General features: G+C 41.6%; 2 protein-coding genes and 1 long non-coding RNA gene across 5 annotated transcripts in view; 2 read left to right on the top strand and 1 right to left on the bottom strand.

Moving 5' to 3' along the window:
- Positions 1–2,808: 2,808 nt before the first annotated feature.
- Positions 2,809–14,799, bottom strand: PSMA1 (proteasome 20S subunit alpha 1). 2 transcript variants are annotated; one of them, XM_040638845.1, is made up of 10 exons: positions 14,573–14,799; positions 13,241–13,285; positions 12,779–12,880; positions 12,555–12,658; positions 10,392–10,480; positions 9,670–9,740; positions 9,445–9,574; positions 8,153–8,232; positions 4,494–4,604; positions 2,809–3,172 (listed from the first exon to the last, which is right to left on the bottom strand). In XM_040638845.1, exons 1-10 carry the CDS (start codon positions 14,573–14,575, stop codon positions 3,116–3,118), a joined length of 792 nt encoding a protein of 263 aa, XP_040494779.1. In that variant the 5' UTR covers positions 14,576–14,799; the 3' UTR covers positions 2,809–3,115. The 2 variants fall into 2 exon arrangements, with proteins under 2 accessions (XP_040494779.1, XP_040494778.1); XM_040638844.1 differs by lacking the exon at positions 14,573–14,799 and adding an exon at positions 14,327–14,488.
- A 12-nt stretch (positions 14,800–14,811) lies between these two features.
- Positions 14,812–119,998, top strand: LOC103682374. Of its 2 annotated transcripts, none has more exons than XR_005837061.1 (4): positions 14,812–15,089; positions 17,161–17,207; positions 60,466–60,551; positions 119,195–119,998. It is a non-coding gene; the product is annotated as an uncharacterized LOC103682374 (long non-coding RNA). The 2 variants fall into 2 exon arrangements; XR_573393.2 differs by lacking the exon at positions 119,195–119,998 and adding an exon at positions 68,608–68,647.
- Positions 119,999–131,807: 11,809 nt separating this feature from the next.
- Positions 131,808–141,510, top strand: part of PDE3B (phosphodiesterase 3B) — a 168,614-nt gene continuing 158,911 nt past the window's right edge. Inside the window, exon 1 of the mRNA XM_040638847.1 lies at positions 131,808–132,829. Coding sequence (XP_040494781.1) covers positions 131,846–132,829 — 984 coding nt within the window. The 5' untranslated portion in view covers positions 131,808–131,845. The remainder of the gene's footprint in view (positions 132,830–141,510) is intronic.

A 141,510-nucleotide genomic window follows, 5' to 3' on the forward strand; every position in this document is an offset into this window, starting at 1 on the left:
GAGAGCGAACTCGTGAGAAGAGCACGGGAGGGGCAGAGGAAGAGGATCTGAAGCAGACTCTCCGCTGAGCGGGGAGCCCCACTTGGAATTCAAACTCATGACCCTGAGATCATGATCTGAGCCGAAACCAAGAGTCCGACTGAGCCACCTAGGCACCCCTCATTTTGAATGCCTTTTTTTTTTCTTAAAGATTTTATTTAGGGGCGTCTGGGTGGCTCAGTTGGTTAAGCGTCTGCCTTCGGCTCAGGTCATGATCCCAGAGTCCTGGGATCGAGCCCCGCATCAGGCTCCCTGCTCGGCGGGAAGCCTGCTTCTCCCCTCTCCCACTCCCCCTGCTTGTGTTTCCTCTCTCTCTGTCAAATAAATAAATAAAATCTTTTAAAAAATTAAAAAATAAAGATCATGACCAGAGCCAAAGACAGATGCTTAACTGACGGAGCCACCCAGGTGCCCCATCTCCCTTTTTTAAAGATTGAATCCTTTTTAAATTTGAGAGCAAAAATCTTGTCATATACTAAGAATCATAAAAATTTAGATGTCTAGGAAATCAAGGCCTAGAGAAAAGGAACTTGTCTTCAAATCAAATGGTCAAACATTGAGAAAGCTGGTATTAGAACTTGAATCGTCACCTACTTTACTGCCTCTTATTTTTTAACCATATGAGATCTTCAAAGCTGCTACTATAGCTGCCTAATAAATTCCAGGTGAATTGAATATCATTTTTATATCAGTGATAGGTTTTTTGAGAGGATATTATTAGGAATTTTATTGTTTAAAATTATTTAACACAGATTAAACAATAAATATAACACATTAGACAAAACAACAATGGAAACGCATCACAATGAACTCTGTACAGACAGTGGAGTTGATCGAATCTTATTGGGGTGGAAACGATTTGAAGTTCGAAGATCAGTGTGTAAGACTAACACACATATTAGAAAGATTACTAAGGGGCACCTGGGTGGCTCAGTCACTTAGGCATCTGCTTTTGGCTCAGATCATGATCTCTGGGGTCTTGGGACCGAGCCCTGCATCAGGCCCCACGCTCAGCGGGGCTTGCTTTTTCCTCTCCCTCTGCCCTCTCCCCTCATGCCCTGTTTCAAATAAATAAAATCTTAAAAAATAAAAATAAAAAAAGATTACTAAAACTGTCTCCGAAGTACAATACAGATGACACTTTTTTCCCAGATGAGTACCAGTCAAATAATTGGTTTACACTTAAGGTACAGATACAAAATGTTACACATTATCTTTAAACAACAGAATCACCCAACAAGACAGAGGCTCACACAATGATAGGCAGGGAAGAAAGACCTGCCTGAAACTTTAAAGAGCAGATTATGAAATTTACCACTTATGTTCCCTCCTCCAGACTATAATAGCCATTGAGTCTGAAGGCAGGTGGGACAACTCCCTCTCATTCACTTTGTGTGTGGAAGTTGCACATGCTCAATGCAATTCTGTGGTAGGTCAAATGGCCACATGGTCCTTGTGGCCTCATCCCAAGCTCAAATGGCAGACTCCTGAGGCTACTTCCAGAACAGAGACCCAACACCTCACACATTCCTGTATTTTATCAGGTCTTTCTCTCAACAAGGTTGCCAGAGTTTCTCTTAGCACTTTACCTTCAAGAAGTCAGAGATTTAAATCTACTAAACTTTCAAAGTTTTGGGCAATCTGTGGGGCACCTGTCTGACTCAGTCAGTGGAGAAAGTGACTCTTGGTATTGGGGTTGTAGGTTCGAGCCCCATGTTGGGTGTAGAGATTACTTAAAAATAAAATATTTTTAAAATTATTTTTTAAAAAAGATTTTATTTATTTAACAGAGAGAAAGAGAGAAAACACAAGCAGGGAGAGTGGCAGGCAGAGAGAGGGAGAAGCAGGCTCCCAGCTGAGCGGGGAGCACCACGTGGGTCTCAATCCCAGGACACTGGGACCACTACCTGAGCTGAAGGCAGACAGACAATTAATCGACTGAGCCACCCAGGTGCCCCCAAAATAAAATATTTTAAAAAAATAAAAATAAATTTTTGGGCAATGTGGAAAAAAAATAACATTTTATGATTTTTAGAGTGTACAAGGTGTTTTCACATAAATTCTCCCATTTAACCTTCACAATAATTCAAACTGTAATTAATTAGTATAGATCTAAAGTCCAAGTTCCCTACCTATAAATCAACTGCTCCTCTCTAGAAAAATAGGAATCTCAGGAAATAAAAAACTCCTCAAGGTTTCTTAGCAGCAAAATTTTGGAGTGTTTTGTTTTGTAAATCAGATTTCCTCAAATTTCATTTTGCATGGCCTAAGATAAAAATTGTTCTGCAATATCTGCATACATCACTCACAAAAATAATGGAAAGCAGTCTAAAGATGACGCCGGAGTGGAGCTGGGCATAAGAGGAAATGATAGTTTGGGATTAAAATTTCCCTTTTGTCATTTTTGCAAAAGTTCCCTACACTGAGACCAGAGCTATCACTACTGCCATCTGCTGGTTGTAAAGAAAAACCATTCATTTGTTAAAAACCTTGCTACCATGGTCGCTGGGATGTGGTGGTTTCTTAGGTTTTAATAAGATCTCCAGGGTAGAACCCTGCAACTTGTATTCTCAACTAAATCTCCATGGATTCTCATGTAGCCAGTCCACACATAGGGAAGTGGTATAAGGCTGTGATAGATAAGAGGTACTATTTTCCCGCATCACTAAACATAAGGCAAATTAATTTGCCAAACATGGCAAATGACCAATTGTAATCTCATTACTATTTATAGTTGAAGCTATTTAAAAAACAAACAAAACCCCAATACACAGGCAGGTGAAACAATTTTATTTCACAGTTGTTTTTACAAGCACAAAGACAGTATGTTCTTCATATAAAAACATTAGTACAGATAACTATGCTTTCTAGAAAATTTTATAGACCCTCTCAAAGAAAAATTCACGCCATTATATGGTTTCTGACAAGCTGCTTGGGAACAAGAAGCCTGGACTGATTCCTAAACAAGCCGCAATACCACCACGCATCTTTTGGTTCAAAGTATAGATTATGGTCATCAGTATGTGCTCCTGCATTCCTACAGATCTGATAATACACATACAGACTGGTTTGTAACTTAATGTTCCATCGGTTCATCCGCCTTTTCTGCAGGTTCATCAGCTGGTTGAGCAGGCTGTAAGGGGAAGAAAAAAGAAAACAGATTAAAAAAAAAATCACTTGACCAATATATACTTCTTATCACAAATATTATAAAAGAATTTACAAGAAAAAGGGGTTAGGAGGTATTCTGGATACTCAATTTTAGTTCATTGTCCTGTTAAAATTTCTGAACAAAGGTGTTTTTTTAAACAGACATAATTTTATAGGTCTGAAAACCTAAGCATCATCGAACAATTCCAGCATTTTATCATACTTTGTCTCGTTCACGAATAAACCTCCTTTTTATTATCACTACTAGCCTTAGAATATAATCAGTACACTTCCGACATTCTTATCCTCTTTAGCACTAATAAACACAGACAAAACATGATCAAACAAATCAGCTGTGTGGAACTCACGGCATTCTTCCCAACAGTGCTGGTTCTTACCAACAGTTTAAATAATGCAAATCCTACTCCTCTAAATAGTACCAACAATATCCTCTCCAAGTTGAAAAAAAAATTCACACTGTAGAAAATATTTCTCTCCAGGACACTTTATTTTCAATTACACAGCTATCAACTAAGTATCTATAAACAGCATCTGTGTATTCTAAATACCCAACAAAAAAGACCAGTATTTAATCTGAGACTTCCCAACACTTTCTGATCCTTTTCTCCGTATTTGTGAAGGGCCAACTTAGTTTCCAAAGGGTCCCTGATGAATTTTCTCTCAGTCCCCACTCCTATAGACTGTTGGCCGGCCTTATGATTTCCTTTCAACCAACAGAATGAGCAAAACTGATGCTGGGCCACTCCTGAGCCTCAGCCTTTAAGAATGTCTGGCAGCTTCCACTTCTGAGCTTTTGAACTTTTGCAAGCTCTGAGCTTCTCCCCTGCTAAAGAGACCCTGGTGAAGAGAGGCTCTGAGATTACATGGACAGTGGTAGCCATCTAGCAGAGGTCCCAGCCTTCTAGCTGTCCCTCTAGGATATACCTGGAGAGTATCAATAAAGAAGACTGGGAATAAAGCCATCTTGGATGTTCCAGTCCCACTGCTTCAACTGACTACAAGAGACCCTAAAATGAGACCAGCAAAAGAATGACTTAGCCATAGTCAATCCACAGAACTGCAAAAAATAGCAACAGATAACCAAATCATCAACGCTTGCTGTTTATGGAGATCACTGCCCCCACAGTATTTTAAATTATGCAGTTCTAAGTTTTCCTACTGCCATTTGAACTGTGAGCCTACCTCAATAATTAAAGACAAAAATGGTAGGTTTACTAAACCTGTGGTAGGAACAGCAGTTAATGATAGAACTAAAGCCTCTGGTGTTATGATTAGTTACATACCTGCGCCTTTCTCTGTGGTCTTTCCTCAAGACCTTCCAGGAATGGAGATACATCATCATCATCATAAATCGTAAACTCCAAGTCTTTACCAACAATTCCAATGGAAACATTCTGGGGGGGGGGGTAAAAATTAAAAATCAAGAGAATTTATGTTGGAAAAATGCTTTTTTTTTTTTTTTTTAAAGATTTTATTTATTTATTTGACAGAGAGAGAGACAGCCAGCGAGAAAGGGAACACAGGCAGGGGGAGTGGGAGAGGAAGAAGCAGGCTCCCAGCGGAGAAGCCTGATGTGGGGCTCGATCCCAGGACTCTGGGATCATGCCCCGAGCCAAAGGCAGACGCTTAACGACTGAGCCACCCAGGCGCCCCTGGAAAAATGCTTTTGATTAAATGTTGGGTGAAAAAAGGAGAATAAGTTTATATAGCACTTAATAAGAGTAAAAAAATACTTAAGTATAGCAAAAAAGGGAAGAAAACTAGCAGATTCTCGTAACTTGCAGATTTAAGATTCACTTTTGATAATCATCAATAATGCCAAAGGTCTATGCCACCTAGAAATTTGTAACTTGGCTCATAATGGAAATGTGCTGCAGACCAGTGTTATCGGAGCAAGCAACTTAGCTGGGAAGTAAGCCTAACTCCAAAGAAATAATCAGCTTTGTTCCTTGTGTAAGTTAAGACACGATGGTTCTTAACAAGGAAATAGAGTAAGTTTTGGGTTCTAAAATGTTGAATTTGGTGGGGTCTTGGAACTATTTTCTATACGTTAAAATTAAAGAGAAATTCTTAAAATGCTCAGTGAATGCTAACCAGTGTAAAAAAGCCTCCTGTAAGATTAAAATTTTAGTGAAAGTTTGAGGCATAAGAATATACAGGCCCTCTCTCAATGATTTCACTGAATCATTTTGTATGATTCAGTAAAAATATAAAATCAGAAAGCCAGATACTTGAGCAAACTCTTCCAAATTGTAAATGTCAACAGTAACTGTAAACCCAAATTTTAAAAGATAGTCATCTTGGAATGATGGCATTATGGGTACTTTATTTATTCTTTGCGGGGGAGGGAGGGTGGAAGGGAGAGAGAGAATCTTAAGCAGGTCCCACGCTCAGCGTGGAGCTGGATGCAAGCTTGATCTCATTGTGACCTGAGCCAAGCCAAAGTCAAGAGTCAGATGCTTAACCAGCTGAGCCACCCAGGGGCCCCATGCGTACTTTAAACAAATAAAAATAATTTAATGTACATTCCTGATTTTTTGGAAAAAAAATTATTTTTAGGATAAGAAAAATTACTTTTAAAAGATTACACAGGATATAAATTCTTCACATACATATTAAATAATAATTACCCAATCACTATAATAAAATGGATTTACAAAATGCTGACTTGATCTCACTTTAGTTAATAATCGTTAACCACAAGGAGGCCCACAGTGGTTCCTGCATTGTACTATATGGGTTCCTAGATCATCCAACTGCCTCTTCTCCTGGACATCTTTCTAGCATTTTCCATTCTCCTTGCTCCTTATTTCACTGAGAAAACAGAAGCAATTAGAAGAGAACGTTCACAAGCTCCCACAGTATCTGTTTCCTGTATCTATGTCCCTAGATCTCTCTCTTCTTGTTAGTGTGAATGAATGATCCATTTCCTCTCTAAGGTCTACCTTTCCACCTGTATACTGTTTAAAGACATTGGTCCAGCAGTTTTTCTCATATTTCTCCTACATAAATGTTTCCCTTTACACTGGATTATTTTTTATAACCATGCACCAGACGTGCTGTAATTTCTCCCATCTTAAAAAACCAAAACAATGAAAAACCCTCACTACATTCTCTTCCAGCCAGCACCCCATTTCTCTGAACCTGCAAGAGAAAATCTCCAAAGAGCTGCCTCTAATTCCTCTTCGCCCATTCTCTCCTGATTCCATTCCTTTCAGGCTTTGGGCTCACCATTCCAATGAAATTGTCAAGTCACCGGTGACGTCATTGCTAATCTAATGGTTAATTCTCATTCCACATATCATCCTCTCCTCCTTGAAATAGTTTCTCATTTGTTTTCAAGAATGTCTCCCTTTCCAAGTTTTCCTCCTACCTTTCTGGTCATCTTTTTCAGTCCTTTTTTGCCGGTACTTACCTTCCAATCTCTAAAGGTTAGAGTGCCCCTTGCCCAGGCCTCAAACCTCTTGTAAAACTATTTGATTCCTTTAGTGGTTTCATCCAATCCAATCTCTAAATGCCATTTCTACATAAAGACTCCAAAATTTGTTAAGTCTAGCTAGACCATTCTCCACCAAACTCCAGGAGATACACATCTGATAGCTGCTTATTTTTTTTTTTTAAGTAAGCTTTATGCCCAACATGGGGCATGAACTCATGACCCCTAGATCAAGAGCTGCATGCTCTACTGACTGAGCCAGCCACGTGCCCCAATATTTGCTTATTCTATATCATCAATGGACAGTAAGCATTTCAAGTTTTATAAGTCCTAAGCTAACTGCCTGATCTTTCTCCGCAACTCCTACCCCAAGACTTGTTCCTTCCACTGTCTTGACCACTTCAGTAAACCATAAATCTCTCCTTCCTCTAATCAAGCCCAAAATCTTGAAAACAACTTTTTTTTTTTGTTTCTACACCCTCACAACCAATTCACTAGCAGATGTTTTTAGCTCTAACTTTAAAACCTACCCAAAACTGANCCGCTTATCCTCATCTCCAATCCCAAAGTTCTTTTACTTCACCACAATTTCTCATCTGTGTTACCCTAACAGTTTCAAAACTATTTTCACCCATGCTGCGTACTATAATCTATTTTCAGAATGGCGACCAGAATAACTCTTTTGAAACCTAAATCAAATCATGGTATTCTTCTTTTCAAACTCTAACAATCCACTCAGTAAAATCCAAAGTACCTGCAATGGTTTATACATGATTTCTCTTATCTGACTTTATTACTTCTCTTCCTTTTGATCATTGATCCAACATTCCTGGCCGCCTTGCCTCAAATACTAGGAATATTCTGGACTCAAGGCACTTATACTTGTATTCCTTAGAATGATCTTGCTCTAGACATCTGAATTGCTCACTCACTCACCTCCTTTAGATATTTTCCTCAAATTTCACTTTCTCAGTGAGGCCACCATTGACCACCCTATTTTAAATTTCCCTCACCACATCTCCTTCCTATACCCGGATGGTCCTTCTTTCTCCTCTTAACCTATTTTTTCTGTAGTATTTATCATTTTCTAATATATTATCTAATTTACTTAGGTATATTGTCTATCTCCCTGACTTGGATGTATGTTCCACGAAGGCCAAGATGTTTACCGTGTTTACTGTATTCTCAATGTCTAGTGCCTACACACAGTAGATGCTCAATATATATTATTTGTTAACTGAGTTAATCACACAAAGATATTCCTACCTGCTGAAGAAACCGAAGGACATTTCACCTAAGACTCATTGTTTTATTCCAAAAAGAAATGTTTGAAAATCATTTCAAAATCAGATACTTCATGAACAGCTTAAAGAGAAAGAAAGAATGAACCAAGGCAACCATCTCCCAAATTAAAGAACTGTTAAGTATACACTCTGCTATTATATTTACGAAATAAATGACTGACCTGTAATGTTAAAATCTCAAATTGAAAAACATGATATCTACCTTTGTAGTTAGGTCCTGTTCTGCAGGAAGTGTCTCTCGTAAGGCACGCAGACCATGTTTAACCAGTTCATTCAAATTGCCTATATAATAAATTAACAGTTATTTCTTAATTCCATCTTCATGCTAGGCTGCTCTTATTTGTCAGGTCTATAGTCTGAAATTATGGTTTCAGTCACATACTAAATATATCACAATAAAAACAGCCCAAATTTTAATGTTTAGTCATATAATCTTCTAATAACAATAAATAACATCACTATTATTTTAATGAGAATACATTTTTGTTACTAAATTTGACCTTTTTTATGCTAAATTAAATGAGAATCCTGAATCACAAATGATACAGCACAAAGTTTTGTTCTGAATGTATTCTATAGAAGGTGTTTGCTTTTTATAAACAAAGTCTCCAACTCTTTCTATGTGGCCAGTATTAACCTGATACCAAAACTAGACAAAGATATCACAAGAAAATAAAACTACAGATCAATAACCCTTATGAATACAGACACAAAAAACCTCAACAAAATACATCCAGCAACATTTATGTTTACGTAAACATATATATATAATATATATATAACATATATATATATATATATATATATATTTAGTTTATATTATAAATCATGAGCAAGAAGGATTTATTCTAGGAATGCAAAGCTGGTTTAACATTCAAAAGTCATATAATGCAATATACCACAATAGAATGAAGGGGAAACACCACATGGTCACCTCAAGAGATGTCCAAAAAGCATGTGTTAAAGTCCAAGACCCTTGCATAAAGCAAAGCACTTGAAAACCTGTCCTATGATCACATCTTACATCAACATTTTACCTTTCTTTCCCATAGCTACATTAATTTTTTACTTGTTTACAGACTACTTAATGCAGAAATGTCTGTGTGGCTAAAAATAAGAACAGAATCACAGAAAACTAAAAGTTGGTAACAGAACTTACAAGTGATAACCAGTACAATGGTTCTCAACTCTGGCTGGGGCACACTTCAGACCAACTGAACCAAGACTCTTCAAAGTCGAGGACATTTGTATTTTCATATTTGTATTCTGACAAAGTTCTACTCATGATTGAAACCACTGTGATGGCTAAATGAGGTAATAACCAGTATGTATAACAGAAATAATAAACACTCCATGGGCTTATTTAAAAACAAAACAAAATAAAACAAAACAAAACAAAACAAAAAGCTTTCTGTAAGGCTGATAGTTTTCTTCATTTAGTATACTATTTATTCACAATATAAAGACTGGAGGGGACAAAAAAAAATCACTTACACTCCATAAACCCAGACATATGTCTCTCCAAATAAGTACGAGCTGATTGAGAACGGGCTCCAATGGACATGGCTCTACAGTCAAAATAGTTGGCAGATGGACAGGTTTGGAAAATGTGAGGGCCCATATCCTACAAATAGAAAACACACACACACACATACACAAAACGTAATTTCTAGTCAGTTTTTAAAAAATCATTAAAATGTAATAATTCTATGAACTTACATCATAACCAGCAATAAGGAGTCCAACACCATATGGTCTCCGTCCATATCGCTGTGTTGGTATCTGGGTCTCTTAAACTAGTTAAAGAAACTGTTCTAACAAGGAAAAAGTACTATCTTTATTTTCAAATTAAACACAATTAACAAAGAGCTCTGTTTTTTTTAGTGGCTGCATAATCCACCACAGCAAGAAGAAAATAAAAGAGCAATATTTCTTTGACCTAGTATTAAAAAATGTTAGGACTATCCACCAAACCCAAGAATGAGTGCTAGCAAAATGATCTCTTCTCACGTACAGAACCTCATCTGTTTTGGATATAAGGGGTCAAGAATTCTGAAGGACATCTAGAACCACCAATAAAAACTTTAAATCTTCTCTAAAAATGAGACTTGAATGGTTTTCCTCAAATTGGGCTTCTCTAGGTCTGGAAAAGGGCTGACGAAACAGCAACCCAATTCCTTACTTAGAACACATTTTTCCACGGCAAAATGTCCCACAATTCTTCTAAATTTTAAACATTCTGTTATTGACGAGGAACTAACCTTAAAGTTTTCAAAATCTTACCTATGCTATCTATTATATTCCCAATAATTAACATAACACTTATCAAATCAATACTTATCAAATACTTATCAATACTTATCAATCAATACAAAAAGTACTTATCAATACTTATCAAAACTCTTAAGTTCACATCCATAAATGCTAACAAAAAAGGATACTGCTTCCAATTAGAGATACAAGACGAGACACAGGAAGAGGTCTGTCAAATACAAATCTGGAATCCAAACACTCCTGGCGCATAAAATTACTAAAAAAGAAACAAGCAAAATTAGTTATTTCACATCAGTTATTTCAATCTAAATAAAGTAGTTTCATTTCTTTTTGCTTTCTTCACATGGATTACATCCATATAAGGGAATCAGAAAGACATGCCACAAGGATGCATTTTTATACCAAACCCTTGGGCCATATGAGTTTTTTTTTTTTAAAAGATTAAAATATTCCTTAGCTCTAGATAAATTTGGTCTCTGAGCACTTTAGAGAACAGAGAAGGCTGAGCAAGAGAAAAAGAGCAAGCTCTCTTTTCTTACCCCTCCCAGTGTCAGCAAGGTTGTCTTAATTCAAGGTTTTGAACCAGCAAAAAGAGTAACTACTTGCTTTTTTTCTTGAAAGCTGACCGAAACCTCCCCAAGAGAGCAACTGCAAGAAATAGAACCTATACTAGGACATTGCTACATGTTCTTGCCAACGCTGCTTCTATCCGTAAGTAGCACTCTAGAGGAGACGCTGGACACTAGACTGCTCAGCCTCGCTGTTAAACCTGACAAGAGTCAAGCAAATGTAACCCTGGAGAAAAGGGAATTCATGCCTAACTACTAAAGACAAGAGGATAAACAACAAGAAATGGATATGCATCTTTCCTTCCATGTTGCTTTGTCCAGTTTATGTGTATATGTCACATCTGAGAATCAAATGTTGACTGGGGGAACCACGCTATTTGTTCAGTACTTTGAAGTCCATTTCCCAAGGCTAGCTAAACTGCATTGCTCAACATGGCAGGTACTGGTTATACGTGACTATTCAGTACTTTAGAAGTGGCTAGTCTGAATTGAGAAGTACCGCAAGTGCAAAACACACGTGAAATTTCAAAGACTCAGTACAAAAAACAATGTAAAATATCTCATTAATAAGTTTTTATATTGATTACATGTTGACATGGCAGTATTTTGGATAGATTGGGTTAAATAAAATGTTTGACCATGCAACATATTTTACATTTTCAAAAGCTTTCAGAAACCAATAATGCTCTCACTGTATCGCCAACCTAAGAAAGCAGACAGCTTGCTGGGTAACTTGAAAACTTAAAACAGTAGCACTATTATTTGCTCTTAGTGTTCATATTCTTTCTTCCCTAATTAAATCACAGGCTTAAGAAATTAGTTTTGGCTAACTACCTTTGACCTCCTAACACAATCATATATTACCTGAAAGGCGCTGTGTTAAATGCTCTACATGTTAGGCTCTTAAACAATAACCTTGAAAAAGAAAATTAAAAGAACTGATGGTGTAAGCAACTAGTCTCATCTCACATACTAAGTGGTAAAGGTGAGAACGAAACTCAATTCTGCATGACTTCAAACCCCAGCTCTTCATTTATAGAACGCCTCTCAACTAGACATTATCTCCTCTGGACTCTCACAGAAATCTACCTGTTACTCTCTCCTTTCTACCTCGCATTACAGATATACTACTAAATTTTAAGTTCTTAAAAGACAAGATGCATATCTGACTCACCCTTGCGTACCCTGCAGTATCCAGCATTGAGCTTCGCAAAAAATATATGTCTAATTAATACTGGCATATTAAAGAAAAAAGGGTAGTTCCCCCGATCCTTAGAAACCAGACAAAAATGTCAAGCTCTTCTTAGACATAACATTGTCTCGAACAATATATCCTGAGTTAACAAGTATCACATTATTTGGTGACTTCTCAAAAGCTTTAATCTTAACATGGTTAATTCTAGTAGTTACTATTACAGGGATCAAGAAATGGAGTACTGGGGCACCTGGGTGGCTCAGTTGGTTAAACCTCTGCCTTCGGCTAGGGTCATGATCTCGGGGTCCTGGGATCAAGCCCCGAATTGGGCTCCCTGCTCTGCCGGAAGCCTGCTTCTCCCTCTCCCTCTGCCTACTTGTGCAATAAGTAAGTAAAATCTTTGCAAAAAAAAAAAAAAAAAGGAAAAGAAATGGAGTACTTAGTAACTGAGCACAAATCCACTAAGGTATCACAATCTGCATTTAGAAACTCTGCCAGACAACTTCCTAAAATATCTTAGCAGGATGAATCAAAATGTTTCTTTTGTTTTTCATGATCATACTCACCATAACAGTCTAGCATCAGCAGTAAGTCCCGCAATTGAGATACCAATATGGTTGTCAACATGGAGAATTTTTTTCTGATGAGCTGCAAGCTCTGACTGCGCTCTCTAAATATAGACATTATAAAACACAAAGACACATTTATAATTTCATTATTTACACAGTGAAACTTACATTTGTTAGTCCCATTTTCTACATGAGGAAGATTTATTTACTGCCTCACTCACCTTCAATGCAACCAACACTGCATGGGTTTTTGATTTTAGACCAACTGTGGCTGAACCTTGCTTGACAGCTTCCATTGCATACTCAATTTGATGAATTCTGCCCTAAAGAGAAAACAACAACACATCTTAGAGTCATCTTACAAGACCCTTTTATATATTTAAAATTGATCTAGTGTTCCCAAATCTCAGGTGAATATAGTTAAATCTGAAATGATTTTTCTTTTAATTAGGAAACTTACTTTAATGATAAATTTAGGTTCCAGGAATGTCTAAAATGATTATATTCCATTTTCTCACAGCCAACAATTTCATGAGTTTCTTTCTTTCTTTTTAAAGTAGGCTCCACACCCAAAGTGGGGTTCAAACTCACCACCCCAAGATCAAGAGTTGCATGCTCTACCAGTGAGCTAGCTAGGTGACCCTCTAAAGCCACTTCACAGATAAAGTATAAAACATTTTTACCTGAGGGCTCCAAACAGTGACATCATTGTCATACTGGTTGCGAAACTGAAAGTAAAAGAAAAAAACCCTATTAAGAACATTACAAATTCCAATTTTTAATAAGCCCTATCACTAAAAAATGTCCTCCCATCTGCTTCTATCATGCTGTTAATACAACCTCATTAGAAGATTACTCAGTTGCAAACAAATTCTAAATTTACCCTGAGTTAGAAGGAAGGAACAGATCTAGATGGGACCTAACTTCCCAACTTTCAATTCTACCACTGTCTGTAGCACTCCCTTTGGGTTCAATTACCGAAGTTCATAGTGTCAACTTTGCTTCCCTTCTCTGCTTATGCTCTTCCCTTATACTGGGCCCTAATAAAAAGAGTTAAAAGCACTCTTTTTCTTTAAACTAACTCAAATGTCTACGTCTTTAAGTCTTCCCCATCTTTTCTCCCAAAATTCCAACACATACTCCTATCAGTTCTTTATCTACACGTCCCTTTCTATTTTGTGATTAGGGACATGGCAGATTTATCTTTGAACCCTACTGCACTTAAAACAGTGCCTTGTACATATAAACACTCAAATTGAATGAATAAACACAAGAATGTTCTCAGGAAGTTACATGTTGACACAAATAGCTACAGCATCAGAACCATTACTGCTTTAATAAGGATATTAAAACAAGTCTACTAGCAGAATGTTGGGAGAATAATCTGGGGACGGGGGAAGAGTGAGAAAGTTGAGTGCTGGAATGGCAGATGAGGCTGGAAGCCATGAGCCTAGGTGGTAACCGTGATATCACCACTTCTCTCAGCCGCGGTTTATTCATCCATAAAACTAGGTGACTCGACAAAGTGATTGAAAAGAACCCTTTCTGATCAAGCTCTAGGGGAGACTGAAATCAGATGGACCCACAAGTAAAATGGACGCTATCCTGGAACCCAAACCCTGGAACCAAGTCTGCACTGGCAGTACAGTGAAGCCGCGAAGTCCAGTCCCTATTTCCTCCGCTCTCCCACACAGAGCACGAGGGGCCACTCTGGGCCGCTCGGAACTACTCCCCTGAAGGAACTGGAGGGGCGAACTCGGCAAGCTGACCGAGGAAGTAGTGCCGAGGCCCGGCAGAAAACGAAACGAACCCCGAGGAATGGCCGCAGCGACTACCCACCGCCCCTCTCCCGGCCAGGCCGGAGATGCTGAATCACTACCGGAACCCTCCCGTTGGCGGAGGCTCCCACACCCCATGGCCCCGGGCCGCTCTGAGGATGACAGGAGGGGCGGCTCGCCATCCCCCCGCGGGCGGACCTCAGCCCCAACCCTGCCCGCGCTCAGAATCCAACGCACCATGGTTCCGGCGCGGGTCTGGCTGCGGCCTCCTGCGAGGCGCGGATTCAGAAAGGTTGCCGAAACTACCGTTCGGCGATCTGCAGAGAAGCCTTCGGGATTTTGACGGAGGCGGCGCAGGGCAGGGCAGTCTATCCTAGAGATATCGATAGACACCCAACGCTTCCCCGCCCTTAAAGCTCTCGGCCCCTCCAAAGTGGGCGCGGCCTCGGAGGAAGGAGGAGTTGAGGTTGGCGGGAAATCTCGGGCTAGGAGTACCCGCGGCAGCTAAGAGCTGCGGGATGGCCACTACAAAATCGCCCCTTTCGGATTCTCAGTGATGATTACCTGTGTGTTGCAGATTCCCGCCAGTTCCTCACCCGCCCTGCCGATACACCCGAAATCCATCGGAGGCGACGCCTGCGACTCCAGGTGATCCAGTGTGCCGCTGGACATCTCTCATTCAGGATCCACAGAGATTTGGGGTGTTGTGTGACTGGGAGAAGAACGAGGCTGTAAGAAAGGCCACAAGATAATGGTCCGTTTGTATGTGTCAGCCACACTCTTCGTCAAGTATGTTGTTTGTGTACATGCTTTTCTTTCTACTTTGGAATTCTTTTCTCCGTTTCCTGGAGAAAACATTTTTCAAGGATCTCTCTTTATTATCATTAGTGGTCTCCTCTACAAGACTTTGAACTCCACGAGGGCAGTAATGTCTTTCTGTGGTCTCAAAACTAAGTATGATGCTTGATTTTTATGTGTTTTTTTTAAATATGATTTTTTTAAGCTGGTGGATTAGACCACTGAAAAAAACTGGGGATTTTCTTCCGAAACACATATTTTCTCTGTTGAGAACTTTTGGTAAATCCCCAGATGAAAGACTTTAGTACAGCTCTGCAAATATCTGCCAATTTAACATCTACTTTGCACCAATGGTGATTTATTTTCTTTATAAAGTAGAAAAGATAAATACCTAGGCTCAGGTAGGGTATGAATCGAAAGGGTCCTTAAAGATCTAAGCTTTGCAGATGGAAGTAACAGACTCATATCACTTGAAGTGATTTGCTCAAGTTCAGAGCAATGTAGTATGACACTCTTTTTAAACCTATCACTTTTATATTTTGGTCTTTTTTCCCCTGTTAAACATTTTCTAGGTTAAATATGACTTTCTAGTATTCTGCATTATGAACATATGATGTTTTATTTGCCCAAGTCCCCACTGTTTAATATTAGGGTCCCCCCCTACTGACCCACTCATTTATGAGCTGCTTGATAGATATTTTTACACTGCTTTTTTTTTTTTTTAAGATTTTATTTATTTGTCTGAGAGAGAGAGAGAGGACAGCAGGCGGATTGGGGAGCAGAGGGAGAAGCAGGCTATACTCCTTTCTTTAGAATAAATTCCTAAAAATGGAATTGCAGGGTCAAATGAAATTGATTTTTCTAAAGCTTTTAATAGAAAGTGCTAAGTTGCCCTCCAGAAATTTTTTACCAGTTTATACTGTGCACAATATGGTGGTCTAATGGTTAGGATTTGGCGCTCTTCACAATAATAGTATATGAGGGTCTCCTCCTCCTTAAATTCACCAATACTGGTTGTTGTCATTTTAAAAAAATCAGTTAATTTAGTGGATTAAATTAACAGGTTTAAATTAACAGAGTGTTCTCTTTTGTTTCTCTAGCACTCAGCATAATGCCTAGCACATACTAAATGCTTAATAAATGTTGTTGAATAATTAAGTAACTACTTATTTAAAATTTTTCATATAGTACATAAACATTTTGACTATTCTTTTCTACGTATGTATATATTCACTCGCTTCAAAAATATGTATAATGGGGGCACCTGGGTGGCTCAGTCCGTTAAGTGTCCAACTCTTGGTCTCAGCTCAGGGTTGTGATTTCAAGCCCCACACTGGCTCCACACTGGGCATGGAGCCAACTTAAAATTATATATATGTATAATAAATATATAATTGTTTTTACGAATAAGATCACTCTAAACTATTTTATACTACACTTAAAAAGTTATGGCAGGGGCGCCTGGGTGGCTCAGTTGGTTAAGCATCTGACTCTTGGTTTTGGCCTAGGTCATGATCTCAGAGTCATGAGATGGAGCCCCATATCAGCTCCATACTCAGTGGGGAGTTAGCTTGAGATTCTCTCCCTCTCTCCCTCCCCTTCTGCCCCTCTCCCTGCTTGTGCATGTCTGAGCTCTTGCTCTCTCTCTAAAATAAATAAATAAATAAATAAATAAATAAATAAAATCTTAAAAAAAAAAGTCATGGCCATGTTTTCATGTTCACTAAGTAATGATATTATTTTCAATAATTGCATATTATTCTATTGTATAGAAATATGATGCTTAACTGTGGGTGAGCCATGAGATTATTTCTAAGCCTTTGGAAATACTATAAATATAAAAATACTATAAAAATACCATAATGAATATTCTTATGCATACATACATTTTGTGTAATTTCCTGATTACCTCCTTATGATGAATTCATAGCAATAGAATTGCCAGGTCAAGGGGAACCTGCATTTACAATTAGGATAAACATGGCTAAATTACAAAAAATAAAATTACATCAATTTATATTCTACAGTGCCTGAGAGTCCCACTTTCTTTATGACTTCAACAGCACTGGATAGGGTGAGTACTTTTTACCTTTTTCAAGCTGATAGGCAGAAAAAGAAAAAAACTTTAATTTTATTTGTATTTTTTTATTACTAGCAAAAAAAACTTTTCATGTATTTCTTGGCAATTTATGTTGCTTTAGTGAATTGTCATTTAATTCCTTTTCTCAATTTATTATTATTAGTCATTTTCTCATTGATTTGTAGGAGTTCCCTTCCATTATCTAGTTATTGTGTTACTTTTGTAGAAGGAACCTGTTGAATACAAAGAAAAGAAGTCCAATGAAGTTAACTCAAGTGAAAGTTGGGGGGGTGCAGCATGGGGATATTGTAAATATGTAATAGGGAATCACATGAATACTCAAGGATAGGAATTTTTTATTTACTGAGGTATTTCCAGTGCTTAGAACAAAGCCTGGCATAATAATAGGCACTCACTAAACATTTGTTGAAAGAAGGAATGATGAATCTCTTACTCCCAAACTTGCCCTTTTCATTATCTCCTAAGCAAATATTGGGGCTTTGTGATATATTATTCATTCACAGTGAATGGCTCTTACCAAAGCTCCACTTATGAGCCATCGGAAGGGGCATTTGGTTGTCCTTTTTGTCAAAACCGAAGGTCCTGAGTACTTATAAAGTTTCTATATGACTTTCAGCTCCTCTGCATGTTTTGGGGATTTGGCTTGGGATACATCTTGGTCCTTAACCAAGAGCTGAAAAATTGGTCATTAAAGATATTTGGTAGGAAGACTGGGTCAGCAAATATAGCACTACTTCTTCAATTTAAAGGTCATTGGTTAATTTATGTCAGACTTTTTTTATTTCTTTTTTTTTAAATTTTATTATTTATTTGAGAGAGACAGTGGGCGAGAGAAAGAGCACAAGCAGGTTAAGGGGAGAGGCAGAAGGAGAAGGAGATTCCCTGCTGAGCAGGGAGCTCGATACAGGGCTCCATCTCAGGACCTTGAGATCATGACCTGAGTCAAAGGCAGAGGCTTAGCTGACTGAGCTACCCAGGTACCCCTATGCCAGGCTTTTTTAGAATCAAATAAAAAGTAAATGCTAAATAAAAACCAAGTTGAAATTTTTTTCCATGGGCATATAAATCTCAATATGTTACTCTGTTTAGCAGCTGTAATTGGTACATTGTACAAATGAGATGTGTAGGGTGCAATTTGCAAATAACTTATTATTTTCCCCCATATATTTAAACACACCCAGGGGATGGGGTGCCTGGGTGGTTCAGCCAGTTAAGCGTCGGACTTTTGATTTTGGCTTGGGTCATGGTCTCAGAGTCATGAGATTGAGCCCAGAGTGGGGCTCTATGCTGAGCGTGGAGACTGCTGAAGATTCTTTCTCCTTCATCCCCTCCCACACTCCCCCAGCACGCGTGTTCTCGAGCTCTCTCTCCCTTAAAAAACAAAAACAAAAACCACAGCCAGTGGAGTTAATTCCTACCTGCTCCGTGAATGAAACACGGCACAAATATCACCAGTATTAACTAGTGAATTCAACAGCCTCAGATCGGTAATTAATACGTTCAGTATAATAATAAAATCTTTAGGAGTGAAGCCTCTTCCCTCCAGCTTGGGCCTGCCATGGCAAAAGGGGAATGATTGACTTCGTTTCTGTGTCCCTACCTAAAGTTTCTTTTTTAATATCCCTACCCATTACCAACACCGAGTAGGTTGCCTTACTTCTCCCAAGTAGGAACAGAGGGAAGGGCAAGAGAGTTCTTTTTTTTTTTTTTTAAAGATTTTATTTATTCATTCGACAGAGATAGAGACAGCCAGCGAGAGAGGGAACACAAGCAGGGGGAGTGGGAGAGGAAGAAGCAGGCTCATAGCGGAAGAGCCTGATGTGGGGCTCGATCCCATAATGCCGGGATCACGCCCTGAGCCGAAGGCAGACGCTTAACCGCTGTGCCACCCAGGCGCCCCAGGGCAAAAGAGTTCTTAACATGCCTAATACAGTTCTGCAATTAAGGGTTGATGCTCTCTGAGCTTAACAGGTGTTTACACTTGACACTTGTTACTTTATGCATTCTTTGGAAACATCTCTATCCTCACCTTATCCTGATGAGCAAATACTGGCAATCTCTTACTTGCACTTGGGTAAATATATGTCATCTGGCAATCAGCTCCATGTCCGTTGCCGGCATCTGTGCTATATGCCTCAAGCTTCTTTCTGTGGAAGTCTCTACTCTTCCACTTGACTTTCTTCAGTAGCCGGTATCTGATCCAGATATCCAGAGTGGCTTTGCCTCACACCTCTGGGAGTATAGATTTTGACCAAACTCAGAACTCATCTTTGCAGTTAGCCAGCCATCTTTGCTTGTCCAGATTCCACTAGAATGTTGGCTCCATGAAAGCAGGGGATTTTCATGTATTTCATTCACTGCTGTAGTCACCTGTGCCTAGAATAGTACCTGTACTTAATAAGTGTTCTGTAAGTATTGAATGAATGATTTCCTCAGATATGATCCTGACATTAATCCACTGTGACCCCCAGAACCCCCAGCTCTAAGGGCCATGTATCAAAGTTCCATTACAGTTCCTCTCCCTAGGCATGAGGTGAGGAAAAAGCAATGTCAACACACTGCACTGAAAACCCTCTCAAAGTCTTTTGAAATTCAACTTTTTTCTGACTTAGAAGTGGATGGACAAGTAGGGGTTGCAAAGGCAGCCCCCCGCATTTTTTTCAATTTCCGCTTTGGTGGCCTTCCACTTTTTGTGGAATGTGGGAATAATTTACTTTCTTAGAGGCACGGACAAAAGTGAGATAGAAAGAGTCTCACTTTAACATCCTGCTACATACATAGAACAATTGCACCTGTTTGTTTCCATATTGTCTCCATCTATTAAATTATAAGCTCCTGGAAGACAGGGCCTATGTTTTATTTATTTATATTTATATATATGGTGTCGTACAAATGGAATGCTCAATATAGTTTATAAAGTTAGGAATGAATAAAAGTGCTTTAGCAATTGTAATAATTTCAAACGTACTGCACAGTACCAAAGATTAATGTCTAAAACTGTCTTTCGAGTACTCTTCTAGTAGAAATCTTTAACTTTGGAAGTATTTTTTTCTATTTAAAAAAATTTTTTTAATTGAAGTATAATTGACATATAATATTATATTAGTTTCAGGTACAACATAGCGATCCGACAATTATATATGTTACAAGATGCTCACGACAGTAAATGTAGTCACCGCCCACCCACCGTACAGAGTTATTACAATATTATTGACAATATACCCTATGCTGTACTCTTCATCCCTGTGATTTGTTTTATAACTAGAAGTTTGTACCTCTTTTTTTTTTTTTTAAAGATTTTATTTATTTATGTGACAGAGAGACAGCCAGCAAGAGAGGGAACACAGCAGGGGAGTGGGAGAGGAAGAAGCAGGCTCCTAGCCGAGGAGCCTGATGTGGGACTCGATCCCAGAACGCCGGGATCACGCCCTGAGCTGAAGGCAGACGCTTAACGACTGCGCTACCCAGGCGCCCCAGAAGTTTGTACCTCTTAATCCCTAAATTTGGAAATATTTATAGCAAATTTGTAGGATTGCTCGCACCTTGATGTTTCTGTGCTAGGTAGTCTCCATTGCCCCAGTAGATCTTCAGCAATGTCCCTTTGCCTTCTGGCTTCTGGTTGAACTCAGCTGATGGAGGGCAGTAGCAGGAGATCAGAAGGCAATGGGAGAAAGAGATCAGGGTATTTAGTACCCTCCCTCCCTCCATATTGGCCACTAGTTGGCAGTGGTACTGGTACCATCTCATCTCTTGCTGTTTCCCTGCCCACATTCTGATTACATTCTCTTTAGTTGTGCCTTTTAAGTGTGCCATCTGTATCCTGCTGGGACCCTGACTGATTCAATCATATTTAAAATTTTTACAGGGTACAGGAGCTATACAATACTTTTTTTTTTTTTTAAGTGTGAGAAAACGCTGTTTTCTTTTCCTGAAGTTGAATTTATATTATACCTCTAAGAATGTTAAATTGGTAGGTCTGAAACAGCTGGGAACTAGAACCTAAGATTATGATATATGCCCTTCCCTGTTTTTTACCTGCTCAAATATACAGGAAAAAAAAGTCTGAGCTTATGGTTGGTTTTATAATTTTTTTCCAATAATAAAAGGAATACACATTTATTTAAACTTTTTCAACTGGCAAACAGTATGAAAAAAATCCCTTATAATTCACTAGGTAGAGAAAAATCACTGTTAATATTTAAGTGATTTTTTCCCCTATGTAGCTAAAGAAAGGAAGGAAATTATTCTGAGAGTATATTTTCTAATATTTATAATATGCAATACACTGTATATGCATATGTGTATGGTAGGTGTGGCTCTCATTCCATAGAAATAAATATTGCATTTCTTTAGATCAACCTGAATCTAATCCTGAGCTCCAACCCTGCCGTGCTGGTGGGAAAGTTAATTCTCAGTTACTGAGCATTTCCTCTCCACCCAAGATTGTATGAAGTTTCTAGGGCCTTAATTATTGTGGAAGTACCTGGAAATTATTATTTTTTAAAGGTTTTATCTTTCATTTATTTGAGCGAGCTAAAGAGACTGCGTAAGTGGAGAATTTATATTTATATAAGCAGACTCCCTGCTGAGCAGTGAGCCCTGATGTGATGTGATGGTGCGGGGCTGCATCCCAGAGCCCTGAGATCATGACCTGAGCCACCCAGTTGCCCTGTACCTGGAAATTATTTAGTTGTCTGTCCACATTGATTTACTGCTGAGATTTCCTTTTATGCCATCTTCCCTTCTGGTCTAATGACTACAATATTCCTTTACCACCCTTGGAACTCAAGAATCTGGAATCAAATGAGTGAATCTGGCAGCCCCAGCACCCAGGTGCAGCCTTACCCTTTGAGGTTTTGCCATCATCCTGGGCTCTGTCACGGAGCAAGACGGAAGACTTAGCTGCTCACTCAACCTTTGGATTTCAGACTTCTAAGTCTTGAGGAATCTCTCTTCCACCTCACTTTCAAAGGCATTCCTGTCGTCTCCCCCCCCCACCTTCGCATTTCAAAAGACAGCAAGAGCCTATGTTGTCTCTAAGCAGCTTTTGCTTTTTGCCTTACAAAAATATGAGGGTCTAGATACCTGATGGTATGGGGGCAAGGGGTAGGGGACTAGGAGAACACATAGAGTTAAAATCTCAACAAAATAATGTGTTACTAAAATTTATATCAAATGATAAATGCTTATTTTTCCCCGGCTTTTTTATTTAAACATTGTACCACAAACATTTCGTGTCACATTTCATGCTTTTAAATGTCTGTAGAACAGTAGGATCCTCCATCATACGAATGTATCATAATTTATTTAACTGACGTTTAACTAATAGCTCACTCTAAAGGCAGCCTTATCTGTATTTACTACTACCTTTTTATTTTTGTTTTTTCTATTTATTCAGAAGCTAAGGTTCTCTTCTGGTAATAACTAAAGCTTAGAACAGGGCAATTGGAACTGATAGACATAATTTAGAAGAGTAACAATTTAGAATCTTATCTAAAATCTATAATATAATTTCCCCTCCCTCAGTATTACCAAAAGTGAGGCCTGTACAAAAGCCATTGGCATACTTGAGTTGTTTAGAAATATTTTTTCCAGAAATGAAGCAATTATTACAGAATGTCATCTAGATAGTTGAGTAACAATGAATGTTACATGTCCATGGGAAAATTTCAACTTGGCTCTTATTAAAATTTATTTTTATTTAATTCTAAAAAATCCTGAACGAACAAACAATGACCTTTAAATCAGAGAAGTAGTACTGCTTTTCTGGTCTATTCTTTCTACCAAATACCCTTATTGATCAATTTTGCAGCTACTGGTTAAGAATGAGGTTGTACCCTGAGCAGAGTCCCCACATCATGCTTAAAGGAACTGAAAACCATTAATACCCTAAGAGACCAAATGTCTCTTCTGTTGGTCCACAAGTGAGGCTTTGATATAAGAAGATTCCAGCCAACCACCTTCAACTCACAGAGTCACCAATATATGCATGGAAAGGAATGATGAAAAGGAAAAGTTCTAGAATCAGATTTTTTTTATTCATTCAATATTTGTTGATCTTACTATATACTAAGCATTATCACTAAGTTACTAAGAATACCTCAGTAAACAGACAAAAATTCCGGAGGAAGAATATAATGACATGAAATCAGAAAGGAAATGGGATGAGGGTTACAGATCATATAGGGCCTTCAGGCCACAGTAAAGACTTTGAGAGAGATAGAAAGCTGCTAGAGGGTATTGAATACAGAAATGTCATGACTAACACTTTATTTTTTTTAAGTTTATTTATTTTTAAGTAATCTGTACACCTAATGTGGGGCTCGAACTCATGACCCCAAGATCAAGAGTCACAAACTCTTCCAACTGAGGCAGCCAAGTACCCTATGACTGACATTTAAAAAAGATTATCCTGACCCATGTGTTGAGAACAGATTGTAGGCGGCCAAGCAGGCTAACAAGATCAAGGCTCTTACAGTAATCCAAGTGAGAGAAGACAATGGCTTAGACCAGAGCTGAGATGGTGGGACACAGTTGGATTCTGCATATATTTTGAAGGCAGAGCCAACAGTACTTTGCTGATGGATTGGATGTGGCAGGTAAGAGAAAGAGAGGTTTTGACATGATGAATGTTAATGGCCTAAGCAGCTGAAGAATGGAGTCACAGTGAACTGCAAGGAAGGAGAGATAGGAGGAGCAGGTTTTGGGAGAGAAGATGATGATGCAGTTTTGTACATTTCAACTTTGGGATGTCTGTTGGACTTCCTAGTGGAGTTAAGGCATAGTTTGTTGGTATGTGAGTTGCAGTTCAGTGGAGAGATGGAGGCTGCAGATCTAAAATTGGGAGTCACCAAGGGCTCCTGACTGGCTTACTCAGTAAAGCGCATGACTCTTGATCTTGGGGTTGTGAGTTCGAGCCCCACCCTGGGTGTAGAGATTACTTAAAAATAAAATCTTTAAGGGGCACCTGGGTGGCTCGGTCGGTTAAGTGTCTGCCTTCGACTCAGGTCATGAGCTCCAGGGAGCCTGCTTCTCCCCCTCCCTCTGCTGCTCCCCTGCTTGTACTCATTTGCTCTCTGTCAAATAAATAAATAAGATCTTTAAAAAGAATAAAAATACATCAAAAACTAAGGATGTACTGTATGGTGACTAACATAACGTAATAAAAAAATTTTATTAAAAAAAGAATAAAAATAAAAAGATAAAATAAAATAGAGATAATATTGGCTAATATCTTTTATGATTATTGTGATGACTAAGTGAATTTTTCATTTAAAATGCTTAACACACTGTCTGGCACATGGTAAATACTCAATAAAATATTAGCTACTATTATTATTTTAAAACCAGCGTTTGGGGCACCTGGGTGGCTTAGTTGGTTAAACGACTGCCTTCAGCTCAGGTCATGATCCTGGAGTTCCAGGATCAAGTCCCACATCGGGTTCCCTGCTTAGCAGGGAGTCTGCTTCTCCCTCTGATCCTCCCCCCTCTCATGCTCACTCTCTCTCTCATTCTGTCTCTCTCAAATAAATAAATAAAATCTTTAAAACAAAACAAAACAAAACAAAAAAACCCCCAGCATTTGTCTTCCAAAATGTTGCTGGTTGCCTTGGTGATAATATACTCATAGAATTGGTAGAGTAGCAATACCTATTATTTAGCTAGATAAAAAGTGGCAAACTAAAGTGTCCAGTGAGTGACTGACTCCCTCCCCCCATATATCGTATCTTAAATAAATAAATAAAATAATGGGGTGCCTGGGTGGCTCAGTAGGTTAAGCATCTGCCTTCGGCTCAGGTCATGATCTCAGGGTCCTGGGATCAAGTCCCACATCAGGCTCCCCGCTCAGCGGGGAATCTGCTTCTCCTCCCTCTGCCCCTCCCCCTGCTCATGCTCTCTTGTGCACGCTCTCTGTCAAATAAATAAATAAATCTTAAAAAAAAGAAGTTTTAAATAAATAAATAAATAAATAAATAAACACTTTCAAAGGAGATTCGAGCAAAACTAAATATTTAGGAGGACTTCAGAAACTAACAACTTGAAAAAAAACATTCCTGGCTAAAAGTGTAACTTATTTTTCATCATGAGAAATGTATTCCTTAATCCCAATCACCTATTTCACCCATCTCCTCACCCACCTCCCCTCTGGTAACCACCAGTTTGTTCTCTATAGTTAAGAGTCTATTTCTTGGTTGACTGGCTCAGTTGGTAGAGCGTGCAACTCTTGATCTCGGGATTGTGAGTTCAAGCATCATGTTGGACATAAAGCTTAGTTAAAAAAAAAGAGTCTATTTCTTAGTTTGTCTTTTTTTTCCTTTCCTCATTTGTTTTGTTTTTTAAATTTCACATATGAGTGAAATCATATAGTGTCTTGCTGACTGACTTATTTTGCTTAGCATTATACTCTCTAGCTCCATCCATGTTGTTGCAAATGGCAAGATTTCATTCTTTTTGATGACTGAGTAATATTCCATTGTGTATATACCCCACATCTTCTTTATCCATTCATTAATCAGTGGACACTTGGGCAGTTTTCATAGTTTAGCTATGGTAAATAATGCTGCAATAAACATAGGGGTGCATGTATCCCTTTGAATTAGTGCTTTTGTATTTTTTGTGTAAATACCCAGTAGTGCGATTACTGGATTGTAGGGTAGTTCTGTGTTTAATATTTTGAGGAACCTCCATACTGTCTTCCACAGTGGCTGTACCAGTTTGCATTCCCACGAACAGTGTACAAGGGTTCCTTTTTTTCCACATCCTTGTCAACACTTGTTGTTTCTTGTGTTTTTGATATTAGCCACTCTGACAGGTGTGAGGTGATATCTCATTGTGGTTTGGATTTGCATTTCCCTGATGATGAGTGATATTGAACACTTTCTCATGTGTCTGTTGGCCATCTGTAGGTCTTCTTTGGAGAAAGAAGTTATTTTTATTTAGCTGCCAAGATCTATGAAACACAATGATAGAGACTCTTCTTTAAAGCTTTGGCATCCAGTATGGCTGACTGCTATAAAAGTAACATGTGGTCGATAAAGTTTGAAATAAGGATGTCCTTCTTCAACAGATTTGAATAATCCTTTGGTCTAGAAATTATTTCATCCTTTATAGGAAGATGTCTCCTGATTTTCAAAATAAATGACCTCTTACCATCCTAGCAAAATAAAATCCATTCGGATCTTTTTTTTTTTTTTTTTTTTTTAATAAAAATCTACCCCGAGATTATTTGGGAAACCACTTTCTGTATTTAAAAAGGGCATTTCTTCCTTTAATAAGCCAAAGCCAGAACTTTTTAGTGTCAGGGTGGCTTCAGCATTTCTTTTCCTTTGGCCTATTGCTGAGGTGGCAAGGGTAGCCATTGAGAAACAAACAAAAAAACAAGACATTTTATGATGGAAAGAGCATTCCTATAAATAAGCCAAAATTTTTCATGGGTTGTATTTCTTTTTTTTCTCATGACGAGAGAGAAAAAATTCAGTCCCTAATCTACCAGTAGGCCAATAATTCTTTAAATATTGGTAATGATAAAAGTAACGTGCCATTTGCCTGGGTGGCTCACTTGGTTAAGCATCTGCCTTTGGCTCAGGTCATGATCCCAGGGTCCTGGGATGGAGTCCTGCACGGGGCTCCCCGCTCAGCAGGGAGTCTGCTTCTCCCTCTGCCCCTCTTGTGCTTGTGCTCCAGTGTGGAGCGCGCTCGCTCTCTCTCTCTTGCAAATAAAGAAATAAAATCTTAAAAAAAAAAAAAAAGTAACGTGCCCTTTAAGAGCACCTGGCTGGCTTACTCTGTGGAGCGGGCAACTCTTGATCTTGGGGTTGTGGGTTCAGGTCCCATGTTGGGTGTTGAAATTATTAAAAAAAAAAAATCTTAAAAAAAAAGAAGTAACGTGCCTTTTAAAACCAATTGAGCTGGAAGTCCAAAGTTAGTGCGCAATTCCCTTCTCTGCTGCTAGGTGGCAATTAATGCCTTGGAGAGGAAAAAAGTCTGCCGCCCCCCTTCCCCACCCAGAAAGATACGTGCATTTCTCTTCCTTAAGGTAAGAATTCTCTTAAGGATAATATTCTCTTTCCTGTTTTGTTTTGTCCAAGTGAATTTACATTCACCTTTTCCTTTAATTGTTAAGAATAACACATACAAATCTAAAGCAGACTGCTATAGCTAGGGAGGAATAGATCGTATCTTTTAAAGAGGGTGGTTTCCAAAAAGAGTGTATGTTCATGAGTGATATAGAGTAGGAAGTTGCTATAATTTCCCTGCAGCATTTTTTCTTTTTTAAATTTTACTAAAGAAAATTTCCTGTGAAAGGAATTATAACTGGCCTATGCCAACTTTATGCCAAATGTAATATAATTAAATATAAAACAAAAATGGAAAGAAAATAATTTTAAAGACCTAAAAGTAATGCCAGTGTGTTGAAGCTGCTTTTTCAGGTGAACTGTAGAAAAAACAATAAAATAATTCTTTATCAGAATCACAGACTGGTACAATATAATAACCATTTTTTTTTCAGGCAACCTATTCAGATTTATCTATTCCTAGCAAAATTATTTAAAGACTACACATAGTTTCTGTGTATTTATAAATCTAGGAGTCTGGTCTACATCCTTATAAAAATATGCTTACTCATGTACATTACTTTTTGTGACTTTCCTTACCAAAAGACTATATGTAGTGGGTGTTTGCTCCATAAAATTCAAAATATCAAATCCCTATTCAAAGAAGACTCTCAGTTTGGGTCTTAAACCAAAAAGACTCTCCCCAGGCTGAACTTAATGAAGCCTAACACCAAAAAGAAAAGCTGTTTCTGGCATTCTAGGCCTTCCCTGCATCCAGATGGCCTGTCTGTAGCCTAGCCAGGACCAAACCCTTCCTGCTGCCTTTTCTGCTGGCCTTGGATGACAGCCCCAGGCTACACCAGCTTCCATACCCCTTTAACTCCTCAGTGTCCAAGGTTTTAAGAGATGGGACTTAGAGAGTGAATTGGTTGAAAGAGTAAATCAAATTTTAAGCGTAAAGTTTAGTTTATAAAATATTTATCCACAACACCTTCCCCCTCCCCTCCCATAGGCTTCCGCCCAGAGTAGCTCAGCTAGCCAACTGGCATCACAAGAGCACCGTTTGGAAGGGAGTGTGTGTGGGCAGCTTGCAGGTGAGGACAGGGCTGCCAAGGCAGACCATGCGGTTTGTCCTGTGCCTACACCCAATACCTGACTTGTGCCTTTCCAGAGCATTTGTATACACACAGCAGTTCTGCAGTTTAGGGTGTGGGTAACTTTGAAAAGTATTTTTTAAAATAGCTCATTGACAAGACTTACGTTCAGCAAACAAGAATGCATAAATGGGAGATATAAAATGACCATGCGTGGACTTAAGTGAGAACTTCTCTGAAGTAGTTGTGCCAGCAAAACAAATCTACTCTACGTTTTACAAGGACCCTTGGAAATCTTACTAGTGGCAGCCATTGTTTTCATCATGGGTTTTCAACGGTTTGTTTGTATATGGGAATTTCACCAGAAGGTAATACACAAAGCAAACTTTACACTTGAAGGCAGTATTTCCCAATGGTTTTGCTTTTCTCCACGTAGAGAGATGCTATGATTTGTAAGGGTGCTTCTAAGTTGGCCAGAATAGATATTTTTGCATGAAAGCCTATGACTCTCTATCACTTTCCTTCTTATTTTTGAATCTCATTTCTCAGTTCTGTGCTCACTGTTATTTTTAATTATTATTATTATTATGCCTGTTGCCAAGCTATTTCACTTTCCACAGAGTTGATTAGAGACCTGAAAAATCTAGGCCAACATAAAGTCCTGGTTTCCAGGTCAGACTACAGGAACAAAGGGGAAAAAGAAAGGGAAAAGCGCTAGCTTCGCAAAGCCCTTCATGAAAACAAAACCAAAAAACTCAAAGGAACCTAGAACCGTAGAGAATGGAGTTTAAAAACAGGAACTGTGGAAAGAAGAATGAAAGGATAAAAAGCTATCACAGCACTGAGATGAAAAGAAAGAATTTAAAAGAGTGAATACAAATAGGTCTGATAGACCTATTGATTTTCAGTGTTTAGCCTGGAGTGCTGGGTGTCTACTCCAAGCAATAGAACTCTCTCAACGGTTGACATAAAAGAGGCACTCTGGCCCTGCTTCCTGTTTGTGGCTTCAGAACTGAAACACTACCCTTGACCCTCTCCACCCACCTCACTCTGTTCAGGTCTTCACTCACCTGATCTCAGCTTCACCACTTACTTCTCTGCATTTGCCTGGCCCACAAACGCACAAGGTTGTCTTCTGTGCCGTGACCTTGTCTCCTTGCAAACAGGATGATGAAAACTGGGGACTCTCCATCCAGCTATGGTGTCTCAGGCTAGCTTGGGTAACATTCCTCCCTGCTGGACCCACTCTTCAGGATTCTTCCTCCCATGACAAAGACAGTGAACCAGACAGGCATTTGGGAAAGATCATGTCCTCGGGAGAGATCAGATAGCACTTACGGTTCAGTGCACATTTCCAGAATACAGGCTGATAGCACCTCAGTGCATAATGAGCAAAAAGTCCCATCATTTCTGGACATACGTGTTTGTTTTTCAGTTTTACACATTTTTTTTAAAGATTTTATTTATTTATTTGACAGAGATAGAGTACAAGCAGCAGGAGCAGCAGGGCGATTGAGAAGCAGACTCCCGCTAGCAGAGATCCCCACATGCAGCTCGATCCCAGGACCCTGGGATCATGACCTGAGCCAAAGGCAGACGCTCAACTGACTGAGCCACCCAGGGGCCCCAGTTTTATAAACATTACCTTACTAACAACTGATACCTGATGGCTTACCATCAGATTTTCACAGAACGATAAAATAGTACTCCCCCCAGGAAGCAAATGTGGGAAAACAATTTATGAAAGCAAATAAGTAATAAACAAATCAAGGTAGACGTCAGTTTTTCTTCCTAGAAAATCTGAAGAAAAACCCAATTAAAGAGGAAGATTGTTTTTTACTAAGTCATCTAATGTTGGCTTAATGCTTTTTTTTTCCTTAAGTGTTTTTATTTCTGTGGAAAGAATTTTACTCCCTTTTCATTTTGAGGAGAGGGGCAAAAACTTGGGAGCACCATTCCTGTGTTCCAGTATAAAAAGAAAATTGCTGGCATGAGAAATGTTATGAATTTATGAAAAATAATAGCTTTCTCTCCTAATTAGAATATTGCATTTTTCTTTACTTTTCCCCATCACCATGAGAACGTATGCATATACATGTATATGTGTGTGTGTGTGTGTGTGTGTATATATATATATATATAGGCATCCTTGCATGAAACCCTTTGACCAGATTTCACAACTCTAGTCCTACGCTCATAAGAAGTCTTTATTTAGTTTCAGTCTTTCCAAATAAGCCTGTACGTTTCTGACAGAGCAAATACCAGTTTGGTCCTCTCTGTCCTCTGTCCCTTGACCCCCTGCTGAAACCTGGCTCAGTCTGTTCACCTAAAAAGGTGAAACTAGACCCTATTTCTACAGAGTATTTTTTTTTTATACAGGGCCACACAGAGCCCTGGAGAGGTCCAGGCGGCCCAGGAAGGAGACAGAGATTGGCTGCCATCCAGTTGGGCTGGCTCACGAGAAGTTCAGCTTCCTTGTCCTCTCACAGACAGTCCCTTCCGTGCTGACCTTTGACTAGCTTGGCAGGGCTCTCGAGCCCTGACCCTGCTGCCTCTCTGCGCACACTCTTCCTCTTCCCCACACTGTTGGTACTTCTTGGAAGGGGGAAAAAGCCTGAGGAAAAAAGGCTGGGGAAAGGAAAAGTGAAAGTCCTGACTTTCGAGCGTCTAAGGATTTTCTCCCCGTCCTTGATAAGGGATACTGTTAATTTAAAAGGATGTCAACATAGGACATGCGAAATTTGCAAAAACGTGGAGAATTTAGCATGGCCTATGCATCAGGGTAGTTTGAAAGCCTCAGAAGAATATGCTAGCCCTTCTGCAAATATCCTATAGTCTTTTTTAAACTCCATATTTAATGGAATTTTTGCAGACAGTTTGCTTCCTTTTTGTAATTATTATTATCAGTAGTTCTGTTGTAGAGAAATAGATTCCAGGAAAAATTGCAGTGCATATAGACAATGATCAAATAGCTTATAGAATGTAATGCTAAAGCCTTTGAAAATGCAAATGATTTTTTTCATAATTATTTGATTAGTTTTGAAAGAACTAATCCCAAGCAATATGTAACACTAAACCCAAGCAATATGTAACACCTTCTATACCGTGTTTAAAATTTAAGAAACAAGTGAATAATATGGAGCAACAATTGTAAAATTACCTTTATCATCGCAAAACTAAAGATTTTATTGTATTTTCCTGATTTTTCTTCCCCTTTGATGACTTTAGTGCCAGTGGCTCCGTTGCATGCTTGGCATCTCTCCTCCTGCTAACTTTGTACAAACAATGCCCTCCCTCATGTGGGGGTGTCTATTACCCTTTCATCTAGGCTGTTCTATTTACCCTCCAAAAGCTGGCATTCAGCTGAAACCAGAGGAAAAAAATCTTTTCCCAGTTTGTTGGAGACTTGTTGAAGGCAATTGACTGCTTTTCAACAGAAAACATTTCCTTCCCCTATTGTGTCACCTCTACCCCTTAAAACACTTCATAAAGCTCTGGCTGAGCCCTCGGGTGATTGCCAGAGCATGGCTTCCTTTAAAAAAAGTACTTAGAAGCAACTGGTATTTTCTTAAGAGAAGAGTCATTGATCTCTACCCATAATGTCTGCACAATAAAAGGCACCATAGAACTGGAAGGGACCTCCCAATTCAATTCCACCCATGAATTTTCCAGAGGAGGGAACTGAGGCCCAGAGAAGTAAGAGTACTGTCCAATTTCTAAAGCAAAGATTCCTCATTTTTTCTTTTTTTTTTTTTTTTTTAAGATTTTATTTATTCATTCGACAGAGAGAGAGACAGCCAGCGAGAGAGGGAACACAACCAGGGGGAGTGGGAGAGGAAGAAGCAGGCTCCCAGAAGAGGAGCCTGATGTGGGGCTCGATTCCAGAACGCCAGGATCACGCCCTGAGCGGAAGGCAGACGCTTAACGACTGAGCCACCCAGGTGTCCCTTCCTCATTTTTTCTGTACCATGAATCACCTTGTCAGTCTGGTGAAGCCTATGAACTCCATTTCAAAATAATGTTCTTTTTTTTTTTTTTAAAGATTTTATTTACTTACTTGAGAGAAAGAGAGGACATGAGCAGGGGGGAGGGGCAGAGGGAGAGGGAAAAGCAGGCTCCCCGATGAGTGGGGAGCCCGGCACAGGGCTCCAGCCCAGAATCCTGGGATCATAATCTGAGCCAAAGGCAGATGCTTAACCGACTGAGCCACCCAAGTGCCTCTCAAAATAATGTTCTTAAGAGCATAAAATAAGGGGCACTTGGGTGGCTCAGTCGGTTGAGTGGCCAACTCTTGATTTTGACTGGGGTAGTGATCTCAGGGTCCTGAGATCCAGCCCTGCGGCAGGCTCCGCACTCAGCGGGGAGTCTGCTTGAGATTCTTCCTCTCCCTGTCCTTCTGCTCCCCCTGCCGCATGCTCTCTCTCTCCTTCTAAAATAGATAAATAAATAAAAAAAAATTTTTTTTAAAGAGCATAAAATAAAATATATGAAGTTGGACTCCTTCCTTACAGCATAAACAAAAATTAACTCAGAATGGATAAAAAACTAAATGTAGAACTAAAACGATATAATTCTTAGAGGAAAACATGAGTAAACATGAGTATGACTGTAGATTAGGGAATGGTTTCTTCTGTCTTTTTGAAAACACCTTTATCGAAATATAATCTCTATATACCATAAAATCCATCCATTTAAAGTGTATACAGTTTTAGTATATTTACAGAGTTGTGCAACCATTATCATGGTCTAATTTTAGGACCTGATTTATTGATTTTAAAAAATGTATATATATATATATATTTTTTTTTTTTTTTTATAATTTTTTTTCTAAGTAATCTCTACACTCACTGTGGGGCTTAAACTCACAAACCCGGAGATCAAGAGTCAAATGCTCTTCCATCCGAGGCAGCCAGGTGCCTTATTTTTAAACAATAAGGAGGATTTATTGGTTTATGTACAGAGATGACCAGTGACACCAAGGTCTGAATTTTTCTAAGTCTACCTCTTCTTTTCTTTTGCTATTTTTTAAAGCTTATCTCTCTTAGATTAAGCCACATATAATTCACTCATTTAAAATGTATAATTCGGTAGTTTTTGGTATATTCACAGAGTTGTGCAATCATTACTGAGGTATTGGTTTCTTAGATATGACATCAAAAGCACAAGCCACAAAGATAAAAAATAAATTGTACTACTTCCAAAAAAAGGAAAAGCTTCTCTGCTGCAAATAATACCAAGTGAGTGAAAAGGCAACCCAAAGAATGGGAGACAATATTTCCAAATTATACATATGATAGGGGACTTCTATTCAGAATATATAAAGAACTCTTACAGCTCAATAATTAAGGGCAAACGTTCCAATTAAAGAATGCGCAAAGAATTTGAATAAATATTTCTTCAAAGAAGAAATACAAATGGCCCATAACTGTGGAGCCTGCTTTCAGGCAAAGAGCTTGAGCAATGGAATGTAGAGAAGGCCCACTGGGGGACCCACCTCCAGATATCCATAGACCCTAACTAACCAATGGGCTACTTACAACCAGGCACAGTTACCAAAAAAGGGAGAATTCCAGACGTTGCCATACCTCTTCACCTCCCCTCTTTAAAAACAGCCCTACCCACTGCTTCGTTGCAGACAGCCTCTCCCCTGCTGTCCTGCCTGCCACTCTTCTACAGTACGTTCAATAAACTTCTGTCTCCTTTGTTCTGCCTCACGTGAATGCTTTTACTGCCCATGCCACTGGCTTCCATCCTATTGTTGCCCCACATTTGGGGGACCCCATCCGATCAAGAGACACCCTGTTTAGATACCACAATAACTGCATGAAAAAATGTGAAGCGTTATTAGCCATTAGGGAAATGCAGATCAAAACCACAAGGAGATACTACTTCATACCTACTAGGATGCTATACACAAAAAGATACACACTAACAAGAGATAGGATATTGAGAAATCGGAACTAGCGAACACTGCTGGTGGTATAAAATAGTACAACCGCTGGGGCGCCTGGGTGGCACAGCAGTGAAGCGTCTGCCTTCGGCTCAGGGCGTGATCCTGGTGTTGTGGGATCGAGCCCCACATCAGGCTCCTCCGCTATGAGCCTGCTTCTTCCTCTCCCGCTCCCCCTGCTTGTGTTCCCTCTCTCGCTGGCTGTCTCTATCTCTGTCAAATAAATAAATAAAATCTTAAAAAAAAAATAGCACAGGGGCGCCTGGGTGGCACAGCGGTTAAGCGTCTGCCTTCGGCTCAGGGTGTGATCCCGGCGTTATGGGATCGAGCCCCACGTCAGGCTCCTCCGCTATGAGCCTGCTTCTTCCTCTCCCACTCCCCCTGCTTGTGTTCCCTCTCTCGCTGGCTGTCTCTATCTCTGTCGAATAAATAAATAAAAATCTTTAAAAAAAAAAATAGCACAACCGCTTTGGACAACAGTCTGGCAATTCCTCAAAAGGTTAAACATGAAATTACCATATGACCCAGCAATTCTAGGTGTAAACCCATTATAAATGAAAATGTCCATCTACACAAACATTTGTACATGAATGCTCATAGCAGCATTATTCATAATAGCTAAAAAGTTGGAACAATCTAAATCTCCAGCAGTATGAATAAACCAAACATGGTATATCCATTGCAATGGGATATTTTTGACAATAGAAAGGAATGAAGTCCTGATACATGGTACAACTCAGATGAACCTTAAAAACATTACATTAAGTGAAAGAAGCTAGTCACAAAAGACTACATACTGCATGATTCCATTTATTTGAAAGGTCTGGAATAGGCAAATCTATAAAGACAGAAAGTAGATTAGTGGTTGTCTAGGGCTGGGGGCTAGAAGGGAGGAGAGTGGAAAGTGATTGCTAATGAGTATGGGTTTCTTTTTGTGGTGATGAAAATGTTCCAAAATTAGATTATAATGATGGTTGCATAGTTCTGTGCCTATCGTTAACCCATTGAATTATACACTTTAAATGGGTGAATTTTATGTTATGTGAATTATATCTCAATAAAGATGTTTTTAAAAAATAGAATACATAAGAATCCAAAGGAAATCAATTCTATCAAAATGACAAAAACAATGTGATATTATACGTGCTTCTTTATCAACACATTACATTTTAAGATATAGCAGCAAATCTATTAACTACCATAATTTTGAAGTAGTGATAAATGGTTGTGATATTTCGAGATATCAGCAACAAATGTAAAAGCAGTAAGAAAATATCTGGTTTCTATTGGTGAAAAGTCACAAGTCCTACTAACACTCTGGTTTCTTGTCTGTAGTAATAATCGAAGGACTACATGGCACATTTAAGCCTACAAATGGGAAGAAGTAACAGATAGGGGAGAGGTTGGGGAGGTGCTGAATGAAATGCCAAATTTCAGTTAACAATGATGTAATTTGTTTCCCTTCCAAATTCACTGGCACCTTGAATTTTGTCTGTAGACCCCCTGGGGGTTCATCAAGAAAGTCAGTGAGAAACCTGGTTTAAAATCTGTGCTTCATGACAGTCCAGTACCCTTATTCTTTTTTCTCTTTTAATAAAGGGGAGAAAGTAGAAAAGAATGAGTTTTATTTAAACTGCTAGAGTGAGTCATTTCTAAAAAGAGAGGGATCCAAGATTTGCTTGCATGGGAGTTTCTAAGGAAAAAAAGATTTTTGGCTATGACCTTCCCCTTCCTACCCTGTCCCAGCCCCACCACCACAACCACCATCACCAAATGATGCTATAACGCTTCGTCTCCCTTTCAATAGAAGACAGTGATTTCGAGAAATAATTGTTATTTAGAACTCTAGTGGAAATGTGATTTTTGCAGTTTTCTCAGAGGGAATATTTTCAAGAATTTGCCTTTGGATGTCTGGCAAGGCAGGGAAGCTGCCGGCAGAGTTTGAATCAGTGGGAAATGGTGGGGTAACCAAGCTCCAACCACTGATTTTAGATTTCGCAGAAATTTAGCCACTTTCCGATTTACAGAGGAGTTTACCAAGGCATGCCATCATTAGAGACAGCTGCTGATACACATGTGGTCACTAAGAGGTGGAATGGAGGAAAACAGTCAAATTGTTTGCCTCCATTACATTCAGACAACAAATATCAGATTATTACAATATGTACGCACAAATAGAGTAAATGATTTTTAAAAACGAGAACCGAATGTGTGACATTTCTGCCATTATTTGAAATCTGGGGCAAGGAAGTTTTTGGGTCCTCCTGTGAACTATGCCTTCTTTCCAAATCACTTACACCATGCAATATGTTACTGTCTGATAGAGTAGTAGAACTTGGACCGTGGATTGGGATTGGCCATTAAGACTAGTGGTCACTTCTTGGGGGGCCTGGGTGGCTTAATTGGTTAAGCGTCTGCCTTCAGCCCTGTATTGGGCTCCCTGGTCAGTGGGGAGCCTGCTTCTTCCTCTCCCTCTGCCCCTCCCCCACACTCATTTTCTCTCTCTCTCTCTCAAATAAATAAATAAAATCTTAAAAAAAAAGAGTGGTTGTCACTTTAGTATTGGAAATTAAAAGGTTAGACAAACCATGATTTTTCTGAATTAAAGAAAAAAGGATATGTTTTGACTATGGGGTTTTGTAGTTCTTTCTGTCATCAAAAATTCTCTGGGCAATATACTTTATATACCAAAGAACTAGAGTCAAAAGGACAGAATATTTAAAATTGGCACTATCTGGAAAACGCAGGTTGAATGGCCATGATAGTTATAGATATCCCAGATCAAGAGAATTGGAATTGCAGTTAAAATGGATAAGAAATGGGGAAAGTTGAGAACAAGATCATCAGGTGGGTTCCAAAGCAAAGCAAGGTCATGAGGTCAAAACCCAGCCATTGAGGTCCAGAGACCCAGGTACACACTGGAGAGAAGGAGATGCAGGGCAGCAGCAGCTGCTTCAGGTGGGCAAGATCCTGATAAATCTTTACATATGTGTGTACACACATAAATGCACACACAGATATTATCTATATTATATATAGATAATAATAGCAACAGCAATAATCATAGCTGATGCTTATATGGCACTAAACGTGTTACTTTTCATACTTTACATATATTTATTTAATCTGCATAACATACCTTCTAAGTGGTACAATTATTATTATGTTCATAATGCAAAAGAGGAAAACCGAAGAACATAAAAATTAAGTGATTTGCCCCAAGTCACATAACTAGAGATTGGTCGGTAGAGGTGGGATTTCAAAATAGGCACTGCCTTCGGTCTTCCTCTCTACTCCATAGCCGCCTTCGTGTGTGTGTGTGTGTGTGTGTGTGTGTGTGTGTGTGTGTGTGTGTGGTGTATACCTACCCAAACCACAGGAGTATGTGCTTGTGTGCACACATATCTTCACATATATATGTATATTTACATGTACACACACACCTATGTATAGATACAGTAATGAACCGGGGCTTGTTGGTTCTGACTCACTAGAGCCACATGTGCACATCTCTTCCCAACTTCACGTTCAGTGGCATCATGTCAGTAGCTTAAAATTTGGCCACGGTGGGAGTATTTACAGCATAGAAATTGTCAAAGGCTACAAATCAAGACTTTAACTTTTTTGAAGGGCTGACTTACCAGCATACCACTGGCTATACATATCACATAGATACATTATAAACCACACATAAAGCAAAAATCCCCAAATATAAAGAAAAGTTTAAAAATACTAAGACTGCATAGTAACTTTATTTTGACCTGCTTTCCCTCACACTCAGCCTAACTGATTAAAAGATCAATTTAGAAGATTTCTTTAGAAGATACTTGCTATAAAATGTGAAATTAAATTTCGTTATAGGAAATAATGCCTTGAGGGCGCCTGGGTGGCTCAGTCGCTAAGTGTCTGCCTTCAGCCCAGGGTGTGATCCCAGGGTCCTGGAATCGAGCCCCGCATCGGGCTCCCTGCTCCACTGGGAGCCTACTTCTTCGTATTCCACTCCCCCTGCTTGTGTTCCCTCTCTTGCTGGCTGTCTCTCTGTGTGTGAAATAAATAAATAAAATGTTTTAAAAAAAGAAAAAAAGGAAATAATGCCTTGATACTGCTCTGTGGACAGCAACATCTGATAGGTCCCTAGATCTGCTATGTTGCCAAAAGAAAAATACTGATTAAAAAAAAAAGCAACCCCGATTTTTGTGATACTGTTTGTTTTTCAGCTGGACTCATGATAGAGTCAGAGGTGAAAAAGATACATTACTACAATGTCTCTCTTAAGGCTTTTGATGAACTGTGCCTATGGGTTGCTGTGAATTTTAATATGAAACTCATTGTCTGGAATCTGCACAACTTTTGTTGTTTGACTTAATACAATCCTCCGGATATGGATCAACTTCCTCTGCTCAATATTTATTATTGTTTCAACTGCAATGAAATGGAAACTATAAGCATTTTGGCAAGTGGGCTGAAAGTCTTCTAAATCTCACTCTAGCCTCTTAGAGTGAGTCCCATTTTGTTCAGTAATCTGATTTTAGAATTTCCTGCAGTGCAAATTAAACCTGAAGAGAGATTCTTGTCACCTCATGCAACAAGACAATAGTAGGCAGCTCTCCCTGCGCCCTTGGTTCCCCCTGGCCAAGTGCGTGTCACAGAGTGTGTGGAAGACCGGAGCTCTCGCCAGAGCCAAGAGGACAAGAACAGAATCTGTCCTGACGCTCCAATCCTGATGCAATAGGATGGAGTCAGTAGGTAATAATGATACTGGATCTATTCTTGTCTTAGCAAAACAAAACATGTTAACTCTTCTAAGCCTCATCTTACCCTAATGCCTGGTGTTCTGTATTTAACAAAAACGTATCTTGGGTGAAATGGTCATCTGAACAAGATTCTGAGCACAGTCATTGCTTGTAATCATGCTGAGAGCAATGGAGACCATACGACTTCCCTCTGGGGCTCTGACTGCATCACTTCATCTCAAAGGACAGAGCTGAACACAACTAGCTTATTATTATTTCAAGTTTACATAAATAAAAAGGGTCAGTATGCATGAGTTGGAGGAAAGCAAAGCTCAAAGTAAATATATTCATGTATTTCATAAACATTCATGTGTTTCATAAATAGCCAAGGAATCAAATCAAAATAAAACAGCACAACTTGATAGAAACATTATGCTGTTTTACCCCCAAACCAGTTGAACTGAACTTTAAAAACTTCATTTTCTCATATACTGCCTTTGGAAGCCTAAAATTATACTGGAATTACTCAGAAGCCCTAACATGCTAGTGGCTTATCTATTTATCTTGATAGATAAAGCTATTACAAAATCATTCATGAGGCCATTTGGGTGGTGTTTTTTTCTTGCTTTTTTGGACTTAATGAATTGATTAAGATTGGGAAGATCTCATTAGTAATGATGAGTACCCTGCTTGTGCCATTTTGAGAAAACTAGAGAAAGAAAGATAATATTGAAAACAGAAATAAAAAGCAAGCAGAAGTTACTAGAGAATACAAGGTAACTGAACAGTTTGAGGGAACAAGGTTAGTCTGAATTTTATTCTTGCTGCCATGGGTGATATAACTGAAACTTTTTATGGGAAAAATGACTTTGCAATCTATTTTTATTGTTACTCTTATTACTAATGTTAATTATATTTTCTTATTCTTCCATAAAGTAGAAAATAGGGTAATAATTCTTAATATACACATAGATAATTTACGTGAGGAATTACCATAAAGATTGCTTTTAAGCGCTTTCAAATTTGGAGTACAATACTTTTGTTAGAACATCCATTATTTCTTTGCAAAGAGTGGGAAGAAATGTCATGCACTTGCTTGTCCTATACTAGACTATTGATATATCTGAGGTTTAGATATCTCAACACAGCACACATACAATAACCCAAAAAAGATACTGTTACCCACTAAAACATAAATACCTAGGAACATTTACAGTGAAATCACTTAATACTTAACAGTATGTACTCAACACTTACAAATCTGATTTTGGTGACATTATTATTGGATCATTTGTATCCAGCAGATTTCACCCATCATCATGCATATAACAATTATTCTTCAATGGTTACAATGATGTAATTTTTTTAAAAAGTGTGATTATTTAAAAAAAATTTTAAGAGAATTCTTTTGGATGCTTCTGTGTTTATCCCACATTGAAGATCTAATATAATTAGTTTTGTATATACCGTTATCAGGATGTGGCAGGAACAGGAAGAGTAACCCAAGAACAAAGAAATTATATGGCTTTAGATTGAACTAAAGTCCCTGTGCAACTGATTGGAAGAGATCTATGCAAAATCATCCCAAAGAGACATGAATCCTAAGCCAGCAGGACTGGCCTGTTATTTGATGAAAGAGCTGATCAGTTGTGGAAGCATAGAAAAAGGACAGTCTCTAGGACAAATGGTGGTGGTGTTCATCCAAGTGCTCTCCTGGGAGAGTCCTTTCCAAATGCCTCTGAATATTGCAACTCTGCTGGCAAGGACATTCTCAAAGTGAACATGGACCCAGGGGACTATGGCCAATGAACTTCCAGTGTTTCCAACTCCCTTAGCATGATGTCAGTATCCCTACCGTGGAATTGATACATCAGACTAAAACAGTCTGACCCTCTTATTTATTTATTTGTTTGTTTGTTCGTTCGTTCATTCATTCATTCATTCATTCATTCATTCAGCCTGACCCCTTTAAATGTTCAGTTGTTCTAATTTCCCTGTTCTGATTCTAGGCTCATCAAGCAACAATCTAACTAGAATCTTGAATAATAAAAAAAAAAAAAGAATCTTGAATATCTATGTTAAAGAGAGCAGAATGGGGCATCTGGATAGCTTAATCAGCTAAGCAACTCTGTCTCGCTCAGGTCATGATCCTGGGGCCCTGGGATTCAGCCCCTTGTCAGACTCCCTGCTTAGCGGGAAGTCTGCTTCTCCCTCTTACTCTGTGCCCCGCCTTCCCATCCTGCTCTCCCTTGAGCTCGCTCTGTCTCAAATAAATAAGTAAATCTTTTTTTAAAAAAAGGAGCAGAATGGGCTAGCCACGTGAATGTGAACTGTTGCTGTGATATTTATTGCTTATTGCAAATTAATTAAAGGGCTTTTCTGGTCCAATGTAGTTTTGGCAGAATGAATTGTTAAAATATTAATTTTATTTTGTTCTCCCTATATTTTTCCCCACATTTCAGAAGTTAGTGAGGCTTTGTAATTACCGTGGGTATTTTGGCAGGACCAAAAATAAAAGCAGCTTCAAGTTAGTGGATTTTCCCACCATCTGGAAAAGCTAACCTGATTGATCAGATGATGCTGGGTGTCCTTGGAGGACTGGGAGAGAAAGGATATTAGAGAAGTAAGTGGCTTCTCTAGGAGTTTCCCTGAGGCAGGGGAGGGGGAGTTTCAGAGCCTGAGAAGGTGCAAGACCTCAGGAGAAAAAGGCTGCATGGAGTTCGCAGGGAGGCTGCCTTCCAGGCACTGAAGACAGTTACTGAGTCCCAAGTTATCACAGAAGCCACAGTCACCATTTTGGGGAATACCCTTCAGAGTACAATAGCAGGTGTCTGTGCAGTCCCCAGACCAATGATGCCTTTCCAAAAAATTACTTAGGTTGAATTTCCTCCAGCTTATCGGATGGGGATTTGGAGTTCAAAGTGAGTTGATTTAAAGAACAGAGAGAAATTTGGTTTTTCTGGCACACCTGAGTGTGGCTGAGATTGTCATTCATAGCACATCAGTCTTGTGAGCTCCGTTAATGGAGAACCCATGCTCAATCTGCAAGAAAATTAGGTTTTTGAGCTGAAAAGCTGAGGGCCAGACATGGGGCTAGGGTAGAAGTGCCACTTGGTAACGACTCTTAGAAATATGCTACTTGCCTTCCTGAAACAATGAGCACCTACGGAAGCACCCTGCCTCCCCAGGGCTCTTTGCCTTCACTGTATTTTTTTTTTTTTAAGATTTTATTTATTTATTTGACACAGAGACAGCCATAGAGAGAGGGAACACAAGCAGGGGAAGTGGGAGAGGAAGAAGCAGGCTCCCAGCGGACCAGCCTGATGCGGGGCTCGATCCCATAACGCCCGGATCACGCCCTGAGCCGGAGGCAGCTGCTTAACGACTGAGCCACCCAGGCGCCCCTGCCTTCACTGTATTTTGAAAGAAGCACTATTCTTAGATGAATTTTTACAATTTCTACCAACACTTCCACTATTTAAATGATCATTTTATACAATCTATAAAGAGCTTGCTAAATAAAGATAACGTTAATCCCCAAATTGATAAGATTTACGTAACTTTTTTTTCACAGCGTTTGTTTTTCCTTTTTAACTTTAGTTTGAAATAATTATAGATTCACAGGAAATTGCAAACACAATACAGGGAGGTCTAGTGTATTCTGCACCCAGTTTCCCCAGTGGTTACGACAATAATATAATATCAAACCCAGGAAATTGTCCTTGGTACAATCAATAGACTTTATTCAGATTCAGATTTCACAGTTTTATATATACTTGTGTGTGTGTGTGTGTGTGTGTGTGTGTGTGTGTGTGTTTATGTGTGTGTATTGATTGCTGGGTCAGGAGTTTTGATTGCTGGGTCACGTGATAAGTGTATGTTCAGTTTTTTTAAGAAATCGCCAAATTATGTTGCAGAGTAGTTATACTGTTTTACATTACAACCAGCAATATGTGATAGAGCCAATTTCGCCGTCAGCACTTGGTTCTGTCTCTGTATTTTATTTTAGCCATTCTCATAGATGTATAGTGAAATCTCATCGTGGTTTTGATTTGCATTCCTCTTTTTTTTTTTTTTTTTAAGATTTTATTTATTTATCTGACAGAGACAGCCAGTGAGAGAGGGAACATAAGCAGGGGGAGTGGGAGAGGAAGAAGCAGGCTTCTAGCAGAGAAGCCTGATTTGGGGCTCGATCCCAGAATGCTGGCATCAGGCCCTGAGCTGAAGGCAGACGCTTAACGACTGCGCCACCCAGGCGCCCCTTGCATTCCTCTAATGGCTAATGATGTTGAATATATTTTTATTTGCCACTGTATGTCATCTTTCCAGAATGTCTTTTCATTTCTTTTGCCCATTTTCTAATTAGATTGTTTTCTTACTGTTGATTTTTGAGGGTTCTTTATGGTCCTTTACAGAAGTTTGGTTTGCAGGACTTTCTGCAATACTTTTTGGTTTGTAACTACTTTCTCCCAATCTGTGTCTTGTCCTTTCATCCTTTTTTTTTTTTTTTTAAAGATTTTATTTATTTATTTGACAGAGAGACAGCCAGCCAGAGAGGGAACACAAGCAGGGGGAATGCGAGAGGAAGAAGCAGGCTACCAGTGGAGGAGCCTGATGCGGGGCTCGATCCCAGGACCGCGGGGCTCGATCCCAGGACCCCGGGATCACGCCCTGAGCCAAAGGCAGACGCTTAACGACTGAGCCACCCAGGCGCCCCCTTTCATCCTTTTAACAGGGTCTTTTTAACAGGTTTGCTCTTTGTTTTGTTTTGTTTTTTTTTTTTTAAGATTTATTTATTTATTTGAGAGTGAGAGAGAGCGTGCGCCCCCAGGGTTGGGGGGAGGGAGCAAGAAACTCTAAGCAGACTCTGCACTGACCACAGGGTCCAATGCAGGGCTTGATCTTATGACCCCGAGCTGATACCAAGAGTCCATCACTTAACCAACTGTGCCGCCCAGGTGCCCCAACAGGTTTGCTCTTAATAGAGCAGAGCAAACATTTTTAAGTTGATGAAGTCCAGCTTGTCACATTTTCTCTTACTGAGTATGCTTCGACTATCATATCTAAGAAATCTTCACCTAGCCTTAGGTTCTGCAGATTTTCTCCTTTGTTTTTATCTAAAAGTTGTATAGTTTGACATATTATATTTAAATCTATGATCCATTTTGAGTTAATTTTTGTATAAGGTGTGAAGTTTACATTAAAGTTCATTTCTTTGACTATGGATATCCAATTGCTCTAGCACCATTTGTTGAAAAGACTATCTTTCCTCCATTAAATATTTTGTATTTTTGTCAAAAATGCGTTGACTATGTGCACCTGGGTGGCTCAGTCAGTTAAATGTCTGTGTTCGGCTCAGGTCATGATCCCGGAGTCCTGGAATTGAGCCCCACATCCAGCTCTCTGCTCCTCGGGGAGCCTGCTTCTCCCTCTGCCTCTGCACCACCCCCCACCTCTGCTCGTTTTTTTTCTCTCTCTCTTTCTTGCTGACTGAAATAAATAAATAAAACCTTTAAAAGAAAAAAATCAATCGCCTATACTTGTGTGGATCTATTTCTGTATACTATTCCATTAATCAACGTATCTATCCCTTCACCAATATCTTGGTATTTTGCTTAGTATAGTCTTATCCTATGTGATCCATTTTTAAAAAACATTTCTCTGAATAATAGCTATCTTTTTCTTTGAGTGCTTCTATATATGCCAGGCATCACTGTAAGTGCTTCATAAGCATAAACATATTTAATCCTCACAGAATCCTACAAAATGATGATATTTAGGCCTATTTTATAGATGAGAAAACTGAGTACAGAGTAGTTGAGTAACTTTCTTCAGAGACAGATTTGGAACTCAGGCCCACGCACGAGCCACCATTTTTCACTACCTCTCCGAAGTGAACAGATTTTTATCTCTTCACAGAATTGCTTTTATTGGAGTCTGCCCTGGCATTTTGTCATCAACCTACATCAAGAAACATCATAAGAAACAGCTTAATGAAACTTACTGTTGCAGTTACTGGAGGCAAGATGATGAGGTTGTGGTTCACTATGTCGCATGATGTCCTCTTTAGGAGGACAGATGGGACAAATGTCTCTCCCATCTCGGTCCCGGGGGGTGCCTGGGTGGCTCAGGCGGTTGGACGTCTGCCTTCCACTCACATCATGACCTCAGGGTCCTGGGATTGAGCCCCCCATCGGGCTCCTTGCTCAACAGGGAGACTGCTTCTCCCTCTTCCTCTGCCTGCCTCTCCCCCTGCTTGTGCTCTCTCTCTGTCAAATAAATAAATAAAACCTTAAAAAAAAAAAAAAAAGATCTCAGTACCAGGAATAGTTGTATTTCTCCTGAGTAAGTGGTTTGTTTTTATCTCTTGGACGTGGTGAAACTGTATAAATGATTACATTTCCCACTTTGTGCTGTCTGCTGAAAAGCTCAGAACCAAATTTTCAGCCTATCTTTAGCAATGATGTGTACTAGATCTAATATTACTTCTGACTTCTTGTTTTTTTATAAAAAATTTTCTTTTCTTCCTTATTTCCTCACTCACTTTTTTCTTTAGTCTTTTTAATAATCAAAATATAGAAGCACATAGCATATAAAATCAAATACAAAGCTTCTAACAATTGCAGCAAAACAAAATGGCCGTCCCTTTGCCCACTCCTCCCCACCTGTGATTTCTGCTCCACAGAGCCAACTATATTCACACCTTTTAGCTATTTCTTGTGGTGCTTATTCTGTTATTTTTTCCCCTGACTTTTCGGTTTAGGCATTATCTCCTGATTTCCTATTACAGAGGGTAGGATTTTGTTTTCTTATACCCACCCTCCACAACATACACCCTTCACCTACAACCATCCTTCCATTATGATTATACCACAATTTTGGTTAAACTCACTTGCAGTGTTTGCATTATTATGCCTATGGAAATACTGTTCACAAGTGACCTGTTCACTTTGTATCTTATGTAATAATTTTGTTTTCCCTTAGGTTACTAATTGTCTTTTTTAAACTTCAGTTTCATACAATCATTAATTTCTGCCCAAGTCTTCTGACAGAATTATAAATCTCTCACTCCATCAGTTTTGTGTGTTTTTTTTCCCTCACAGACTTCTCTTCTGGAACTTTCCATCATCCAGCTTAGTCTAAACCTGTTGCTCTCTAGGCCAGCTGTCCAGCTGTCATCCTAAGATTTCCCTTTTACATCATTTTAGGAATTTCTCCTGCATCTCTCTTTTGTTGGATCCATTGTTTGCCAGATCTCATATTTTCCTTTTGGTTTTACGCACTTGGTTTGGTGGAGCTCATCCTGCAAAGCTTCCCCAGAAAAAGATCATGAAAGGTAACTGTTTTTGAGACCTCGCATGTCTGAAAATGCCTTTGTATTATCAGTACCCTTGAATGAGAGTCTGGGTATAGGATTACAGGCTGGAAATGATTTTCACTCGGAATTTTAAAGGCATTGCTTCTTTGTTCTCTAGCTTCCCACCTTGCTATTGAGACGCTAATGCCTCCCAAGGTTTTTTCCTCCTCTCTGGAACGTTTTGAGATCTTCCCTTTCTCCCAAATGTTCTGACATTTCACGTTGATGCACCTTGGAACAGGGTCTCTTTTCATACACTGTGTGGAATGAACTCAATGCAATGGGCTCTTTCAATCTGAAAACACATTTCCTTCAGTTTTGAGAAATTATCACTTATATTCTTTTTTTAAATGTATATTCTTATTTTCGTCATCCCCTCCCCACCATTTTCTCTTATCACCCTTTCACCCTTTTTAGAACTCTTTTTTTTTTTTAACATTTTTTAAAGGTTTTATTTATTTATTTGTAAGACAGAGAGAGAGAGAGAGAGCGCGTGAGAGAATACAAGCAGGGGGAGTGGGAGAGGGAGAAGCAGGCTCTCCACTGAGCAAGGAGCCCTATGGGGGCTTGATCCCAGGACCCTGGGATCATGACCTGAGCCTAAGGCAGATGCTTAATTGACTGAGCCACCCAGGTGCCCTGTTTCTAGAACTCTTTTTTTTTTTTTTTTAAAGATTTTATTTATTTATTTGACAGAGAGAGATAGCCAGCGAGAGAGGGAACACAAGCAGGGGGAGTGGGAGAGGAAGAAGCAGGCTCACAGCAGAGGAGCCTGATGTGGGGCTCGATCCCATAACGCCAGGATCACGCCCTGAGCCAAAGGCTGACTCTTAACCGCTGTGCCACCCAGGCGCCCCTGTTTCTAGAACTCTTGATTTAGTTGTTGGGTCACTTGAACTGATGTAATGTTCTTCATATCTTTCCTTTATTTTTTTTCTGGGAGATTTTCTTAACTTTTTTCTGGGAGATTTCTTAACTAATTCGATAGAAGAGAAGGTAGACAAAGACTGTGACTTTTAATACGATTACTCCTCCAGTTTCAGAACCGTTATTTCTGAATTTTTAAATTTCTGCTATCATATTATTATTTTTTAAAGCTTTATCTGGTTCTCTGACTGTCCCCTTCCTCCATTCCTGGTTTTGATTTGCTTTGTTTTTAAACGGCATCTTGTTCTTGCTGTTTAAATACTCCATGAATGCAGTATTTTCTCTCATCTAAGGACATTAATTTTAGCGGTTGAAGTTTTCTTTTATTTCCTACATTGTCACCTCCCTCTGAACTCTTTTCTGTGTGAATTTCACATTAGTGACTTCCCATGAATGGCTGTCTATTCATATTAAAGAGTGAGACACTTAAACGCCCCCTGTGAATGGGCAGAGCATGTTGGCTGTTGGGCTTCACAGTAGTTTCACATTTCTTTCTTGCGGGGGGGGGGGGGGCCCATTATGCGAAGATCTTTTCTCTTAGGCTGGTCAGTCAGTGAGTCAGAGAAATTTTTTTGCATGGGAATTTATAAACTTGCCTTCTAGCCCTCTAGGAGCTTATCAGGGGAAAGGGGCTGGAGGGTGGGGTGAGGGGAGTTCATCATTCCTTGTAGAGACTTTCATTTAACACCCCCCCTCCCCCGTCCCTGGTGCACCAAGCCTAGAGCGTTTGACCCAACCTCTCAAAAGAATGAACCTCCTGGCCTCTCCTAGAGTGGTGGAAGGGTAGTCGCTTGGCTGTGCTGTTGGGAAGATATGGGCATTTAACTGGTCATTGTAAAGACTTTTAAGCAATCTTTTCTTTCTACCCCACACACCAATCTTCAGGGGCATCTGATGCCTTACATTTCAGAGTATTCCAGGGTTCTGTGGTTCAATTTATCTTACTTCTTTCCGCCTTCTTTGATTTGTCCCAGTGTGAGGGAGGCTGAGTTCTGATTCAGGATCAAAACAAAAGCTGGAATTTAAAGTCAGAGAAGTGGTGCCTGTGGTTAGGTATGAAAGATGAGCAAGAAACAAGAAGGGTTCTGAAAGGAGGAGTAATGTACTTAAAGTCACAGTCTTTTCTACATATCTACCTTCTCTACATATTTCTCCATTTGAAAAGACTGTACTTTGAGATAATGTGCTGAAGAGGAGCCAGTAGTTCCCTCTGCACCCCAAACTCTGCCCTGAGGGAGAGGCGAGGCTGTATAGGAGAGAAGGAATTCTCAGGTCAGAAACCTGGAGGTTGTAGAAAGATTGAGAAGTGTGTCCTGGCTTGAGAACTAAGGTGAACAACAATGTGAGGATGGAGAGGGTCCAGTTTTATGTGGCTCTTGATTTAGAAGTGCCCAAGAGGGCTTGATGTCTTAAAGGAGCCACTGGGGTGGGGGTGGGGGTGGGGGGACTGGGTTGTGGTTTCCGGCCTCCCGGACCAGTTGGCCTTTGAAGACTGGCCGGTTGATAGAAATCTACTGGTTGGGGACATTTCACGTTACTACACTAAATATAGTGGGCCTTTACAAAACTTGGAGGTCTTCCTACACAAAGAGAATGCTGTTAATATGCTCTCCATCCAAGGGCATGAGCTCTGGGTTGTTGTTCCAGTGGGATGTGCTGCAAGACTCAGCCAGACCAGCAATCTGCTGCCAACTTTGGCCCCTAGGGAATTTGCAAGAAGGAATGGTTGTGTCCCTAATATCACATTTAATGACCTTAAGTAAGGGTAGGTATGCCTGGCTTCACTTAAGAGATGACTCAGTGTTGGTACACAAGAAATTTACTAAAGGAAGGAAGGAAAGAGCTTAGTTCTCATTTATAGCTTTGTCATTCAGAAATTTTGAAGTGTAATAATAATAAAATTTGAAAGTGTAATACAGAGATTTCCTATAGAAGGGTGTTGAAAGCCCAGAGGGCACAGGAACTTGAAGATGCAGTGGAGTAAGGAAGTGACTTAACTCTCTGATCATGAGAGAAAGTCAATGGGGACAAATGAAAGAAACAGAAAGAAGATGGTGATTAGTAACCAGAGGGATTTAAGTTCCTCTCTTCCTGGTGACATGGAGGGATTCCCACAACTCCTTCAGCAGCTGGAACTTATTGGACTATGGGTGGAGGGAGACAAGTGACAGCTAATGGTACCAATAGCTTTCTGGAAAGATGGGATGGAAAAACTTTCTGGAAAGATGGCCTGGCACAACCAGAGAGCTGAAGAAGAAAAGAAATGACCATGAGATAGAAGCTGAACTGGAAGGCTTCTTGGCTGCTTCTCATATTCAGCACTTGCCACAGGGTCCCAGGAAAACAAAGTCTCCAAAAGGAGAAGCAGTAGTATCAGTGTTGTTGGTAAGGTCAATGAGCTTTCCAGATGCAGATCATCCAGGGATTCTTAGTATCTCTATGTATGATAGCCACACAAAGCCTGTGTGTTAGATGGTATTTTCTGTTAAAAAAACAAAACAAAACAAAACAAAACAAAACCCCCCAAAAACCTGATATAACTGTTGCATACTAAGTTCCCCGGAAACTAACTCTGAGGTGGAGATTTGCATGCAGGAGGTTTACTGGGGAGCACCCGGGGATTCAACACCAGTAGATGAATGAAGGAAATAAGACTGGGTAGAAGGAGGGATTGAACGCAGCATAGTCACAAGAAGGGCCTCGCAGCCAGTCCTGTAGGGAACTCTGTCCTCCTGCCTTGGAGCAAAGTGGGCTAGGCCTTCATACCTGGGCACGAGCTGGTCATTGTGATGAGGGAGCAGAAGGCTAGCTGAAGACAAAGCATAAGCTGACATCCTGTAACCTTCCCCTCCCCCACCTTGGGTGGGATTTGTTTGACATTCTTCCAAGAATCTCGCAACTATTTTCATGTTAATACCTTGCTGGAGGGGAAAGCAACCCTAACTGGACAATGGCAAGGCCTCTGATACCTTATAGGTCCTCTTTAGCTTCTTGTAGATGCTCTTTAGCATATGAAAGTTCTTTTGAAACGTCCGTTTTCCTTACCTCCTCCAACTCCCAAGGATATAATCAGCCACCCCTCACAACCCTGGTGCAGCCGCCCTTTCTGCCCATGGGTCCTGTGCCTGTGCTTTAATAAAACCACCTTTTTGCACCAAAGATGTCTCAAGAATTCCTTCTTGGTCATCGGCTCCAGACCTCACCCCACCAAACCTCACCTATATTCCAAAACCACATCGATTAGATGTGGGCAAGGTGACTCTCCGGCTGAGGACAATGTCAGAAGAGACACTCATCTGAGAGCCATCGGCTGAGGGAATGATTGCCTTGATCCAGGAAGAAGGATCCGAGTGGCACACCATAGCATCCGTTACAGCAAACCCTTTGCACTGGATCCACTCACTTTGTGCAGTAAGGTCTGAGAACTCCTCCAGTACCCAAGTTGGTCTCTTCTGCTGGGGAAACTTACAAGAGGAAGGTTAGTAGGACGAGCTACAGCTGGTACTGCGCCTCGTCTGAAGGTTGCAACTGATATTTATCTCCCTACTCTATAACCCATTTTTGTTTCCCTCACTCTCAGCTCCATTTACCATCACAACTGGCAAAGCGTTTCTTAGTCAATCACCAGGACCTAAACCCACAGAGTTTAGAGTTGCTGGGACAAGAAGCATAAATACCACAAGTGGGTCACTGTGAGTGATGGTAAGCAGGGCTCAAAGCCACTCCTACTTCCTTCCCTTCAATTCCAGAACCATGTATTAGGCCTACTGAGAACATAGGCCCATACAATAACTGTTGATTTGCGTTAACATCTCGGCAGATGTCACTCGCTTCTTGAAAGGTATCACCTTCAGACTGGGAGCTCAGTTGCCCCTTCAAAAGGCCATTTCATCACTGTCAAGCTGACAGCTCCTGTGTAGCGAGGTGTGAAATAGGAGTGGATCCCAGGGTCATGGGCCACTGCTGCAGCTGCTCTGAAGTGAAATGGGTTCCTGGGTCCAATAAAAATATTACCCAAGATTCCATGTTGGTGAATCAAACACTCTGCATGCCCTCAGGGAGTGATACTGGCTGAGGCCTGAGGGCAGGAAAGGCAAACCTACACCTCAAATATATATATCCATTCCTGTCAAAACGAATCACTGCCTGTTCTGGTGTCATCAGCTTGTCATCAAGTGGCTGGTTGCTCTCCCAAAAGAATGGTGCTGTACTGGGGGCTCAGGCTTGGTATCGCTTGGTGGCGGGTTGGACAGAGGGAGAAGTGAACAGTGAATGCAGTTGCAACAAAGGCTCCCTTAGGGAGCTCTGGGCCATATGTTTCCTTGAGGCAAGGGAGTCCAGCCTTTATTCTCCGCCTCCCCCATCGTTGGCCAGACATTAGAAGTGGCTGCCCTCAAGGAAGGGGCACAACCTTGGGCAAGGCAGCTTTCCTCAGTTGCTGGAGGGCAATTCTTTTTTTTTTAAGATTTTATTTATTTATTTATTTATTTGTTTATTTATTTATTTATTTGTTTATTTGAGAAGCAGACTCCCCACTGAGCAGGGATCCCGACTCTAGAGCAAGGACCATCCCAGGACCCTGGGATCATGACCTGAGCGGAAGGCAGATGAGCAAGGACCATCCCAGGACCCTGGGATCATGACCTGAGCGGAAGGCAGATGCTTAACCAGCTGAGCCACCTAGGCACCTGGGAGGGCAATTCTTGAAGAGACACTTTCCTGAGAGTTGTCAGGCAACTCCCCTGCGACAGGGGTGGTGGAGTGGGGGTGGGGGTGGGGTGGATGAGTGCCTCAGTCCGGAATGGGAGATCTGGGGAGGCAGCCTACCACAGAATCCACTACAATGACTAAATGGTAGGAGTTTCTGTTCTAAATTTCAGATATTCTGAGGAGTTCTGGAATGGGGATGGGTTGGACTTAGGATAGAGATTTGTGAGATGTATCACCTGCCAAATTTCATAGTTGATTGTCCAGAAAAATTCATTGAAAACTGCATATTTTATGGTGTTATGCTGATCCAGGCAAAACATTTCTAAACAGATCAACAAAGTACAAAGAAGACTTTTATCATAAAATAAGCCCCATTTATGAGATTCTGCTTGCTTTTTAAAAAAATCTTTATTGTTGTATAGACATAATAATGTTTACACAGTCTTAACGAAAAGTTGTTTTCATACTATTTTAATTTCTGTTTTTCCTTTTCCATGAACACACGCTGTTCATAGATTAATTATTTTTATTAGCAATTCAGTGTTCTTCCGTATTAATATATCAACGTTTTCATAATGACTTAATCCCTCTATTTGGGGCATTTGCCTAATATCCAGTTTTTCACAATAATAAGTAGTGCATATTTATTTACTTGTTAAGATTTTATTCATTTGACACAGAGAGATACAGAGTCTGAGAGAGAGTATGAGCAGGGGGAGAGGGAGAAGCAGACTCCCCTCTGAGCCAGGAGCCGGACGTGGGGCTGGATCCCATGACCCTGGGATCATGACCTGAGCCAAAGGCAGATGCTTAGCCATGAGCCACCCAGGCGCCCCAGTAGTGCATATTTAAAAGACAGTTTTTAAGGGGCACCTGGGTGGCTCAGTCAGTTAAGCATCTGCCTTCAGCTCAGGTCATGATCCTGGGGTCCTGGGATGGAGCCCCATGTCTGGCTTCTGGCTCACCTGGCTCCTGGCTCAGCAGGGAGTCTGCCTCTCCCTCTGACCCTCTGACCCCCCCCTCCTCCCTGGCTCTCCCTGGCTCTCCCTGGCTCTCTCTCTCTCACTCAAATGAATAAATTTTAAAAATCTTTTTTAAAAAACCCAGTTTTAAAAATCTTCCTCCCTGCCCCCCCCCCCCAAGTGGGATTAACAGGTATATTCTCATGTTGCTTTTTAGGAAGGTTTTCCTAATTTGCAGTACTATAAGAAATGTTCAAATGCCTGTTTACCTATTATTATGCTAACATTGGATTTTTCACACTTGTATTTTTGAGAGTAGAATGAATTGTCACCTCATCACTGTTTTAAATTCAGTTTCCTTAATTATTAGTGAGGTGGAGAATTTTTCTAAGTATTTACTTACTTTTTGTATTTTTTGTTATTTATAGCTTTTGGCTATTTATCTTTCCCTAAACGGGTAATGAGTTTTCATATTTCTATCAGTCCCTTATGTATTATAGATAATAAACTTTATTTGACATTTCTTTTCAGTGGTCTCTCATTCCATTGCTCTTTATCTTGAATTCATTTTTTAGCTAAATAGTTGGCTTTGTGTTTTATAGCATAAAAACCACACTGACCTTGCCAGTAATGATTTCCTTAAGTGCTTCAATATTCCAACATTGATACCTTATTTTTTTTTAGGAAAGGAATATTGTTGGATCGTCTTCTATGTTTTATGACAAATTTTTGAAATTTTTATATTCAAATGAAAATCGATTTCATTTCAACTTCTCCAAAGCTATTGTGGCAAATAGTGTAAATGGGGTCATATATTTATATTCTTTTAAATGATACCTAGTTTCTCCTCTGTGGCTTAACAGGGATTCATTTATTTTTTTGTTTATTTCAACAAATTTTTCATGTATTATGTAGATTTGAATTTATTTCTGCAATTTCTAATTTGGTCAATTGTCTACTTCTTTTTTTTTTTTTTAAGATTTATTTATTTATTTCAGAGATGGGGGCTGTGAGGGGCAGAGGGAGAGAGAATCCCAAGCAGACTCCCTGCTGAGTGTGCAACCCAACTCGGGCTGATCCGCAACCCCACGACCCCCTGGCCCCAAGATCACAACCTGAGCTGAAACCAAGAGTTGGATGCTTAACCAACTGCACCACCCAGCTACCCCCCAATTGGTCTACTTTTTTAAAAAAAACCCTAGTACTATAAGACTCTTCCCTCTAAAATATCTGCATATGACAATAGCTATATGCATGTAAATATGGAGACAAAAAAGTCTGGAAGGTTAACTGTGGATGGTTGGGTTACAGATTCATACTTTTCTTGTCATTTATCTGTAAATTCTAGTATATATTACATTAAAATTAGCACATATCACTTCATTGCTTAAAAATGGAGAAACTCTTCAAACAAAATGAAGAAAACAAAAATATCAATCATGAAATAAAAGGCAATTATTAGGAAAATAAGAAGAAGGGGTGGGTTGGGGAATATGTCACATTGGGGGCAAATTCAGACAAATGGTAATTCCTTTCATGTCCCTTTATGTGACTATGCTTGACACCGTGCAGCTCTCTGTGTAAGCTCATCTCTGCATAGCTGCCCCTGACATCTCTGAAATGTCCACTTCTCCTGTCCCAGCCTGTCTCAGTTCTATTCCTGGAATCTTCTACCTGTTACTTGCAACTCTAGCTGCCTTTGGTGTTTGACCCAGTTGGTTACCACAGTGACTACCAGTCATTGATTTCTTTCTAGATTTCTGATATCAGATTTTGCTCTTTCCGTGTTTGGGCAACTGCTCAACTCTTGGTAGTCCTGCCTCAATTATCAACCCTCCTCACCTCCATACTGCCCACCTACCCCTAGCTCTACCACCTTGTGGGCTGTCCTATTCTCAGCTGCATCAGAATGTTTGGGGTGGCAGACCATCTGCTCAAAATAGCCATGCCCTGGATGTGGTTTTTTTGGATCAGAAATGGATATCTGCCTGCAAGAGAAATAGCTTGTGACTTGTGCACTCGAATGCTCAAAAAAACCAAACTAAGCTCAGCCCTGGAGCTGGCCCTGTAGCAATCAGGGTCCAATTGGGAAAACAGAAACCGCTGTTAAACGCTGTTAAACAGAAGGGATTTAATTCAGGGAATTTGTTGGAAAACTGGAAAAGCAAAAAAAAAAAAAAAAAAAAAAAAAAAAAAAGCAGGGGGGGTGGGGAAGCTAGGAAAACCAGAGATGTATATTTCAGGCAACAGCTAGTGCCTCTAAGACTGGGAGAATGACAGTGAAGAGGTGGCATGGGCATCTCCAGGGCTGCCACCGCTGCAGGTGCTGGAACTGTGGGGGTAGGTGGGAGGGGCTGTCACCCAGCCAGTGCTCAGAGCCGGAGTGCAGGGCGGGGATTGCGGAGGCACTAGGAAGGGCTCCTGAGATCTGGAGAGAGTTGCCTTGATTCATAGTTTTCATGCAGTGAGGTCCTATTCTGCTTCCATCCTCAGTGAGGTGAAATTACTTATAGTCTTAAAACAAGCCTCCTTTGCTTGAGCTACCTTGTCTCACAAACAAACTCTCCCAAGACGCCCATTCCGGTCATCAGCCTAGGCCTCTTCCCCCATGTTTCCCTTCACCTCGCTGACTCAGAACAGACCCTTCACTTGGGAGTTGAGCTGCCCGAGAATTGTGATCATTGTTGCTCTGTGACATCACAATGTTTTTAAATCCAGGAAGGGGAAGTTCTGCAACATTATCTTTTTTCCTCCCAGAACAGGAGCACTTTTGTATGCTTCTTTTGGGTGCATTTTACAACTGTTTTGTATTTTATATTCCTAAAACTCTTAATGCTCCATTAATTCGCGTTGCATTAAATCTGTGAAGGGGAAGTGTTACCTTAACACTTGTTCAGTCTCTCCAGTTGTAAGCAATGTTAACTCTCCATCGAGTCTGATTTCCTTTTACTGTGTCATCAAAGTGAAGTTTTCCTTATAGTTTTCGTTAGGTAGGCATTGAAATGTTTAGTGGAGATTTGGGATCTTGGTTGTGAATAGTTTGTTTTTTTTACACTTTCATTTCTGGCTATTGATTATAACAACTACATATTTTAAAATCTGTTTATGTTCTCTGCTGATCACTTGAGCAAGAGGAATTGTCCAGTGTGAGAGGGGGTGCAGAGCAGAGACGGATTTGTGTCACGTTTGCTTTCACGTGTTTGTGTCTCTTGTGCCCAATGTTTGAGTAGCGTGTGGCTCTTGTGAGCCATTGGACGGTATACCTTTCCTGTTTTCCCCCAGGAATGATCCAAGTTAAATGACCTGTGCTAGGACCAAATCCATGGCCTTAAACCCTCTGAAGGCACAGGCAGTACAGACTTTTGCTTTCAACAGCTCTCATTTCTAATAATTAAAGCTACCTGGACTGCTTTGGGAAATACTGATTTCTATAATATGAAAGACCGAAATGACTGATTATTTGGAGATTGGTTACAGGTTTTCAAACCATAGATTAAGGGTTGGTCTAAAGAATGTCCTAAAAATATGGTGTGCTTTGAAAATTGCACGTATAATAAGTATTCACTATACAAAAATGAGAAAATGCCCATAACTAAAAGAAAGAAAGAAAGGAAAGAAAAAAAATGCTCATAATTCTACTACTTAGAGATGACTACTGTTATTTTGGTGTCTTTTCTTCTAAATGGTTTCCTATATCTGATGTACAGGATTATACAAATAAATGTGCACATTCATGGGACTTTCTCTATAATCATGTGAACCAATTCCTGTAATAAATCTCCTCTTACGTATCTATGTCTACCTGTATCTATGTATCTATATCAATATCAACATCTATATCTGTAGCCTATCTGTTCTGTTTCTCTGGGGAGCCCTAACTAATACACCCAGTTTCCTCCACTGGTAACATCTTGCAAAACTGTAGTATCTATTACAACCGGGATTTTGTTGGTTTTTTTTGAGAGGGAAGGTGGGGCTGGGGAGGGGCAGAGGGAGAGAGAGAATGTTAAGCAGGCTCCATGCTCAGTGCGGAGCCCGATGTAGGGCTTGATCTCACGACCCTGAGATTATAACCTGAGCTGAAACCAAGAGTCAGACACTTAACTGACTGAGACACCCAGACACCCCGCCAACAAGATATTGATACTGTACAGAACATTCCTTCACCACAAGAACCCCCATGTTGCCCTTTTATAAGGCAACTCTGTCCCATTCTCCTCACCCCCACTGGGTCTGTTACCCCAGGCAGCTGCCAATTTATTCTTCATTTCTTTTTCTTTTTCTTTTTTTTTTAAAGATTTTATTTTATTATTTATTTGACAGAGATAGAGACAGCCAGCGAGAGAGGGAACACAGGCAGGGGGAGTGGGAGAGGAAGAAGCAGGCTCATAGCAGAGGAGCCTGATGTGGGACTCGATCCCATAACGCCGGGATCACGCCCTGAGCCGAAGGCAGACACTTAACCGCTGTGCCACCCAGGCGCCCCTATTCTTCATTTCTATAATTTTGTTGTTTCAAGAATAGTCTATGAGTGGAATCACACCGTATGTGCCTTTTTGGCTTTTTTTCCACTTTGCATAATTCTTTTTTTAACTTAGCAAAATTAGTAATTTTTTCACTTGGCGTAATTTCACCTAGCATGCCAAATGTAGCATGTATCAATGAGGTGTTCTTTTTTTATTGTTGAGTATTCCATGGAATGGACATACGCAATCTGTTTAACCATTCATCTGCTGAAGTATATCTGGGTTGTTTACAGCTTTTGGCTATTATAAATAAAGCCGCTATGAACATTTGCGGGCAGATTTTTGTGTGAACAGAAGTCTCCGTTTATCTAGGCTAAGCACCCAGGAATGCAGTGGCTGGGTCGTAGGGTAGTTGGATGCTTCGTGCTTTATAAAACTACCAAACTGCTTTCCAGAGTGGCTGTACCATGTTACAGTACTACCCACAACGTACGAATGATCTGGTTTCTCTGCATCCTCACCAGCATCTGTTGTTAACTTTTTACTTTAGCCGTCCCGATAGGTATGAATTTCCTTAATAGGTATAGTGCTGAGGCGCCTGGGTGGCACAGTCATTTAAGCGTCCGACTCATAGTTTCGGCTCAGGTCATGATCTCAGGGTCCTGGGAGAGAGTCCCGCATCGGGCTCTGTGCTAAATGTGGAGTCTTTTTGAGATTCTCTCTCCTTGTCTCTCTGCCCCTCCCACTCGTGCTGTCTCTCTCTAAAATACGTAAATAAATCTTAAAAAAAAGTTATAGTGCTACTCAAATGATCTATTTCATATTGAGTGAGTTGTGTTAGTTTGTGTTTTTCAACGAATTACTCCATTTCTTTTTTTTTTTTTAAGATTTTATTTATTTATTTGACAGAGAGACAGTGAGAGAGGAAACACAAGCTGGGGGAGTGAGAGAGGGAGAAGCAGGCTTCCCGCTGAGCAGGGAGCCGGATGTGGGGCTCAATCCCAGGACCCTGGGATCATGACCTGAGCTGAAAGCAGATGTTTAACGACTAAGCCACCCAGGAGCCCCAAATTACTCCATTCATCTAAGTTGTCAAATTTATGTGTGTAGAGTTGTTCGTAGTATTTTTTTAAAAAATCATTGATTTGTCTTGCCACTTGCAATGACATGGATGGAGCTAGTGAGTATTAAGCATAAGTCAGTTAGAGAAAGACAAATACCATATGATTTCACTCCTATATGGAATTTAAGAAACAAAACAAATAAGCAAAGGGAAAAAAGGAGAAAGAGAGAGACACAAACCAAGAAACAGACTCTTAGCTATAGAGAACAGATGGTTACCAGAGGGAAGGTGGGTGGGGGAATGGGTGAAGTAGGTAATGGGGGTTAAGGAGGGCACTTGTTTCGGTGAGTACCCGGTGATGTAGGGAAGTGTTGAATCACTATACTGTATACCTGAAACTAATATTACACTATATGTTAAGTAACTGCAATTTAAATAAAAACTTTAACAAAAATTGAAAAAATGAAAATCATTGATTTCTGTTATTTGTTATTTACTTTCTTTTGCTTTGGGTTTATTTTTTCTCTTTTTCTAGTTTCTTAAGTGGGAGCTTAGAATATGGATCTGAGACTTTTCCTCTTTTCTAATATGTGCACTTAGTGTTATAAATTTCCCTGAAAGAGATATTTTCTATTGAATAGGGAAACCTTAGTGTACCTGCCATGTGTATAGCTCCCCACCGAGGAATTCAATTCAATTCAGCAAATATTTATGGAGTGGCACTGTTCTAAATCCTCCGGTATACATCAGGGAACAAAACACACAAAGATCTCTATCTTTGTGGAGCTCACATTCTAGCTGGGGGAGACACACAACAAATAATAAGCGTCATTTAGATCGTATGTTAGAAAGTGATAAGTACAGGAACAAAAAGTACTGCAGGAGAAGAGGGGAGGGACATGTGGGGAACTGTAGCATTTAATACTCCAGTACTGACAGTACAGCATTTGATACTCCAGGTGTAGTACTGAATAGGTTGGTCAGGCAGGCCTGGTGGAGAAGGTGAGATTTGAGTAAAGATCTAAAGGAGTTAGTGAGGCCAGTGTCTGGTAGAAGTGTGCGTCAGACCGATGGGACAGCCAGAGCAAAGGCCCTGTGGTGGGAGCATGCCTGGACTATCTGAGGAAAAGCAAGGCAGCCAGTGTGACTAGAGTGAGGTGAGCAAGGCGGGGAGTGGTAAAGATGAGGTGAGAGTGTAATGGGGGCCAGGTCTTTGGGTCTTTCTCTGAGTGAAATGGGGAGCCGTTGCAGTGTGTGAAGCAGAGGAATGACTAGGTGTTCAAAGAATCACTCTGGCTGCCATGTGAGGGATAGACCATGTGTAGAAGCATGTGACCTCTTAACAGGCTCCCGCAGCGATGCAAGTGGCTTGGAGCAGAGTGCTAGCTGCGGGAAAGGTGAGAAATGGTTACATTCTAAATACATTTTGAGGGGTGCCTGGGTGGTGCGGTCGACTCTTGGTTTCAGCCCAAGTCATGATCTGAGGGTGGTGAGATTGAACCCCATGTCAGGCTCTGTGCTCAGCACGGAGTCTGCTTGAGACTCCCTCTGCCCCTCCCCCACACGCACTCTCTCTAAAATAAATAAATATATGTTTAAAAATACATACATACATACATACATTTTGAGAGTAGAACTAATAGGAGTGCTTCTAGGTTGGACTTGGGGCGTTCGAAGAAGATAGGTATGTGAATAACCAGCTTGATCTAAATCCTTAAACGTAGGTGACCACATCCCATACCATACGCAGCCTTCCTACCCCTACAGCCCTGCTCACAGCTTATTGGACAATGGCAGGCCCTTACCTAGGAGCAGCTGATCGAAAGGCTGGACATGAGCCTATAGAGTGTCCTGGCATGGAAGTTTTGCCCAAATAAGTGGCAATTAAGTGTGTCAATGGTTTTTCTCTTACAGGAATCAGAACTGGAGAGACAAGAAAAGACAATCCGTGGAAACAGAAGCTCACAGACACGGAGAGAGGCAGTATTCAGACGTCGTCGGTAAGCAGAAGCCGTGACTAAGCAAGAGCTCTGAGGGAACGGAAGCCACGAGGCGGCACAAAGATATACAAAGTAATGACGGGAATGATACACAATAACTAAAAGAGCATCAAATTCTCAGGAGAAAGAGTCCATGGCCAGGCCTGGGTCACGGGCCAGCCCTGGAGCCGGAGGTACCGTCACCTCCTCTGTTACCAGGGGCGGGGGAATGGTGCTGGACAGACACAGACTACATTGTGCCCCAGCGTGTCAAGTCAGGCTGGGATCGGCTCTGTGGAAGCCAGAACCACATATGAGCCCAAACGCCAAGGGTACAAGCCAGCCAGAGAAAGCAGAGGGAAGTGGTCTCCCGAGGGAAGCAGGAAGCGAAGGAGATGCTCGGAGAGAAGCAGGGAGGGCAGATGATGCAGCCACGTGAGATACCGCCCTGCATCTCACCTTCCTGACTCTCTCCCATCCCGGGGGGTCCTGGCTGGGCTGATCCCTGCCCTTCAGAGCCCCTGGAGAGTACCTTTTGTATCAGTTCGAACTACCTCCTTTTCTGCTTGAGCTGCTGGGAGTCGTTTTTGGTCTAGGCTCCAAGGGATGGCACATTTAGCTGGAAATGTCTTGCCATTTACTTATCTCTCAGGATCGAGCATGGCAGACAAGGTACAAAAGGTGAAAATGCAGATATTTGGGTGAAGAACTAGCTGGAATCATGTGAAGCGTTTTACGTACCTTGTCTCCTTTAATCTGTCGGGTCAGAGAGGTAGCAGTACGGAGGCTCACAGAGGGTAAGTACAGCCCACCTTCGTTATTCACTGCATCTGGATTTGCAACTTTGCCTACTCCCTGAAATTTATTTGTAACCCCAAATCAATACCCCGAGTGCTTTCCCAGTATTCACAGACATGTGCAGAGTGGTGAAAAATCGAGTCGTCCAGGCACACGTTCAGCTAACATAAAAAAGGCAACACTTGGCTTTTCTGTTTCAGCTCCCACACCGTAAGCAAGTTTTCCTTTTGCAGTCTATTTAAGGCCACATTTTTCAGATTTTGTGCTGTTTGTTGGTGATTTCACTATTTCAGGTTGCTCCCAGTTGTAACGTTGAAGTGCCGTCTTTGCTCCTAAGCACAAGAAGGCCATGACATGCCTTACAGAGAAAATACGTGTTCGATAAGCTTTGTTTAGGCAGGAGTTATAGTACTGTTGGCTGTGAGGTCAGTGTTAATGAACCAATAATATATATTACATTGTCTGTCTTTAAACAGAAACAAACATAAAATGAAGTTGTACATTGACTGGTTGATGAAAATGTCATGACTGGAGGCCCACAGGAATCTAACCCTGTATTTCCCCTGGGAGTAATAGTTCAGTATTTGCTAATTCAGTGTTTGTAGCGACTTTTTAGAGCATAACTACCACGAAAAACAAGAATCCACTGTACCATGTGCAGGATGGGTGGAACAGTGGGATGCCCAGCTCCAAAGCCATGCCTCTCTGATTTTGGACACCTCGTGCTCATTCTATTGTGCCAGGCTGTGCTCCGGAAGAAAAAGAAAAGCTTCTCTGCTCCGCTTGCAGTGCTCCTTCCGCTGCACAATGCTGCCTTCTCTAGAACTTGTTGCCTAGCTGGGAAGTGAACTGGTATGAAACAACCATGGAAACCACAGTAGGATCTGCATTAGGGCTGGGACAGTAATGAGTAGCACGTTTGTCCTCACTCATCCCTTAAATATATGGGGGCAGGCAGCGCTCATCTACCACAGCCCCTTTTCCTGCTTGAGCCCTGATGGGGGGCTCCACAGTCCTTTTCAAAACAGGATTCCAGGCAACCACTACCGGCTAATGAGAGTTGAATGTGAGATGAAACCGTTATCTTCCTTGCGTGATAACCGGCATCCTTAAAGAGTAAGCACACACTTGGAGGATCTGAGTTGCCAGGCTTAAGGAATTTTAGAGTTTAAGCAAATGTGTCCGTCTGTTTCAAAGCGTAGACCCCCTGGTAGCTCTGAGTGTCTGGTTAACTCTCTTCGGAAAGGCTTTCTGGATTCCTTTACATAGGACCTTGCTCCTGAAAGATTCATCTTGATGGCAACCATCTTTCTTGTTCATCTCTGAATCACTTTGCCTAGAGCGCTGTCTGGCGTACAGGTGATGCTCAGTGATGTTTGTGGAACGAAGGCCTGGGTACCTCGGTTGACACCTATCTTTCCCAGGGGGGAAGAGCTCTGATGTAGGCTGGCGACAGAATGCAATCCTTAAGGGCATAAAGCAGGGCAGGCACCGCCCGGGGGTGGGGGTGATGGTGGAGCTTTTCAGGGGAAGCAGTCAAGAAATTGTAAGTGAAACTGAACAGGAGCTGCGTTCTGTTGAATCTCTCTGCCTCTTTTCTTCATTTCTCTTCATGTTCTCTGCTATGGCTTACCTCTTTACTTCTGGTGCGATGGCTTTGGGAATCCCAAGCAGGACTGGGGTGGAGGCATACAGGGAAGAGAAGGCCTGAGGTATGGCTTGAGCTGAGAGCTAGTTTTGACCCTGAACTAAAGGATCCCAGCCTTCAGCTTCTGGACCTGCTGGGCACCAGGGCTACCTATCCTTACACAGGGCTCAGGATGCTTACCACTCCATCAGCCTAGCCCAGTCCCTCTCTTCCTCTTCCCTATTCCCTTTCTCCTTCTGTCCTCCATCAGTCATGGCAAATGGGGTTTGAGAAGGAGTACCGAAGAGGGGATGGGAAGTCAGGCCAGGAAGAGGGGGATCTATTTGACTAGGAGCCTAAGAAGAGAATGACACTTAGTGCACCAATATAGCATGGGAGTTAGGGTGGAAAAAATGTTAGATTTCTGAGCCATGTTTGCTATTTTAGTACTGGAAGTGATTTTCAGTCAAAATCTCTGCCCTGGTGTTGGGAGAGCTACAGAAAGCTGGAGCTTCCCAATCTGCAGCTAATTCTGGAGAAGTAGTGTGGTACTTACGACCATGGGAGACGGTGCATGGGCTTTGGAGTAAGTCTGAGCTGGGTTACCACTTGCTAGCTGTGTAGTTTGGGGTAGGTTCATTAATCGCTCTGGATTTTACTCCTTTTGTCTGTAAGATGAAGATAATATTAGTGTGTACCTTATGGGATCATAATGACTAAAAGAAATGAGGTTTTTCACGTTCTGTGAAATGTGCTTGGGAAACTCAAATGCTATCTAATGTTACCATTGATCATATGATCACCTTGTGTTATTCACTTACACATAGTGAGGTATTTTCTTTTCTTCTCAGCTCTGAGGATGGAAGTGAAATAGACTGAGTTTCTGAGAATTTTTAAGAGGAAGACAGGCACTCAGACAATGTGTCTGAGAAGCAATTCTGATACTTTCAGTGTCAGGAAGTCTGCAGATTCCCCAGCAGTGACTATAATGGCGGCTCTGGAGACCATTAGTTCTCAAGACCACAGGGTGACTGACTAGGAAAGTTTGCCTATATTGTGTGCTGCCCTTTCTCTACAGGTCTGGATTATAAGGAGTGGCCAAATCCAGTTTAACCAACAAACAAGCCAGTAAACCAGAGAGCCGACTACTAAGCTACTGTAAGCCCTGACACATTTGGCTTTACCTCGCCAGTTTCTGCAACATTTAGTTTCCCATAGCTGGGCTCACTGGTGCAAAATATCCCTGACTCCCGTTTTTGCCTATCACCCATTGTATTAGTTCTCCATGCTGCTGTTACAAATGATCACAACCTTGATGGCTTAACCCAAATTTATGATCTTATAGTTCTAGAGATCAAAAGAGCAAAATTGACCTCACTGGGCTAAAATCGAGGTGTTAGTAGGGCTGTGTTCCTTTCTAGAGGCCCTGGAGGGGACAATCTGTTTCCTTACTTTTCCAGCTTCTAAAGGCCACCTTACTTTTCCAGTTTCCTGGCTCATGGCCACCTATCATCTTCAAAGCCAGCAATGGCAGGGTGAGTCCTCACATCGAGCCACTCCAACCTCTGTGTCTGGCATCACATTTCCTTCTGACTTTTCTGCTTCCCTCTTCCATATTAAGGACCCTTAGGATTACAGAGGGCCCACCCGAATAATCCAGGATAGTCTCCTTATTTTAGAGTCAGCTGATTTGCAACCTTAATTCTATTTGCAACTCTTGCCACAGTTCCATGATTTCCCTTGCCCTGCAACGTGATATATTCATAGGTTCTAGAGATAGGATATGCATATCTTTGGGGGCTTTTGTTCTACCTTCAACAATCATCATCTATTATGCGCTGCCCTCTGCTTCTAAACCAGAATTTAGAATTTTGTAAACTCCCTCAGATACCAGGTTCAAGTCATCCTCTTTGTGATGGTATCCATGAATCCCATGCTGGAGGAGTTGGTCTCTGGCCTCGCTGGCTCCCTTCACCTCATTTGACCTTTATATAAAATGACCCGAGGTGCCGTACACGGAGCATACAAGCACTCTGGTTGCTCTGCCCAAACTGGTGGGTAGGAGAAACTTTGCTTTATTTCTTCACGTTCAGATTTTTTATTGTGGTAGCCAGCTCATAGATCCAGTTTTTCTTTGATGAATATTTTCAAACGTAAGAAGCTTATCTGTCCATTCTGTGTCACAGCCTTATCTGATAGTACTTTCATTAACTCGGTTAATGCCTGAGGACAGTTTACACAAAGTACAATAATCATTAGCTGCCAGTTCCTAAAACTACTCAGAGGTGCCTGTGCTGTTTTAGATATGTACATAAAAGCACACGCATACCTTCTTAGATACATGCATGAAGGCACACTCATCTACACAGACAGTGATCAATGTAGTGGGAAAAAGATCTTAAACATCTGTTAAGGTGCACTGGATGTCGGGGCACCTGGGTGGCTCAGTCGTTAAGCGTCTGCCTTCGACTCAGGGCGTGATCCTAGAGTCCTGGGATTGAGCCCCGCATCGGGCTTCCTGCTCTGCTGGGAGCCTGCTTCTTCTTCTCCTACTCCCGTGCTTGTGTTCCCTCTCTCGCTGGCCGTCTCTCTCTCTGTCAAATGAATAAATAAAATCTTAAAAAAAAAAAAAAAAGATGTGGTAGATGTCCACAGGGTGACATATAGAAGTGTTGAATTACTATATTGTATCCCTGAAACTAATATAACACTGTATGTTAACTAATTGGAATTAAAATAAAAATTAAAAAAAAAAAGAAAGGTGTTAGATGTCATCTTAAGGGGAAGGAAACATTATATTGAGAACCTACTTTGGTGTTGAAAACTTTATATCTAAAACTTACTTTAATTCTCATTATAATGCAGGAAAACAGCTTTTATAATCTCCCTTTTACAAAGGGGAAAATTGCGGCACAAACATTACACAGCTAGTAAGAGCTCAACATTTCACACCTGGACTGTCTGTTTCTAAAACTTTTTTCTTTCCCCTTCACCTGACCAACGTGAAAGCAAGGGAATGGACCAAAATATGGACCAAAATGGGGATGTTCAAACAGATGACTGGAACGAGTCTTAGAGTTTTATGGAGGTACCCAGAGACTCCTCACATGGGAGTGAAGGTGCTCAGTAGGGGCAAGCTGAATGGGCTGGGTTTTAGGTTCTTCCCCCTTACAATGAGGCCAGCTCTGCTATTATTAGTTCTACATATTGGGATGCAATGTAGTGTTTCAATAGAAAGAACGAGGGGATGGAGTTCTGCTAAAATAGCCTCTTGAAGGCCATTAGACTGGAATTTGACCACCATGTCCCTATAATTCTGGAAGTCTGTCCTAATTGTCCCCAGTTAATTAACCAGTTCTTCCAATGGTGGTGTCTTGGTTGTTCTCTGAATGTAATTAGAAGAGATCATCTCAGTTAGTGAGTGATGCGGGAATTATTAAAGTAGAGGAGAAGCAAGATTCTCTAGGTACTTTGCTGCATTGCAGAATGAATGTAAGCTGAAGGCAGAGGGGAAGTCTGATTCATGTTGAAGACAGCACTGATCAGGCGCTAGACAGTGGAAGATTCTACAGAAAAGGAAACCCTCACAGTGATGGCGAATGAGGTATGAGGAGGTACACAGATATTTTGAAAATTGTCCCTTTTAGGGACTATATGTGGTTGGGATATTGTTACGCTCCCTTCGGAGAGCCTGTCTTGCCATGCCGCTGATTGGCTTATAGTGAGTCAATATGAGACTCTCAAAGCAAGTTCAGTCCCATTAGAGTATCACTTATTTAAATCTGTAAAGGAGATAACAACTTTGAAAATTTTAAGTCAGCACCTCCTAGGCCACATTATTGGGGGTGAGTCACTATCTTAAGACAAAAGATCATATGTGGAATTTAGGAAACAAAACAAATGAGCAAGGGGGAAAAGAGAGAGAGGGAGAGAGAGAGAGAGAGAGAGAGGCAAACCAAGAAGCCGACTCTTTTAACTATAGAGAACTGATGGTTACCAGAGGGGAGGTGGGCAGGGGGATGGCTAAAGTAGCTGATGGGGATTAAAGAGGGCACTTGCTGTGAGGAACACCAGGGGCTGTATGGGAAGTATTGAATCACTATATTGGACGCCTGAAACGAGTATTACGCTGTATGTTAACTAACTGAAATTTAAATTAAAACGGTAAAAAAAAAAAAGACAGAAGATAGAATGAAAGCTACATTTTTTTTTTTTCTTTAAGGGGACACTTTACCGCTGCTTCCCTGAGTTACTCTTTGGTAATGGCTCAATGAAGAATACTGAAAGTGACATATTGATGGAGCTCTTGAATCTTTACAAGCACTTGAGTCTTTAATGGAGCCTCAGACTGTGCTCCCCAAAACACCTCACCCCTCTCTGATAGTAATAAGATTCCCAAGTCTCAGCTGTGCCAAGGCAGCCTGGCATTTCCCAGCTTCCCTTGCAGCTAGATATGACCATGTGACTTAAGTTCTTGTCAATGAGATACAAGCAGAAGTGTTGTATGGCAGCTTCTGGCAATTGTACTCAAAAGATGAATGGTACATGCCCTTTGCCTCTTCTTCATCCCATCCTCCACCCTGCTTCGGAACACAGATGTGATGGTTGCCACACTAGTTACCATCTTAGACCACGAGAGCGAGGGCCACAACTGAGGAATGAAGAGCAGTGAGATGACCCTGGGTCCCTGAGGACATTATGGAGAAGCTCTGTATTTTCTTTTCTTTTTTTTTTTTTTTAAAGATTTTATTTATTCATTCGACAGAGATAGAGACAGCCAGCGAGAGAGGGAACACAAGCAGAGGGAGTGGGAGAGGAAGAAGCAGGCTCATAGCGGAAGAGCCTGATGTGGGACTCGATCCCATAACGCCGGGATCACGCCCTGAGCCGAAGGCAGACGCTTAACCGCTGTGCCACCCAGGCGCCCCAGCTCTGTATTTTCTAACTCAGGACTTCCATGTGAAAGAAAAATAAAATATTGCTTAAATCACTTATATTGAATTTCTGTTTCTCATAGCCAATAGTAATACAAACTGATATGCTCTATACACTACGTACGATATTATTCCAGTTTTACAAATGAGAAAACGTGGCTTAGCCAGATTAAATCATTTGTGAAGGTCACCCAACTAGTAGATGAAGAAATTAGGGTCTGAATCACAGTTTTTGCCAAAGCCCATGTGCTTTTCTCCTCCTCATTATTCACTCTCAGACCATGAGGGTAATAGTGTTTAAATTTCTCTGGTTGGCAAGAGCCTTTCAGCAAAGCCCTCTGATAGTGTCTGATCATGAGACTACAGTCTTCAACTTGCCCCTCTTTTGTCTCTTTTAAAAGTAAAATCCACAAGTCACAAACGTCATGGTGACACTCGATTGCATATCATCTTGAGAGTTCTGGGATGTCACAGCAGCCCCCCGGGGGTCTGATTTGCATGAAGACTCTTACGCCTTCTAGGAGAAATGGTGTAGAGGACCATCGGAACTAATGATTGGGGACCTAGAGAGATGGTTGATGCCCTTGAACAGAGAGGGGATGATGAAGTAGGCCCTAATCCTAGGAGGAGGGCAGATGCCTGATGCAGGAAAATCAGAGGACTATCTTTCCTCCTTTTTATTTTTATTTTTTAAAGATTTTATTTATTTATTCGACAGAGAGAGACAGCCAGCAAGAGAGGGAACACAAGCAGGGGGAATGGGAGAGGAAGAAGCAGGCTCATAGTGGAAGAGCCTGATGTGGGGCTCGATCCCGCAACGCTGGGATCACGCCCTGAGCCAAAGGCAGACGCTTAACTGCTGTGCCACCCAGGCGCCCCCTCGTCCTTTTTAAAAAATATTTTATTTTTATTTTAAAGTAATCTCTATACTCAGTGTGGGGCTCGAGCTTGCAACCCCAAGATCAAGAGTCAAGCAGGCCCCACCCGCTATCTTAAGGTGAGAATGGAGTGATGCTGGGCAGTGGAAGTGTATATCCATCTTACTATGGGCACAAATCAGATAGGCGAGGGAGGCTGAGATAGGTGGTGTCACCAAGGGAGTCCCAGACCAAATCGAACCTTAGTTAATGAAAAGAGCTTCATGGTTATCTGAGTCCAAGTGCACTTGTTTTGATGCCGGACTACCTATGATTTGTTGGAAATACTTTCACTCTTTAGAGGAACAATTTCATTCTGTTGTAGGGTTTGAGAAAGCTGTGGTGTGATTCAATAGAGCTAACATTGGTATGGTGATCAACATTGGGGGACAGAGGAGGCAAATAGGCAGCACCAGCAGAAATGATGGAAAGGGAGAAAATGGACTGTCTTGCTCTTGACTTGCTCACCTCCATCAAGGAGAGAATCACAACCAGTGACGGATAAGGGCCAGATGGTTGGTTCATTAGAAGACCTAATAGAGGCATGGCCTGAGGCTCATCTGACAACAGATTCCTTAGGAATTTAAGGGGATATTAAAAAGCTGTGTTTCACGGGGCGCCTGGGTGGCACAGCGGTTAAGCGTCTGCCTTCGGCTCAGGGCATGATCCCGGCGCTATGGGATCGAGCCCCACATCAGGCTCCTCCGCTATGAGCCTGCTTCTTCCTCTCCCACTCCCCCTGCTTGTGTTCCCTCTCTCGCTGGCTGTCTCTATCTCTGTCGAATAAATAAATAAAATCTTTAAAAAAAAAGCTGTGTTTCATAAACCAGACATAAATGGACAAATACTGTATGATTCCACTTATACGAGGTGTATGGAGTAGTCAAATTCATAGAAACAGAAAGTAGAACAGTGGTTGCTGGGGCCTGGGGCAGGGGAAATGGGGAGTTGTTTCATGGATATGGAGCTTTAGTTTGGGATGATGAAAAAGTTCTGGAGATGGATAGTGGTGACGTTGCATTCCAATGCGAATGTACTTAATACCCCCGAACTACATGCTTAAAAATAGTTAAAATGGTAAATTTTATGTATGTTGAACACACATACAAAAAGGTATGTTTTAATGTGCAGGGCATATACTTTTTCCCCAACCTCTACCTCCCACTGAGGAGAGGGAGCCCCAGTATCCTAGCTCTGTGGCTAGAAATCCTGTACATTTTGCTTATTCCTGCCTTGACCCTGTCTTCTGTTCTGTTTCTGCGTTTACTTGCTCCTGACATTGGGCTTCTTCCATTTCTGACCATTCCTTGTTCCTTGGACTTAATGCAGATTTGGTATCTAAGGCTCAGTTGCTGACCTATATTCTTAGAATACATTTGCTCTTTTTCCTGTCTCAATTATATCCCAAATGCTCTGGGGAACTCTGCACCCCAGGACCCCGAAGTTGCCCCTACCTTCTGGGCCTCACTTTTGCCAGTGGCCCTGCCTGGCTTCATCTGGCCTCTCTCCAAGGCAGATCGGATACCTAATCACTCAGACCCACACTGCTGTCTCTCTTCCCTAACCCCCTAGACTCTAGGATGTACAATACTTATCTACATAGTTCCTTGTGACACTCCTTGAGGGAGTGATAAGAGCTGAGGCCAGAGCTGACCAGGCCACTCTGACCAGCCCCAGAGACCAGAGAGACTAGCAGAGAGGCCCATGAGTGCACAGTGGTTTATGTGGCCAGCCTAAGAGTCAGGTGGTTCTGGTAGCAGGACCCACAGGCTATGTTCTGTTTTGCTTTCATTCCTGCTGTTACCCAGATGAAGGCTGAGGCTTCCCTGACCAATGAGAGCTAGATGAGATTGCCTCGACTACCTGATTCCATAACATGGGAGTAACACAAAGCTTTCCCCAGCCTTTTGGGAGTTTTTAGAGGTTTCTACTTTCCTAACCCTCTCTGCCTCCAGCCGTCTGCATTCGGCTGTGTTAGCTCTGACTTGCCCCTGTTCAACCCAAGTTTTGTTTGTTTGCTTTTGCTTTAGATTAACTTTATTTTTTTCTTGTTTCTTTTTTAAAATTTAAATTGAATTAATTAACATATAATGTATTATAGTTTCAGAGGTAGAGTTCAGTGATTCATCAGTCCTTATATAACACCCACTCCTTATTATATCATGTGCCCTCCACCCAGTTACCCCATCCCCCTACCAATCTCTCCTTCCACAACCCTGTTTATTTCCTATGATCAAGAGTCTCTTATGATTCGTCTCCCTCTCTGGTTTCGTCTTGTTTTATTTTTTCCTCTCTTCCCCTATGATCCCCTGTTTTGTTTCTTAAGTTCTGCATATGAGTAAAATCATATGACAATTGTCTTTCTCTGATTGACTTATTTTGCTTAGCATAATACCTTCTAGTTCCATCCACGTTGTTGCAAATGGCAAGATTTCATTTTTTTTGATGGCTGAGTGGTAGTCCATTGTATAGATATCCTACATCTTCTTTATCTATTCATCTGTTGATGGACATCTGGGCTCTTTCCAAAGTTTGGCTATTGTGGACATTGCTGCTATAAACATTGGGGTGCAGATGCCCCTTTGGATCACTACATTTGTATCTTTGGGGCAAATCCCTAGTAGTGCAATTGCTGGGTCTAGGGTAGCTCTATTTTCAACTTCTTGAGGAACCTCCATACTATTTTCCAGAGTGGCTGCACCAGCTTGCATTCCACCAACAGCGTAAAAGGATTCCCCTTTCTCCGCATCCTCGCCAACATCTGCCATTTCCTGAGTGGTTAACTTTTGCCATTCTGACCGGTGTGAGGTGGTATCTCATTGTGGTTTTGATTTGTATTTCCCTGATGCCGAGTGATGTCGAGCATTTTTTCATGTGTCTGTTGACCACTTGTATGTATTCTTTTTGCAGAAATGTCTGTTCATGTCTTCTGCCCATTTCTTGATTGGATTATTTGTTCTTTGGTTATTGAGTTTGACAAGTTCTTTATAGATTTTAGGTGCTAGCCCTTTATCTGGTAAGACATTTGCAAATATCTTTTCCTATTCTGTGGGTTGACTTTTGGTTTTGTCAACTGTTTCTTTTGCTGTGCGAAAGCTTTTTATCTTGATGCAGTCCCAGTAGTTCATTTTTTGCCTTTGTTTGCCTTGCCTTTGGAGACGTGTCTAGCAAGAAGTTGCGGTGGCCAAGGTCACAGAGGTTGCTGCCTGTGTTCTCCTTTAGGGTTTTGATGGATTCCTATCTCACATTTAGGTCTTTCATCCATTTTGAGTCTATTTTTGTGTATGGTGTAAGGAAATTATTCAACCCAAGTTTTGTCAAGAGCTAAAAAACTCAGCTTCTTCACATGTTACTCCCAACCAAAAAATCTGTGGGTGTTACGTAGTGGTAGGTATTATTACTACTGGTTTACTAATGGGGAAACTGAGGCACAGAGAGGACAATGAACACTTGTAATTTGGTGGACTTTATTAAGCCTTTTCAGGGGAGGTGCTATTATATTGTATGGTACCCAGCCCACTGCTATCTTGTATGACTTCTCTCCCCATTTCTTTCTCTACCCTAACTTTATTCATTCCCACAGGGCCCTCCAAATTTCAAATTCTTGTTCCCTTTTATTCAGAGCAGATTTCCACTCTCACACTTTAGACTCTTACAAGCAGTTATCCAAATATTTCTTCTCAAACAGTTAATTCTCCCCTAATAGGAACACTAGTGCTAACCTTTAATGTAATACAATTTTCTCTACTATTACATTCTTTTAGTTTTGCATTTTCTTATATCAACCAAGCCAAACATTATCAAAATAAAACTACCAATGTGATCCATGCCACTCAGAATAGATTAAAACATTGAAACCCTTCCAAATCAGTCCTTCTGTGATAGCCCTTCCTATATTTATGCCCAAATGTATACCCTTTCTCTCCAACCTCCTTAGATCATGTAGCAGTTCCTAAATCTGGCTGTATATTTGTCACCTGGGGATCTCTGACCAAGCCCCAGAGATTCTATTTAAGTAGATGAAAGTGGGGCCTGGGGTTCTGCATCTGAACTGAGGAAAAAATTCCTCAGTTATGATTTAGGATCACTGATTGGACTGGCCTCATTTCGAGGGCTCAATAGCCACATATGGCTTATGTCTACCATAGTGGACAGGGCAGTGACGGAACATTTCCATCACTGCCTAAGGTTCTAGTTGATAGTGCTGATCTATACCGTATATTGTCCATGGCACTGTGATGTTTAGCAAATGTAGCCCTATCCCCATCCTTCCTCTACCTTCCAGATTCTTACCACACCATCTGGACTGTCATTCCCTCACAAGAGAACCCTCTATAGCCTCAGTACCTTCTCTGACTATTCCCTCTAACTTTTGGCTGTATTTGATTTCCTCCATTCAGGACCAGGATACGGTGGTGGGTCTGCTTTTCTCCCAGTACATGCCTCCACACTCTCGTGAAAGACTCAGCCATTGGAGGCTAACGCCATTTGGCTATGATTACTCTCTGCCTTCTCATTGCTTTACTGTCAGCCTCCTGGTCATCTCATTCACAGAAGACTTTTACATCTGGCTCACAGTGTTCCTGTTTATCTCAAACCTTGCTGTCACCTCAGATAATGCCAATGTCCAGCTAACAACTGGCCCCTCAGTTCCTTGACCTTCTCATCTCTAGTAAAAATGATAAGAATAAAAGCTAACACTTCCTACGTGCCAGTCACTAGTCTAAGAAATCAGCAAGTCATGTATTAACATTTGATTCCATGACAGCCTGGAAAGATCGGTCATTCTTATTATCATCATCTCCATTTTCTAAATGAGGAAGCAATTAAGTAAATTGCTCACGGTCATGACACCCATTAAGTAGTGAAGGTAGGCCTCAACTCAGGCACTCTAGTCCCAGAGAGCATGCACTTCACTACTCCAAATGTTCTCTTTCCAATGATGGTCTTTTTTCCATTTCAGTTCCCACGACCCACTTTCACTGTCATACCGTGAACTCTGCCATCACCTCTACCTGTGTCACCTTCAAATCGCTAATTAAGGCATCCCAGCGTCTGGCCAACTTCCTCTCCCTCCAGCAGGTCAATAAATACAATAAAAGTAATGATAATAATAGCTAACAGTTATACAGTCTAAGTGCTTTTCACATGCTGACTCATTCATTCCTCACAATTCTGTGATGAAGGTAGATATTAGTACCACTGTTTTACAGATGAGGAAATTGAAACACAGAGAGATAAAGTAAGATGTGCAATGTCACACAGCTTATAGATGTCAAAGCCACAACTGGAATCCAGTCAGGCTCCAGAGTCCCCATACTTATCTGCTGTGTTAAGGATGATAAGCCTGGAGTTGTGGGGAAAAGCATTATCTGGGGACTTTTTCAAATGTTGACCCTCCAGTTCTAAATGTCTGCTTATTTATTTACTTTGAAAGAGACTCTCAGATGATTTAGACATTGGCCTCATATTGAGAACCACAAATTAAATCATTTTCAACCACCTGCTAACATGGCCTTCTAGTAGAATTCAATCTACTGCTGCCCTGCCCGTCTCAGTCAAGACTGCCTCGCACAAACAGGTTAGGGCTGGGTCTGAGAGTGAAGGCATTGTGACCAGCACCACTGAATAAAAAACATCAGTACCAATAGCTTGGAGGGCCTGCAGTGAGTAGGGATGGAGAAATTTCTTTCTTTTATTTATTTATTTATTTATTTGACAGAGATAGAGACAGCCAGCGAGACAGGGAACACAAGCAGAGGGAGTGGGAGAGGAAGAAGCAGGCTCATAGTGGAGGAGCCTGATGTGGGGCTCGATCCCAGAACACCGGGATCACGCCCTGAGCCGAACGCAGACGCCTAACCGCTGTGCCACCCAGGCGCCCCTGGATGGACAAATTTCTTGATGCCTACATAATACTTGGATTTTTTTTTCCTCATGTCCATCTGATTCAGTCCAATAGCCAGGAAGAGAACAGACTTCTTAGCTGGGGATTGCTTGGGGCAGCAATTTCCTCCCCAGTAATGTGATGGCTTCTGAGACAAGAAGAAAGCAGAATGAGAGTTAAGCAAAGAAAGTATTCTTGGCCTAGGTCCAGAGGAAAGGCAGTCTGGCTGAAACAGTTCAGTTCCCTTGGCCAGGAAGCAGCCATCTACGTAAACAGGAAGTAGAGAAGGTTGGGGGATAGGGCAGTGGTTAGTTGGTGAGAACAGGAGCTGACACCAGATGGGTGTCAAGTGGTTACATTCAAAAGAGATTCTGAGACAGGCCCTGACTTTGCACGTTCACCATCGCTGCTCTCTCCTGGGAGGCCTTCTTTCACTAGGGTGTCTGTCTGTGCTCTACGTGTCAGGTCCTACTCTTAAAAGGATAAATCTTTGAGCACCTACCTTTTTTGCCAGTTGTCTGCTGGCTAGTTTTATTTTATCTCGTTTAATAGTCTAAACATTCTGTGAGGATAGGGCTACTATTTCCGTGTTTTCAGGTGAGAAATCCTCACAGGATTAAGTTAGCTTGCCCAAATCTGTTTACATTACACCACTATACAACACTTTTGAAAACTGTCTCCTCTCTGAAAAGTGACCACGAAGCATACCCCATTAGAGAGAGAGTGTGTAAGTTTTGTAAGGGTGCCATAACAAATTACCACAGACCTGCTGGCCTTAAACAATGTATTTATTTTCTCTACCTTCTGGAGGCCAGAAGGCTGGAATCAGGGTGTCGGCAGAGCCACGCTCCTTCTGAAAGCTCTAGAGGAGAATCGTTCCTCACCTCTTCCAGCTTCTGGTGGCCCCAGACATATCTTGCATTGTGACTGCAAAACTCCAGTCTCCTCCTCCAACTTCACATGGTCTTTCCTCTTTGTCCCCATCTCTTCTTCTGTATCTCTCTCTCTCTTTTTTTTTTAAGATTTTATTTATTTGAAAGAGAGTGAGAGAGAGAGAGAGCACAAGTGGGGGAAGGGGCAGAGGGAAAGGGAGAAGAAGACTCCCCTGCTGAGTAGGGAGCCCGACTGCAGGATCATGCCCTGAGCCAAAGGCAGCTGCCCAACCAACTGAGCCACCCAGGTGCCCCTCTTCTGTCTGTTATAAGGCCTCTCATCACTGGGTTTATGGCCCACCAGGATAATCCAGGATGATCTTATCTCAATATCCTTAACTTAATTACAGCTGCAAAGAGCTTTTTTTCCAAATAAGGTAACATTCACAGGAGCTAGGTATTAGGACATGGACATATCTTTTTGGAAACCACCATCCAACCAGCTAGAGAGGGTATCATTATTCAAATATCAGTACAGATTTTGTAGTATTTTAGTAACAACCATGGAATTGAGAGGGACATTATCTTGATTAGAGTGCCCATGGCCAGATCCCTACTCTTTATTTTTTTTTTAAAGATTTTATTTATTTGACAGAGAAACAGCCAGAGAGAGCGGGAACACAAGCAGGGGGAGTGGGAGAGGAAGAAGCATGCTCCCAGTAGAGGAGCCTGATGTGGGGCTCGATCCCATAATGCCAGGATCACACCCTGAGCTGAAGGCAGATGCTTAACGACTGAGCCACCCAGGCGCCCCAGATCCCTACTCTTTAAAAGAACAAACTTTTCCAGGGGTCCCTGGGTGGCTCAGTCAGTTAAGCAGCTGACTCTTGATTTCAGCTCAGGACATCTCAGGGTTGTGGGATCCAATCCCGTGTAGGGCTTCACACACAGTAGGGAGTCTGCTTCAGGATTCTCTCTCTCCCTCTGTCCCTCCGTGACCCCCCTCAAATAAATAAATAAATCTTAAAAAAAAATAAACTTTCCAAAATGCTGTCTCCCCAGCCAACCCAACCCATCTTCCCAAACCTTAGGCCTATCACAATTTCAGGAAACGAGGAAAGTATCACAAAACCATATGTATTTTGAAAATGCCCTCCAGATGAAAATGACATACCCTTCCCACGGTGCACACAACCACACACAGGTGAGAATTACTTCTCTAAGGGAATGCTATCACCCAGGCTGATGGGTAAGGGGGATCCTTAGGGTATGCCGATTATTGTTGAGGAAGGAAAGAGAAACACCTCAAAACAATAGTGATCATGGAGACTGAAAGTTGGATCAATCCAAAGAACCTCAAATCCAAAGAGCAGGGCTGGAAGGAAGGGCTTGCTTACTAGAAGGGGGTGACCTGTTGTCCATGTGAATTGTCAGAAATACAAAGGTAATCATGTCACTCTGTCACTTGAGATCTTTCAGAGGCTCCCTATTTATGAATACTGAATGAATTCCACATTCTTTAACACAGCACATAAGGACTTGTCAAAAGCTAGCCTCTACTTACTATTTTTTAGACTCCTCTCTCACCACTCCTTCTGAAAGACTGTCTCCTCCTGCTGCACCAAAACTCTATTTCCTGACAAGTCATGTCCTTTCTTGCTTTTCTAGCCTTGAACATGCTCTTCCATCTCCTTGGAATCCTCATCTCTCTTCTTTGTCTGCTAATTCCTACTGACATTTCAAAACCAATTTCCCTGCCACTTTATCTGCAATTCATCAACAAGCCTCCTCGGTCCTTTCCATGAGTTGGCACCTTCCTCTGCTATGATTTCAAGTCACTCTATTTGTGGGAACTGTTGACCTCTGACTTATCCAACCTCTCTTCAGTAGTTCAGGAGCTTTCAGAAAGAACTGTATCACATTCATCCCTGAATCCCTGATTCCTAGTAGGTGCTCAATGATTGTTTCCTGAAAAATGAAAGGACTGGGTCATCATGGATTCAAGTCTAAGATACTTGGTTTGGTGACAGTGGGACCCAGGATTTTATTCTGTAAACTTGTCAGGCTGGAACCATAGATAGAAAAGAACACAGAGGCAGTCCTAGAAGTAAGTCTGGAAGAGCGCAAGAAGAAGGAATTGTAGAAAACTGTGTTGTCTAGTTTGGGGGCATATGGGTGATGTTTTAAGACAGTTTGGAAGCCCTTGGGCCATTCAGCCATGTTCAGCATGAAGACTGTGGAAGTGGAATCATGTTGGGGTTCCCCATCAATATCAATGACAACACGTCAGAAGGGTTGGGGATGATGGATGAGCTGCAACTAGAAATTGTCAGTACTGATACCAGGGAGCTATGTAGTCATGGGATAAATTAAGGGAAAGAGGACAAAGGGAAGTATGTGGGAGAGAGCCATTTAGGAATTTCCTAAACAAGAGAGTGATATGGTGTTGGGTCCCATTGGCCAGTACACATGTATTGGTTGAGTTTATTATGTTCTTGGTACCTGCCACTCTTCGATGATTCTGAGGAAAGTGTATCATATTGCCCACCTCTGGCATTCATTCAGGGTATCTGACCCACAGGCTGGCAATAACTAATGAGGTCTTGGTTTGAGAGCTCTTAAAATGACATTAATAACCCCTGAGTCAGCAGGCTCAAGTAGCACAGCGTAATGATTAGCAGTCCCCAAGGTCTAAAATCAGAGTGCATACCAATCGGACAAGTTATTTAACTGCCTTAATTTTCTCTTTAGTCAAATGGTATGATAATAATAGTATTTATCTCATAAAGTTGCTTTAAAGTTACAGTGGGTTATTTAAGCCTTCAATAAGAGTAATCAATAAGTATTATCTAGTATTATAATTATTAAGAGGCAAATACAAAAAGAATTATATCAAATCCTCAAGTTATACACCTTAAAGTTATACAATGTTATATGTCAGTTACATCTCAATAAAGCTGGGGGAGGAAGAGGCACTAAAGTGCCAACTTAGGAACTGAAATAGTAATAGTCATCCTTTTCTAGCATGATGGGACCTATATGAGTTTAGACTCTTTCAGTTGGGTTTCAAATTACAGAAACCCAACTCAAAGTAGCTTAAGTGAAAAAGAGGGCTTTCTTGTCTTGTCTATCTGAAAAGCCCAGGGCTCTCTGTACATCAGCTTTAATATAGCTGGTTTCAGGAGCACAAAGTGATATTATCAGGGCTTGGCTTCTTTTTATTTCAGCTCTGCTTTCTTCTCTGCTAGTTTTATTCTCAGGCAGGTTCTTCTAGTAGAAGCAAAATGACTGTTGGCAATGTCAGACTTGCATTCTCACAACTGAACCGCCATGGTAGAAAGATCCAGCAGGGGTGCCAGGGTGGCTCAGTCAGTTAAGCATCTGACTCTTGATTTTGGCTCAGGTCATGATCTCAGGGTTATGAGATCAAGCCCCACATTGAACTCCATACTAGGTGTAGAGCCTGCTTGAGATTCTCTTCCTCTCCCTTGTCCCTCTCCCCTTCCCCCCAAAAGAGAAAGATCCAGCAAAAATTCTAGTCCTGATTCTTATTGGCCTAAGTTGTATCACATGCTTATTCCTCAACCAGTCTCTGTCTCTCTGTGTGGCGAGGCCTAGATCATGTGCCTACCCCTAAGTGAGTAGAAGGGCTTTTCCACAAAGGCAAAGATAGGGTCTTGCTTACCAGAAGGAAACCAGTGGAGGCAGAAAGGGACAGATTCAGATTTTGTGGAACCTGAAGCTTTATATTTGGGGCACTCTTGAATAAAAATAATACAAACTTACAAATTAAAAAATATGTCTGAAACTGAATTTTATTTAGACTGAGAAAATAAGCCACAACCAGTTATTGGAATCGTGGAGATTCAGGGAGGAGAGTTGAGATGGCAGAGTAGTAGAGGGACCCTATGCTTGCCTGGCCCTTCGAACACAGCTAGATAAATTCAAATCATTCTGGAATCCTGGAGATTTGGGTTCTTTTCTTCTGAGGTCCGTTTAGGCAATTTATCAGAAATGCTTGCATATAAAAATGCTGTTTGTCAGGTGGCTTCCTCTCCCCATCTAGAACACTCCATCAGTCCTGGAATTTCCTGCACTTACAGGGACAGGGACCCATGCAAGTGAAGAGCTCTGCAGCTTAAACTTTGTTAGCTTCACAACAATTCCACCTCTGGACACAGGGTAAGCAGAACAACAGATGTCTATTTCTTAATAGCAAATTCCTTGTTTTATTTTATTTATTTATTTTTTTAAAGATTTTTATTTATTTATTTATTTGACAGAGAGACAGCCAGTGAGAGAGGGAACACAAGCAGGGGAAGTGGGAGAGGAAGAAGCAGGCTCATAGCGGAGGAGCCTGATGTGGGGCTCGATCCCAGAACGCCGGGATCACACCCTGAGCCAAAGGCAGACGCTTAACCGTTGTGCCACCCAGGCGCCCCAGCAAATTCCTTATTTTAAAGAATGGCAATCTGGACATATATCCAAATAACTCGGCTCAGGCCACCATGTCTGGGAACCTTGGGTGTTGGCAGAACAAGTGATCATCATTTTGTACTTTGTGGCATTCGCCAAATCCAGCTGGATTTTTGCTGCACTGATTTTAACAGCTCTGCACTCACGTAATTCAGTGCTTTAAAAGGCCATGTTTTATTTGGCACTGCTGCTTTCAACAAACTTACAGGGACCGTTGGCCCCAGGAGTCCAAAGCTGAACCTGTCCCGACACAGCTCCCAGCCATGTTCTCATTTCCTCTTCTTCTCATCTACCTTTTCTTCCACCTCTTCTCTTCTTCCTCCTCCTTTTCCTCCACTTTTTCTTCTTCCTTCTCTTTCGCCCTGATTATTTTGACAGATCTTTGAGTTCAAACAGTACATCACACATGAGGCCTAAATTATGAGCAAATTCCACTGACGTCAGGCCATTTGTACATCCAGTGAACTTGGCTCGATTCTTGGCATCTCTAAGCTGTGTCCATTGGAGATGCAGACAAGTGCCTTCAGGGCAACAGAGGCATTCCAGATGGTGGTGTTCGGATAGGCTCCCCAGCACACTACCTCCCATCTGGGCCAGTGCTCTGAATGCCATAGGCCACTCTTGGCACATCCCCACAGCTGCTGTTGACTCTTGGAAGGAGAGCAGCAAACATACTGTGACTTATCAGGGGAAACCTGCAGATGATTAACTCTGGGCCCATTATATGCTGCATTTCCACCCAAGCGGACTCCAGGCTGGGGTTAAAAGCAGGGTATGAGAGAGGACAGACACAGCGGAATACCAGGAGTTTGGCAGCAACCGAAAGTGTTTTCCCCAAGCAAAGGAGACACTTGAGTAGGGATAAAAAAACATTTAGAGATAGACAAGCACGGGTGCAGGTCTCTGCTATTTCCCTCTTACCTGTGTAAACTTGATAGATTGTGGTAGATATCTGCCATGCGTTATTTCCCACACTCCTACTGCGGAAAACAGCAGCCTCTTTCCTTCGGGACACTCCTTTCCGACTCCCTATGGCCTCAGGGCTCTATCTTCCTACCCCCCTCCCCCACCTCTTCTCCCTCCTACCCCTCAATGATAGTACACAGGGGGACCAATTACACTGTCACAGCCCCCTGGACATAGCAAATAAACACATGGTGTATGCCAGCCCATTATGGTCCTTCCTTGAAAGGTTCCAAAATTTGGGGTGCCTGGGTGGCTCTGTTGGTTGAGCGTTTCTTGGATTTGGCTCAGGAGATGATCTCATGGGTTGTGGGATTAAGCCCTCTGTGTCCTGTTCCACGCTCGATCCTGCTTGAAGGATTCTCTCCCTCTATCCCTCCCCCTGCTCGCTCACTCTCTCTCTCTCTCTCTCAAAATAAATAAGTAAATCTTGGGGGGAAAAAAAGAAAGTTTCCAAAATTTCTAAATTAGGTCAAAGCTCTATAAGAATATTAATATAACTTACAACTCAAAAACGAGGGAGGAAGGAAAATAGCTGTCACACTAGCTGGGAGAAGAAGACATCCAAATTTAAAAAGTTATGCCTCCACTTCTCTGAATCGTTGCCGCAGCTACCTAGATTTATGGGGGCAATGTGGGATTACACATATGTGAATTTTCCTGGCAGCCTGAAGGTTATCCTTTCAAGGGCAAAAGAACTTTTTACTATTTTTTTTAACCATATTATTTGCAGACTTTTCTAAAATGTTTTAGATCCTTTCCTTATTTTTAAAATGGGAAATACCACCCTTAACCTCTTCTGGGGCTCAGGGTCGTCAAAATGAGGCTCATTTAGTAGGCTGCATGATAATATAGTTGAGGCCCCTTTTCTTTTTCTTTGTTTTGTTTTTTTTTTAAGATTATCCCACCCTGCACTTCCTAACTCCATCCTGCTCACCCAGCACCACAGGGTGAGCCCCCAACAAGAATGAGCTCCATCGACAGCCTGTGCTCCATTCCCTTCCTGTCTTGTGTCCCCCTTCCTGACGTGCTCCTGCATTCCTCTGGCTCCTGAGCTCCTGTTTGCTTCCTGCTCAGAGCCCAGCAGTTTCCCCTTAGATCTCACCTGGGATACAGCTGCTCTGGGGCTGACCTTTGGTCCTCTTCCTCATGTGCCACGCCGCCTCTGCCCTTGGGCCCTGTTCTGCCTCCAGCCGGCACTTGGACTGAGCCAGGCTAGGGTCCCATGACAAGGGGTCAGATGTTAATGCTCCTGCCTCCTTTCACATGCTTAAACGAACTGGACCATTGGCTGCAGGGACAAACAGCCTGACACACCGCCATAACCCCCAGAGTAAGATTTTAAAATAACGGAGGGCGGAAGGGTGACAGAGGATATTCGCACTTGCTGTAGAAGGTATATCCTAATTGGGCAGTACAGATATCAGTTCTCTGGGAACATGAGTTACCATTTTTACTGGTTAATCTGGTTACAGATGCTGCTTTTCCAAGCCTGACTGCTAAACTTGACTGCTGGCCCCTGTCTCACCGAGGCTGACCTTTCTCTTGTTCTCTCCCAGCTGACCCCGGGGCCCACGGACACCCAGGTTACAATATTTTCTTTCTGCTCCAACAAGCCCCTCTCTTTATCTCCATAAAAAGGGTTTCAAGATGAGTTAGAAAACCATGAAAATGTATGTGTATACATGTAAAAAATGGATCTTAAACCGTTTTCAAGGTTAGAGGGAGCTAATGTGATAAAAAATTATTCTGAAAGAATAGACAGACACCCTTTTTAAAAGCAAATGTAAAGGATTAATCATGCCAAGTAAAATGCTAAATTAAGTATAAACTTCCAGCTCCCATTTTAGAACTTCAGAGCACCCTGACCAATTCCATGTTCTCAGCGACCCGCTGGGTAGCGGCTTCTTGCCTCCTTTTACAGGGAGTTGGACCATCTGCCTGGCCAGCCAAAGAAAACACATGTGAGCCTCTCCCTCCCTTTGCACCCCTCTTGCTTACCCCATGCCCTGTTGTGCTCACCCTTGCTCTCTCATCCCGTGGCATACTTTATTTTTTTTAAAGATTTTATTTATTTATTTATTTGAGAGAGAGCAAGAGAGCACAAGCAGGGCGGAGGGGCAGAGAGAGAGGGAGAAGCAGGCTCCCTGCTGAGCAGGGAGCCCAATGCAGGACTCCATCCCAGGACCTCGAGGTCATGACAGGAGCCGAAGGCAGCCGCTTAACCAACTGAGCGGCTTAACCAGGCACACCCCCCACCGCACCCCCGGCCATGGCATACTTAAATCCTCAATCCTGGCCACACATTGCAATCATCCAGAGAGAGTTTTAAAAATTCTGATGTCCAGGCCCAAACGCAACCAATTAAATCAGAATCTCTGTGGCTAGGGCCTGAGCATAGCATTCCCCCCACAACATTTACTGAGAAAATTTCAAACATACAATTAAGTTGAAAAAAATTGACAAGACATCTGTATATCCACCACTTGGATTCCACCATTATATTATACATGTCTATCCTTCTGGTAACATTTTATTACTGCATATCCATCTATCTATTAGCATTCTGCTGATCATCCATTAATTCATCTTATTTTTTAAATATATTTTAAAGTGAATTGATTACCAGAGTGTGTGGGGAGGAGAGGATGGAGAGTTATTGCTTAATGGTAACAGAGTTTCTTTGGGAGATGAAAAAGTATCAGAAACAGATAGTGGTGATGGCCGCACAGTATCGTGAATGTAACTAATACCTATAACTAATGAATTACACACTTAAAAATGGTTATAATGGGAGCGCCTGGTGGCTCAGTCCTTAGGCGTCTGCTTTCGGCTCAGGGCGTGACCCCAGTGTCTTGGGATCAAGCCCCGCATCAGGCTCCTCCGCTGGGAGCCTGCTTCTTCCTCTCCCACTCCCCCTGCTGGTGTTCCCTCTCTCGCTGTGTCTCTCTCTCTGTCCAATAAATAAATAAAATCTTTAAAAAAAAAATGGTTATAATGGGGGTGCCTGGCTGGCTCAGTTAGAAGAGCATGTGACTCTTGATATCGGGGTCAGGAGTTCAAGCCCCACCTTGGGTGTAGAGATTGCTAAAAAAAAAACAAAACAAAACTTAAAAAATGGGGGGCGCCTGGGTGGCTCAGTCGTTAAGCATCTGCCTTTGGCTCAGGGCGTGATCCTGGTGTTCTGGGATCGAGCCCCACATCAGGCTCCTCCGCTGGGAGCCTGTTTCTTCCTCTCCCACTCCCCCTGCCTGTGTTCCCTCTCTTGCTGGCTGTCTCTCTCTCTCTGTCAAATAAATAAATAAAATCTTAAAAAAAAACTTAAAAAATGGTTATAATGGTATATATATTTTAAAGATTTATTTATTTATGAGAGAGAGAGAGTGTGAGTGGGGGGAGGGGCAAAGGGAGGGAGAGAGAGAATCTCAGCAGACTCCCCACTGAGGGCGGAGCCCACCAGGGCTCAATCTCACAACCCCGAGATCATGACCTGAGCCAAAACCAAGGGTCGGACGCTTAACCAACTGAGCCACCCAGGCTCATGGTATATTTTATTATATACACACACATTTGTATATAAATATTGTGTGTGTGTGTATACACATTAGTTAACCATAATAAAACATTTTAAAATCACAGATAATGATGTTTTACTTCCTGAGCTTGGATAATGTATATATGTTTACTTTTCTTTATTCTTTATACTGTGCACATATATCATAGATATTCCATTTTATCTACTGAGTAAAAGGCTTTTAAAAACAATGAGTAGTATGCTTTACCGGCAGGAGAATACTTGGGTGTTCTATCGGGAATACCCACTCTCTTTCCTTCACCTACAGCAATTCTCTCTTCAGGACTGTAAAGTCTCTCTCTCATTACTGCAGTCACGCGAATCTCCCTTTCTTCTGAATTTGCTTAATATCTTCCCTGTTCTTCCTGGCTCTGATTGGAGTACTATGTCATTTCCTCGGCCTTTCATCTCAGGTAAAGAGGTAGCACCCTTGCTCTGGCCTCAGCTCGAACCTCACCCTTTTGTGCTCTGCTCTTTTATTCCCTCTCATGGGCTCTCTTGCGTGTTGGCTCTTGATCGTTAAAGCCATGGGACACACCATCAAAGCTCGGAAGCAGGGGAAGGAAGAAGCCAGAGTATTTCTCACTCTTTCCCTGCTCTCTGTGGAATCTGGTAGGGTCCCACTGGACAGCCTCTCCCTACCTGGCCCCAGCTCTCCCTCAGACAGTTCCCGCAGTGCTTCTAGCTTCCTCTGCCTGACAGCCCAGGTTTTGGGGCCCCGGTAACACTGTGTTCTCCCAGCGTCACCCATGCAGCGAAGGGAGCACCTCCTGATTTTGGCAAATCTCTGGGTTGTTTCACCATTCCCTATTTGGCTTGTTCACGCTTCCATTCATCTATGTAACTAATCCTTCGGAAAAAAAAAAATCCCCTTCCTCTGGAAACCTATTTATTCTCCAGGGTAGATGCCAACTGATATAATGTATAGTAAAAAAGAGCACAGGCTTGGAAGCTGGAGGGACCTAAATCTGAATCCTGTGGCTTACTCTATGAACTTGGACAGGTGACTTAACCTCATTCTATAAACCGGGGGGTCACGACACCTACCTCACTGGGCTGCTGTAACTGTTAAATAGCACACAAGCGCAGCCACGCTGTGTGGATAGTCCTTGTGCCATTGTTAGGACTCTGTTGATGGTAGCTATCGTCATTGACTTCTAAACTCCTTGACAGCATGGCTGTATTATTATTATTCTCTTTGCATCCCACTGCTTTGTGTAAAGGTATTTGTCACATTCTTGCCTCTTAAAATTTTATTTCATCAGCAACTTACTGGGCCCTTGCGCTGTGCTAGCAATCGTCCCAGGCACTAGCTCTAGGAAACAAGATAAAAATAAAGGCCTTGGGGCGACTGGGTGGCTCAGTCGTCAAGTGTCTGCCTTTGGCTCAGGGCGTCATCCCGGTGGTCTGGGATCGAGCCCCACTTCAGGCTCCTCTGCTGGGAGCCTGCATCTTCCTCTCCCACTCCCCCTGCTTGTGTTCCCTCTCTCGCTGGCTGTCTCTCTCTCTAAGAAATAAATAAAATCTTTAAAAAAAAGAAAAGAAAAGAAAAGAAAGGCCTTGCTTTCCGTGTGCTTACAACCTAGTGGGAGTAAGAGACACGACAACAGCTAAGTCTACGGGAAGGCAGTCCGACAAACACATGCAACATGGGTGGGTACGTGGCTGAAAGAGTGAGGGACTGACTCTGCTTAGGAATACCAAGCCCAAGTCTAGAGGAGTAGGAACCCTACTGGGTTCGAAGGAAGAGAAGACTTCCAACAGGCAACAAATGCAAGGAAGGGGAGCTCCGGCTGAGGGAATGGCATGAGCTAATGGTAGAGCTCTGAGCATGCATGTGCAGTTGGAGCACAATTTGTCCAGCCCGCTCCTTTAATGGGAATATGTGGAGGGACACCTAGAGGGAGACCTTGAAATCCTTGCTAGCTCCTTGGGCATGGACTTGATTCTGCAAGTAAACAAATCAGCAAAGTTTCGAGGAGAAGAAGAATTTGATCCATCTGCAACCTAAGAAATAGAAAAGTGGAGTTTGGGCAGACCTGTCAGCAAGTTCCTGTGGTGGTCCTGCTGTGGTAGGGTTCACGGCGCTTGGGCATTGATACGGGGGATGAATAGGAGGGTTGGTTGAAATTGTCCCTAAGGCAGCATTTCTCAGTCTGTGCAGCAGAATAGTGTCTCATGAGTAACAGCAATACTTATAGCTATTTTTTTTCAGTGTACTTAGAAAAAATACATAGATACATATTTCATACACTGGCCTGTCATTATCATATAAGGCTCTGTATGACCTGACCCAGATGACATCTTGTACCTCAGCTCAGCTTTCCTCTTGCTTAGTGTATTCCAGCTCTTTCAGCCACTTTTCTGTTGCTCAGATAGGCCAACCTTGGTCCCGAGTCAGGGCCTTACCACTTGCTATTCCATCTGCGTGGAAGAATTTTCCTGCAGACCTTTGCTTCTCCTTATATAATCTGGCACTTCGTTTCTTACCACTCTCCCTTTTACTTTCTCTCCTTTTTTTAAAAATTTTTTTTAAAGATTTATTTATTTGACAGAGATAGAGACAGCCAGCGAGAGAGGGAACACAAGCAGGGGGAATGGGAGGGGAAGAAGCAGGCCTCCAGTGGAGGAGCCCGATGTGGGGCTCGATCCCAGAACGCCGGGATCACGCCCTGAGCCGAAGGCAGCCGCCTAATGACTGAGTCACCCAGGCGCCCCTACTTTCTCTCCTTTGAGCATTCTATCCCTTTGCTCCTCTTGAATATATCAGGCATGCTCTGGCCCCAGTTATCTTCCTCTAGGTTTCTGCAACTTTCACTTTCTCATCTCTTTCAGGTCTTTCATTGCTTATGTGTCACTATTTCAGTGAGGGATCCCTGCATCGCTGTTTAAACTTTAAAGTTAAAATGAGGGGCACCTGGGTGGCTCAGTCAGTTAAGCATCTGCCTTTGGCTCAGGTCATGATCTCAGGGTCCTGTGATCGAGGCTCGCGTCGGGCTCTCTGCTCAGCGGTGAGTCTGTTTCTCCCTCTTCCTCTTGCTCTGTGATCTCTCTCTCTCTCACTCTCTCTCAAATAAATAAATAAATAAATAAAATCTTTAAAAAAAAAAAGAACATATGCTCCATGAGACCTGGAACCTTGGCACATACTAGGTAGTCGATAAATATTTGTTAAATGAATGAAGAAAAGCTATGCTAAGGGCTTCCCGTGGATTATCTCACCTTCTCACAGCAACCCCATTAACTAATACCATCAGACTCTTTTCTCCAATGACAAAACAGAGGTTTAAAGCACTTACACACCTGCGAGGTGGTAGAACCCAGATTTGAACAGAGGCAGTTTGATTTCAGAACTCATTCTGAGTTAATCTGTTCAACAGCAGGACTTGTCAGAGCTTCTGAATCTACAATCTATAACAGAAGGAAAGAAAGCGTATGCAACATTGCCCAAACTTACTTGACCACAGAATCCTTTTTTCTGGTGGAATATTTCTAGAGTTTTATGGATATATTTTGGAAATGCTGTTATAACTTTCTCACCAATTTGATTGGGAAGCTGGTAGAGTCTTGTTTACGGATCGATAACGTAACTCCGTTGTAATCCACGTGGCCTAATATACCAAAGAGGTGTGGTTGGATGAAAGAATAGAAGTCTTCTCCATGGGGAAACAAAGGGAGCCCAGGTTTATTGTCAAAAAAGCGATAGAAGAGGAAAGGAATCTAGGTGAGAGAGACAAAAAAAAAAAAAAAAAGGTAGCACAAAGATCACCCTTTTTTCAGCAAAATCCTACTGTTCAGTATGTGGGCCTGAGTAAATTGGGCAGCAGAAAATTGTTTGGCCTGTAGCACAGAGGGGCCTGCAGATCTCAGCGGATGAATAGACATTGGTATTTGTTTACTCGACATGGTTTTCTTTCTTCCTCTTTCTAACAGAACCCCGTGTCTGCCCTTGTAATTCACCCGCTCTCACCCCGCCTCATGCTTCCTTATCTGCCTGCGAGTGAATGGTGTAGAAATGAAAAGGTCACCTTATACATTTCTGGTCAGCAACACAGAAAGGCCAGACTGCCCGGGGACTTCTGGGAAAGTACCTGTCACCACCCGACGGGGAAAGAGACGCAGTGACGGAGGGAGTGTTGTGTCTGTGCGTGATGCTTGGGGCTAGGCAGAACTAACAGTCATGAGAGGGCAGCGCAGAAACATGGAATATTCTAGCGTTCTTGTGGGCTTTATTGTTTATTTCTGAGCCAGGTAAGGTATCTTGTGAGGCATAGTAGAGGGATTGCATTTTAGATAAGGAAATAAATCCCTCCTTTCCGGTGAGTAGCATCATGCCATGCCTTAGCTCCAGAATTTTAGCCGCGACTCCCTATTTCAGGTGACTGTCAGTTGACTGTTTCAGGAAGCAGGGGCTGGGCCTCAGTCACACAGGCAGTTTGCACAGGCTGTCGCAACAGGACTGGATCCGTGCCAGCTCAAGGGTGCTGCCTAAATTGGTAAGAGCAGCACTTGTGTTAGGAACAAACCAGAGGGGAGTAGCCATCAGATCAGTGGTGTAAGAGTGGAGTAAAGATCCCCTATGTACAGCAGTTGAGGATTTTAGGGATTCTTCCCATTCCTGAATTAAGCTCTCATCTCCTGGGTGCCAGCTCTCATCTCCTGGCTGTCCCTGGGTCTTGCGAAATTCCTGCTTGAAACCTGCAATGTCTGCTGTCCTTCCCCTTACAAAACAAGGGGCTGGTTGCCCGTGTCCTTGTCTGAGATCCTGTAGACAGATATAGCTTGGAGGAGGTGTAGACCAGGTCAGACTCAGCCCTCTTTTCTTTTTTAAAATTTATTTTCTTTTTATTTTAATTCAAGTATAGTTAGCATGCAGTGTTATATTAGTTTCAGGTACGATATAGTGATTCAACACTTTGTACATCACCCAGTGTTCATCATAAGTGCACCGTTCAGTCCCCATCACTTATTTCACCCAACCCTCCTCCTTTCCCTTCTGGTAACTATCCGTATGTTCTCTATACTTTAGGGTCTATTTCCTGGATTGTTGCTTTCTCTCTCTCTCTTTCCCTTTGCACATTTGTTTTGTTTCTTAAATTACACATACAAGTGAAATCATATAGAATTTGTCTTTCTCTGACTGATTTCACTTAGCGTAATACTCTCTAGCTCCATCCATGTCATTGCAAATGCCAAGATTTCATTCTTTTTGATGGCTGAATAATATTCCATTGTATATGGGATGACTGGGTGGCTCAGTTGGTTAAGCGTCTGCCTTCAGCTCAGGTCATGATCTCAGGGTCCTTGGATCAAGCCCCGCATCGGGCTCCCTGCTCAGCAGGGAGTCTGCTTCTCCCTGTCCCTCTGCCTCTGCCGTTCCCCCTACTTGTGTTCTCTCTCTCTCTGTCATGTAAATAAATAAAATCGTTAAAAAAAATATTCTGTTGTATATATATACCACATCTTCTTTATCCATTTATCTATCGATGGATACTTGGCTCCTTCCATAGTTCGGCTACTGTAAATAATGCTGCAATAAGCATAGGGGTGCATGTATCCCTTTGAATTCAAGTTTTTTGTATTTTTTGAGTAACTACCCAGTAGTCCAATTAATGAATTATAAGGTAGTTCTATTTTGAACTTTTTGGGGAATCTCCATACTATTTTCTGCAGTGGCTGCACCAGTTTGCATTCCCACCAAGAGTGCACGAGGGTTCCTTTTTCTCCACATCCTCGCCAGCACTTGTTTCTTGTGTTTTTGATTTTGGCCATTCTGACTGGTGTGAGGAGATAGCTCCTTGTGGTTTTGATTTGTATTTCCCTGCTGATGAGTGATGTCGAGCATCTTTCCATGTGTCTGTTGGCCATCTGGATGTCTTCTTCTTCTTCTTTTTTTAAAGATTGATTGATTGATTGATTTATTTATTTATTTATTTATCGGAGCACAAGCAGTGGGAGTGGCAGGCAGAGCAGGCAGAGGGAGAAGCAGACTCTGCTGAGCAAGGAGCCTGATGCGGGACTTGATCCCAGGAACCTGGGATCATGACCTGAGCTGAAGGCAGATATTTAACCGACTGAGCCACCCAGGCATCCCCATCTGGATGTCTTCTTTAGAGAAATGTCTGTTCATGTCTTCTGCCCATTTTTAATTGGATTATTTGCCTTTGGGTGTTGAATGGTATAATTTCTTTATATATTTTGGATACTAACCCTTTATGGGATATATCATTTGCAAATGTCTTCTCCCATTCAGTGTATTGCCTTTTATTTTTGTTGATTGTTTCCTTTGCTGTGCAGAAGCTTTTATTTTGATGTAGTCCCAATAATTCACTTTTGCTTTTATTTCTCTTGCTCAGGAGACCTATCTAGAAAAATGTTGCTGTGGCCAATGTCAGAAACATTACTCCCTGTGCCCTCTTCTAGGATTTTTATGGTTTCCTGTGTCACATTTAGGTGTTTAACCCATTTTGAATTTACTTTTGTGTATGGTGTAAAAAAGTGGTCTGGTTTTATTATTTTGCTTGTAGCTGACCAGTTTTCCCAATACCATTTGTTGAAGAGACTATCATTTTCCCATTGGATATTCGTTCCTGCTTTATTGAAGATTGATTGACCATATAATTGTGGGTTTATTTCTGGGTTTCCTATTCTTTTCTATTTATCTATGTGTCTAAGTATGCCAGTACTACACTGTTTTGATGACTACAGCTTTGTAATATAACTTGAAGTCTGAAATTGTGATACCTCAGGCTTTGCTTTTATTTTTCAAGAATGCTTTGGCTATTCAGGGTCTTTTGCTGTTCCATATAAATTTTAGGATTTTTTGTTCTAGTTATGTAAAAAATGCTGTTGGTATTTCGATAGGGATTGCATTAAATGCATAGATTGCTTTGGGTAGTATAGACATTTTAACAACATTTCTTCTTCCGATCCATGAACATGGATCGTCTTTCCATTTCTTTGTGTCATCTTCAATTCCTTTTATCGGTGTTTTATAGTTTTGAGTACTAATCTTTCACCTCTCTGGTTAGGTTTATTCCCAGGTATCTTATTATTTTTGGTGCAGTTGTAAATGGGATTGTTTTCTTAATTTCTCCTTCTGCTGCTTCATTATTCATGTATAGAAATGCAACAGATTTTTGCACAATGATTTTGTATCCTTTGACTTTACCGAATTCATTCATCAGTTCTAGTAGTTTTTGGGTAGAGTCCTAAGGGTTTTCTAGATTATCATGTCATCTGTAAATGGTGAGAGTTTCACTTCTTCATTATCGATTTGGATGCCTTTTATTCCTCTTTGTTGTCTGATTGCTGTGGCTAGGACTTGCAGTACAATGTTGAATAAAAGTGGTGAGAGTGAACATCCTTGTCCTGTTCCTGACCCTAGGGGAAAATGTGTCAGTTTTTTCCCATTGAATATGATGATCCCTGTGGGTTTTTCATGTATGGCCTTTATTAAGCTGAGGTATATTCCCTGTAAGCCTACTTTGTTGAGGGCTTTTATCATGAATGGATGTTGTGCTTTGTCAAATTCTTTTTCTGCATCTACTAAAATGATCATATGGTTTTTATCCTTTCTCTTATTAATGTAATGTATCACGTTGATTGATTTATGGCTATTGAACCAATCGTGCATACTGGGAATAAATCCCACTTGATCATGGTGAGTGATTTTTTTAATTGTATTGCTGGATTCTGTTTGCTAGTATTCTGTTGAGTATTTTTGCATCTATGTTCTTCAAAGATATTGTCTGTAGTTCTCTTTTTTGGTGATGTCTTTATCTGATTTTGGTATCAGGATAATGCTGGCCTCATTGGAAGTTGTCCTTCCTCTCCTATTTTTTGGAATAGTTTGAGAAGATGAGGTATTTCTTTAAATGTTTGATAGAATTTGCCTGTGAAGCCATCTGGTCCTGGACTTTTGTTTGTTGGGAATTTTTTGATTACCAATTCAATCTCCTTTCTGGCAGATTCATCTCTTGAGTCCTTAGTAACTCTGGGGAAATGGCAACTCCATATAAATAGAGCAGGGGCTTCTCCTGGGCCAGATAGTCCTGTCTACATGCTCCTTTCAGGGCAATAAGATAGCCATGGGCTTCAGACTCTGATTTTTGGATGCTTGAAGGAGTGAAAGTGAGCACCTCTGTCCCTCATCCCCCGAATTTGCTTAGGTAACTTGTCCAAGGCCACACATTTAGTTAATGGAAGAATGATGATTAAATTCCAAGTTGTCTAACTCCCAACATCTATGCCCACGACCATGACACTAAGTGAGACCTTTCAAAATTTGTGCCAAGTAACTTCATACATGAGAAAATCCTGTGAAGGACTTATAGTCAGGCAAAGATAATGAGACTGAGCCTCACCTTGACCTGTCATCATTCCCCATCTTTCACTTCCACCCAAAATTTGAAGCCTTTTACTCTCAGTATAGACCACTGGTTCCTCACTACATATGCATAGCTTCATGCTTCACAGCGAGTATAGCACAAATAAATATGTGGGTCCTATCTCAGGCTCAAGGGACCAGCTTCCTGGCCACATCTATCATTTGGATCCCTCCCACCAGAGGAAGAGGATCCAGCAGGATGGAGGAACCCATGAACCACTAAACTTTGGTTGAAGAGGGACTCTCCATTACTGTGATGAAGGTGGTTTCCCCGAACTGGGCACTTGAGCAAGCTGTCCGGGGCAGTGAAATGCTGGGCTATCATTAAGCTATTGGAAGTAGCAAGGAAAGTTGCCCTATTCTTCATCACCTCCCTGGGATATTTGTTTAAGAGCCAAGAATGGACCTTGTTTCCTAGTCTTTTCCTTAACTTAGTGTATTCATTCATTGGGCAGAAAGCCTCGTGTCGGCTTTCTAGCTCATTTTAGACCTTCAAAGTCATGAAAGAATGATAGTTATAGAAACTTTTTTTTTAAAGATTTTATTTATTTATTTGGCAGAAAGAGAGAACACAAGCAGGGGGAGAGGCAAAGGGAGGGGGAGAAGCAGACTCCCTGCTGAGCAGGGAGCCTGATTCAGGACCCTGGAATCATGACCTGAGCCAAAGGCTGATGCTTAACTGACTGAGCCACCCAGGCCCCCGAAACTTGTTTATATATAATAACAGTATATAAAAATAATAATTATTATCTTATAAGTTTATAATCTTGAAAGGCTTACAATTTGACCCTTTTTTGGAAGAATGGATGGGAAATCATGCTCATAATCCTGGAGTAGCCATATTTGGACAGGTACTAAAAATGACGGCGGTACAGTGGATGAAGTGGTGATGAAGTTTAAATGAATAAACTTGGATAGGCAAAACAAGAAGCCATGGTGATTGATCTATAGTANNNNGGAAAGAGAAAGACAGAAACCAGCTTGCTTTGAGCGCTAGTTGCATTTACGCTGAAGCAGAGACAGATAGTGAGTGTTTCTCATGGATTAGTTGTGGGCTCCGCAGAAGAGAGCAAACCTGGAGCCATTTCAAATTTCAGTCAAGAGTTCTACTCAAAAAGATGAAGTGACCCCAACAAAGGGCCAGTTCACCTGATTCCCGCTGCTGTGGGAGGAAACATAAGTGACCAGCTAGAGGTAAATATTTCACCCACAGTACAGGCAGTTCAATGTGGGAGCCTCCAAGGTACCCAGGAAGCCACCCGTGAGAAGAATAGTCAGCTTTGAACATCAACCAGAAAGAGACAGCTTTAAACATTTGCCACAGCCAGAGGAAACCGATGCCAGAGTATCTTGGTTCCAGTCAGGTAAGACATTTCCTACCCTTTAGTTCCTAGTCCTCCCCCCCCACCCCGTTTTAATATTGGAGTATCCAGAGGCAGCCCAAGGGCAAGTGGGGATGGAGGAGTGGAAGCATCAGGTAGGGAAACAGAGATGGGGCTAACTAAGCCCCCCTCTCTCACTGCAAGTACATTGTCAAGGGGAGAAACTTTTTTTTAAAGATTTTATTTATTTGACAGAGAGAGAGACAGCTAGAGAGGGAACACAAGCAGGGGGAGTAGGAGAGGAGAAGCAGGCTCCCCGCTAAGCAGGGAGCCCGACATGGGGCTTGATCCCAGGACCCTGGGATCAGGATCCAAGTGGACTAAGCGACCCAGCTGCCCCTAAGGGAGAAACTTTAAATGGAATTTGGCATTTTGACTTTTACATTTAAATGATTGAACATTTTGATTAACAAAATGGGACTATTCATATGACCAGATGTAGTCAGAAGACTTATTATCTAGGAGTGTCCTGGTCTGGATTTCTCTTGAAGGAAGTACGAGCTCCTCAGGATGGGCAGTGTGGACGAAAGGAAAAGTTGTTCTTGACTGCACCCTGAGAGTCCACTGACTCAAAGTGCTTGCCAGAGCGTTTCGAGTTGTCTTTTTCTGTCATATGCAACTGAAAAGGTTCTAGTACCGTACTAAGTATCCCACGCATAGATTAAATACCAAATATATGCAAAAATGGATTTCCTAAAGTAATGTCTTACTTCAAATTCTAGCTCTCTCTGCTTATTGGGAAGGACATTCACTAGTCAGAAGAAATGTATTTTAATGTTGGAAAGAGCTCGTTAAAGGTGCTTTTTCAAGGGATTTTGTAGGAAATCAAACATGAGATCGTACACTGACTTTCTCAAGAGAAAGTCAAGCATCAGTCTCCTTTTTCCCCTTATAGAGGGATCAAGCGACAAACTCTATGTAGCCCTCTTGGCAGAGCTATGGAACTAAAGCATCTCTTTGCCTTTGGATTTCTGGGACATTTCTTGATGCTGATTTTCAATTCACAATTTTATGGATCTATTTTTTCTGTTGCCACATCTCTGCATTTTGAAAAAATTTGTTTCTTACATTTATAATTAAATAGTCGACCAGCCTATGTCCAATAAAAATTTAATTGAGGCCACATATTTGCTGCTTTTAGCATGCCTAATAATTTCCATCTTTTCTTACTCAAATAATTGTAAGTATTAGCATTTTATTTTTCTGCTTTCTACTCATTTTTATAAAATAGGTTTAAGCAAAATATTCATTGCATAAGCCAGTAATGCTTTATGGATAATAATACAATCCAGACAAAATAGGACCAATAGTTAATGACACCATTATGAAAACTTTATTAATTAGCAAATGTTTGAGATTCCCAATTTATGCATATAAAAGGTGGGTTAGGGTGCCTGGGTGGCTCAGTCAGTTAAGTGTCTGCCTTCGGCTCAGGTCATGATCCCAGGGTCTTGGGATTGAGTCCCATGTCAGGCTCCCTGTTCAGTGGGGAGTCCACTTCTCTCTCTCCTTCTGCCCCTCCCGCAGCTTGTACACACCCTCTCTCTCTCAAATAAATAAATAAACTCTTAAAAAAAAAAAAAGAAAAGGTGGGTTATAAGGTATCAAAAGACAGTGTCAGGGTCTCCTTCATCTGAGGGATACCAGTATCTAGAAACATGGTGCTCAGTAAATGTTTGCCCAGGGAATGAATTCCCTTCCTAGAAGGTGTGGAGTAGATTTCTAAGTTTGATAAATTTTACCTGATTGTTAAGATATTTACTTAATCATGTTAATTCTGCTTCCTTGACTATTATGTTCAAACCATTTGAAATATCTAGATTCAAGTCTTCCCAGGTCCCCAACACAAAGATGAAAATATTGGGACAAACACAATTTTGGACTACTCTTTGTCATGTGCTAGGTCACATTAGAGAATATGATAGTTAGAAGTTGTTTTTCTTCAAATCCTTTGAAGTGTTTGTCAAGACATTCAGTGAGGGGTGCCTAGCTGGCTCTGTCGGAAGAGCATGGGACTTTTGATCTCAGGGTCATGAGTTCGAGCCCCACATGGGGTATAGAGAGCACTTGAATAAATAAAAAAATTCTTAAAAAAATTTAAAAAAAGACATTTGGTGAGAGATTTCAAATGTGACAATTTAAAAGTTTAAAAATAATCCAAGATAAGTAAGTGCAAGGCTACAGAACCAAACCTTATGGGGGCACCCGGGTGGCTCAGTCGTTAAGCATCTGCCTTCGGCTCAGGGTGTGATCCCGGAGTCCTGGGATCGAGCCCCACATCAGGCTCCTCTGCTGGGAGCCAGCTTCTTCCTCTCCCACTCCCCCTGCCTGTGTTCCCTCTCTCACTGGCTATCTCTCTCTGTCAAGTAAATAAATAAATAATCTTTAAAAAAAAGAAAAAAAAAAAGAACCAAACCTTATGAACACTACTAACGTATCCACTAGTGGGTTTTTCTAATTTTTGTTTGTCAAAAGTTTTCCCTATGCAAATAGCACTATAATAAATGACTAAATTAAAAAGCATGGAAGCTAAGAACTCAATTGTTAGCTCTCAATTCTTCCTGAATTCTAATTCCCCCACTTGTTAGCTATATGATCTTCAGAAAGTTGCTTGGCTCACCTTATCTCAGTTTCCTCTTAGGTAAAAAGGGAATAATAGTACCATCTCCCCATGAAAGTCGAGAACCAGTTATGAGACAGAAAAGGAGAAGATAAATGGTGATCAAAATACCACCTACTAAACAGATAAAGATGAGAATCGAAGGTGTGGCTTGGATAAAAGCAACATTAGGTAGCCTAATATGGAATCACAGTCATACACTGAGTAGCGCTGAATCAGCTGGGCTCCCCATGCAGGAGCCTACCTCCGTAAAACTAGTATGGCGTGGAGAAGCAGAATAGATGCATGCTCTCTGTGGCTCCTGGGGTAAAATGAAGTAGGAAGGAGCTGAGATAAGCCTTTTAAAATTATTCTTCTTAACTCATCAAGATGAGAAGTCATTCCTCTTTCTCTGTGGGAGGATTGAGAGGGGTTGTCAGAGAGTTGACAGAAGTATTACATTAGTGAAGCTCCTTCTATAAACATTGGGGTGGGGGGACGTTCCTAGACTTTTGTTCTCTTAATCCATTGGGATTAAGAGACCATCTAGCCTGTACTCAACCAGGCCATGGCTATCCCCTTGTGGGAAACAGATCAGCAGACTATCAGGATCCTTCTATTCTCACTTTCATTAGGCTATTGCTCCAACACTAATCATGCTCATCTACGGGTCCTCCTGATATACTCCAGGTAAGTAGTGTTGCCTCTGCCTACAGAATGCTCTGAAACAGGCCAGATGAACACATTAAATAAAGTAACCTAGAGGCAACACTGTACCCAGGGCTGAAAATCAATTTCCTATTTTATTTCCTCATGCAAATTATGTCTAGCCAAGTTGTCCAATTACAGTTGACCCTTGAACAATCCAGGCATTCAGGGTCCTGACCCCCTACACAGTCCAAAATGCATGTATAACTTTTGACTCCCCAGAAACTGAACTACTAATAGCTTACCGTTGGCCAGAAGCCTTACCAATAACAGTCACTTTACATGTATTTTGTATATTATCTGTTTTTTACAGCGTTCTTATGATAAAGTAAGCTAGAGAAAAGAAAATTTTAAGAAAATCATAAGGCAAAGAACATACATTTACAGTAGTACTGTATTTATTTTTTTAAAAAATGCATTTAAGCAGACCTGCACAGTTCAAACCTATGTTGTTCAAGGGGCAACTGCACATATGTGTTATTCCAGTCCACTGAGAAGCAGATTCCAAGAAAAGACCAAACATATAAGAGATTTACAGGGAGAGGGGATAGAAGATGAGGAGAGGATTCAAGCCACAGCACTGGTCTGACACCTGTGCAAGAAGAGAAGGAAAGGATTTTTCCCACACCTGGATCGGAGGAGTCTTAGACTGCAGTGCAGTTCCTAGAAAGGTTACACCTGACTGATGGGGAATCCTTGAGCCAAAGTTACTTGTTGGAAGAGTTCTACACCTCATTGAAAAGTGCCTGCTCTAGTACCCCAGCCATCCTCAGTCATTGGCCAAGAGCAGTTAGCAGAAAGGATGGCCTCTGCGTGAACGTGATGACGGTATGCTCCCTGCAGCAGGGGATCTGAGCAGTGTATTTTCAGGGCCGCAACATGTATATAGCCCATCAGAGGTTCCACAATTTGACAACATAAAGATACTCCCATAATAATATATTAACAATAAGATGCTTCGCATCTGAATATAGACCCCTTCCCATGACCAGATTCCAGGGAGAAATTATAGTAAAATTAAAAAAAAATTGGATGGTCTTGCAAGTTAAGTCCAAGTAAGTTCAAGTCCAAAGGATTGAAGTCCTGGCTGACTCAGTTGGTAGAACATGTGACTCTTGATCTTGGGGCTGTAAGTTCAAGCCCCATGTTGGGTATAGAGATTACTTAAAAATAAAATCTTTTTTCTGGGATGCCTGGATGGCTCAGTTGGCTAAGTGTCTGACTCTTGATTTCATGCTGGGCTTGGAGCCTACTTAAAAAAAAAAAAGTTAAAGTCCAAAATTCATCTTCTCCAAATTCTTATCCTCTCAATCTTAGTCAAGATGTAAGATTGGGTTCCCTGAGCAGCACTTCTGGAATGGATGTGGTGCCTTTGAAAACTCAAGATAGAATTTGCCTTCATGGTCCCCACTTTAGAAAAAGTCCAAAGAATTCCTGGAACATACAAATTATAAGAGTTCTAGTTAAAAACTATACAACTTAGAAAGCAAACCAATCCCTACATCATAATGCAGCTGTCACAGGGGAATTATGCTCCCAGATCACTTCACTGGGGGAGGCCAAAGATTATATCAAAGGTGAGTAAATGAAAATAAACTGGCTTTTCATTTCACCAAGATTCATTTATTCATATCACAACTAGTTACAGGATAACTACTGTGTTTCAGGAGGTATTCTAGCAGTGAGTGAAACAGGTGAAAGTACTTGCCCTCATGAAGCAAAATTGTAATCCATTGGGGAAGGCATTCTTAACATGGGACAAATAATTAAATATGTAACATATTAGTGACATGATAAGGAGAAAAAATAAGTAAAAGAGGAGGCCATGACATGTTGGGAGGGGATTAGAATTTTAGTTAGGATAGACAGGGAAGGTAATTTTAAATAAAAACCTGGAGGATGTTGAAGAGCAAGCCGGGAGGATATCAAGGGAGCAATCATTGTAGGGTAGAGGGGATAACACATGCGAAGATGATAGGTAGGAATGTTCCCAGGGTGCTTAACAAACAACAAAGAGGTCTGTGTGGCTGGAGTACAGTGAGGAAGGTGGACAGTGCCCAGGGAAGAGATCAGAGGGACAGAGAGGGACAAATTGTGTGGAGCCTTGTTAGTGTTCACTCTGATGAGCTGAGAAGCCAGTGGAGGGTTTAGAGTATTGGCTGGAACTAACAAGATCATCCTGGATGCCGTGCTGAGAAGAGACTCTACAGGTCCAGGTCCAGAAGCAGAAGGATCATTTAGAAAGCTGTTGCAGTAATCTAGGGATGAAATTATGTTTTGGGGGTGCCTGGGTGGTGCAGTTGTTAAGCGTCTGCCTTTGGCTCAGGGCGTGATCCTGGCGTTCTGGGATCGAGCCCCACATCAGGCTCCTCCGCTAGGAGCCTGTTTCTTCCTCTCCCACTGCCCCTGCTTGTGTTCCCTCTCTCGCTGGCTGTCTCTGTCAAATAAATAAATAAAATCTTTAAAAAAAAAAAAAAAGAAATTATGTTTTGGACCCAGGTGATAGCAATGAGAGGGATGACAAATGGTTGGGTTTCTCAACATAGTACGATGGCAGTCACTTCCAGTTTTCTGGAGTGGAGAAACTGTGGGCTTAGACTCAACTGTGAGAAATCCATTACCCATCAAAAAATTAATCTCTCACTTCCAGTCTCGGAGGAAGAGACACATCTGCATACTATTTCCTTTCTCAGGGAGTGGCATTTGTGACACTTCTGGCTTCTAAAACAGTTGAAAGATCTTCACAGGATGGCCGCCCTAGTCAGTAGGCTTTACTTGAAGTGCCATTCCTTTCCTTCCTAACGTACTCAAAACCTCTTGATTTCCCTTTTCCCACTGAGTCTCATGTTTCCGACATTCCCATGCTGAAGCGTGGGGCTCCGTCTAGTTACATAGCCTCCGTGACGTCTTACGAACAGCATTTCAATCCCGAGCCCTGGAATTGTTGCTGGTACTTCTTGCCATAGTTAAGACGCCTGCCTCCTACGGATGACTTCCTTCTGCTTTCTACAGTTGTTTCAACAGAATAATCACTCTCAGCAGAGATCTGAATTAATGCTGCTTTTGGACCTTGTGGCCCTATGGGCCTGGTGAGTTTCTGTTACCCGTGTTACATCCTACTTAAGACCTTGTCTTTCACTTTAAATGTCACAAGCCTCAAGTAGCATTTCTTTGAGCTACATCTTTTTCTGCAACCAGAGATTAGGCCTCTGGTGTTCTCTTTCCTTCCTCTGTTCCACTGTTACTTTTCAGCAAGACTCATCTGAGTTGATAACATTTCAACCTGTTTTTTAGCTTGTTCCCCTTCTTTTTCTACCTATGGGAAGGCTAGTACTGTGTGCTAGATTTGAGCATGCTTCTTTCTTTTGCTTTGTTACACAAACATTTTTCTTGCCTCTCTTTTTGTTTTCTGGCCCAGACATGTATCTTTCTTTTTTTCTTTTTTGACAGAGAGAGAAAGCCAGCGAGAGAGGGAACACAAGCAGGGGGAGTGGGAGAGGAAGAAGCAGGCTCCCAGCGGAGGAGCCTGATGTGGGGCTCGATCCCAGAGCGCCGGGATCATGCCCTGAGCCGAAGGCAGACGCTCAACGACTGCGCCACCCAGGCGCCCCCAGACATGTATCTTTCTTATACACACTTTAGGTTTTGCTTTCTGGGGTCTTTCATAGAGAGACATGTGAAATCAATACATTTTGTGTTTGCCAAAAGCGAAGAAATTCTCACCTTTCTAAGCTGCCTACTATTCCCAGGAGACAGTCTCCTAGCAAATCAATATCCAATCCAGGCCTGGCAGGGACAGGACCTTGACCACTCTGCTACTGGCTTGTCCAGAGCAGACCAGAACAGGTGCTTTTTGCAGGCTGGAATGTCTGAGGGAGAATGGGGAAGGGGAAAGGAACAGTAGCTACATTTGCTGTTTATCATGGGCCCTCACCCCAAACTCATCAAAGTTGCTTCTCCTCTCCTGGGAAAAGTAAGTGGATACAGGCGGGGAAGATGCAGCAGTCCCTCCTTACCCATGATTTCTCTCTCAGCAGTTTCAGTTACCTGAGACCAGCGGCAATCCGGAGGCAGATCATCTTCCTTCTGACATCTCGTCAGAAAGTCAGTAGTAGCCTAACGCTACGTCACTGTCACTGTGCCTCCGTCATTCATCTCATCACGCAGGCATTTTATCATCTGACATTATCACAAGAAGAAGAGTGAGTACAGGACAATAAGGTATTTTGAGAGAGAGAGAACACATTCACTTAACTTTTATTACAATATATTGTTATAATTGTTCTATTTTACTCTTAGTTATTATAGTTAGCCTCTTACTGTGCCTAATTAGTAAATTAAAGTTCATCACAGGTATGAATGTATAGGAAAAAACAGAGTTATGTAGAGGGTTTGGGACTGACCACAGTTTCAGGTATTTACTACTGTACTGTAATGGGAGGAAATGTACCCCGTATGGAAGGAAATATCAGGGGGTAAGTGTTTGCCCATAAAGATATGTAAAATACTTAGCACAGTGCCTGAAAAGAAATTAGTACTCAAATGTTGGCCATTATAAATCAAAAAGGAATTGAAAAATTGAGATGAAAATTATTTCCAGTTCATCATTTAGAGGAGTAGGGCTACCAAGCACATTCTACAATATTGGATTTTTTTCCTCCAAGTCTCTTTTTAAGAGTAAAACTCTATGCCTTTAAAGTGTCCTTTTAATAATCATCCATGAATACAACCTGCTTCCAACATGGAACCAGACAAATGAATGCCATGAGGTCACTTGTGAACTTTTTTCCCTCGGATCTCAGGACCATAGAATTGGATTAATCCTAATCTTTGCTTATGACGCACTCTCCTCTTTGGTTCTTTCCTCTTTCCCTCTTTCCCTTTCTTTTCTCCCACCCTCTTTCCCTCCCTGCCCTTTCTGCCACCCCCCCCTTCTTCCTAACTCGCGCCCCCTCCTAGGGAATCTGACCACACCAACACCACTTTCTGAGCGGAGTAGAACTGGAGGCCTCTTTTGCCTTTCTCCTCCTTTCCCTCCTAGGCAGCTGTCTTTATTTGTTGGGCTGAGTTTCAGATTTGAATAAACGCTGAAAGTGACAGACTTGTCACATCTGGAGGACACTGCTGCTGTCTTTTTGGTTTCTCACAGAATTCTAAGCGCATCCCAAAAGCTCAAAGGACGGGTGTGGTTTTGACTCAAACTTTGCCCTGTTTGCCAACCTCAGGGAGTCTAGGTTGAGTTAGGGAGACTGTAACAAAACCTGACAGTGGACAAGCCTAGTGTGGTTTGGAGTTTTATTATGAAACTTCCACGTAGTTCTGCTTTTCACCCAGTTGTGTCATAAGAAAACAGCCAAGAGTCATTTCAGTTTTTGCTCCCCATCTTCTAGAATAACACACACATTCAGTATCTAAATATTCTGCATTGAAACGAACATTTTATCCTAAGATGTTGAAATTGTATCATGGACTAGTTCACAAGTCCATGTGAAGCTATTTTCTTACTTTGTTTCAATTATGACCATACACACACACACACACACAATATACAATATCAAGATCTACATAAAATACACACACTAAAAACAAACAAAATATTGGACTTTTAATTATTTTTATTATATAAACAACTTATATTCATGAAAGAAAAATTGGATAATACAAAAAATTAGAAAGAAGGGAAAATTATATGTGGGGCAATTTCTTAATTCATTTCTCCTGGCAACTGATATTGTGCTGTGTGCTGAGAAAAATACATAGATGACTAGGACAGGGACTGTACCCTTTAGGAGAGAGATATAAATAAAATACATGTATTTTAAAAATTCAATGAAAGGTTAAGTTTGTCAAGCACTTGCAGTCCTTCAGAAGTTTCCTGTTACCTTTAACTCAGTCATTTGGAGGTAGGCTCTGTTTACCGAGAGATCCTATGATCTGTGGGAGCCTGGGTTGTATCATGATTTACCTTGAGGTCCAGTCCTCTTTAGACCGCATGTATTTGTGCTTTATTCTTTAGAGAGGCAGCAGTTGGAGAGAAATCTTTCCACTTGTTCCACCGGCTGGGGGGATGAGTGGTAAAACATACTGTTGCTAGTGCCCATGGGAGACAAAGAAACTACATTAAAATGAAGGTAGAAAGGGGACATGGTTACCCAGTGTATTAATGACTCATTCCACATTTCACAAGAAGGACAACCACCAAACTAGAATGTTTTTTTCTAAAGCTATTTTGAATAAAATTTCAAAAAGAGGATTTTTTTTAATTAAAAATTTTTTTTGAAAAGAGGATTTTAACAAAATTGGGTCTAGTCAATAATTTTATAATTTTCAATAGGTGTATTAAGACACCTATTGGGGCACCTCGGTGGCTCAGATGGTTAAGGTCTGACTGCCTTCAGCTCAGGTCTTGATCCCAAGGTCCTGGGATTGAGCCCCATGTAGGCGCCCAACTCAGTGAGGAGTCTGCTTCTCCCTCTGCCTCTCTCCCCTGCTCATGCTCTCTCTCTCTCTGTCTCTCTGTCTCAAATGAATAAATAAAATCTTAAAAAAAAAAGACAGCTATTGATCATGTATAAATTTGGAGTCAAAATCAATTGACTGTTTATGCTATTAATGGTAGACCTACGTTGGTTTCAGATAATTGGAACTACATGTCTAATATTTTTAAATAATTATGCTGGGAACTATACCAACGAAGTAAAGTAAAAGAAGTAAAGTTGAGAGACTCTGTACCTGTGATCATTTAACATAGCAAAAAACTGGAAGAAAAGAGGCGGCCGGACATAAGGAAGACACTGGCAGCTGTCTAATTCTGGCTTTCTTCCATTGATGAAGCAAAACCAGACAGTTTCTAATTCTCTCTTGATCATATTTTTTACATACTTATGTGTGCATATCAAACTCCTAGCAGAATCATCATGATTTTAATATGATCCACTGCCTTCATTTATCCACGTGTCTACCATCCATTCATCCAGTAAATATTTGTTATGTACCTACTATGAGGGAGAGCGCTTTTCTGGACAGGGTATTACCAAATGCCTCAGTGGAAGAATAATTGCATGTCACTGAGATATGAGTTTATATAATAAAATGAAGCTGCTATGGGAAAGTTGGAGTTTATTTACAAAAGAAATGAGTTTAAATTTAAGGAGCAAATAGCACTCAGTCTTTTCAAAACGTAGGGTCGCTGGGTTGTTTGTTTTTTAAACTACCATGTGGTTCTGAGTTCTGAGTTTCTTTTACTCACGAACAAACGAAAAACCCTTCCCATGGCAAGGAGCATCAGCAATGGATTATTTGACTCTCATTGTGGTTTATTTCATTATACGATGAGTCACATTTTTTTCCTTTGTTAGTTACAGAGATTGAAAAAAAAAATCTGGTGGCTATATTTTACATAGGCTACAAAAAGTCAATTGCTCCTCAAGGTGTCTCTCTGGCTCCTCAGTCCCTCTCTGGAGTCCCTGCCATCTTTCACCATTGGCAACTAGACATTTCCCCGCTAGTGTTCCACAGGCATAGCAGACTCAGTATGTATAAAGCTGAACTGTATGTTGTCCAGTCTTCTTGAATTTTCTCCCATCTTTAGTACTACCACCATCTACCTGGTTTTTCAGACTAGAAATCTAGAGCCTGTCTTTGCTGGCATTCATCATAGTCCTTAGGTCATCAAGTTCTGTTAATTTTATCTTCGGGATAGGTCCAGAATTTTACTTCATCATCAGTGCCCCTGCTTTAGTGCCATTCTTGCCTGGACTATTGGAAAGACCGCTGATATGATCTTGCTGCTTCTGGTCTATCCTCTATACTGCCATTCAAGTTATCTTTTTCTGTCTTAAATATGCTCATGCCTTTCTCACTCTCTCTCTGAAAGTCTTGAATGGATTCTCATTAACTATAGGAATGAGTCCAGTCATTTTAACATAGCACTTAAGAACTTTTGTAATCCAGTCCTGGATTTTCTTTTCAGGCCCATCTCTCCCCAAGTATTGTGTGCTTCTGCCAAATGGGACTGCTTGCCTAAATATACCGTACATGCCCTGTTTATATGTATGAGCTGTTGAAGATGCTCTTTGCCTGGAATGTCATTACTCACGTCTCCACTTGGTAAACCCTACTTACCATTCAGGAGATAGCTCAAATATGACCTCCTTTAAAAGGTCATCTTTGAAGTTCTCCGGAAATATTAATACCTCTACGTGCTAGGCTATATTCTTTGTTTGCCCCTGTAGATTCCCTGTCCGTCATTCTCCACCTGCCCTGTGCCATTGGAGGCTCACCTCTTTGGACAACATTAACCCGATTTTCTTGCCTTCTGACTTTTTGGTGGATTTGAATGACCGGAGTCACTGGAAGAAGTTCAGAGGGCACAGAAGATAGTGAGATTACAGTAATATTTCCCTAACTCCCTTCTTCCTGGGCTGGGTTTTGGTGGTAGCTCCTTTCCTCAGCCTCTTCAGGTCTAGGGGTGGGGACAGTTTCTCAGTGTTGACGCTTAATTATCCTTAACTCTGCCTCTACCTTTGTAAATAAATCCCTTAGTAAACTTTCTTTATTTTTTTTAAAGATTTTATTTATTTATGTGACAGAGAGACAGCCAGCGAGAGAGGGAACACAGCAGGGGGAGTGGGAGAGGAAGAAGCAGTCTCCTGGCGGAGGAGCCCGATGTGGGACTCGATCCCGGAACGCCGGGATCACGCCCTGAGCTGAAGGCAGACGCTTAATGACTGCGCTACCCAGAAGCCCCTAAACTTTCTTTAATCACTCCTTTTAAGTATGCCATCTGTTTCCTGTGCTGACTGGTACACTCCTGTTTAGATAGCTCTATAACTGTTCGTAACACGTAGTATTCCAATTATTTTTGCCTATCTGTCCATTTCCCCCATTCAACTCCTTAGAAAAGGTCTGAATCCCAGGAAAGAATCCTTGTGACTAGGTAGAAAAGAGCATTCATTTCCTAGGAGGGCTTTGGAAAAACCAGGGTAGAACATGCAGAGGCCAGAGCAAGGAGGGATTCCCCAGAATGTGCAGGAAACCTGTGGGACACGGGTGTAAGCCTGGAGAATCAGGTAAGGAACTGCCTGCCTTCCTTAATCCAATGAGTCAATCTGGTTGAAAAGGGAGACTATACTTAAAAGGAAAATCAGAAAGCAGGGACTGAAAAATCTGACCCAACTAATTAGCTATGTCAGCCTCAATACCAACTTGGGCTAACGTCTGAGATGCTTGGCCTGGCATTTGGAATTCACTGATAGAGTCTTCCAGGTTTCATCCAGTAAGGACACAAAAAACTATGAACAAAAGGAAAATGACTCCAAGAACTTTCATAACTGTTAGAAGTGAATTGGAGAATCCCAATATAGCACTTCTCCTTCCTGCCCAAGTTTTCAACAAATTGAGAAAAAAAGATGAAGACAGATGGAGTCAAAAATAATAATGGTAGTAGTAATGACAGCTCAAATTTCTAGAGCACTTATTTTGTAATAGGCACTATTCCAGGTGCTTCAGATGTACGACCTAAATCTTCATGACAGCTGTATGAGTAGAGACCCTTAGTCCCATCTTGTAGATGGAGAAACCGAGGCACAGGGAAGTTGAGTGACTTGCCCAAAGCCACAGGGTTATATTGAATGGCAAATCTGGGGTGTTATACAAGTTTGGCTCCAGCATCTATGCACCTAGCCACTATGCTATATTGCCTCTGGAAGTATGACATTTATTTTGGATGACACTAATGTTGGAGAATGTGATTTGTACCAGTGAACAAGAAGGATTTCTAAGAATGAACCTTAGTCACAGATAGTGCGGGACTTCTGCAGCCTTCCTCGCATGGGGCCCGTCTCTGGAAAACGTGGGACATGGAAGAGCAGGCTTCTTCGCAGTCAGGCTGCCTGCAAGGAGAGAAAGAGAAAGAGAGAGAAAGAGTGAGAAAGAGAATAAACAGGGCTGGCCTAGGCATGCGCACTTTTTTTCATACTCATCAATCAGATATAGTAAATTCTCCTCTCCTGAGAGAAAAGAGTTGAGGGGTGGAGGAAGTTTTGGGGTATGATACTAGGGGAGTTCCCTCCACCAGGAAGGACACATCAGGAATTGGTAAGAGGTACTTCCCCCCAAGGTACTGTCCCTATATTTATTACTTTTTATTACCTATTTAGTTCTTAATATCAGTGCACATTGCACTGTAATCATTCACTTGTCTGTTTCTACCACCCCTTTCCTCACCTATGCACTTCCTAACAGCAGAAACCTTTTTCTATTAGCCTCTGGATCTCCAGTGCTCGACACACAGTAAGCACTCAATAATTGCTCATTAAACAGAAGAATGAATAAATAAGTGTTTTTCTCTCACCCCCGGAAAATACAGAAGTAAGAATTTAATACGCACTAGGATTAGTTAACTCAGAAACATATTAGCAGCTTCAGAACTTCCTATGAGCTCGTTCTCAAGCTCTTTAATTCCTGGCTTTTTTTTTTTTTTTTCAATATAATGTCTTAGCAGGTGAAGTGGACAAGCTGAAAACTTCCTGCTTAACAGTGCTGCTCATCATGACTTTTCTGAAACTGGACTCAGAAAAGGTGGTGAGGGGGGCGCCTGGGTGGCGCAGTCGTGAAGCGTCTGCCTTCGGCTCGGGGCGTGATCCCGGAGTTCCAGGATCGAGTCCCACATCAGGCTCCTCCACCAGGAGCCTGCTTCTTCCTCTCCCACTCACCTGCTGTGTTCCCTCTCTCGCTGGCTATCTCTCTGTCAAATAAATAAATAAATAAATAAATAAATAAAATCTTTAAAAAAAAAAAAGAAAAGAAAAGGTGGTGAGGAACAACAGAGTAGCAGCTTGACAACTAGCTTGGTTATCCCTGTCCAGCAGAAAGTAGACAAGGGCTTTGGTGTCATTCAACCTGGTTTTTGAAGACCCACTTTACAACTTACCTGTGTGGCCTTGGGAAGATTATTCTTGTAGCATAGGAACTATGTTCTAGATGTTTTTAGGCAATTCCCTTCTGTGAGGACATCATCTACTTTTCAGAAAGATTCTCATTTGACTGCTTTTATGGAATTACGCCCTGGCCCCATGGCCTCCTTTTCCATTTTTAAAACCTGCCTGCTTTATCTTCTAGACATCAGATTCTGCTGTCTGATAGCATGTGACTATCGAGAAATGTGATTATTCCACTTACTCCTTTAATTTATCCTGTTTTTCTGGTTTGTGATCATATCTCAATTAACTATTTCCCTGGTTACTGATTGACTTAATGGAATCCAGCTTCATTGACACAATTGTGAACTTTGGCTACCACTAACATCTATTTGAACCATAGTAGCTTGTCAAATTGCCTTGATATTTTTATTGCTTCTTCCCAAACCACTGAAGCTTACTACCAATGGTCACTTCAAAATGCTCCAGTTATTTTAGCATCTCAACAGAGTCATCCAAATGTAACACGTTTCCTTGACCAATCAGGCCTGTATATTTTGTACCTGGTAACACCTATTTCTGGGAATGCTGTGTGGAATTATCCAAGTCCTAAACATCTAAAGAAATGTTCTTTTATAAACCAAGACACAGAAATGAATAATCGAGGAAGACTTCAGCAAGACCCCGTTTTCCAAAACTGGACTCCCACTGTATTAGGGGACAACTTCTTGTCAACATGCTTCGTTTACCCCTTCATGGTCCTCCTATTCCAACAAGCCAGCTTCATTCCTGTTTTCACAGACTGTTGATTCACAAATTCAAAAACTATTCCCCGAGGGTTGCTGAATAATAAGTAACCGGGATATTTGCTCATATTCATGTAGGATTTCACAGTTTATAAAGCATTTCATGTCCATTCTCTTAACTGGATTTGAGTTCTAGAACAGAGGATTTTACATGGGTCCATGTTTAAACTACTAAAAGAATGATTCTCTGTTTTGTATTTTTGACATGCTGGGTATTTTTCTGCCTCAAGGCCACTGTTCATTCATTAATTCATTCATTCAACTAATTTATTGAATTTTCCTCTGTATTAAAAACTGTGCTAGAAATTCTGAAAAATGGGGTACCTGAGTGGCTCAGTTGGTTAAGCATCTGCCTTTGGCTCAGGTCATGATCCCAGGACCCTGGGATCGAGCCCCGCATCAGGCTCCCTGCTCAATGGGGAGCCTGCTTCTCCCTATTCCTCTGTTTCCAGGCTCGTGCTCTCTCTCGCTCTCACTCTCTCTCTATCTCAAATAAATAAATAAAATCTTAAAAAAAAAAGAAAGAAATTCTGGGGAAAAAAAGATGAATCTGACATGGTCTTTGCATTTAAGCCAGGAAGACAGATTTAAAATTAACCAACAAAAATACAATGTTCAAATACTGTAATGTGCATCTATACAAAGAGCTAAAAGAATCCAGCAAGAGGAGAGGTTAATTCTAGCCCGAGTTTAAGGGATGCTCAGGCTTCAGAGGAGAGGAATTTATATATAAGAAATCGACGACAAAATAAAACCCTGAAACAAAGTAAGATAAATTTAAATTCATCTAAGTGGTTTTTTAAAAAAAATTCCGTATAATAGATTAATAATTTTTTCTTGAGGGTGTGATGAACAGTAATAGGCAGGATAGTTGTGAAATCTCACAAATAAGATAGGTTGTCACAACTTCAAAGGGGTTAGAAATCCTTGTCCTAGTACGCTAGAAGTTTCAGTGCTGGATTACTCAGACCTTGTTACATATAATTTTTAGTAGTAACCGGGAGCAATTTGTGCCAAATAAGCAGAACTAAAGGGTTTTAATAGCAATCACTTACTTATCTTTATCTTAATAATTATGATAAGGTTAGTACATGGCATCAGAACCTAGATGAGTATTTCCCATTTCATAAATAGGGACATTTAAAGTTTTATACCTGAAGAATATTGGCAAAATACTTCTAATTCTCACGTATCCAATAGTAAAGACAACATTGATGACCTATCTGGTTATAAACATTCTTGGTTAGGGTGTGTGTGTGTGTGTGCGCGCGTGTGTGTTTAATGGTGTTTTAGCATTATAACACAGCAAAAAGCTCTACTTGAGTTCTTTATAAATCCAACTATAACAGAAGGAAGAACAAATAGGATTTCCTCTATAACTAATATTGACTTAACTTTATAGGGTCCCACGCCTGAACTCCTCTGTTTATTCATGAAACCGATCCAGGCTATTGGTCCATTAGGATTTACTTCCAACCTCCACAGTTCAGACTGTACAGCTAGTTTAACTCTTGGCCTCTCAGGTGACTCGACTTACAAGGGCCACAGCAGTGCTGGGAGGTTGCGAAAGAAACCCATGCCCTGGCCCCTAGCCCAGTAGACGAGAGTCCCTCCGCAAAAGAGACTTCTCTGGTGACACTTGGGAGTTACCCCGGGTCTAGCCTTTGTCTCAAACCATCTGGATGCCGAAAGTACTAACAAGCCACTGAGTCACTGGTAGAACAGAGCGACTTCCTAAGTTTCCAGGTCTTCTGAGCCCAGTTGTGAGATGGCATATTGATCACTGACACCTGTCCTAGTGGCCAAGCTCTTTGTAGATGAAAGGAGCCCTGTTTAGATTTTGCCTGACACCCTTTGCCTAGCTCTCTTCAAAGTAGCTGGTGTGGGGGCGCCTGGGTGGCTCAGTTGTTAAGCATCTGCCTTCGACTCAGGGCGTGATCCCAGGGTCCTGGGATCGAGCCCCACATCGGGCTCCTCCGCTGGGAGTCTGCTTCTTCCTCTCCCACTCTCCCTGCTTGTGTTCCCTCTCTCGCTGGCTGTCTCTCTGTCAAATAAATAAATAAAATCTTAAAACACACACACAGACACACACACACACACAGACACAGACACACACACACACACACACAAAGTAGCCAGTGTGGAGCCCTTCTTAGAGACAGCTCTCACTGTGATAATTGTTGGGAAAGTGTAATGACACTTGGCAGTTCCCTGAGAATCATCAAGATCATTGAAAATTTGACTATGAAACTAATGCCGGAGTGTAATAGCTTTAAGTTGTTTCCATCACAGTAATATGCAAGAACAATATTTGTCCTAAGGAAGACTGTGTGTGTGTGTGTGTGTGTGTGTGTGTGTGTGTGTGTTCTGGGATACTACTTTTTCATTTTTCTGTACTGGCTCTTGTGCTAACTAATTTTTTACAATTTTTAAAAATAGGCTTGAACTCACAACCTCAGATCGAGGGTCACAAAGTCTACCGACTGAGCCAGCCAGCCACCCCTTCACTAACCTATTTCAGAGAAAAGAAAAATGTGAATATATATATTTTTAATATATAGAAACAGATGTTTAGGTAACAGAAAAATTTGTGGGTTTTTTTGTGAGGTGGCTACTAGGCACAAATGCATTTATTTGTTTTATTTCAAGATCATGTTTCCCTTTATTATTAGTGAGAAGCATTTGTCAAGCATCCCAATTTCAAGATTTCATGAAATTACAGCAACACTGGTAATGAATTGGCACACAGTAACCACCATTTCTTCCCATTAGGATAAATGTCTATTTCTATAAGTAATTATTTCTTTCCAGCTTTACAATCATTTTCTTTTGAGTTTTCCTTGGAAACGTCACACCCTCAGGAAAAATATTCCAGGCATTCTCACTTTAAAGGGCAACTCACCTTACTCACATTTCACTTAAAACTCTGGTCAAGGAGTTAGCCTGATGTCACATCTCTCTATCATCTGATAGTTTTCTATGACCTGGAAAATAAAATCAATAAGAAAAACGGAGTGCTTTTTAGGTGCCAGGCGCTGTTGTAAACACTTGGTAGGGAGCTCATTTAGTCCTCGTGACAACCCCATGAGTTAGGGGTCAGTTCATCTAAATCAGCCTGAGTAGCTATGTTCTTGAATTTGATTCCCAATTTATTAATTCGTTTATAAATTACTTATAGAATGTCTGTTAAGTGCTAGGTACTGTGCTAGTTGCTCTAGATACAAAAATAGATAAGGCTGCCTACCCAGTCTGCCTTTTAGAAGTTCAGGGTTAAGCAATTAGTAGCCCTAATTGCAGCTGATTTGCTGGACGTTGTGTAATAAGGCTTCAGACTCATGGTACGTGCAATCTATATGGCAAATACATTCTTTTCGGGGTGCCTGGGGGGCTCAGTTGGTTGACTGCCTTTGGCTCAGGTCATGATCTCAGGGTCCTGGGATTGAGCCCCACATCAGGCTCCCTGCTCAGCGGGGAGCCTTATCCCTCTCCCTCTGCTGCTGCTCTTTCTCTCTCTCTCTATCAAATAAATAAATAAAATCTTTAAAAAAATACATTCTTTTCTATTCCAATTAGAAGATAGATTCAGAAAGAGTTTACATTCCTGTAGGACAGACAATATTTGTTTAAGCTTTTGCCTCAGGGCTACATTTACTCTCCTGTACTCTGAAGAGATCTGGACTGCCTGGACATCCCACAGGACAGCCCACTGATGCATTACATTGATGGCATCATGCTGATAGTTCAGGATGAACAAGAAGTGACTAGTATGCTGAAAGACTCAGTGAGACACAGCGTTCCCTAGGGTTGGAGATAAATCCTATGGAGATTTAGGGATCTGACCCTTCAGTGAAGTTTTTAGGGGTCCAGTGGTCAGAAGCATGACAAGATATCTTCTTCAAGTAAAAGAATATTGTTGCATCTTGCATTTGCCGCTACAGAGAAGGGCTCTTTGGGTTTTAGAGGCAACACACTCCACATTTATAAATGGTCTGTATACTGAGCAACACAGAAAGCTGCTGTCTTTGAATGGGGAGGTCCATGCCACAAAGCAAGTAGCCCCCCTGCTTGGGCTATACAGTCCAGCAGTTCTTATGGTGTTGGAGGTGTCTGCGGTGGGAAAAGATACAGGGTTTATGGCAAGCCTGTTGGGGAAAATAATAATGCAGGCCTCTGGGACTCTGGAGCAAGAACAAGCTATTTGTAGCATAGAATTATATGCCTTTTGAGAAATAGCTCTTGGTGAGTCGTTGGGACCAGGTGAAGCAGAATGCTTCATGGGGCACCAAGTGACCATGGGTCCAGAGCTGCCCATTATGAGCTGGGTTCTGGCAGATATGTCAGATCATAAAGGCAGACAGGCCAGACAGTAGTCCATGGTAATATGGAAATGATACATCTGGGATTGAGCCCGAGCAGGGCAGAGGACACAGGAAACTACACTAGCAGGTAGCTCAGACCTGCATGTCGCTCATACCCGTAGCAGCCGCACCCTGCCTCAGCTTGCTCTTGTGACCCTTTGGGGGTTCCTGTAAGACCAATTGAAGGAGAAGGAAAAGCCCAAGCTTGATTTATGGATAGGTCTGTTCAATATGTGGGTACAAGCTGAAAATAGGCCATGGCTGCATTATAGCCACCTTCATGGAGATAGAGAGGGAAAAATCTTCCCAATGGGGGGAGCTGTGAACAGTGCACCTAGTCATCTATGTTTTGTGGAATGAAACGTGGCCCAGTATATACAGATATGGGAAGTGGCTCAGAAAGAAAAGAATTAGAAAATTGGAAACAAGACAATAGAGGCAAGTATATGAACATGAAGAGTGCTTCACACCTTATAGCTCAACAGAAAGCATCCAGCACGAAGATGTACTGTAAATAACCAAGTAAAGGTAAGAACTAGATCAGTGGACATAGGCCAGCCTTTGTCATTGGCCACCCTGGAACAGCCACGATGGCACATGGACAAAGTTGCCAAGGTGGCAGAGGCAGGCTATGTATGAGTCCAAGAGTATGGACATCCCATTATCAACGCTGATCTAGCTTCTGCTGCTTCTGAATGTCCAAGCCTGTCAGCAACAGAGACCCATAGCATTATTTCTTGATGAGACCAACTGGTTAATTGGTAGAAAGTCAACTACAAGAACTAGTGGTTTGTCCTCACAGGCATAGTTACATATGCTGGGTACAGTCTTGTTTTTCCTAATTACAGTGACTCAGCCGGCACCACAATCCAGAGGCTTGGAGAATGCCTGATCCGTGCATATAGAATCCCACACAGTAAAATATCTGAAAAACAATTAAAAATTAAAAATAAATAAATAAAACATCTGAACAGGTGATCCACTTCGCTGTGAAGGAGATGCAGGATTGGATTCAAGACCATGGGAATGCACTATCATATTATATATCCTATCCTATCCTATCCTATCCTATCCTATCCTATCCTATCCTATCCTATCCTGCATCATTTTGAAGCAGAATACTGGAATAACTTTCTAACGGCCCAGCTGAAACACCAGCTCAGAATCAGTACTCTGAAAGGATGCAGTGCCGTCCTTCCTCAGGTTTTCTTCCTTCCCCGCTGGTCATATGAGACCGCTCTCCTTCTTGCCCACAGAAACCATCGGTATGAGCTGGGGGAGGAGCGTTGTTGCAACTGCAGCAGATGAAATGGGGATCTGGGCAAAATCAGAGACCCCTGTATGGTCCCCAGTAGGAAGAAGACAATGAACACTGAGGGGGTAGAATCAAGAATGTTCCCACTTACCATCACTCCCAAAATTTACTGGGAGATTTTGTGCCTCCTGTACCTGCAATTCTGGCCATTCTTATCCCCAGAAGCAGTGCGCTCTTGTCAGAGGATAGAGTAAATGTCTCACTGAACTGTAAGCCATGGATACTGCCGGGCACTTTGGACTCCTTGTGTCCAGAGACCAGCAGGTAAAGAGGACTCACCATCTTGGCAGGGGTAATCAACTCTGATCATCAGGAGAGGATAGTGCTGCTTCTAGACAACAGGGATAGGAATATGTTTGGAACTCAGGAGATCTACTTAGAAGCCTCCTAGACTCCCTCGATCTACTCTAACTGTGGATGGATATGGACAGCAACACCAACTTGAACAGGATGTGATTGCCAAGAACTGAGGCTCATCAGAAATGAAGGTTTGGGGGTGCCTGGGCGGCTCAGTCAGTTGAGCGTCTGACTCTTGGTTTCAGCTCAGATGATCTCGTGGTCCTGGGATCCAGCCCCACATCATGCTCCATGCTCAGTGCGGAGTCTGCTTGTCCCCCTCCCTCTGCTCCTTCCCGTGCTCTCTCTCTCTCTCAAATAAGTGATTAAATAAAATCTTAAAAAAAAAAAAAAAAGAAATGAAAGTTTGGTTCACACCATGAGATAAGCTACCTGGCTTGCCAAAGTGCTAGCTAAGGGTAATGGGAATTGAGAGTGGACAATAGAGGAAGGAGTGGATGAGTACCAGTTGTAGCCCCAAGACCAGCTGCAGCAAGGGGGGCTCTGATTTATCTCACTAACTTGCTTCTTCTAAGTTTTCTCTTGGGAGGAAAGGCCCATAGGAATCATGGAGGATCTGTTCTCTAAATCTGCATAGAGAAGCAGATTTCTCCATAGCATGGGGTGGACTGTGGCAACCACAAACATGTGCCACTCAGACTGTTGTGGGGGGCAAAGGTGACCATTGGACCTAACCCTACCCTCCAGATCCACTCCTGTTTTTGCACTGAGCTAACACTTCCCCTGGGCTTTGCTGAGCCAATGACGGCATAGCAGGGCTTCTAATGGAAGCCCATTTCTGGGAGACAGGGACTCCTTAAACAGGTGACTTTGGCTCAAGGGCTCATTGTTGGCCTGGTTGAAACTTAGAACTGTGCTGTCATGTAAAGCTGTTTCTACCTAACCTTGTTTCCTTCCTGCTCTCTTTCACTGGTGTCAGACTGGAATCACCCTCTGAAGGCTCTCCCTGCCTTCTCTGACTTTCTCTCCTTTATCCTTCACAGGCATTTCCCCCAGTAAATCCCTCACGTGTCTGATTCCATCTTGGCGTCTGCTGCTCAGAGGACACAAACGAACACAACGCTGCTGGGGAAATGAGACCTTAACTGATAGGAAAATGTAGGGTATGAAGAAAACAGACTTAGAATCTACCTTCCTGTTGGGTGTCTAGAAATTGCTCATATGGTGTTGACATTGTTGCCTGCAAATACCAAGTCATGATTTCTTTATTATTTTGCTACCTGAAAAAAAGGAAGTGCTAGCAAAGGGAGAGAAAATGAAAGTAAAGGAATCACTTCCTCTATCTTTAACTGCTACTACCCCCCCCCCATTACAGTTTCTGTTATTACTTAAGCTGTAGCCCATTGTACAGTCTGGCATTCTGTAAACTTAATCACTTGGCATCTCGAGCAAACCCATTCCTATTACTAAAAAACCACTCAGAAGTGTGCACCCTAAAGAACCATAGGCATAATCTTAGTCCATATAAATGGGAGAATTTTGTTACTGCCTAGTCAATTGTTTGAGAAGAGAACTAGACATTAGGAATCTGTACAGTATTTTGAGCTCATCTTTGCTATTAATATTTGGGTACATTTCTTGAATTCCTGAAACCATATCTTACTTAACTAGAAAACAAGGGTAAAGCTATTAACTTCCTAAAGCTAAAGAAAGGTATTTACCTCGATGGGCCTTTTACATAATAAGCATACTTCATGGTGTGTGTGTGTGTGTGTGTGTGTGTGTGTGTGTGTGTGTGGTGTAGCAAAAGCAAGCTTAAGTTTTGGGTTTGGAAGACCTGAACTCAGCCCTACAACTTACAAGAAACCCCAGGCAAGTCCTATTGCCTTATCGAGTCTTGCTGACCTCAGAGTTTGTTGCAAAGTTGAGTGCAACAGAGCATGTGAAAAGGCTTTGTAAATTATAAAATGCCACAGAGGAGTGAGCTTTAAAGACAGTGATGATAATGAAGGATCTTCTTTGGCACTGTTTCTGATCTACGACAAAGCTACATAGCTTAAGAGAAACAGGAAGTTAGTTCAGCTCATTGTACTAGTCTACTAGGGCTACTGTAACAAAATGCTACAGACTGAGTGGCTCAAACAACAGAACCTTATATTTTCAGGGCACCTGGGTGGCTCAGTTGGTGAAGCATCTGACTCTTGGTCTCAGCTCAGGCCTTGACCTCAGGGTTGTGAGTTTAAGTCCCGTGTTGGGCTCCACGCCCAACGTGAGGCCTACTTTAAAAAACCAAACCAAACCAACAAACAAAAAACCCATATACTTTCACAGTTCGGGATACTGGAAGTCCAAGATCAAGTTACTGGCAGGGTTGGTTTCTCTTGAGGCCTCTCTCCTTGGGTTGCAGATAGCCATCTTCTTCCCATGTCCTCACCTGGCCTTTTCTCTGTACAGGCACACCCCAGGTGTCTCTTCCTCTTCTAATAGGAGCACTAGTCATGATGGGTCAGGGCCCTACTCTTACAACCTTGTCGAACCTTAATTACCTCTTTAAAGGCCCTATCTCCAAATACAGTTGCATTGGGAGTTAAGGCTTCATCAAATGAATTTTTTTTTTTTTTGGTGGTTCAGGTTCAGTCCTGTACATTAATCTTTAAGTATGTTCAAGGCTGTTCTAGGTCCACTCAGTACTGCCTTGGTCTACCTCAAGATAGTGTGGTTTCTGAACCTCCTCCAGGTGTTTGGTAGAAATGCAGATTCCTCAGTCCCATCTTGGGTTAATATATAAAAACCAGAATTGTTGAGATCCAGCAAAATCTGCATTTTTACCATCTGGGTGAAATTATTTAGAAGATTTTTATGTACCAATTTAATCATTACGGACACAATGGAAAACACATAGATGTTTGGAGTCACACTGCCTGGATTTGAATCCTTGCTCTACCAATTACTAGATGTGTAATCTTTGCCGAAATACTTCACCTCTCTGTGCCTCAATTTACCTAAATGTAAAATGAATATTATTACTACCTTCAGATTGCTGTGAGGAGTAAACATAGAGGATTAGAGGATGCTTCATAATTTATTTTTTTAACTTATTTTATTTCAATTCGATTAGTTAGGTGCTTAATAATTTAAACATGTTTATCATTCTTCAACTTTATATCCTGATAAAATAGTGGCTCCATGAAAACTTTCTTCATTTTATGTTCTGTTATCTTCCTTGCAATGCGTTCCTCTCTCATCTCTAATTCTATCCATCCTTTAAGGTGAACTTTAAATCCCACGATTTCATGGCATCTTTCGTGAGCCGCATTACAATCTGGCTATCTCTTAGTGTATTCCATTTTGCATCACGGTTATTTGTATATGTCTTGTTCCTGCTGGCTGCTGACAACTGATCCCATCCCAAACACATACACGTATGCAACACACACACACACACACACACACACACACACACACACACAACATGTATCCTTGAGGGTAACTAGAATCAGGTTTAAATGAGTAAGTATTTGCTGAATGGGGTCAAAGGTGATCTACTTTTTTGAGCTGAAGATCTGGTTTAGTTCTTTGCAAACTTACTCTCTCTATGCTCATGATATACTAGGAAGTAGCTCATGATTTAGGGTCTGGTAGTGTACAGAAAAACTAGAAACAGAATTTTGACAAATGTAAATGTATTCAGGAAATGACACTAACATTGTTCTCCATTATTATACCCCAGTGGTTGCATAGAAGTGAATCCTAAAGGGGAGTAGATTTTGCCATCCCCAAATATGTCTCTTTGGCATAAGGATTATTATTATCTTTTTAAGATTTTATTTATTTATTTGACAGAGAGAGACAGCAAGAGAGGGAACACAAACAGGTGGAGCTGGAGAGGGAGAAGCAGACTCCCCACTGAGCAGGGAGCCCCGACTCCGGAGACAATGGATCCCAGGACGCCAAGATCATGACCTGGGCCAAAGGCCCACGCTTAAGGACTGAGCCACCCATGCGCCCCATGGCATAAGGATTATTTTGAGCTAAAGGCAATCAAAACCCAGCAGATTCAGGAAAAACTCTTTGCTTTCCCCTCAATTGCCTAAATTTGCAATGGAAAAGGAGCCTGGACCAGGAAGAGAGCTATTGGTAGGATACCTTTTTACCTAATAAATTTATCTGCATAACAGGGCCATCTTTGTTTTCTAAACACCTCCTCTGCCCGCCTGGGACCTGCCTTCCCATTTTGGCTTTCCTTAGTTTAGGATCTTAGATAAACTTCAGTTACCTGGCTGCCGTATTTTTATGGGGCTCTTGTATGCATAAATTTTGTTTTTCTCCTGTTAATCCATTTTACATCAATTTAATTCTTGGGCAGCCAAAGAACCTAGAAGGGAAGAAGGGAAAATTTGTCTGCCTCCACCACCCCTTAGTTCTTATGAATACGTGGCCAGAGTGATTGCTTGCAATGTAGCCCTGGAAGAGTAAAGAGCTAGAGAACGAAGTTGATGAAGGACGAAGGAATTTTGATTGTTAGAGAAACTTGGAGCCTACAGTTTATTTTGAAACTATTTTTAGTAATGATTTAGTCAGGTTCATTCCTATGAAGGCTTGGAAATGTCTGGTCTATTTTATAGCACAATAAAACCTCATGGTTTCCTGGTTGGCTGGTATTTGTTTAAAGAGAGTGGGTTGCTGGTCCAGACAACATTTGAGAGGTTATAATGAGAGGAAATCTGATGTAAACCTTTTCACCTGTAAAAAGAAGTTACTAAGGAGTAAAAATCAGCCATACCCATGAGGTTTATTGGTTACAAATCATAGTTTTGGTTTATTTAAAGTCTTGTCCATATTCGAGTGGATGTTAGTCATCCTTTCAAATATGATTACACATCCCATCCCCAAAAGACAGTATTAAAATCTTGAATTTATATAAGGGTTCTTGTTATTTTTCACAGTTTGCACTTACATTTAATATAGTTACCAAAGCACCAAACCATGCTAGAGAGTTGTCACTGGGAACGGTCCAAACAAAATTGTAGTGAAGGCTGGTGGTAGGTTAACTGGAACACTGCGTTGAATCCTGGTTATTTAGCAGGAAAAGGACGTTAAATATGCTTGCTTTTGTCTGAATTATCTGACCAGATATTTTTTTAGAAATTCTCTAAATGTACAATTCCACCTCTTGTTTTTCATTAGATCTGGTGGCTTGTTTACTATTTACAGAGCTGGTGAAAATATCGTGATTTTAAGCAAAGAATATTGAACAAGGGCATTTAAATGATCTTATCAATGGAGTCTTCTCAAAAAATGACTTCTTGCCAGCTTCAAAGGGATACAAGAAAAAAAGAATCAGACTGAGTCTGCACTACTCATCAAAGCTAAATAATAACTGCTTAGTTAAAAAAACCTTTCAGAGATGAGTTAGACATTTATTAGCTTCTGTATCTGTCTTATTTTGTATTCCTTTATTGTAGGACACCACTATGAATACAAAATAAATGCTAGTTTATGATACCTGTTTATAAAGATATAGGGAAGGAGACACCTGGCTGGCTCAGTCGGTAGAGTGTATGACTCTTGGTCTCAGGGTTGTAAGTTCGAGCCCCATGTTAAGTATAGAGATTACTTAAAAATTAAATTAAAAAAAAAGATGTAAGAAAGACTGTAGATACACCATTAAGGGGAATGCTTTTATTTTTACACAGGAGAAGTGTGTGTGTGTGTGTGTGTGTGTGTGTGCGCGTGCATGTGTGAGCACGTGCGTGTGGTCTTTATATTTTATCAGTAAGCTATTTAAATGATGCTTTTTAGCTGAAACTAACAAGAAGTACTGATGAAACTAAAGGTAAATCTTTTTCCTGGCTAAACTTTCTAGAATGAAACTTATCCTAATGTTATCATAAATATGAATTCATATTCATAAATATGAATTCATGCTTCAATCCACTGCAATCTGGCTTCTGCCCCCACCACGGCAACGGTTCCACATGTGGTCAATAATGACTTCCTCTGGATTCTTTCCTGTCCTCATCTTTTTAGAAGGTGGCATTTTATGTCTTTTGTCCCCTTTCTTGAAATGTCCTGTCCTTACTTTAGTAAGGATTGTCTTTCTAACTTTGCCACTTCCTTTCCAGTCATCCTTTTGAGAAATTCTTTTGCTCCCTATCCCTTAGCAGTTGGTATTCCTCAGGACTCAGACACGGAATCTCTTCTTATAATATACACTCTCCCGGGGAATGTCCCATTTTACTTCGGGATATCCACTTCTACCTATAGACTACAGGCTTCCGAACTGTCTCTAGTCCAGACTGCTCTTTTGAGCTTCAGACTCATCCATTCAACTGCTAAGGAGCATCTCCACTTGGATTCAACCTGTTCAAAATGAAACCCATAATCTTTATTCTAATGATTCCTCTAGTACTTCTTATCCTGGCTAATGGCTTCAAGGTATTGTAGTCCCCTAGCCCAGACCCAGGGAACCCTCTCTGCAGTCCCCTTTTCCACCTGTGGAATTGATCAGAAAGTTCTGTAGTTGCTATTATTAATTCAATCCTTCCTTCCCAAATTTACTGCCATTGCCTTACAGAACTTTATCTTTCATTTAGTCTATTATAATTGTTCCTGAATTATTTTTCTGGCTTTGGGTTCACATTCTTCCAAACTATTCTTCATGCGGTATCAGCTTTGAGATTTGTAATACACAATTAAAATAGGTCTGCAAAAAAAAATAAAAATAAAATTTGATCATGCCTGTTCCTTGCTTTAAAACCTTTAACAGTTCCTTATCACTCACAGAATAAATTCCAGGCTCTTCAGAATGGCCTGTAGGGCTTCCCAGAATTTGACCTCCACCCATTTACCCACTCTCATTTCTCCATGCCCGTCCTCCCGCCATCCCAAATCATACTAACCTGGTTACAGAAATATTCGTGCTGTTTCATGCTTCCGTGTCTTTGGACATACTGCTCTCTGTCTGGCATGCTCAACTTTCTCTTTGTCTACCTAGGGGCCCCTATTATTCTTCTATACCTGAGCGAGCATGTCTTTATCTATGAACTCCTCTCTGTCCCACCACTGTACTTGCTAAGAGCTATATTAGAGCATTTCCTACTGTGCTGCACTTGCTTACATATTTTCTCCTCTACCAAACTGAGGGCAAGGACTATATCTTATTCGTATTTGTATTTTCAGTATCTAGGGCAATGCCCAGCACATGCTGAATGAATGAATAAACTTTTGCAAACATAAATGTTTTCTTATCTTCACTAAGTTTAATGCTACTATGGGTGAAATTGGTTATTGAAGTTTGATTTTTGTTTTTTTTTTCTGTTTCTCCATGTTACCACATATGGGCCTTAAATCAACATCTTTCCAGCAGAATGAAATCTAAGATGAAAGGACCACAAAATTATGACAGTAATATGCAGTCATTCCTTTAAGAGTTAATGTATTATAATTTTTTGCATTTATAGTGCATAATTAGAATAGAACATGAAAACTGCTATAGCGTTTGCCTTCTGATGAAAGAGAGTTGCTAATTTATCTATTTGATTGCATGGTGAGGGAGATAAAGACTTAGCAAAATGGCATTGAAAGAAAGCCTTGAAAATGAGTTGAACAGATGATATAATCTGGGGCTCTCCTTGGCAAAACTCAGAATTGATAGAATCTTGAAAAGCCCTGAAAGGATGGGGAAAGGTAGGGAAGAGGAGAGGATGTAAGAAAAATACATTTACTGGGGCACCTGGGTGGCTCAGTCGGTTAAGCGTCTGCCTTCGGCCCAGGTCATGATCCCAGGGTCCTGGGATTGAGCCCCACATTGGGCTCCCTGCTCAGCAAGGAGTCTGCCTCTCCCTCTCCCTCTGCCCCTCCGCCTGCTTGTGCCCTCTCCCTCTCTCTGAAAGAAATAAATTTAAAAAAATAACATATACTGAGCATCCAGTAATTTTTAGTCATTTTACATATTAATTTAATTTAGTCCATGACAATGAGCCTATGGCAGAGACACTGTTATCCCCATTTTGTAGATGAGGTGGGTAACTGGAGACAGTAAGTGATCTCCAAGATCATGCGGCTACAAAGTGGTAACTAGATCTGACTGATGAGTTTCCTTCCTTCCCCGCACGCAGCCCTGACTTTCAAATAAAGTTTCCAGAGCGGCCTGCTGCCGGGTGCAGCTTACTGACACACACGGAGACACACACAGAGACACATTATTTGCTCCTATTTGCAATGCTCACATGTAGGTGGCTCGCTTAGTAGTTAGGAGTAATATAATTACAATGTTATTTCCAATCTCAATGCCTATTTTAAAAAATTTATTAATGAAAAGAAGAGCCTCACATTTATCGATGATGCTAGATAATGAATCGAATGAATCTTTTCGAGCTGCTCTTGCGAAATCACAAGAATACACTTTCAGGAGGTTTAGTGGAGAAAGCATACTTCTAAATTTTTCTTTGGTGTGCCCCGCTGCTGGCTCTGTTTGGAATCCAGAAACGACTGCTGTCTGGGGTAAAAGGCAGTTTGCTCTTGCTGCCTCCTGTCTATTGCTTGGCCTGGCAGTTTGTCACTCTCCTGGGCAAAAATCCAGCTTGTGGTAGTGAGGTGGTTTTGTGGCAGAACTCCACAATTAACCACAAGTTCAGTGTCGACGGTAGGCTGCCCGTAGTGCCTGTGATCCTTCAGATCTGCTGGGTTAGCCAGAGCCGAAGAAACTACTGCTTGTCTAGGGAGGGAACAGGAAAACTTGGAAGGAGTTTGCATTGCTGTTTATTGTTCAAGGTTCAGGTTTTAGGTTTAATACACAAAATCCAGGAAATTTCAGATTAAGAGTTACGTATTTAATACCTTTATCGGTTGTTTTTTGTAAAAAGTATGGTGGATTTGTGTCATAGATGTAATTGTTGCTCTGAAAATGAGAAAGAGAGAAGGGAAAATTCTCAAAGGAATAGAATATATTCTTTCATAGAAAAAGACATCCAGGTACCATCACTTGAATTTAAAAAAAAAGTCACCGATACTCTCTTACACACTTATTTTATGTTGGAAATTAAACCAAGCATAAATATATGTATGATGTTTTCTGTAAGTCTAAAATAGAAAGGGTTCTTTTACTGATTTCGTGAAAATGGATGTTAATAAAAACAGTTTTCAATATCAGTATGGAAGCTTTTTTGGTATTAAATCATATATTAAGAGTTTCAATTTAAATTCATCGACTAATAAAAAATCCAAGGACATAGAACTAAAAAAATCTGATTTATTAAATTTTTTTGAGACATACAAACATACCTCAAAAAATATTGAGTATTGGGGTGCCTGGCTGGCTCAGTCAGTGGAGCATGTGACTCTTGGTCTTAGGGTTGTGAGTTTGAGTATTGGAGATTACTTAAAAAAAAATTTTTTTTTTTGAGTATTAACTGAGTACTCTGTTAGTCATGGCATGGAGATTGAGCTCAGATTGAGTAAAACAGAATTCTTGTGTTTAAAGAGTAGAGTGAAGAGGTAGCCATGTAAATAAACAAATATGATAACAGAATATGAACTTTTATATAATAGTAACAATAAATTCCAGTTCCATATTACAGCTACGCCATCTCTCTAGCCTCCTCATTTTTGTTCTTTGTCCCTGTATCCCTTACACTCCAGCCACAGGGTACTTGAAATTACCTGAATACCCCGTGGTTGTGTTCCTCTGGAGTTTTGCCCTTGCTTGTTTCCTTTGCCCAGATTATATTTCTCCCTACTTTATGTAGGTAACTTCTCAACTTTCAACACCAAGCCCAGAATCTCTTTCTCTGACTCCCTAAGAGCATTATTCCTTACTCAATATTCCCACTGTGGTCTCGGTTAGGTGTCCCTCTGAACTACCAGACTACACTGAGCTTCCTTACCCCCATATCACAGTGCCTACTACACTGGGCTTTAGTAGTCTTTGTACTTTTTTAGCTTCCACTCTGAATCCGCCCCCTTTTTTCTCCACTATGAACCCTTAAAGCAGGAACTATACCTGTCATCATTGTGTCCTTGTCCGCTAGCACAGTGCCCAGCACAATGTCAGGTACTTAACAACTGCTGAATGAATGAATGAATTCATTAAGAGAGAGGGATTAAATGTTGGGGGGAGGGGAGCGGCATCTAGGAGAACTGAAGAAGTCAAAGAAGTGAGGGAATTAAACATAAAAATGAAAGAGAGAAGACAGGGAGAGAGGAGACAGGAAGATGGCCATGCAGAGAGACTCTGGGGAGGGAATTGGAACTGGGAGAGGAGAAACAAATTGTGAAAACAAGCTGAGAGAACCATACAGGGGGGAGATTCTGGAAAAGAATGATGCTCTTCTTCTTCTTATTATTTTTAAAATATTTTATTTATTTATTTGACAGAGAGAGAGTGAAGAGCGCAAGCAGGGGAAGAGCAGAGGGAGAGGGAGAAGCAGGCTCCCCGCTGAGTAGGGAGCCTGACATGGGGTTTGATCCCAGGACCCTGAGATCATGACCTGAGCTGAAGGCAGACACTTCACCGACTGAGCCACCCAGGAGTCCCTCTCTTCTTTAATAGGTCTGAAGCACTGTTTTCCACAGTTTTTATCATATATTCTCTTGTGCTCCTTTACAGTCTATGTGCATAGGCCCTATCTCCCACATAGAGCTGCCGCTTGAGGAAGCTTCTAAAGAACTTTATTGTTCTTAATGTTCTAAATAGCAGCTGGCAGAGTGCTCTGCATATAGTGGGCACTCAGTAAATACTTGTCAAGATGAACTAAAGAGTGAGTCAAGGGCACCTGGGCGGTGCAGTTGGTTAAGCATCGGACGTCTGGTTTCAGCTCAGGTCATGATCTCAGGGTCTTGAGATCAAGCCACATGTTGGGCTCTGGGCTCAGCATGGAGTCTGCTGGTCCCCCTCTCTCCCCCTCTGCCCCTACCCCTGCTGGTAATCTCTCTCTCTCTTTTTAAAAATATTTTATTAAAAAAAAAGATTTTATTCATTTGAGAGAGTGAGAGAGAGAACAAAAGCAGGGGGAGTGGCAGAGGGAGAGGGAGAAGCAGGCTCCCCACTGAGCAGGGAGCCCAATGTGGGGCTTGATCCCAGGACTCTAAGATCATGACTTGAGCCTAAGGCAGTCACTTAACCCACTGAGCCACCCAGTGCCTCCCCACCTCTCTTTCTCAAATAAATAAATAGATAAATAAATAGGTAGATAGATAAATAAACAAAATCTTTAAAAAACAGGAGTGAGACAAAGTGAGGCTCAGCTTCTGAGATGAGTGTTAGCTGGAAGTAAAATGGATATTTTAACATACTTAGACAATTGAGTTGCCACTGTGTATTGAACACAGGGACCTTTCTATACCAGAGAAAAGCCAATCTATTTGACTTTCAAATGTATATTTGTAAATGCTAATTCTTTCATTCTTTCAAAACCCTATATGGCTTTCATATACCTTAAGGAATGGCTCTAGTTTTAGGAACTTGGAATCTCAGAGCGGTTTATTTACTGACTATTCCCGAAAGTTTCTTTGATACTTAGAATTGTCAGGCTGCTTTATATCATTATTCCTCAGAATTTAGGGCTGCTTTATTACTGAATTCAGAAAAACTGCATTTTAGAAACAGCGCTTGGTTCTAAGCCTTTTTCCAAATCCAATTCAAATCCATTTTTTATGGTCTATTTCAGAGGTTTAAAATATTCCTTCCTCCCTCCCTCCCTCCCCCCCTTCCTTCCTTCCTTCCTTCCTTCCTTCCTTCCTTCCTTCCTTCCTTCCTTCCCCAGCCTTTTCCCCCTCCTTCTTTTGCCCAAGGGTTCTAGAGAGGGGCTTCAGGTCAGAGTAGGAGGTGTCAGAACTGCCTAGTTGGGGTTGTCAGGCCTTGGGGGTACCTCCACTTCAATAAGAGCATTCTGCTTTTATTTGCATCATCCATCTTCCTTCCTTCCTTTTCTTTCTTTCTTTCTTTCTTTCTTTCTTTCTTTCTTTCTTTTTCTTTCTTTCTCTTTTGTAAATTTTTTTTTAAAGATTTTATTTATTTATTTGACAGAGAGACAGCCAGCGAGAGAGGGAACACAAGCAGGGGAGTGGGAGAGGAAGAAGCAGGCTCCCAGCGGAGGAGCCTGATGTGGGGCTCGATCCCAGCACGCCGGGATCACGCCCTGCGCGGAAGGCAGATGCTTAACGACTGCGCCACCCAGGCGCCCCTCTCTTTTGTAAATTTTAACTTAAATTCCAGTCAGTTAACATACCATGTTGTGTTAGTTTCAGGTGTACAATAGAGTGATTCGACACCGCCATACATCACCAGGTGCTCATCACAAGTGCCCTCCTTAATCCCCGTCACCTGTTTCATCCATTCCCCGCCCCCCAAACATCAGATTGTTTGCATAATATTTCTCTTGAAAAACGTTTTAAAATGCTGGTTGAGAGGCAGCAATGCTGTCATAAAAAGCTCTTAAAGAACGGGTAGCCAATTATTCCCTGCTTTTCCACTGCTCTTAGCAAATCTTTAGAGGCTGCCCATTATCATCCTGAGGAGTCAGATCCTGAGGAGTCACCTGACCGCAGGACAGCGATAATGACTGGACCGAGTCCTATTCCTCATCGGACCACTTTACTACCCCTTCCTTCTTGCATTCTGTGAGCATAACTGTAATAGTCACCAACAGGTGTAGCTGCTAAGACCCATTTAAAAATATTTAATTTTAGAAGGCAATTTCTGGGAATACCGCTTGAGACATGGATTTTTTTTACATCTGGATTTTAGTTAGAAAATAATCCTATCTTCTTAAGAAAGGTTGAAAACGCAAGTTACAAGGACAGATAATTGCACTTTATCAGAAGACAGGGAGAGTGGGGAGGAGCAGCTGAGACCTACCGTAAAGCTCAATTGTTATTTCACTTATCTGAGGATGAAGGTTAAGGAGAAGAACAAGGTAATTTATAGAGAAGGCAGTTTCCAGGCCAGCAATGGCAAGCACCAGAGGTCCCAGATGAAGAGGCAGGTGTTCTAACAGTTGGGCTGAGCCCAGTAATGGGACATGTGGGCAGGCAGTGGCATCTAGAAGGCCTATCAAGGGGGATCCTTAGCTACTAGGTTAGTGGACTAGTGTTCAGGGATACAGCTTTTGGCCCTGAGCCTGGAAAGATCTAAACAGGGTTTTAGTTCCTCCATAGTTAATTGGGGGCACTATCAGCTTACTGGTGTGGGTACCTAAAATGGAGAAGACAAATCTCATCCTACAAACTGAGGAACATGGGAAAACTGGTCTTTGGAACTTGACAGCAGGGACCCCATTCAGAATAGAGGAATACACACAGGGTTGCATTGCACCAGAACAACTCGGGAGCTGGATGGTAAGCACTGGGATCCCATGTCATGGATCATCAAACTGGAAGAATGATTCTGGTGGAGAGTTCATGGGTCAAGATGTGAGCAAAGGCAAAGTCAGGTAAAATAAGGTAGGGGTAGAGTACTGAGAAAAGTCAAAGGTATGCCGTGACTCTAGGTCTTTTTTTCACAACAGATAATGGTCATACATTCCTGAACCTAAAGACAAGAGCTAAGTAATTCTATTGGTTGTTTAAATCTGGCAAAAGAATAATTAAATAATTTGAACTCTAAGAAATGCAGCTTACTAATCTTTGACATGGATTGTAAACAGAGAGGGGAGTTGCTATAAACATAGCAAGCTTATTCTTTTTGTGCGTATTTTTAGTTAAGTAAACTGATGGCCTTTGGTTATGTTCTTACATTTTATTTTAGAATCGTCTCAGGTGCTGGGGTTGGTGTTTAGAGGTATGCATTCCAAATATAGGGTATTGCAAGAGTTGGGCTTTTAGCCTTGGAAAGACCTGGGAAGACAGCCGAAAGAAGGTGAAAGAACTGGGGAGTATGAAGAGTATTTTGAATTTTATTTGCCAGATAATAATTCTTTGATACAAATTCTTTTGATTTGTCAACACTGAGAGTTTGCTTTAGTTTGATGGTACAAATAATTCCAGGGTTGCTCTTGGCAATGTGAAGCATGGATCCTAAGGATGCCTATATATTTTTGTCATACAGAAATCAAACTTTTTAAGACCAGGAGAGACCTTTAAGGTCATCAAAATTAACTTTCGGCAGTTTTACAGTTGAGGTGAACAGGGCCTGGAAATGTTATGTGACTTGCTTAATGTCAGGGCATGAATGGCTGGGCGAGGATTAGAAGCTATGAAATAGATTTCTAGCCCATTACTATTACCATGCCTATCCCACCTTGGATTATTAACTGAGGCTTTAAAACAACAACTTCAATCTGAATTTGTTCTAATTTTCAAATCAGTTTATTCTTTCTTTTTTTTTTTTTTTAAGATTTTATTTATTTGAGAGAGAATGTGGAGAGAGCAGGAGAGCGGGGTGAGTAGCAGAGGCAGAAGCAGACTCCTGGCTGAGCAGGGAGCCCAGCACAGGCGCTCAATCCCAGGACCCTGGGATCATGACTTGAGCTGAAGGCAGATGCTTAACTGACTGAGCCACCCAGGGGCCCTGACAGTTTATTATTTCTTATGAGAATTTATAATGGGCATTTCAGTGATGCCAGGGCTAGTTTTACCATGCCCTCTGTAAAAGCTCAAAATGTATCCACAAAGTTCCTACTTTAATCTTTGGCAGTGATGAGTGCTGTGCATATCATTTAAAAAATGTATTTGTTGAGTTGTGTTGAAATGGTACTTAAAAAAAAACCCCCAAAACACCCCCTTCCATTGTCATGGTGGAAAAAGGACACCATGGCTTTTGATCTTTTAAGGAAAGCATTTGAGTAATCAATTTGAAAACTCTTATTAAATATTTTTTCCTTTGTCCAAGAGACAGAAAAAGAAAGGGAATTCTGGTCCTTTTTTTCATTTGGTCAAATGCTTGTGCTAATTTCTCAGCGATTTCTGCTATGTATGTGAACTATGGCCATATACGAAAATGGGTCTGTTTTAGGTCATGGCTGTGGGCAGAGATTAATTGGTGAAAAATGGGCCTGTTTGTGGGATTTACCACACAGTAAGGTTTCTCATCTCCCTGGAAAAATGTGGAATTAGCTCTTTGAGAAATGCAGGCCTGTCATGAGGTTGAAGGGAGAGTTTTGGTGGAGGGAAACACAGCTCACTCTCTAAGGCAGTTATGATTGGTTAGATTCCAGAGCAGTCCCTTTGGTACAGCGAAGTTCTCACTTTCAAGTCAGTGTTTCCATGTTGCTAGTTTCACCAGTAATTCGCAGATAGCATCTTATTTGGCTCCTTTCGTGGCCAACCGATCCAAACTGGGCAATGGTCTTGGAGAGGACTCCTAATCCCCCCATTCCCCTTCTCTAGAACACGCTGTTACAGTGAAAAAGACTTCAACGTGGAACAACTTTGTGACAACAGATTTTCTATGCTTGTTTAAGGAGACACAGACGTGAACCAGTGGGCATGTATGGTAAGGGTGTGAAGTGGAGGATGGGACCTTAGTTCTTTGCCTGTGAAGACCGTTCTTGAGGAAGACAAGCTCAGTAACATCTACTCGGATGCTCCCGGAGAGCACTCCACGTGCACGCTCCTTCTTAAGTGCCGCCGCACATCTCCCGGGACTGCTGCGTGGCCCAAGAGTCCACGTTGCTGTTGAGGGCAGACCCAGCCACAGAGGTTAGGGAATCCTTTGCCATGCCCCAGGCGGTGGCTGGTCCTTCCCAGTCACAGTTCGGACGGTACAACGGCCCACCCTGAACCGGGATGAGTTAGAGGCGGGTCCCGCTTCCCCCCTCAACTCGGTTTCCCAACTAGGCACTCCCCTTGGGGGCCACAAACGCCCTCTCTCCCCCAAACCCCAGTGGTAACCTGTCGGAGCCTGGCTGTGTGTCTGTGCCGTACCCCCAAAGGGAACCTGCGCGCCTGGGACCCCAGATTGGCGGGCTTGCCCCCTCCACCCGGAGAGGACCCCGCCCGCTTCTGGCGGCTCCGGCCGGTCTCCGGGAAGCCCGGCCGCGCTCTCCCCGGGCCCGGCACGCTCAGCCGGCGGGGTCCGCTGCTCGCGTCCCGGACGGCGGCGGCGGGACGGGGCGCGGGCGCGCGCGCGAGGCGGGCGGGGCGCGCGCCCGGCCGGGGCAGGCACGGGGGAGGAGCGCCCGCCCGCCCGCCGCCGCTCGCGCGCCCAACGGACCAGGCTGGGGCCGGGAGGTAACTGTTGCAGCCCGCGGGAGCTGGGAGGCGACGCCGAGTCTCCAGTCCCGAGAAGTGCCCGAGGGACACGGAGGGGGCGGCCGCGGCGGTCCCGAGAGCAGTCCCTTCCCCCCCTCTCCTCCGCCAGCATGTCGCGGACCCCGCCGCAACTCCGCCCGCGCGGCGGGGACCCCGGGCCGCGGCGGCGGGCGCAACCCTGACGCGCCGCCGAGCAGAGCCGGGGGGCGCCCCGAGCGCGGGGGCGGGGGCTGAGGGAGCGCGAGCGGCCGCCGCGGTCGGAGCGGGGCGTGCGGAGCCCCGCTGCCAGCCCGGGTCCGGGCCATGAGGAGGGACGAGCGAGACGCCAAAGCCATGCGGTGCCCGCAGCCGCCGGACGGGGCCGGCTCGCCCCCCGAGAGTCTGAGGAACGGCTACGTGAAGAGCTGCGTGAGCCCTTTGCGGCAGGACCCTCCGCGCGGCTTCTTCTTCCACCTCTGCCGCTTCTGCAACGTGGAGCTGCTGCTGCCGCCGCCGGCCTCCCCCCAGCAGCCGCGCCGCGGCTCCCCCTCCGCCCGGGCGCGCCTCTCGCTGGGCGCCCTGGCCGCCTTTGTCCTCGCCCTGCTGCTCAGCTCGGGGCCCGGGAGCTGGGCTGTCGGGGCCGCCCGGCTGCGGACCCTGCTGAGCGTGTGCTCGCACAGCCTCAGCCCCCTCTTCAGCATCGCCTGTGCCTTCTTCTTCCTCACCTGCTTCCTGACCCGGAGCAAGCGGGGCCCCGGGCCGGGCCGGAGCGGCGGAGGCTCCTGGTGGCTGCTGGCGCTGCCAGCCTGCTGTTACCTGGGGGACTTCTTGGTGTGGCAGGCGTGGGCTTGGGCTTGGGGGCCCGGAGACGCGGGGGCCCCCGCCACGGCCCCGCTCACGCCCCCGGCGGTGGCGGGCAGGTTGTTCTCGGTACTGAGCTGCGTGGGCTTGCTGACGCTCGCGCACCCGGCGAGGCTCCGGCACAGCATCCTGGTGCTGCTCTTCTCCAGCTTCGTCTGGTGGGTCTCCTTCACCGGCCTCGGGTCGCTGCCCGCAGCCCTCAGGCCGCTGCTCTCCTGCCTGGTCGGGGACGCCGGCTGCCTGCTAGCGCTGGGCTTGGATCACTTCTTTCAGATCAGGGAAGCCCCTCATCATCCTCGCTTGGCCAGTGCCTCCGAGGACAAAGTGCCTGTGATCAGACCCCGCAGGAGGTCCAGCTGCGTGTCGTTCGGAGAAACTTCGGCGGGTTACTCCGGCAGCTGCAAGATGTTGAGGAGACCTTCGTTGCCTTGCATTTCCCGAGAACAGGTATGTTCCCAGAAAGCACGGCTTGGTGAGGAAGGGAGTGCGGTTTCCCAGCTTGAATTAGCGTACTTGAAAGCAGGTTCACTTCCAGGGTGAAAAAAAGTTTTGTTCTGGAAAGAATTCCTAAATGACAGGAGGCTTTTTGAACACGCAGAGGTACCTTTTATCGTGGAATAGAAATGAAAGAGCAGACTGATCATATTGCACTTTTTAAAGACTTTGCTCGCGCGATAGATGAGTTCTCAGGAATGAAGTGAATTGTTTGCGGTTTAATAGATCGGCGACTGCCACTTGGGCATACACTGATGTAGGTCTTTTTGATGCCATTTGTCTGTTGCTGTTATAACGGTGGTGTTTCCCCAACGATAATATACAGGCATTAGACTGAATACATACATATATATATATATAAATTTTAATCAGTGCGGTTTCATACTTGATAATCGAGACGAAGAATTTGAGATCATACAATGAAGAGCGCTGCGCTTTGGAACTGAGGCGCAGTGTAGATGAAAAGATCGTTGGAAATAATTTTAAAGGGTTCTCCCCCCTCCCCCATTTCAGTACTATAGGCCATATTATAATCTTTTACAGACTAACTCATGGTCGTGTGTATTTGTTGCATAATTAGGAGAATGTTGTAACAATTTAACCTTTAAACTTAGTAATGTCTGGAAAGATGCCAAAAGCATTTCAATTTTTTTTTCCCTGTAGGTTTACATGTTTTTGTTTTTTAAAGGAATTGAAATCATCCTCAGGGAAGAGTTTCTCTTTATGTGGTTTACAGAAATCTTGTTCTACATCACAAGGAATCAGTAAATATAGTCGTTATTCATTGAGCATGTGCTAGGTGCAAAATATTACGTATATTGTCCCAAATGCTCACAAAAACCCTGTATGGTAGATGACAACCTCAATTTAGAGATGAGTAAATTGAGGCTTGTAGAGGCTACCCAACTTCACACATCCAGTAAGTGGCAGTGCGGGGATTTGAACCTAGATCTCTCAGTTTTCAATGCTGTTCTAAGCAACTGAAAGGATGTGTATAGAGGTTTTTAAGTAGGAGAGCGGGAGTCTATACCATTGGTTTTCAGAGTTCTTAATTGGTGATACGTTTTACACTGGTGTATTTGAAACAAAAGTTTCTTGTTCTTGCTGCACCTGGTGCTCTCTTTTCTTAATAATGTTCAAGCTACTACATTGATTTTATGTATAACATAGATCTGTAGTGTTCCAGTGAGACCACACTTTGCTTCTTGAAAAGTGTTCTCAGAGGCCGCTTTTGTGGTCTGTAGTTATTTGGCCAAACGCTAGAAAGAATTGTTCAAATAATGTTACGCCTTTTGTTTTCTTAATTTACAGCCAGTGATACTAGACAATGCTTAGAAAAATGTGTGTCAGGGGAAAAACTGTGTGAGAAGATTTACTGCAGAGCAGGGTAATACCAGCCCTTTTCATAGACTGAATGGCATTTGGTTTGAAGATATGTGAATAGTTTGTATTTTTTAACACCGGAAACGTGTTTTAGCAATCTCATCACATTTATAGGCAAATTTCCTGTACTTAACAGTATTACACTTTAATGTATTTTAATTGTAACCTGTTGGCATAGTCAATTATGGCTGTTCTCTTGTAAATCGAAAATTCCTGGTCTTAATCCTAGTCTGGTGCTCTTTCCACAACAGCAACCTTTTCAACCTTCTGCTAGGTACAGTGTTGTTATTGCTAGGTTGCTTCATTTATTATTTGTATTAGAGGAAAATACAATTTCACTTTCTAAAAGGGCATATTTTCTTATTTCAGAAAACTTTTTCACATTCCACAATGAATAGGAACATTTTTGGGGTCTTACATATGATGTTAGTCCAAGGGTTTAGACATGGTTGTTTAACATGCAGTGTCATAAAATAATACTGTTTTGGCATTACTAGAAATTACTAGGTATTTTTAACTTAGCAGAGATTGTAATAATACACATTTTTACTTATGCTAAGTTCCCGAAGTATAACAGTGGGTCTGTGGTTTTGTTTTCATATTGTTTATGCTAAAGAAATTAAGGGGAAATCAGTACTTTTATGGAAGTAAAAGATAAGAGATTTTCTAATTTTCAAAGTGCTGGACTTCGTATATATGACAATTGTAAAGCCACCTTTTTGTTTCAAAAAGTGAAGGAAGACAAAAAAGATTTTGGGTAGAACCTGATACAGGGGGAAATGTCCTGAATTCATCGGCAGAGGGTCAAGGGTAAAGTCTTGGCTCTGCTGTGTAATCTTGGAAGAGTGAGTGAGTGAGTTTTTCTGATCGCAGGATCCTTTCAAGGTAGGGGATCCCAGTACATTAATTCTATAATAACTTTCAATTCTAGAATCCATTTCTTTTAGTAAGTTATAAATAAAAATGTAACTAAAACATCACAGGTTAGTAGTTCTTGAAGTTTTAAATGTTGAATGTTAATACTGCTAAGCTATATTTTTTAATTGGAAAAGATGAACAAATACTCTATTTTTTGAATAGAGAACTTCTAAAAAGTGTAAGTAGATTCATTTTTGGATTGATAGCAAAATGATTATACTTTCATTTCCTTAAGAACTTAAATGTTTTCATGCACATCTTTGAAAAACAATTGAAAACCCATATTAACATAAACGTTTTTAATTGTGTCAGAGTAGATTTAAAATAATTTTTAAGTTTTGGGATGTTAGGTACGATGTTGGAAACCCAGGGCATATATTTGTAAGACACTTTATTTTCATAATTAGATTAGTAGCATTTGTTGTAAATGCTGTGTCTGTGTCAGTTCTTAGTGAAGGGTTTTTGTTGTTATTCGCAAAGCATTTAGAGATTTAAAGTTTAAATCTAGTTACTGCTGGTGGATTAATGGAAAGAAGCACTAAGTTTGTAGTGCATTTGCTAGCAGTCAGCTGAAACTAATAGGAAGCTAAAGGAAAAAAAAAATCAGTTGTCTACATAGAAGCAGTGACCAGAATTTAACAAACTAAATATGTGTGCCATTTTACTTGTGTATTCTGCAAAGTAGTTTTCAGCTTTTCAACCAGATTCTTTGGTGTGTGATAGACTAGGTAAGTACGAGGTTTTAAAAGGTGTAAGTTAGTGTGTGAGAAATTTTTCTATACCTAAAATGCTAAGTGCTTTCTGAATGGTTGGGTAAATATTTAAAAATTGTGTGACCTTAGAGCCCATAAATATTATTTAAAGTGTTAATTTTATTTGAAAAAGTTACTGTATGAAGGCTTTTAAAAAAGATTTTAAAGTTTAAGTGATTATTTACCCCCTTTAAGGAATTTGCAAGGCAAACCCCACTATTAATTTCTTTAGTAATACTTTAGTGTTTGTGTGTTTATTTTATGTTTTTAATGAGTGAGTGTTTTATTCTAATTTCATGTTAATGTTTTGGTAGAAAAATATCAACCTACGTCATTATTTTATGCTCTATTTTGTAAATATTGTATGTACTCTGCCACCCACGTTATCTTTCAAAAACACAGATTTAATCAAATCACTCACTCTTAAAAATCTCTTAGGCTTTTCATTGTTCACAGGATAAAGTTCATGCTCTTGACCCTTGCTTGCAAAGTCCTTTACAACCTGCTTTTAGCCTTTTGCTTGTTTTGTTTTTAGAAAAGCCATCTGGGATTTACAGAGTACCCCTTCCTCACACCCATCCTTGGTCTGGCTGCTTGAGGACTGCTCATTGTTACTGACTTTTAGATATTTTCCTCTTGCTTCTACCATTCACACTGGTTGGAATCTCCTTTAAGGAAATCTTATTTAAGATTAAGAATCTTTAGAAAGTACAGTGATCCTCAAATCAATGTGTATGCTGAGGACGAAGCTCCATTATAATAAAGTTGGCTATATTTAAAAATAAAAGGTTAGAAAAAGAAGGTGACAAATCACGTAAAGCAGTGATGATGTGAGATAGAATATTTTCATTATATCATATGCAATAATAACATCTCCATAGTTTATGTTTTCCCATATGGTGAAAGGTAAGTAGGGTCAACCATGAGTAAGATCGTATAAGGTTTGTTTTCATTGTCCTCTGACTTTTTATCCTCCTCAGAGGGAGCTAAGAACTGACACAGAGGGAGGCCTATTTTAGTCTCTTTCCGTTTTCCCGTTCAGTTACCATGTCAGCCCATTTCCCTAGCACATTCTCCCATTTTCCTATACCCCATCCCAATCAAGAACAAACTATACTTGCTAAAAATTTCCAGTTTATTTCAACATAAATATATTCAAAATAGCTCTAGAAGAGATTTAGAATTTATGTAATTGAAATGTCATTTTATAGAAAGAAAAGTAATTCAACTCCAGAGAGATGATATCGTGTCTAGGTTATGCTGTGACATCCTGGGACACAGGGCCTAGAGCCCAGGTCTTGACTCCTGGTCCCTCCGTATTTGCCATAAAGAGCATATGCGCCTGCAGTCATAGTTTTCCAAGGCTGTTTGATTTTGCCAGTTATCTCCAATTATGTGATAAATGATATTCTTGGTAAAAAGAGGTGGTGGGGGGTGGAGAGTGACGGGAGAGAGAAAGGAAAGATAGGAGAGGCTCTTGATCACGTGGTTCGTAATCACCTTGAAGACACATGGGTACCTGATGTGACAAGTCAGGGGTGACTCGTCAGGATGCAGCTGGTCTCAAACTCCACTGCCTTCAGAGGCCAGCTACATAGCACATTTATGTTACATGTTGGGGAAGGAGGGGAGGGTAAGAAGAATGGAAGTGAACTGACTATCGCCTGCTTTGCCTAAGGGCTTTCAATCTGAACAAAACAAACTGAACAACTGTGTTAGCCAAGCAAAACTTGAGAAGAGCTGAGTTCTGAGTCATTTCTGACAGTTTATGACATTGTTCACCTTATTATATACAAGTTAATGTATGTTTATTTAAGTGATTGTTAGAAGCTTGTTCCTAGAACTTGGGGCAGAGGAATGTATTTCCCGCTGTCTTTTTCTTTTACAACCCAGAACTTTCCCTTCACTAGCGCTACCTAGCAGGTACCTTATAAGATAAAGATATTCTTTATCCCTCCTCTGTCAGTGAGAGTACATTGTTTGACTACTTCTTCCTTCAGTTTCATACCACTTGCATTCATTGTATTTTACATTTATTTAGTTAACGTTTAAATTTGTAAATGAGAGATGCCATACATGAAAGACTATATAGTTGTATATTTTTATACAGTTTAAGGAAGAAAGTAAAACTAAAGCCATGTACTCACCACTCATTTTCTTTGAAGTTCCCTGTGCATCTCCTTCCTGAGCCAGAGTCGACACGTCTATCCTGCTTTCTTTTTTTTTTTTTGCTATTCATTCCCTTGCTTATCTTTATAATTATAATCCTCATGAATGTATTCCTAAGTAAATAATGTGTTGTTAGTGTTGCCTACGTCTGAACTTGAAGTAAATAGAATCATGCTATATGAATTCTTCCATAACCTGTTTTTCTGATGTCTTCTGAGATTCATCCATGTTGATTTGGATAGTTGTAGTTAATTTTTCAGGGCTATATAGTATTTCAGTATATGGCCATAGTAAGATTTATCCATTCCACCGTTCATGGACCCTTGGGTGGGTTTCAGTTTTTATGTACAATGCTGCTGTGAAAATTCTTGTAAACGTCTCCTGGCGCATGTGTGCATCCGGAAGTACAATTGCTGAGTTGCAAGGTACATTTGTGTTCAACTTTACTAGGCAGAATAATGGCACCACAAAGATGTCCCTGTTCCAATCCCTGGAATTTATGAATTTGTTGCTTTTCATGGCAAAGGGGACTTTGCAGATGAGATTAAGTTAAGGGCCTTGAGATGGGGAGATCAACCAGGATTATCTGAGTGGATTCAGTGTAATTGCAAAGGCCCTTGAAAAGTGGAAGAGGGAGACAGAGGAGGTCACAGAAAGAGATGTGACAGTGGCATTACGGTTAGAGTAACACAGTGTGAGGAAGACCCAGTTCACCTTTGGCTTTGAAATGCGAGAAGGCGGTATTGGAGCCAAGGAAAACAGGCACCGTCTTGAAGCTGGGAAAAGACAAGGAAAGGGATTTTTCCCTAGAGCTCCCAGAAAGTCATGCAGCCTTGCCAATACCTTGATTTTAGCTTGGTCAGAGCAGCCTGACCCATAGAACTGTAAGGTAAATTTGCGTTGTTTTACACCACTGAGTATTTAGTTATTTATTAAAGGAACGTATTCATTTGCATTAACTGCTGTAACAGTTTGCATGGGTCGCTGTAACAGAGTACCACAAACTGGGCGGCTTAAACCACAGAGATCCACTGTCTCTGTTCTGGAGCCTAGAAGTCCAAGATCAGGGTGTCCCCAGGCAGGGTTGGTTCCTTCACAAGGGCTTTGAGGGAAAAGCTGTTCCATGCCTGTCCCCCAGCTCCTAGTGGTTTGCTGGCAATCTTAGGCATTTTTTTGGATTGTAGATGCATCACCCCTATCTTTGCCTTCGCCTTCACATAGTTTTCCCTCTGTGCCTGTCTTTGTGTCCCAATTTCCCCTTTTTGTAAGGGCCCCGGTCATAAAGGATTAGGGCCCAAGCTAATGACCTCATTTTAATTTAATTACTTCTGTGAAGACCTTATTTCCGGATAAAGTAACCTTCTGAGATACTGAAGGTTAGGATTTCAACATCTTTTTGGGGGGAAACACAATTCAGCCCATACAAGTGGCAGTAGAAAACTAAGACACTCTGGCAATCTGAACTGTTTTTCAAAATAGTTATACCATTAATACTTTTGCTAGCAGTGAGTAAGAATGCCATCAAACCAGATGATTCCTATGTACTGGCTTTAACTTTTGTTAGTCTAGGGGGTGTGAAATGGTATTTCTTTGTGATTTTTTAAAAAATAATTTATTTATTTGACAGAGAGGGACACAGCGAGAGAGGGAACACAAGCAGGGGGAGTGGGAGAGAAAGAAGCAGGCTTCCAGCTGAGCGGGGAGCCTGACGCAGGGCTCTATCCCAGGACCCTGGGATCATGACCTGAGCCAAAGGCAGACGCTTAACGACTGAGCCACCCAGGCACCCCTGGACTACATTTCTTATTCAGGGATTACCTGTTTATATCTTTTGCTCTTTTAAAAATTGGGTGGTTCATTTTTTCCTGAATAAATCATGAGTTCTTTATGTATTCTGGACATTAATCCTTTATTGATTATTTGAGTTGCCAGTATTTCTTTCAGCTTTTATGGTGTCTTTTGATAACTGAAGTTCTTAGTTTTAATGCTGTCAGATTTGCCAGTCTTTTCCTCTAATGGTAAGACTCTGTATCTTTTTTTTTTTTTTTTTAAAGATTTTATTTATTTATTCGACAGAGAGAGACAGCTAGCGAGAGAGGGAACACAGCAGGGGGAGTGGGAGAGGAAGAAGCAGGCTCATAGCGGAGGAGCCTGATGTGGGACTCCATCCCGGTACGCCAGGATCACGCCCTGAGCCGAAGGCAGACGCTTTAACGACTGCGCTACCCAGGCGCCCCATGTATCTTGTTTATAAAAAAACCCTTCCCTGTTGGAAGTCATAAAATAGACTTCTATATCGTCTTTTTAAAGTTTTCAAGTTCTGCCTTTCAAAATGTTTTTACCCACCTAAAATTAATTTATATGTGTGATGTGATACAGAGATCCAATCTCATTTTTTATCCAGTGAATATTCATTTATGTCAACACAATTTATTGAAGAATTTATTCTCCATTTATCAGCAGTGCTACCTCTGCATATATCAAGATTCAGTGTATGTATGAATCTGTATCTGGGCTCTTTATTAGGTTTCTTCTTATTTTTAAAATACATTTTTAAAGACTTATTTATTTATTTGACACAGAGAGAGAGAGGGAGGGAGAGAGCAAGCACAAGCAGGGGTAGCGGCAGGCGGAGGAGCAGGAGCCCGATGTGGGGCTCAATCCCAGGACCCTGGGATCATGACCTGAGCCTAAGGCAGACGCTTAACCACCTGAGCCACCCAGGTGCCACTCTCTTAGGTTTCATTGGTTAGTTTATGCACCCTGTGTTGATAACACACGTCTTAATTATAATAGCTTTATAATAAAACAATATACGGTAAATCCCCTTGAATAGTTATTCTTCTTCAAGAGTAGGTTGGATTTTTTTTTGGACTTTGCTTTTCAATATAAATTTTAGAATAAGTCTGTCAAGTTTCACAAAAAATCCTGTTGGGATTTTGATCAGCATTGAATTAAATCTTTTGGACAGTTTAGAAAATAATTTGTTTCTGATTGAAATTTTTAAGTTGTATTTTTTCTAGGAATTTATTTAATGTAACTTTTCAAATTTTCTTGGTTCATAATATCTTTTTATTATCTGTTTAGTCTGTTCAGCATCTGCATTTATGTCCTCTTTTTAATTTCCAGTATCCTTTGTCTCTTTTTTCTTTGTTTCTTACTCAGCCTTGCTAGAAGTTTATTTGCTTTTTAATCTTTTTAAAAAATCAGCTCTTTGGATTGGCACTTATTTTCTATTTTATTTATATCAGCTCTTTTGTTATTATTTTCTTTGAGTTTCTTTTTTTTATTATTTTTTTATTTTTTAAAGATTTTATTTATTTATTTGACAGAGATAGAGACAGCCAGCGAGAGAGGGAACACAAGCAGGGGGAGTGGGAGAGGAAGAAGCAGGCTCCCAGCGGAGGAGCC

Source organism: Ursus maritimus, unplaced genomic scaffold, assembly GCF_017311325.1.
Source record: "Ursus maritimus isolate PB19 unplaced genomic scaffold, ASM1731132v1 scaffold_23, whole genome shotgun sequence".
Classification (NCBI taxonomy): domain Eukaryota; kingdom Metazoa; phylum Chordata; class Mammalia; order Carnivora; family Ursidae; genus Ursus; species Ursus maritimus.

Bases quoted from the DNA above. Each gene is read 5' to 3' on its own strand.
- PSMA1 (XM_040638844.1), bottom strand. From the start codon at position 14,473: ATGGGGTGTGGGAGCCTCCGCCAACGGGAGGGTTCCGGTAGTGATTCA. The intron at 10,481-12,554 runs GTGAGTATGATC...TTTCTTTTTTAG, and splicing joins GCTGATGCTAGACTGTTATG to TAATTTTATGCGCCAGGAGT. The intron at 9,575-9,669 runs GTAAGTTCATAG...TTCTATTTGTAG, and splicing joins TCCTTATTGCTGGTTATGAT to GATATGGGCCCTCACATTTT.